Source organism: Lissotriton vulgaris, chromosome 12 (genome assembly GCF_964263255.1).
Source record: "Lissotriton vulgaris chromosome 12, aLisVul1.2, whole genome shotgun sequence".
Classification (NCBI taxonomy): Eukaryota; Metazoa; Chordata; class Amphibia; order Caudata; family Salamandridae; genus Lissotriton; species Lissotriton vulgaris.
In genome coordinates, this window is record NC_141700.1 from 633,930,303 (window position 1) to 634,074,481 (window position 144,179).

Consider the following 144,179-nt stretch of genomic DNA (forward strand, 5'->3'; position numbering starts at 1 on the left):
ACTAAAGGCCAAAACTCCTTCTCAGGCCTCAATACTATTGAAATTTCACAATTTCCAAGGGAAACTATTTATAACAAATCTTTGTTGTTACTCATTTATCTTAAACAGCTAACAACCATTAATAAAGCCTATCGTACTCACAGGTTTTAGGTGTAAATCAGTTGTGTTATATATCTGGATGCAATTACATCTCAGAGAGAATCATGCTATAGAAGGGGCTGAATGGCTAAGTTACAGTCAAGTCAGGTTGAACCTGTCTTGGAAATGAGTGTACTCAGAAAAAAAAGAAGTGCCGAGGCCCTTGTCAGGTGGCCGCTGAAACTTGCTCCACCAGTGCTTAATTTGGCCAGTGATTTCCAGTCCTCAGCACTGGCACTTATTTCACGGTGCGATAGCATTTTTCTCCCATCTGCAGTGGGCCTGATACTTATTAAAAAATAAATATACCTGTCCTTCAGGTGGCTGCTGGTAAGTTTGCACAGACTGGCCCACAGAGGTCCAGGCATGATCAATGTACATCATCACGTTAGTGATCTCAACATGGTTGAATGTCATAAAGACTAACATCATTAATTAATTTTAGTCATTCCAATTAGATAATTGTGGCTGAACTACTGCGAGGCAGGCTTGGACAGTGCATGTGCAAGACGAAGTTTTCAGTCAGGCACAGACACATGAAGATCAAACTGAAAGTATGTATGTACCTTTTGCCCGCATCACTGCCTAGATCTGAAAATTGCTGGCTGTTATTCCACCTTTGTTGGTGTGCTCATTGCCCACTACCAACCCCAGTTGGACAACTTTGCATTGGAGTGATGCACAGGCTGTACTGCACTTAACTGCCAGCACCTTAACTGCTATGTTACCACTGCTTGAGTTTGGCACGGGCAACATTACGGGGATCAGCGGAGCAAAAGTTACAAGGCACCAACACAGCATTTAATGATGAGTAGTGGACACCTGTGTGGTCTGCACAAGTTAATGATTCGCCCCAACTGGAGCAGGTAAGCAAAGGAAACCATTGATGGTGCTAGGCCCTTGCTGCTTCTTGCCATGTGTGTGCATGAGACACCAGACAAACGTTTCTTTATAGATTTCCTTTAGTACCTGCATGCTCAGAGAAAAGTCTTATTAATGCTGCCTGATGGACCGATGCCAGAGATTGTTCAATCAATGTGTCTGATATTTTAGTTAATGGATACTTATTGCTTCAAGAACTTGATAAGATGGCAGGACATCAATATGTACATCATTTGCTGTAGACACACATACTTTAGTTTTTGATGCCAGTGGCTGTGTTAGGCTAGAATCATGTCTGCATCTGAAACTGAGTCTAAGTCTTCATCTGTGTTAGAAATGGGGGTCTCTAGCTGGCAGGGGTAGGTACCTTTGTCCAAATAGGGACCCTCGATTCTATCAGGGTAAGGGATACACTTCTAAAATAACCCCTGCTCACCCCCTTGGTAGCTTGGCATGAGCAGACAGGCTTTTCTCAGAGGCAGTGTGTTAAGCATTTGTGAACACAAAGTATTATAGTGAAAACACTACAAATGGACACAACGCCAGTTTAGAAAAATAGCAAATCTTTATCTAAACCAACAAGACCAAATACAATAAAAATCCAACATACAATACTCTTACAAAAACAGTACTTGTGCAATAACCTTTTTAAAGTACAGAAAAATAAATAAAACACAGTTCTTCTGACTCGTTAGCTCCTCCTGGGGCCACCTTGATACTGAATAAGACAGAGTCTAACAATTCCAGCCAACCGCGTCAAGACGAGCCAGCTAAAGCGTCCACAGACTCGAACACAGTACCTTTCTTGTTGCGACTAACACGTCGGTGTGAGTCAGTCGGGGCACACATCGCAGAGATAATCAGAGAAGGTTCCCACAGACACAGTGAGGTCTTTGCTGTTCCTGAGACCCAGAGAACAGGGGGCATGCTCAGTTCAAGTTCTTGGAGATCTTTTCTTCAAGCAGGGGGACAAAGCAAGCACCAAAGTCCTTTCTCCTTTCCTTGGCAGCAAGTAACCACTGCAGGCGAACCCCAGACAGCAAACAGCACCTGGGCAGTATTCCTCCTCAGCTTCTCCTTGGCAGCGTTCCTCTTGATTTCCCAGAAGTGATCTAAAAGTCTGGGGTCTGGGCCCCTCTTTATAGACACACAACAATCCTTTGTTCTCTGAAGGCAGAGAGTGTCTGGACCCAGCCAAAACCAGTTCTGTCCTCACTGTTGCAGCTTCCTGGCAGGAGGTCAAGACAGCATTGTTGAAGGCAGACCAGACCTATTCAAGTGAAAGGAAATCTCCTCCACCTACTCTAAATGAAGCCCAGGTCTACTCATCCCGGCTCTGACTCACCAGACTTCTGGAGCCACTGCCCCTCTCCAGCCCCTGTCATCCAAAAGCCAGACATGCAATAAACAAACCTTGTAGAGGCATACTGGAAGGTTGGGCAAGAAAATACCTACTTTCTAAAAGTGGTATTTTCAAACACAGAATGTAAAAATTACCCTCTCTAAAAGATGCACTTTAACATTCTGAGTTCAAGCATACTAAACTTTCTTTTCCTACCTTATCCCCAAGGCCAGTTATGTTTATTAGAGGTTATAAACAAATTCCCCATTCTATAGTATGGGAACAGGTAGCCTTGCATTAGTGAAAAAACGAAATTGACAGTAATTCACTATCAGGACATGCCACACACACTAGGGAATGTCCTACCTTTCACATATACTGCACCCTGTCCACAGGGGTACCTTGGTCCTAGCTTAGGGGTGACTAATATGAAGGTTTAGGGACTGGCAAATGTGTTCACTTTCCAAGTCGACATGGCAGTCCCAGACTGCACACAGGCTCTGCAATGACAGGCCATAGTTACATTTTACAGGCTGCTTCTGTGGCTGGCACAATCAGTGCTGTAGCCCACTAGCAGCATTTGATTTACAGGCCCTGTGTGTCACAAGAATCAGAAGGAAGATACCACGCACCAGAAATTCTTAAGCGTCCACAGGGACAGCTGAATTTGCAAGGCCCTGATGTAAACGTGAAGATAATTTCCCAACTCCCCTGCCCCACCACAGTGAATTAAATTTACTACAGCAAGACTGGGGAAAGGGGAATGGGATAAACAAGAGAGACATCCACTGGCGTACCAACTTCTCCTGGCTTCTAAATGCGGATCACTTGGTATCTGTAATACAAATATATTTGATTAATTATTTATTATCCTTCCCATTTATTATGTACTCACTGCTCTACCCTTGCTTGCTATGCTACCCATTTACCTGGACTTTTCAGTGGAATTGCCTCTCTCTTCAATTTTGTTGCAGCAATTAATTGTTGACTATGCAGAGCTGATTTTGTTGCTGAAGACGTTATAGCTGGTAATTGATATTGTTGGTAAGCAAAATATATATATATATATATATATATATATATATATATCGAGTAATTCTCCTCAGTTTCACAATCCTCTTGCAGGATACCGAAATGAAGAGCACGGACCACGGATGTTGGAATACCTTCAGAATTGTATTCCATTACACATACAAAAACAGATGGGGCAGCCATGACGCGTTTCGTCCCTGACTTGGGACTTGATCACATGACGCCAATCCACCTATACACTTCATTTAAATAGTGATCTACTTTTTTTACTTTTTCTGAGTTTTTTTCTTTTTTTTGTTTTCTTTATTTAAACAACCACCTATGATCTTGTGATCGTGTAATACCCACACATTTTAAAGTGATAGTCACGGTGCTGACTAATATCCAGTGATTTCTACTTGTCAACCTATAAGCCAAATAATTTTTTCCCCCACATATAGTATTTCTGCTTAAATGCTACATTCACCACTTTTTCGTTTCTTTGTTCGTTTTTATATATATTTAACGGTCCATTGGTTGCTGGTCATGACTCACTCCACCTATACAAATAAATAAATACATTTTAATATTTTATACAAATAAATAGTCAATGAAAATATAGATACATTATATACATTCATATTTACATATCCATATAAATATGTTAAGAACATTTTTTGTATAGAAAAATATAACTGTATAAATACACAAAATATACTGTATAGGTGCTTGAATAAATAGTTAACAGTCCATCGAATATTGCAGTGTCTCCTTTTGTCCACTGCTCACTCGTTAGTTCATTTTAGATTTAATAATGACCAATACCGTTACCTTATTAATGGGACTTAACAAAAAAGCTACATAGTTTAATTTAATTTCAATAGATGTTTTAACTACTCCTTTAATTTTTGTAGTCATAAAGGGCAAGTGGAAACCCTATTTGTTGTAGGTTGTCAATATTTAAACCTCACTGGAATTGTCTAAAATAGGAAACGTGTATATACCCACGTCTAACTCCTATAACCTATTAGTGTCTAGCACCATGACTGAAGTTAGAAAAAGTAAAATCAATAAAATTATAAGTGATAAAAGTTGATAAGGTGATTAAAAAAGAGCAAATTTTAAGAGATGTAAAAGGCGCAACCATGTTATCAAGTTGTATATACATATATACATACTCATTCAATCCTATTTTGACAATACCGGATCTCACAGTTTGAAGTCCTAATTGCTTTATTCAGTTGCATGGCATACTCAGGAGATTTAAATTGTGAACTTTTTTATCAAATTCGTTTCGAGAGAGTTATTGTCATTAAATATTGTAATTTGAATACAGGAACCCTTTTGTGCCTTATAGGCTGGCATGTAGTTCTTTAGAACTATTAAGACCATTCGGGTGTTTACTGTCCAGGCTCAGAATGTAATGCATTTCCAGCAGTCTAAGACTTCTCTCTCTATTCCCACCACGTTTTTTCTTTGGGACAGAGTCTATGATCTTTCGGATTACCCTCATGTCTGTCATGGAAATGTCTGGCCACTGGATAAGCCTGATCGTGGTTCTTAATTGCTCTAATGTGTTGGAGTACCCTCTTGTGTCCTGGTAGGGTTGTACTTCCGATGTATCTCAGTCCTCATGGGCACTCCAACACATAGATCACATGGTCAGTTTTGCAATTAAGTGCTTTTGTAATCACCCTATTTGGCCCTCCAAACGGAAAATTCTGTTGTATTTACACCGTGCTGACAGGCTTTACACACCTTACACTTAAAGAACCCTTTTCTTTGTGAAAGCCAAGAGCCCTTGGGTTGTGGTCCACCTAGATCATTTTCCACAAGTGCGTCCTTCATTGACCCTCTCTCCTGTAGGTTATCATCGGGTTTTTGGGAACAGTCATGCCAATAACTGGATCCTATTTGACAAAGTGCCAATTTAGTTTGAAAATCTTTCTCACTGCTAGATGTTCCATACTGTAGTCCAGAATAAATCTGAACATGCCAGGGGCTTCCTTGGGTATTCAGGGCCTTATTGTTTCTAAAGAGCTGATTTCTATCAACCAAATTACATTTGTTGAGGGCCTTTTTAAGACATTGTTTGCCATATCCTCGTTCCTTAAATCTGGCTAGGCATTCTCCTTGCGCTATTAGCAGTGTTTCCTTATTGCTGCAAATTCCTGTTATGCGCAAGAGCTCGCCATAAGGAATGCTTTGCACGAGGTGGGTGGGATGAGCACTACTGGCGTGCAAGATGGCATTGCCGGCAGTAGGTTTACAGTGTAATTTAGTTTCAAGCCTCCCCTGGTCTATGTAAATTTCCACATCCAAAAAAGTAACTGTGGAACGACTCATGGTAGCAGTGAAATTTAGGTTTAAATCATTTTGATTTAGTGATTCAATGAAATTATTTGCATCACACTCATTGCCTTCCCAGACCAGAAAGAGGTCATCAATATACCTCCACCAATTTCTGACATGTTTGTTAAAAACGTCTGAGTGTTTTGCCATGAGGACCTGCTCGTCCCACCAGCCCATGTGTAAACATGCATAGCTGGGGGAGAAGCTGGCCCCCATGGCTACACCTCTTAACTGTTGATACATCACATCTTGGAACAAAAATGCATTGGTATTGAGACATAATTCAACCATATTAACAATCATTCTATTATGTTCCTGATAGTTTGGCCCTTTCCTCGCTAAATAATATTTTAAGGCCCGCAACCCAGCACTGTGTTTGATTGATGTATATAGTGATGTTACATCTAAAGCAATCATTAGATACTCATTTTTCCATTGGAAATCTTTCATCTTAAACAGAAAGTCTCCGGTGTCTCTAATGTATGAGGCCAAATTTGCAACAAACTCTTGAAGGAAAAAATCCACATAGATTGAGGTATTTTCAAAAATACTGTTTTTGGCCGAAATTATTGGCCTACCTGGTGGGTTCATTTCATCTTTATGCACTTTGGGTATGAAATATAGAATCGGAATAGTTGGACTTGGATTCCACAAATATTTAAATTCATCAATCGTTAACATACCCTTTTCTTGCCAGGTCATGAGTTTTATTCGAAATGCTGCATGTGTAGTGTTCCATATCTGTTTGTTACTTTTGCCATAACACTGCTCATTGCTAAGTGGTTTCAAACCTTCCTCTAAATAGTCTTTTCTCCTCCGTAGGACAACATTATCACCCTTGTCGGTGTTCCGCACTACAATTTCTTTGTTGCTTTTGATTTTTGTCATAAGTTGATGATATTGCAAAGCCTTTTTATTTTTGCATTTGACTTCCATTGTAGCTTTAATGGTCACTTTATTGAGGTTCTTTAAATCTTGAATGACCTGTTCTTGGATCATATCGATGTTGTCTTTAAGCATCAGAGGATAAAACTTAGACGGTGATTTGAAAGGTGTTATGCATTTGGTCCTTGGAACATTATCGGCAGAAATAATCATGTCATTTGTCTGGCTAGTTTCCTGCATCATGTAAAAAATAGAATCCACCAATTGCTGTGAACTTGAGTTCTGTATGGCATCTGTATTAAGTGTTGGCACGGTTAGAGCACCGGGCTCTGCTGATGGGTCCCCAATCTGTACTTTTCCAGTTTGAGCATGGAATTTACGGAGCTTCAATTTGCGAACATTTTTATAAACATCCACCCTGGATTTGGTATAATTAAATGAACTCTCCGGACAGAAAGAAAGACCTAAGGCAAGTAATTGTCTCTCAGCAGCATTCAGAGTCGTAGTGTGGCTCACTGGTTAGAGGCGGCAGACCCGAGAGCAGAGGACGGCCTGGGACCAGGGTTCGATTCCCGGCGCGGCAGGTTTCTGGACCAGGGTCAGCGGACTCGATAATTCTCTCGCCTCGGTGCCCACTCTGATCAGCGATCACACTCGGCAACTCTGGGCATTAGCTTGCCTCATCTTCACTAACGGCCCCACCAGACCGCCGGGGATGCCTGGTCTCACCCTGGAGATACCCATTAAGGGACCATCTCTCAGGGAAGCCAGAAAGGGTTTCGCAGCGGTCGAAGCACCTTGGGACCCTCCGGGTAAGTAGTGCGCTATATAAATGCCTATACATTTACATTACATTTACATTTACAAATTGATAACAGATTTAGAGCTGCTTGTTTTTACATCCGATGATATTATTTTTTCCAATGTTTCCTCCACGTTTTTTTCTGCTGCTGTTTCTATATTACTCCTCCTTCTTCGGTTTGCTTTTCTTCTCTCCCTCCTTCTTTTGTTCCTCCTCTGCTTTTGTTGGTTTGTGGTTTCCGTGGGCGTAAGGATTGGAGGAGCTCCCAACATAAAAAATCCACTTCCTCAGCAAGCTAACGTCGCCGTCCTTTAGTTGGTTTAACCTTGCTTCGTGTACCCGCCTCAGAGCCACTTTCAACTGCAGAGCTATCCTCCAATGCTGATGTCAGTTCAGTTTCTTGATTCAAATTCATTGCCCCAATTTTTGATGCCCTATTATTCGCCTTCAAAACATCAAATTTGCGTGCGAATGTGAAAATCCTCCCCTGTTCGTAATCACATCGGTCACGGTGAAATTTGAATGTTTTCCGTTCCCTGATTACATCCTCCTCTTTCTTCAGACGTTTCTTCATCTCGATTTTCAGTTTATTTATATCATCCTGCGGCTCAATTGCATCCAACTCCTTTATCAAAATATCAATATCTTCAGCTAATTTGATGCAATCTTTTTCCGCATATTTAACAAGAATGAGGAGAAGTCTTCTAAAGGATTCTAAATTGGTTTCTGCCCATTCGCGCATCATGTCGCGATCGGGTGCTTCATAGCTTGGGGCGAGTAATATTCTCAATCCGTGTGGTACATGCCCTACTTCAATATATATATATATATATTTATTTTCGAAGTTTCTCCTCCCAAGAAGACAACAACGCAGGATACTTCTGGATGCTGAAAAGTTATTATTTAGGCAAAAAGTGGAAACTGCCTACCACTTTTTGCCTAAATAATAACTTTTCAGCATCCAGAAGTATCCTGCGTTGTTGTCTTCTTGGGAGGAGAAACTTCGAAAATAATTGCAAAGGGTGACCGGCACCCACGCAGGATCGCAGCCGATTCAGATACCAGGAGCAACCGGAAAACTGTGTACGTAATATATATATATATATATATATATATATATATATATATATATATATATTCACTGAAAAAACCATAGGTTTCACACCAGTTATAGTTAGCTTGAAATTTTACTGACATAAAACCATTGAAATTCCCACGTTATAGTTAGTTGGACTCCCTATAACTTGCGCGTGCAATGCACTGCTGATGACGTCACATATTACATCACTCATGACATGGTCAGTGACATCACTCATGACATCACTGATGACACCATCCAGTGAATATGTGTCTTTCTGAAAAATAAATATTAGTGAGTAATGTTTAAATATTTAAATATATGTATTAGTGTTTCGCTTTGTGTATAAGTGGCTGCATGGGTTGGTGAGTAGCTACATGTGTATGTATATGGGTTATTAGATGTTTTTCTTAGTATCAGTATGAGTGTCTATATGGTTTGGTGGGGGTATAACTTAGCACATAGATGCATGAGTGACTGACTCTCTGTTTGTATGTGTTTTGAAGACAGCATATGTGCAGGACTGTATGGGTGGATGAGTGTGTATATGTGTATGCTAGTGAGTGAATGACTGTCTCACTAGTGTCTTTGTCAGTAACTACATATGTTTTAATCTAGTATATGTGAATATTGATGTATATAAGTGAGTATATGTGAGAGTAAGAGATTGTAAGAGTTCCTGTTTAAATAAGTATATGTTTCTATAAGTGATTGTTTAAGAGAATAAATATGTGTAAATTTCAATAGAAGTAAGGTGGTGTGTATAGCTCTATATGCAAATAAATGGATGTTCAATAGTTTGAACAGCGCCACCCGCACCTAGGGGCGTGGCGCTCTTAGTGGGACCAGGGGGCAGGAGCCGGCAGGGACAGCCTTGAGGTAATAGGATAGGGGAGGGAGACACGTCATCAGAGGAGGTAGGGTCGACCTTCCCTCCCCCGAAGGTACAAAAGCCTCGAGGGAGGCGGAACTAACCCTCTTTGTCCTCTTCCAACAGCTCTGGCGGCAGCAGACCAGCGAAGAATTACAACAGAGGCTGGTTTACTGCACGTGGAGGAAAGGAGAGGGCCTCGCAGCGTAGTCATTTAGGGTGAGTGTAGGAGATGTCTGTGCCGATCAGGCCGAGTGCTTAACGAGTTCAAGCTGTGATACATGTCGCAGCAGTGCGAGATTCCTAGCAGTGTGAGATTCCTACCCTAACAATGCTTCTATTTTTCCTTTCCTCGAGGGAAAGCGCTGTTGAAGGAATGCAGGCGTGGAGAATTGCCAGACCCGGAGCAGAAGCATGGCCTTTGATGGAAGGAACGAGCGTGAGAAATCCTCGGCATGGCACGTGAGGGCGGACGCCGCATGGTTCAATGGGTATGGATGAAAATCGGGCACTTCTGGCCAGATTGAACGCACGGATTAAACAGTGTGGATGCTTATGTATTTGTGACTCTGCATGTGCGTTTTTCACAGTACATCGTTTTATTTTATTGTGGCACATCGTTCCTTTACATGTTGTACTTCGGAAAAATCTACGTGGCAGAGTATCTTAGTTGAGCCTTTACACGGTTAGTGGCTCCGATTCAGTGCAGCGCAGTGAACTAAGGCGCAGACTGGCGCCGTTCACTCCCCTCCGTTTTATCTCAGGTGGTGATTGAAGGAGCAGGGTGTTGTGGCCAGAGAGGGGTGCTGTTTTTAAAGGAGCTGTAGAATGCAGCAGTGATAGTGCAGCGAAGGAATTAGTGTCACATGATACGATTTTCACACAATTAATTCACTGGAAAGTAGTAAAACGTAGGTTCAAATCCCATCAACTGATCCCTTTGTGGGATCCGGGATCAATCGCATCATAGCTGCCCAAGATGGACGCGCTTAGAAACAGGATGAATAACCGTCAGCGCTTGGACGTACAGTAGGAGCTGGGAGGAGGGGCGCTGATGACGTCCTTCTCTTTTTGAAGCGCGGGTGTCTTAGCCGCTGGCTTCTAGGAGCGCCAACTTTGATTTTGTCGCGCTGTGAATTCCTTTTATGTATTGTTTTAGCCTCTTATGGCTATCGTAAAAAACATAATCGCCAGTTATTTTCTTTGCCTTTCGCTCAAGTGGGCCGCTTAATTAATTACGGTCGTGGGCCGGCATGACTAGATTTATACCGGCAAGCTGAACCATCTTCGAGCGTCACAAATATTCACTGCAAGGCCACCTTCATATGACGAAATGTCGAAGGAAAAGGTCTTTGCCCTACGGCCAGAATGTGGTACCTCTTAGGCATTGAACAGTATTTTACGATTAAGCAGTGTTTATGACCGGTTCTCATGCAGCAGCAAGCCATCACACATATTGATTTATGAAATTCAAATGTTTCCCTCCGGGGATGACACATTCCCAAATCGTCCTTTCAGTAGTGTGAGAGATGATCTGTGACCCGGAGAAGGGCAACGATTTAAGGGCGGCGGCTCGGGCTCGCGCGGGGCATGTGTATAAGATGCCCCTCCCCCACTCTCGACCATTTAATGGCTGCTCCGATGCCGCTCGGGGCTCGAGCAAGACAGGAGACTGCTTAGGGTTAATCTGAGTTTTTCCCGGCAGCAAGGAAGGATAAATAAATCATCTTTCAGCTTTATTTTAAAGACACCCCGGCGCAAGTACCCGGTATTTTGGGTCTGTAAGCTCCTTTGTTTTTTTCAGTGAATTTCAAAGGTTTTTTAATAGCAAATCTCTTTCGGTATGAAATGTAATATTTTTTATAATGAATTTTATATTGTATATTTATGTAATACTATTTTTTTTATGTATATATATATATATATTTTATTTGTATTTTTTTTGCCCCGGAGCGCTCCCGGGGCGCGTACCGATGCGCTTACTGGTAAGCGCAGTTTTGCCGCGCCCCGGTTCGCGTACCGGTGAACGCCCCGTTAGCGCTATTTCCGCGAACGAAAACATCATCGTGACGTATCGCGTGATGCGTGTTATGACGCACGGCGTAAGCGCACCCGGAAGCGCAGGAGCACATACGATCGCGCTACGTAATCGCCCCAGGGCGCGCCCTGACGCGCTTACGCTACGCGCCCCCGGGCGCGCCCCGGGCACGTAGCGTAAGCGCGTCAGGTCATGTGACCTGAAAATAACACTTTTCATTGGTTCAGGACAGTTTTGTTTTCCAAATGATGAAAGCCCCCACCTTTTTTCCTCATTCTCACTTTGTTGTTTGAGTGAGGAAGACCTGCTTCTATTGTTAGAGAAATGGCTACAGTAGCAGCAGCAGCTGGAGCATCTGCACCACCACCACCACCACCACCATCACAAGGACCACCACAACATCACATTGGTGGTCAAGAAGAAGAGGAGGAGAAGGAGGAGGAGGAGGAGAGAAGGCAGAGAAGGCATTTCCTGCCTGAAGACAATGCCCCATATAAACCTAAGGAGCACTTTATATGGGAGTTTTTTTAAATCCCAAGGGGTGCAAAGAAGGTAAACGCTGCAAAGGTGACTTGTCTCATCTGTGGCGCTGTACTATCCAGGGGGAACCCTTCAAAAAAATATTCATTTGGGAATCACACAATGATTCGGCACATGCAACGATTGCACCCCAATAACTATTCTGCAGCAGAGGTGAGGGAACTGTGCAGAAACCTTCCACAATCGTCTGCCAGCACCTCAACAACCAAAGAACCCACTCCATTGGGTCCAGAGGCAAGTCAGATGGTTCCAAACATACAAACTTAGGGGCACATTATGATGGAGGATTTTCCGCATTCCCCTGGCCGGCGGAAGCCACCGACGGCCTTGCGGATGCGGAAAATCCTCTGCGGACTCACCAAAGACCCACCACCACATTAGGATGGCCGGTGGGTCCTGGTTTAGGTCCGCTGCTTTTCCGCCGTGGTTGGCTTACAACCGCGGCGGAAAAGGCCTAATATGGTGGTGGTGTCTCTCAGACACCGCCAGCCATATTAGGATGTCTGCATTTCAATGCCTTTACACGGCGGCATGTCCGCCGTGCAAAGGCATACGGATTCTTGTTTGGGGGCCCGTTTTGGGCCCCCAGTGGTGCAGGGGGGTGGGGGGTGTACATGGGGGGTACCTATGATACCCCCCTGCATTTGCGTGCACAGAGCGGCAGGCACTGCGCAGTGCCTGCCGCTTTAGGCATGCAAATGCACAGCTTTCATTTTTAACATAGCGGCGGGTGCTGCTTGAAGCAGCACCCGCCGCAATGTTAAAAATAGAGGATGTGACCGCCAGGGTGGCGGTCACATCCTAATTGCACAGGAGGGAACTCCGCAGGCCATGCGGAGGTTCCCTCCTCCTTTATAGTCGCGGACGGACTCAAGTCCGTCCTCGATCATAATGACCCCCTAAGTTTGGTGATTACAAATTCGTTTGCATATATTGTGGCAAAACAATTACTATGGCGAGAAGAGTATTACCGTCATCAACATTGCTGATGATAACCACAAGTGCCTGAAGAAACCCTAATTTTTTTCCTGTTTTTTTCTGCTCCAGTTGAGCCGTTTATAATTCCCTGTTTTTTGTTTCTCCCCATAAAAAATACAAAAAAAATATAAAACTGTTCAGAAAAGCCAAAAAAAGTAAAAAATGTTCCCAAAAAAATAAAAAAAATATAAAACAACAAAAAGAATAAAAAAACAGTTCTTTTTAGAACTACCTCCAATTTATAAAAAAAAAACTACATTTTTAAAAAACTCTGTCATTCTTTCTTCTCCAGGGTACACTCCCCGGTACGCTCCGCGGTGCGCGTACTGGGCGCTCCCCCCGCGCAAATCGAAAAAAATATATTTTTTTTTATGCCCCGGGGGGCCCTTTTATGGCCCCCACATCAAACCTCGGGGGTCAGGGGGGGTCTACCCTGCCCCCTTTTGGTCATTTCCCCCTTTGTTTTTGCCACCTCTTGTGTCTCGATCCTACCGAGACACAAGATGGCGCCCGCACCGGACTGTTTGGAATGTTTACAGACACCCAAGAGCCAATCAGCTTTCCGCTCGCGAACTCGCGTAGCGCGCTGGTTCGCGCCCCGGTGCGCGTACAGGGGCGCGCTTACAGATATATATATTTTTTTGAACCTAAATTACTCAAAATCCACTGGAGCACATATCTTGAGACATAGCAAAGGCACATCGGGCTACCAGTCCCTACAATTTTGCCAAGTTTGGTGGAAATCCATTCAGCCGTTCGGGCTAAAAGTGAGGTCGACCGCCCTATGGAAATTAACATGGGGAAAACACGTTTTGGGACCCCCCTTTTTTCTCCGCCTCCGCTTGACGAATCCCCCCCAAACTTTCAGGGAAGGACCGAAGCGCCGCAAGGCAAATTTGAGAAACATTTCAGGCAGATTCCTCAACCGGCGTCAAAGTTATTCCCAATAGAATGTTGCGATTTCCCTATTGAAAATAATCCTAACTATAACTACCTACTGGCGACCACCAGTAGGTAATATATATATTTCTACATACAACAAAGTCTTTGTCATTTCATCAAAGCCTTAAGGTTTTATAAACCTTCCTGTGCAGCGAATATTCTTTATTAAATGGAGAAATGCTCTGCTTGATGACTTCTGCCAGTCTTATATTTCAAAAGTTTAATTTGACTAAGAATTCTTTGGACTAATTAGTCTCTATCTTGCGACTGGGAATTGCTGAAGAAATTGTATCAATCCTTGTAGATCGCTGCTGTTACTAGTTTGTTCTTGTGTTGCTTGTAATCAAAGTCTAACTCCTTACTCTCTATTTTCTTCTTTGGCTAAGCACGCTTTTATTAAATTAACTAAACTCCATACGCGCTATCTTCATTGGCAATACGCGCCCTAAAATTATGTTTATGGACTCACCATATGTGTAGCAATCAAGTTCTGGATTCAAGACTCCTTGATGCTCTATTTCAATTATGTTCATAAGAATTGCCAAAGACAAACTAAATCTCAGCCAGTCTTTTAAGTTCTGAAGATTACAGGCAGCAGATTATATTTCTAAGAATCTTCCGCCCCTGAAAGTAAATACTGGATTTCTAGGAGAGATGAATGAAAACTTCACCCTCTCACTGAAGAAACCAGTTGAAGTGTGACGCAGTAATAGAACGCGCGCACAAACTTGAAAATCCCTATAAAACACTTTTGAGGGACAGGGGATTTAAGCAAGTGAAACCCGCCTCGTTGTTTCTACAACTCATGGAGACCCCTATTGTGATGTTTGGGGTTGCAAACTTTTTGGTCGCATCAATGAGAGCCAAACGGCTTAGGTTATTGAATATCTCAATCACGGAATGTACTCTGTAAATAGCCAAGGTTCAGTTCAACCTTTTCCCTCTTTGTGTCGTACATTTTGTTCCCTGTAGTATCGAAGTAATATGGCAATGGCAATGAAATTATCTACAAGAACTAAAGGTGATGGATTTAAAAAAATAAGTAATAACTGTTTTTGACTTTTTCTTGCACAAATGTTCTTAACCTTTTTTAATGTTTTTAACAAATGCTAGTCATGTATTGATCTGTACTGCCTTATAAATTTGTGTACGTTTGTATGTTTTTTCTACTATAAATGTGTGTAGTATACTTTTATGATTTTAATTAATCGAATAAAGTATTTTTGACTCTGACTCCCTATAAAACACTAGACCACTAACCTACATGAACGCTCTTTGGACGGGTGCCATGTTGGAAGAGGTGAAAGAGCGAACTGCTCTTAACTTGCAACAACTTTGAGAGGGGAAATGAAGCTGCCTTCTCCAAGGATAGCAACGTAGTTTCCCTTTGCAATATTTGCGTTGGGAAACCGTGGATAAGCATAAACTTCCATTCCTGACACTGGGCACACATAGTCCACTGTACTAGGGCCTGACTAGTAAATCAAATATGCCAATCATGGAATCACTAATCCATCACAACAATTTACAAAGGGAGCCCTTGCACTTTGGCACTGAACAGCAGTGGCAAAGTGCCCAAAGCATCTAGACCAGCAAAACGAAGTCCAACACACAGCTAAAACACAGGAGGCAAAGGCAAAAAATGCAGGGGACACCCACGCCAATGATGCCAGGTCTAATAATCTGGGTCAGTTGTTAAATCCAAGTCTGAACCATAGCTTCTGATTCATTGAGTACACTGTGGTTGCAAAATAATTGCTCATGTCTATATGGGTATTTGTGGTGGCAGTGGATGTTAGGTTGTGTTAGAAAATGTCTTCCCTTATGGAAACTGATTTAGTAACTTACTCTAGGTCAACTAAAAGGAGTACTTGAGAAGCCGTTGGCATGTTTATTTGAGTTTATTTAAGAGTTTATAGAGCGCGAACTTGACCAGTGAGGGTATCAGTGCGCTTTACAAGGTTTACCGAAGAGAACAAAAAAAAAGGCACATATGTACAGCAGTATACAAAAACAAATTGGAGAGGGGCAGTGATGCTGGACCAATTTGGAGTAAAGGAAACACAAGTGGATGGTTACGTTAACAGTTAGAGACCGTAAAAACCCCACCAAATCTTGGTGGTGTGAATAGGTGAACTGCGACAAAGGCGGTATTCTTAGAATAGTCAGGCACAACTGAAATGGTCGACTGCGGAGTTTAGATGAGGAATTTACCCATGAGGAAAGTTTTTGCCACCTTTTTGAAGCATGCCAAACAAGGGATTCTTCTAATGGCGGGTGGGAGAGAGTTCCAAATTCTTGGTGCGGCCCCGGAGAAAGCCCGATTGTAGTTTTTTTTCTTCCAGAAATGGACAGGTTGGAGCAAGAGGGGTCTGGCGGACCAAGAGTTCCTGTTTCTTACAGGTACCACACGTTTCTGTGCCAGATAAGCAGGGGAGTTTGTGTATAGAGCCTTGTGTGTGATGCATGCCAGCTTCAGCTGTATTTTGGCCTCGAGGGGGAGCCAATACAAAGCTTTCAGATGTGGAGAGATATGGTCAAATTTCCTGGTGCCAGTAAGTAGTCTAGCGGCCGCGTTAAGGCAGGCTTTTAAGGGTGCCAGGGAGAGCTTGGGTAAACCGGAGAGGGAAGAATAGCCATATTTCAGCCTAGAGATGACTAGTGCTTGGACTGCCATTTTTACGTCGGGAGCCTCGATTAATGGTTTCAGCTTCCTTAGGTAGCTCAGATGGAACCTGGCTGACTTGGCCATCAAGTTGATGTGGTCCCACATGTTCAGGTTGCTGTTGAGGATTGTACGTAGGGATTTGGCCGAGTCCACAATGGCCAGCGGGCAGTTTAGGACTGTGATGGCCATGATCCACATCTGAATCTCAGGGTTGGCTATTGTAGGGGAGATTAGGAGGAATTCTGTTTTCTTTGCGTTGAGTTTGAGTTGGTTAGAGGTGAGCCATTAGACGGTCAGCTTCAGGGCCTCATTCAGGGAGAGGATCTCCTCGAGAGAAGAGATTTTAATGTATAGTTGGGTGTCGTCCGCGTACATATGGTAGGAGATGTTAGCAGTGCGAAGAACTTTGGTAAGTGGCTCTAGGTAAAGATTAAAGAGGGTGGGGGACAGGGTTGAGCCTTGAGGGACTCCAACTGTGACTGGGGTGGGAGCTGATAGTTTGCCGTTAATTAAGAATTTCTGTGATAGGCTGTGGAGGAAGGACCTAAATCATTCTAAAACAGAGCCATCCAAACCCATCCTAAGTTTGAGGTGTTCAAATAGATTTTCATGGTTGACAGTGTCGAAGGCCGAGGAAAGATTTAGGAGGATAAGAAGGCAGGTTTTGCCTTGGTCTAGGGCTTGGAGGGTATCCTCCACAATGTGGAGCATAGTAGTTTCAGTGCTGTGTCCCGGTCTGAATCCAGATTGGAAGTCGTCAAGTAGGTGGAAGTTATTGATGTGTTGACTTGTTTGCTGTTGTACACACTTCTCTAACACTTTGGCTAATAGAGGGATGTTGGAGATGGGTCTAAATGTGTCAGGGGAGGCAGGATCCAGTGATGTTTTTTTAGAATAGGGAGGACTTGGCCGGCTTTCAGAGCATCAGGAATTGATCCTTGCTGGAGAGAGGCATTGTTAATTGCAGTCCAGCTAGGGACAATGGATTGGGAGGCAGCAGCGAGGCAGTTGGATGGTAGATGGTCATTAAAGTGGTTATTCGGGTTTAAGGTGGAGAGGATTTTAGCGACTGAGTCTTTGTCATAGTATTTGAAGTCGGTCCAACATGCTTGGTTTTTAGGAGAGGCCAGAGGGAGGGGCATGGAAAGGGGGAGCTGGTCAGGAAGGGGTTGAGAAGATGTAGCAGTACTGAGTTCATATCCTAAAGCAGTGATTTTATCAGAGAAGAAGGAGGAGAATTCCTCAGATGATATTAGAGACTTGGAAGCTTCTTTCGGTGTTTTAGCCAGTTTATTTTATTGGTGTTTGACCAGTTCAAAGAGCTTGTGGGGCCTAATCGTGGCATTCCCCAGTTCTCATCTGAAGTACCACATTTCTGTTACAGTGGGAAGCTGGCCTGTTGGGGTTGAAGGTGACCGAGCTGATGGTATGTTCGGGACTCGCATCACGTGGACATGAGATGATTTGGACAGGATTGTGGTCTTAAAGGATGGCTAGGATTTCGTTTTCCGTGAGGTCTAGCAGGGTTGAGGTGACAGTGGCAGAGTTGTAAGAGAGGGCAAGAGCTTTGGAATCCTTCTCTGAAAGGTGGCAAGATTGTTTGCGCTGGCTAAGATGTCTCAAGGGTAGTGGTAGAGGGTGCTTGGGAGGCTCTGTGACCAGTGGGGGTGGATATCAGCAGGGGCTTGAGGTTTGCAAGGGAGTGTCGGCAAGCTGAAGGAGATTCTTAAGTTCCAGAATGGAGATATGGATGCTCTTGGTTATTTTAGCCGCTCTGGAGTGTAGGGTTTCGAGATGAGTATAATCGGGAGGTGCTAGGGGGCGGGGGCAGAGGTTCAGGAGTGGTACAGGCGGCATGGTTAGGTAGAAGGGGAGAAGGGTTGCCTCGAGCTAAAACGTGGGAAATTGGAGGCATAGCACACTCACGGCTCGGGTGGATGGCTGGCAGGTAGGTGGTCAGGGGACTAGGGGGGACTCTGTTGGAGGTGCAAGGGGACGTGCTATAAAGGTTAGGGTGATCAGTGATAGGAATCATTAGAGGGCTAGCTCTGTCTGAATCAGAGGCCTGTGGGAGCATACTAGTCTCACAGTCAGTGTGGGGTGCTAGGTGGGAGGAGATCATAGGTGTAGGGGAGATTCTGTATCCAGGGTCAGGCAACGTGCTTGGGGGATGGGATGAACTGTGACGGAAGCTCTTGGAGATGGGGTATGTGGGTGGCTAGGCACGTTAGGCTGGCAGGACGGGGGGTCATTGGTGCGGGTGTTAGTTACCCTGTCAGTGTCCTGAACATGATTTCTGAGGAGGGTGAAAAGGTCTGTGAATTTGAGGCTATTGGTTGAGGCTTGGATTAGAACAATGCCGTTTTTGTAGAGGGTGATAGTAAGGTCGACTCGCAGGGTGGAGGAGGGCGCTATTGTGAGCTTGGTGCCATACGGAATGTTCCTGGTAGAGCGAACATTGAGAAGTGCGCAAAGGTTTTGCGCCAGGAGGCAATTCTTCTGGAGTAGAAGATAAGGTCATTAATGACTGTGCCGATGTCCGCGCTGTAACGCAAGTCAGATATCAACATCTCGGGTGTCATTTTAGGGTGGAATGCTCAAATGATTTAGCAGCGGTTTTGGAGAGGTTGGGGGGGGTAGATAAGAGTATAAGAGTTATCCCCAGTCACATTCAGGCCAGGACCTGACATGATTGGTTAGGGTAGGGCACTATAATATTACGAGGGACCAAAGAGACAAGTAGGCAACAGAGGGGATGGGTCTCCCAATACCAAGGAGTCCAGGGACAGTAGTGACTGAGATTAGTCACTCAGGTGTGATACTCAACAATTACCAAGGCGGGGTAGCATCTCGGGCACGATTCAGTGTTTCAAATAACCGTGAAATGTAGAAGTTTTCGAGGAACCCATTCTTAAAGAATGTCTTAGAGTGGGCAACAAGAGTCCGGACTGTCACTCACCACAGACAAGTAGACGAGAGATAAGTTGTAGACCGTGTAACATTGTAGTGTCGCAAACTAAGAGTCAGGTGAGTCTTCAATGAGCAATAATGATACTATGAAGTCACTCTAAAAATATATAGGGTGGCTGAAGCAGGGTGTTAGAAGTCTCGGGCACGCTTCGGCGTATCAGACAAAAACAGGAAATGTAGAAGTCTTCAGGGAACCCTGTGTTAAATAAGGTCTTAGAGTGGACAAAGAAAAGTCAGGAATGGCGCTCTCCTCATACCTGTAGAGGAGAGTTTAAGTTGAAAAACCATGTAAGGTTGTGACAATTCAAGTTAGGCGTTAATGATACTACGAAGTCGCTCTCATCATCAGGAGTGGTTAAAAGAGGGTTCGAAAAGTGGGCAGCAAAGGACAGGAATGCCACTCTCTGCTTATCCGTAGCAGAGAGTTAAGTTGGAAAAAGAAAGAAATTGTAGGACCGCAGATTAATAGACAGGCGGGTCTTCAGTGAGCAACACAGTACTGCGAAGTCGCTCGCAACATATCAGGAGTGGCTTAAACAAGGTGAAAGGTAAGTTGTTATGAACATAGAATTCTTCATCTGTGTGGCCACTTTCATAAAACTAGAGGACAAAATAAAGGCAGATGTGGGTGAGCTTGTCTATTGGTGAAGAGCACAGCAGGCTATTATTTTGTGTTGCTTCGTCTCATTTTGTGCTGGAGCTGGTTGGGGTTTATGAACAGTCCATGCCTCCCATTAATCGCATTACTTAAATTGTTTTTTATTATATCCTTATAGCCTGCCATAGTGGCCTATACTGGCTATTAAAGGCCCGATCCAGCGTTAAAGGCCCGAGCCGAAGGCGAGGGTCTTTCACAAGTGAGCGGGACTTTAATAGCCGGTATAGCCCAGCTACGAAGGGTTATAAGGCTATTAGAACATTCTTCCACTGAGGGAAGAATGTTCTAATAAATAAAACAAAGACCTCTCGGAGTTTGAGGGGTTTAAATCCCCTGAGGCTCCAAGAGAGCTTTGTGAAAACAACATTGGAATGTTGCTTTGCGGGCCTTTACCGGCCCGTAGAAGCAGGTAGCACTCCATTGTCTTTAATGGAGTCCTCCACATTCCAATGTTCTAATTTAGCCTTATAGCCCGCCGTAGCCCGTAGCGACCTATACCGGCTATTGAAGGCCTGCTGAATCGTTAAAGGCCCGAGCCGAAGGCGAGGGACTTTAACGAGACAGCTGGTCTTTAATAGCCGCTATAGCCCTGCTACGAAGGGCTATAAGGCTATTAGAACTATCTGCCACTAGAGGGCAGAATGTTCTAACAAATTAAACAAAGGGTTCTCGAAACTCGAGGGGGTATAAATCGCCTCGAGCTTCGAGAAGCCTTTGGAGAACATTGGAATGTTGCTCTGCGGGCCTTTACCGGCCCGTAGAAGCAGGGAGCACTCCATTGTCTGCAATGGAGCTCCCAACATTCCAATGTTCTAATAAGTCTTGCATCAGGGCCATTTTCCATTCTCTAGTCTTCATTCTGTGGAGTCTGAGCGTTGAAGTCCCATGTAAAGTGCTTACTATGAAAATGTACCGCTTTTGGCCGCCATAAGTGTGGCAGGGTATGCTCAGACGTGAGTGCCTTGCTCGCTTTGCCACTGGATTCAAGCAAGCCAGGCTGAAGACGGCTGGAATGCCAGAAACCGGTCCTCGGAAGCTTGTTTCTGGTCCAGGGAAGACATGGCTTGGCAGTTCGGGCTGGACTGTTCCCATGAGGCACAGGGTCAGACTGATTTGCATATAGCCGTGTCTGAACTGGGGTGGCAGAGTGGGCTAAAGAACGGTGAGGGATTAAACCCAGATCTTTTGACTGGGTGTGAGTGTTTGATTGATTCAGATGCTCCGTCCATCACCACCCGCTTTTGTACCGCTATCTCAAGAAACAAGACAAAACAATGCCACTATGTGGCAGCTTTCATAAGAGCCGTTGTTGACACTAAAGTGCCGGTGCCAGGCTCTGGAAGCCATGGGCTCAAATGAAGCCCTTTATGTACTTTCGAGGACTAATAAAATTCCCAGGAGTCCACATGGTGTCCGGCTGGGCTTTTGGATTTTGGTCTTGGTTCACATTTTAGTGAGCGTAATTTGAAAAAGGACTCTCGTTATTACTGCTGACTTTCAAATGAGGCCAATATGCTATTCCTCTTGGTTTTCAAATAATATGATCCGTCTGCCTTGCCTACAGCAATAGGAACTGCAAAGCACAGTTCTGTAAAAAAACACAAGGACAGTGATGAATTTGTGCAGACAACTCAGTAGTAGCAAATAAGAGCCAGAGAAACTCAGTACTTCCTCTGAGATAACCATATGATATTTTTTAGTTAAGTCTGGGATACCACCTGGATAAAGGATGCTTTGTGGCATATCCCAAAGTTTTTTTAAATACTGTCCTGGAAAGCATTTTATCTAGAGATAACATGAATTTCTAAGAACTACTCCAGGTCAGTCCCCCACATGGGCTTGAGTCTGCTCTGATAATACCATCTCACCAGGGTGGGACGAGGTGGCCAATGATGAAGCATATCACATTACGTGAGTGAGCCTGTCTCATTAAATTCTTTTGTAGGGACATTAGCAGTAGAAGATAGGATCACACAAACTAGCATACGAGGGACATTTCCGTAAACATAACAAGAGGGTATCACCCCATTTTTGTGTATTGACTAAAGGACTGTTGCCAAGCCCTGCAGACCTGATCCGTGCTGGCCTCTTGGTGAGAAAGACTGGACCTGCAGCAGTTGAAGCCAGGACCACCAGAATGACTCTTAGGGCTAGTTGGCTGGCCTCCTGACCAGTAGCAGCATTAGAGTAGATGAGCAGTGGTACAAACTGTAGCCACTGACAGTTGTTTATCCTTTAAAACTTTGTAGAATTTTCTGAGATTTTCTTCATGCCTAAAGAGGATAATATAGGAATTCCATAGAGGGGCGTGTTGAACATGAGTGTTGTTGATTTTGAGTTATGCCTAGTCAATTGAGTATTTTTTTGTTGTTGCCAGTTTTGGGCATCTGGCCCGCTGATGTGACTTAGCCAGTTTGAGGCAGTCGAGTTGCCATGCTTTTAGGCCTGTGTGCACTAAATTTAATCATAGGCACTGGAATTATGCAGCAAATTATGCATTGTATGCAGCACATTCTGTTGCAGTATTGTCTCCATATTTTGATATTTAAACACTTATTAATCCTGTCTGGGCAAAAATTAGACCTTATTAGAACCAGTTTAATACCCAAGTAAACTAATTGGCATCTGAAAGGTAACATCTTATTCTTTGCAGATGGCCTGTCACCTCTCTGCATCACTATGGCATTTTTAAGTAACCTTGGATCAGTTTGAGCTACAAACAGATATATTTTTTGAAATCTGCAAATATTGCCCCAGGTGTTGGATTATCTGCTGGCCCCTGGAATTATGCGACTCAGCGGCCATGGCTTTTTTTCACGTAATTATGGATTTTCCGCATTTGCCACCTAGTCCATCATCTGCTGCATAAACTGCAGATTTTAACATTTAAATTTTTGTTTCTAGCTTGAACGGATCAAACGTTATTAAAAACGCAGCAAGGTGTTCACACGCAGTGAAATGCCCTTCACAGCAGTTAACTCTTCCTCTTTCATTTGCTGATATCTGTATTTCAGTGGCGGTGCGTCCATTGGGGGCGTTGGGGCGTTGCCCCACTAGCCATGGACGCACCTGCCAACAACAACAACATGCATAATTTAAAAACTAAGTCAGAACGTTCTCAGAACGGGATTAATCTGAGCAGCGTGCTACCGTCCCCGGCCGGGAGAAGCCCGACAGAATCGGGCAGCGCATAAGGGAGTGGGCCGTGCGGGGGGCGGCGCAAGCAGAATTGCGTTGGCACTGGCAGTAACTGCGCGCGGGCCAGTCAAAATATTGAGGACTCGTGGGTTTCACATGCGCAGTGTGTACTACAGTAACTGTACACACCGCGCAAGTGAAATCCAGGAGGCCTCGATATTTTGACTGACCTGCGCATGCGTACTGTGGTCCATCCACCCCCCACCCCCCATATCACTCAGAGACTAGACAGGCATGGGACCCGGGCCCCGGTCTCATTAGGGGCAAATAGCAGTCTGCTCGTAAACCAATCCTGGCGCTGTGGCGCTCTTAACGCTGCGCCAGGATTGGCTGCTGCAGCAGGATGGTACCTCGCGGCGTGGGTGTTGGCTGCTCTGCTGCGGCCCGCACTGCATGGCCAATCACCTGTGGCTATTATCCAGCAAAGTAGAGGTGATTGGCCATTACCACGCGTGGCGCACCAAAACAACAACCAGAATACGAAACTAACAACAAGTCTACTAAGTGAAAGTAGAAGTAGACTCGTCATCGTCAGAGAGAGTGTGTCTTCTAATCTAGAGTCACTCACAACTCACAAGGAGTCCGTCCGTCGTCGTCGTCCTGCCCTGGCCTGGTTACAGAGTAGTGAGAGACTGAGAGTGTGTGTGCCCAGTGTGCCCCTACGGACCCGGACCGGACCTCACGACCACCGTGACACGGCACCTCGTCCACCGTCTACGACGTAAGTCTTTTACTGTGCACAGCACAGACAGTAGCAGCGCACACCACACCACTGTTTCACGAGTACTGTTTCACCTGTACCTGCATGTTACAGACGCCCCCCGCGCTTTTGCCTGTAGGCTGCTGCTACAGTTAGCATAATGTGAATGAAATGCGTTAGTGTTACTTACTGTAACTTGCCGCAGGTGAGTAGTCGGCTGCACTCGGCCTGTGTGACCCTAATTTAAACTTAACCTACCCTGCTGAATCTGATGACCGCATACCAGTCCAGAACTCTCTGTACTGAGAACTCTACTAGAAGGCTGAAAACTGGTGTGAACTGTGGGGTGGGAGTGGGACTGTCTTGTGACCAGAATGAAGAGTGAGAGTCGCATTTGACCCACAGGCTCGGAGGCGCCACAAGTGCAAAAAACTTGTGTTCTTCAAATAAATACCCACAGGATGGCTCCCGCGCCTCTGCGCCTGCCTGCTACGCTACCACCCACTCCGGTTCGAGTGTATGCCAGACAATGCCCTTGCGCCAGTTCTGAGATGCCAAGTTAGAAAGCCTGCAGTATAGCTTTACGCGTTCTCCCTGCCTGCAGGCTTAGAGGCTCTCAGAATAAACAGTCTGGAAGTATTCCTGGCATTCTTGTTTACTCCTTGCTCCACAACAAAGAACTTTTTAGGTCTGTGGGGTGGGGTGAGTATTGTTTGTTGTCCTACATTATGGCAAATGGTATTTTTAGGCCTATTGTACGTGATTGTGATACTGTTTATGTACACGTGCGCTAACATAATGTAGTAGTGAATGATTAAAGTTATTTTTCTTTTCAGGTAAAAGCCCTGATTGGACTCTGAATGTTTTACTGCACCTCGTTGCATTAGTTAAGAATCATGCTTCAATACCGCTCTTAGAGGGCGTCGTCAGTAAACTCATTCCACCACCTGATGATTGCGGGGATGTTACCACATCGAGGTATTACCACATTGGTAATACCTCGATGTGGTAACATCCCCGCAATCATCAGGTGGTGCGTTATTACCATTGGTTGGTTTATGTTATCGCATATTTTACTATGCTTACATGTACAGAGTTACTGTCTGCGTTTAACTGGCGGCGCCGGCGATGATGCACTGGGGGCAGAATGCGCATAGTGGGTAGTACTGTTTCCCACTGCCTCAAATTACTATCAGAGCTTCTCCATTTTAGCGACTGAAAGCAAATTTATTTGCTATTAACACTGGAATGCTTGGGTGCAATTGTGAATTTCTTGCATAAAATGTATTCTCGTCGGTCGTCCTTAATCTGCAGGTACCAGCTGACGGCATTCATAGCAACTGCCTGTCCATGACTGCTATGAGTGTACTATGGGACCCGTATCCGATGATTTGTACCAGCCCGAGAGGTGGATGTAGCTGGGTTTGGTTGCAGGACAGACACAATGGATATATAGATCCAGACCTAGGGTTCTGATATGAAAATAAGAACAACAGGACACGGACAGAGTATGATTGTAAGGGCCGCCTCTATTTTTAAAAACTTAATGGACCGGCCAGGGTTTGTAGTAGGGGTATTTTACCCTAGCACGACGTGCGATTTGAAGGACATGGAAGAAAGGCAAGTTACGAACGAATTATGTGACAAGTATGTTGGGAATGTGGGCAACATCTCCGTGACATCAACTGAAACCAAATGTCTTTGCCATGTGTGGAAAAGAATTCTTTAATGGCTTTGAAGAGACACTGATGGAATGAAACAGTAAACCAAAGATGAAACGGGTAAGGTCTGGGATCTGATAATATAAGAACAAATCGTCGTTGTGGCTACTGTGGTCCGTCTCGAGTATTGTGAAATGAATAAAAGACGCTAAATTAAGACAGTGCTGAAATGAAATTTGGGAAGTCATGTAACTACTAAAGACTTAACTGCATGATAAGAATGGCGAGAAGATGCACTGTCTTTATGCATTGTATGTGACAATAACTCTGCAACCATTGAGCCTCTGCCACTTTAATAGGAACAATATGTGAATGGTCCAGTCCTTCCTTACTGTTTGTAGTTACCTTTTGTAAAGATCAAACATGCCTGCCTTAGTGCCTTTACTATGCTGTCAGCAATGTCAGTGCCGTGACTGGTCTTAACACAAAGTCGGACGCGCCACCGTGATCGCTTCTCACTCAGCCAAGCACGGCAGGGTCCGTGGGCCTGCCTGAGGTCCGAGGGTGAGAACTTGAAGGCCTGATGTCCGGGGGTTAGAGGGCTGCAGAGTGTGAGAGCCCGATGTCTTGGGTGAGAGGGGCTGGGGTCCAGGGTGAGAGCGCTGCAGAGTGTGAGTGTCTAAGGCCCGAGAGGGTGGGAGGGGCTGAGGTCCGAGAGTGTGAGGGTCTGAGGTCCGGGGGTGAGAGGGCTGCCTGCAGGGTGTGAGCCTGAGGGTTTAAGGTCGGAGAGGGGCTGAGGTCCGAGAGTGTGAAGGTCTGAGGTCCGGGGGTGAGAGGGCTGCAGCCAGGGTGTGAGGGTCTAAGGTCTGAGAGGGTGAGAGGGGCTGACTGAGGTCCGAGGGTGGGAGGGTCTGAGGTCCGGGGTGAGAGGGCTACAGAGAGAGTGTGGGGGTCTGTGTTACAGGATGAGTGGGCCTGAGGTCTTGGGTTTGAGGGCTTGAGCCCAGAGGCCTGGAGACAGCAGGCAGCAGAGTGTGAGGTCCTGAGGTGCTACGGTGCAGTGTGATTACCACTTTCCGCCCCACCACTTTCAAATGTCACCAGCCGCCACTGCTGTATTTAGGTATTAAGCTTATACTAATAAGGTGAAATTATCACCCAGGCAGTGTTACGGTATGTAAAAATGACAAAAGAATTAATTAATACTACAACAATTGTATTGCATTATGTATGTCACATAGTTTGCCCTTTCCCTGCTGCATAATTTGGTGCTTCTGTGCCACATAACGTGGTGCTTCCCTACCACTTAACTCCAGTAGTCTCGGTTATTTGAAAAGTGCTGTAAATACACATCAATGTGGAAATGTCCGCTGCATTGCAGGACTTAAGTGGCTGTGGTATGGTCTTCTTCAGTTTTATCAGTAGCTAGATAGGGAGCCAATAAAGTGCCCTTCATGAAGGAAAGATAATCTTTTTTTTATTTCCTTGTGGTGGCTTGGGGCTTTAAAAAAAATAATCTATGAGGAGGAGCTTTGGGTCATATCTATCCAGGTACCCATTTGCGATTCTGAAATAGCATTTTTTAAGAAATCGCTATTTCAGAATCGCAAATTGGTATGTATGTACAAATTCGCATTTTTTTTGCGAATTCTTAGTATTCCTTAATTGCGATTAGAAAATTGTGAAATGCAATTAAGGAATACTTTCCCATTCATTTCTATGGGCCAGGAGGCGCATATGAATGAATGGGAATGTATTCTCAATTTTGCGATTCGCAATTTGAAAATCGCAAATTGAGAATAATTTCAAGGGTGCAGTGGTGTCCAAATGACACCCTGTTGCACCCCTGAAATAATCATGGGTGCACATGTGGTGCACATACATGCCCTAAGGGCATGTATGTGCGTCACATGGCACTTTGAAAAATGCAAAAATGGGCATTAATCAAGGAATTCGCAAATTACCACCAACTTGAAGTTGGTGGTAATTTGCGATTCCTTAGGGACAATTTGCTATATTTTTTTGCTTCATACATTGCATTTAAGGAATCCCACAATTAGCGATTCCTTAAATGCAATTGCAAAATAAGGAATCGCAAATTTTGCGATTCCTTATTTTGCACCAATTTTTCTTTATACATACCATTTTGCAAATTCGCATTTGCTTCATACATATGGCCCTTTGTTTTGAGTGGGTATTGAGTGGGTATTCCTATAAATACCATTGACAATACACTTTGGAAAGTGTGAACTTCAGCCATTCAGCAGGGACAATAATACACAGCAGAATGGATTGTGGTCTTGATCCATGGAGGGGTAATAACGGTGCTGTACTACCCCTTCTACAGAAGTACAACAAGGTCCTAACTGCCTCGCAGTGTGTTTCCTCTGTGCGGTGCAGGGTGCTTTAAAGTGCCCAAGAAGGGTCATTTTCCCTCGGCATCCTGAACTGGCCTCACAGTCATCAGTCGCCCCATTTGTCCTTTTAGCAGGGTCTGACTGGAGCAGAAAGTAGGCTGGGGCACGGAAACACAAGTGCTCCATCATTCAACTGAATATCTAAAAAGAACAAGCATTTACAATGCAATAGGTCTCACATTGGCAAGAGTTTGAGTTATTGCCATTGTAAATGGCTTACGAGAAGCAAGTCTGGCAGTAAAAGAGATGCAGTTACTGGCAGCCTTGCTTCTCGTAAACAACAACTATAAGTACAAAGTGTGTGTTTATGCACCACTTGTAGGTTTTCAAAACAAATTAAAAAAGGCATTGTCATTTACAATGCCAATAGCTCAGACTCTCGCAAATGCGAGGCATATTGCATCGAAAATGCTTGTTTATTTTGTTCCCCCCTTCCCTTCCTAGTTGTCTCTGCCACAGCTTTAATGGAATGTTAGTGTTTGAACAACAGGAGTCAGAGATTTCTGAAGGCTTGTGCAGTGAGGCATTACTGTGGCTGGAGTTCCTGCTTTATGAAGAATAAACTGTGCCTTTTCCACACGCAAGGAACGTCATTTGTATTCATCAACTTCGCAAAGTGCATACAGGAAAATCTAGATTTACTTTTCTTAACTCCACATCTTTGTACCTTGAAGATGTATATATTGTGAAGCTACATAGATTTGGAGTTAGGTATAGGAAATCTCCACAGACTTACTTTTTGATATGTTGTCCCTTGATACTTTCTCTCTGATATTAGTGTCTCACAATATTCTGTATTCAGGACATGTGTAGCAGTGGAAGGTAGCACATGGAGGGTAGGATGGAGAAAGGATAGGTTGGGGCCACAAAAGAAGTAAATCAACAGTAATGCTGTACACTGAGGTGGTGTTTGGGGGAAGTAAAACAATGAGCCATAGCAGATTCCACACAAATGAAACAGGAGGACCTAAACTAGATTTCCATTCCTTACTTCACCCTCTTGTAGGATCCTCCTTGTCTCTACCTCCACTCACTTGCTCTGCTGTGCCTGCTCTGCTGTGTGTGCCTGCTCCTCCCTCCACCATTGTTCATCTTGGAGCTGTGTGAGCAACCCTGCCTGAGGAAGAGGCACTTCCTGCATGATGGGGAAATCCATCCATCAAAAGATGACCACGAGCAGGGCAGCCACTTCCTGCTGGACATCTATAGTCTGATCTCATGATCTCACAGCTCACACCCAGCTGCCAACACCAGCCACCAGCAGTATAGCTACAATGGGGCTGCGGGAAATTCACGTCATTTGCTTTTGCATAATTACAAACAATTCTGTAAAGAGCATGCAAAAATAAAAAAAATTAAAAAATACCTTTGTGTATATGTTTTAGCCCGGACGTTAGCATTTCACGATAATAAAAGGACAAAAACCACAAATGGTGTGAACAACAGTGGCTCAGGGTCTGGTCGTTCATGTAGTTACCTTGGTGAAAGAGTGAAATTTCGTGCAGCAAGCAGTAGATTAAATTCCCCAAATCAATCCGATTTTTCCTGTGTAATGGAAATTTCACCCGGGCCTAGTCCTGACACGACACCCAACATACACTAACTGCAGACTGCAGCAAAAGCCTCATAATGCCAAGATGCCCTCACAGCAGATGCAGTACAGGCGAAAAGGATGTGGAGCAGAAGAGTGACTGTGATTCTGCAGAGAGTTGTGAAGGTTGAGGGAGAAGAATGAATGAATGAATATAAAATTTATAAAGCGCTAACTTTGCCCAAGGACGTCAAGGCACTAATAGCAGAAGCCACGTGCAGGCAAAAGAGGAACACCTAGACCAGTATCTGAGGGAGCAGCCAGGTTTTTAACACTTTTCGAAAAAGAGTGTGTGAACATTGTCCTGCAATTTCGTCAGGAAGAGAGTTCCACAATTTAGCAGCAGCCGTTGAGAAGGATCTCCCTCCCCATCTCATCCGTTTAAACCTAGGTGTGGAAAATTAATACGGCTTGGTAAACATTATCTGCGCCATCTTGCCTTTTCCCTCGATGCCACACTTTTTCATGCACACCCGCCATCTTAGGTACCTTGGCCAGAACCACGCTCTGCGCGCCACTGACCCCTAGCACGGCTCTTCTCCCTCACAAGCACATCCCCCGCACGCCGACAGCCCCTGCTCTCACATGCCTTGGGTCATAAACCCCTCTCCCACGCAGCTCTGCCTCGGAACCCCATCCTGTTCCCAGCGCAACACTTCCCTCCGTCCCTTTCATGGTCCCGGATCCCTTGATAACACCCCTCTTTCCTTTGTGCCCGTTTGTCTCACTCGTTCCCAAGCCGCCACCTGACCCTGCGGATACTGTCATTACCCCCTTCCTCCTGTACAGTAGAAAACCCCCTCCCCATCAAAGGATCCTTGAGCTGATCAAAGCCCCCACCCCATGAGATCCGATCAACCTCACACATTCCGTGAATCGGCGGAATGTCCAGCTGCGCGATAATCATTATCTGACGTGACCGGGGTGGGGACTTCAACTGTAAATATGTGTGGGAACGGGCCTAAAGCGGGGATTCCGAGGATGTCTTTCCTTACATCAAAGTAATGACAGGGATGTGTTTAACGTAATAAAACAATAAACTCATGTATAAGAGGCCAGGCCTCAGAGATGTGGTTAGAGCACCTCGAGACGATACTTGCTGTCTGAACTGATGTGTTCTCCTCCGGAGTGAATAAACCCTTGTTTCCAGTCTTCCAGTCTCCAGCGCCTGCCTTTTCATTGATTAATGTTTTGTGGGTTAAAGAGGCGACACCGCCGGGCAACACTTAAGGATCTTTGTTACTGGTTGCTTTCGACCTTTTTACAATTGGCGTCCCAAACGTGGGGCCCATCAGCGACACGTGGATCCAGTGGGAGAGGTCCTGACGACAGAGTGAACGACTGCAACGATCGGGAGAGCTCATGCCCAATAGACCCTCGTCTGGCAGCCGATCATCCGAACTTCACTGGTTCCGAATCGACCTCTCTCGAGTGATCTACGGTCCTGACTGGGAACCCTCAGGAGTGCCGCGGCAATATCAGAGATTGGAGGACGATCGGGCGCTGGACGCGGAAGACGAGAAACAGCCCATGTGGTCCGGGTAAGGTCGTGTAAACACGACGAATTACGAAATGGTTGTTTGATTGATTGGAAAATACTAGTATTACTTTTTTGATTCATTTGGAGATTCGCTGTCTGCAAACGGAGAAACAATAGGCTCTCCCTTTGCAAGCAGTGAAGGATAGGTAACGCAGACTTTCGTCCCCATTGTAATCCATCGTGCCTATCTTTCTCCCCCACTGATTGATTGTTTGAAGATTGTTCTCTGGAGATTTCCTTCTCCCCCACTGATTAAATGATTGAACCCGAACTAACGTTCGCGGATTATTTTCTGGAGATTCTCTATCTACAAACAGGAAAGAACAGATTTCCTCTTTGCAGATGGTGAAAGGGTAAGTAACGCAAACCTTTGCGGGCCTACTTATTCTCCCCACTGGCTGATTGACTCATTGATTGATTGATTGATTGTAAGGGTCGCTCCCTGTTTTATTGTCAGAATAGATTTTGCTTTTGAGATATTCACTATTTGCAAACAACGTAGAATAGCAATATTCTGTCTAATCTTTGCAGGTAGTGAAGGATAGGTAACACGGACCTTTTGTCCCCATAGTGATCTGTCATGTCTATCTTCTCCTCACTAATTGGTAGCTGGTTCAACCCGGACCGTTTATTAGAGGTGGACCATCTAGCTCCACTGGAAGGCACCCCTAATAAAGACATGTTCACCAAATATGGATTAGTTACCATAGCCTATAGTAAGCTGTGGCATAAGTACACCAAAGGAAACCAAGAGAAACAGTGGCCACTGATAGGATCCTTCGACCGTGATAAAATAGAGACGTTAGAAATAGCCCTTTGTAACAGTAAGACAACGCCTATTATGCTCGACAGCCTCGGTATGTGGCGCAAAGAAGCAATGCAACGAAAGAAGAGAGACGAAGTCAGAGTAGATAAAGAAACGCGACAGACAAATACCCCCGCATCTGGGAGGCCAAAGGAAGGGATGGCGGCGACACGGTTCCAAGGAGTAAACACAGGAAGGGAACGGTGTAAAGGGGTATACCGACAGGACAATCCCATGACACAACAACCCGAAAGTAATCCCCCGACACTACGCATAGGACGAACAGACTTAGGACAAAACCAATGTGCTTTTTGTAAATATTCCGGACACTGGAAAGCCCAATGCCCGACTCTACTGAACACGGGTAAGAGCAGGGGGCCGACAGAAATAACAGGCCGCCCGAAAGGGAAAAGGCGTGAGACAAAGACGAATCACACTGACACGGACAGGCCGGATAGAACCACCCCGTTTGATTACGCCCGATGGCACAGATTCCGCCAGACAGATTTCAGCGACATGTCAGAGTTTTCATAGGACAAACAACGCTAAGACAGGAAACCCCGTCAAGCTCTAGGTTACCCGGTGACGAACCCCGTACTACCGCTACTGTTCACGAACACAAAAGCCACCCTTTCGGATAACGTACAGAAAATAACACACAGAGTAGTTTCGGACAGATTAGTACACATTCCATTAATGAACTCAATCTTTGAGCACAATGGGACTGATTACTCTCTGCTGCCCCCACTCTGTGGACAAAAGCAATTACAGGCTTGCATAGACAACCCCCCCGTTCAGAAAAACTGTTCTTGTGGACACCCCACCCCTTACCCAGGCATAAATACCTACTCCCACTGCAGTAAGGTTCTCGTAGAAAAAAAAAAAGATTCAAGGAAATCAAGTCTCTGTCATATAAATTAAAGGATTTAATTTCAGTTAAATAACACCATACTAATAGGAGCAATACAACGCAAATTTCCGGAAATTCCCAAAATGCAACAGGTCGCCGGCCACGCCCATCCGGAAGGTGAAACACTCAGCACGTGTGGGGCGGAGTCCTGCCGGTAACTGTCAGAACCCGTCATGGGAATACAATGGTGTGTGGTTTAACCTCGACCCAAAGTGAAGCCCGAAGATCCACAGAGCTATCATGGTCGGAGAGAGTCCGACTCTGGAGAGACAAAATGGCTGCCACTGTGCCGTGGTGCGGTGAGGTTGACGCTCTAGTCGTTTAAGCCTCGTTTTGGCGCGGAGAGTATGAGCGGGACGCAAGTTCTAGAAACTACGCACTTCACCTGAACCGTTAGCGAAGAAGAACCTGTGTGCGTACTCTGACGAATCCCTTGAATCCTTAGATTAAAGTGTCCAGTTTTAAAGTACTCCATTTGCGGTTATCGCGAGTGTCGAGGAAACGTTATTACGGCGTGTTAATTCAAACGCGTAATAACAACCCCCTTCCCCAAGCCCAAGTTTCCAGCGTCTAGTGAACCTCCGAAGAATCGTCGAAGTGTGATCCTGAGTTAAGGTGAATTCCTGTGGAGTAGGAGATTTTCAGCGGACAACAGCGTCAGGCAACAACAGAGAGCTAAGTGTCGAATAACTAGTGTTTGGCCAAACTGAAGATATTCAAAGTGTTAAAATTAACATTGTCAAGTGCATACTCTGAACTTCTAAATCCTGTGTTACCGAAAGGAAGCAAATCCCCTTTCTTGAACATTAAGTAAATGGAGAATTGAGAAAGGTCTTCCCTTGAATCCTGAGCAAAAAGAATCGAGAAATCTGATCTGAGGACAGAACGAAAAAAGGAACGAAAAGTCTTTTTCCTAGAACTTGAATGGCAAAGGGGAAGAGAAACCATTTCCAGAACTTTGTGTAAAAGTCGGAAAAAAGGATTGTCAGAACATTCCTCCTTGAGTCATTGCTGGTGTAAAGACTATCTATAAGTAAAGTCCTGTCCAAGTTTTTTCCCAACTTAGAACAACTTTACAGAACCCCCGAAGCAGCGTTCTCAAGTAATTAGTCAAGTGAGTATATTTAGAAGAAGGTAGTATCAGGGGTGACCATAGAATAGCAGTAGTAGGGAATTAACCCATTCGCCCTTGTCTTCCCTGCAGCAGCAACTACTAGACGAAAAAACAACTCATTCTATAGAAGAGAAGCAAGGTCCGGAAAAATATTAAGTGAGTTTTAGATTGAACCCGAGATCATTAGAGTTAGAGTAGCGTAGGAAAGAAGAAACTAATGGTGTGCTCCTCTTACAGGTTTCCAATACGCAGACGCCCCTGAAGGAAGTAGTCTGAGGAAACTTTCCGGACCAGTCTCTTCTCTGTTTGTTATTTTATCCACACCCCCTTCCCGGAGGATGATGTGGGGAGGTTCTTATTGACCTGCCACCATCGTCTCTTGGGATTCGGGTACTGGCATCTAGTTCCTGAGCCTAATCATCTCTGCTCCCGCGCAAGTCCAGTCAAGGTGATTACTAACAAGGTATGCTTGGAGCTCTGACAGAGTGAAGTGCCCAAGTAATTTTTGCACCTGAGCAGAGATGACCGAAGGAATAGATGTACAATCGTTAGGGACAATCCTAGACGCAATCCACAAGGAACTGGGAGCAGTAAGGGAAGAAAATCAGAATTTAAAACAAGAGGTAGTGAACGCCCGGAAAGAAACAGCCGAGCTAGCCCTGAGGTTGCACAGAACTAGTAGTTTAGAGCGGGAGGCCATGAATCCAGTGTTAGAAGCAACAAATAGGTCAACTACACAAGTCATACACTCCCTGTCCCCAGTTATCCCCCTAGCCGCCCCTGAAAGGTTTAGTGGGGACCCACAGAAGGCACAGATATTTCTCTCGCAATGCTCCTTGCATTTCCTGTGCCGCCCATCTATTTTCCCTGACGCGCAGTCCAAAGTAGCCTTCATTCTCTCGTATTTGAGCGGAGACGCAGCGGCCTGGTCCATGCCTCTAGTCACCAGAGAAGACCCGCTGTTGAGAAACTTCGAAAATTTCAAACAAGAGTTTCTTCGAATATTTGATCGCAGGAGGATCTCCCAAGTTGTGGACAACGAATTATTAGATTTGCGACAGGGCAATCGAGACCTAATAGCATATCTGGCGCAGTTTAACAAGTTGGTGGTGGAGACGGATTGGCCAGAAAGCAAACGAGCAGCAGTGTTTTATCGTGGGTTGAGAGACGAGCTGAAGGACGTGTTGGCCCAAATTCCAAATCGCCCAACGGAGATATCGGCCCTCATCGATTTAGTTCTAGAAATAGATTTTCGTCAAGGAGAGCGGCGAGGGGAAAAGAAAAAAGATTTCCAGACTGTCGTTCCCAGATTTGACAGGGCGCGTTCAGAGGGAACACGAACCTCAGAAGGAAGCTCCGGAGTAGAACCCATGCAGATCGGAACCATCCGAGGGCCCCTAACGAAAGAAGAAAAAGAAAGAAGGAGAACGAACAACCTGTGCATTTATTGTGGTTCGAGTGGGCATTTTGTCCGAAACTGTCCGAAGAAACCCAAAGGAACCTTCAAGCCGAAGGAAAACTAGCGGCACCACCTGTGGCTGGAGTTGAACGGGTGGGTGCGATCATTGAAGAAACTCCAAAAGAACACCATGTGGCCAATACCCTACAAGCGGCGGCTCCACATCTGATTCTGTCTATGAGGGTGATGTTCCGATCGACAGTCCTGACCGAAGTCTCCGTCATGGTAGACTCTGGAGCGACGGGAAATTTCTGTGACTTGCGTTTTGCGGACAAGGTGGGAATCAGAGCCATTCAAAAGGAGAAAAGTGAACCAGTCCGCGCCGTGGATGGAACTAACCTATCGTCGGGTCCCATCGTAAGCCATACAGAGGTAATGGAGCTGACCACCGCAGAGGGTCATCGTGAATTGATCCAGTTCAACCTGATCGATGCTCCACAGTTTCAGTTAATTCTTGGGCTACCATGGCTCACGGAGCATAACCCCACAATTGACTGGAGTTCCAGAACCGTTCACATGGATTCGAACTACTGTTGTGAGAACTGTTTTGTCCCAAGGGATAGTGGAGAAGAAATAAACCCAGCTCATGCCTTGAGTCTTGTAGAGCACTCCGTGTGCGCCATAAACACCCGCCTGGTCCCGGAGGTGTACAAGGAATTCGAAGGGGTGTTCAACGAAGTGGAAGCTGAGATGTTACCTCCACACAGAGCCTACGACTGCAAGATTGATTTAGAACCTGGAGCCAACTTGCCATGCAGTCGAGTGTACGCATTAACCGAGAAGGAACACCAACATCTGAAAGAATACCTGGACAAGTATCTGGCGAATGGTTTCATCAGGCCCTCACAGTCGCCTGTCTCGTCGCCCCTATTTTTCGTGCCAAAGAAGGAAGGGGACTTGAGAACCTGCATCGACTACCGAGCAATCAATAGGATAACGAAGAAGAACAGATACCCTCTGCCCTTGATATCGGAGTTATTAGACCAAGTCAAGGGAGCTCAAGTCTACACAAAATTAGACCTGCGAGGGGCCTACCACCTGGTCAGGATGCGAGAAGGTGACGAGTGGAAGACGGCCTTTCGGACTAGATTCGGCCTATTCGAGTACCAAGTGATGCCCTACGGGCTATGTAATGCCCCAGCTGCCTTCCAGTATTTTATTAATGATGTCTTGAAGGAGTTCATCGACCAGTGTGCCATCGTATATATTGATGACATCTTGATTTATTCCTCCGATGTGGCGAGACACCACGAACAGGTAAAAGGAGTTTTGAGAAAACTACAAGAGAACAAACTGTTTGTAAAACTGGAGAAGTGTGCCTTCGACGTTTCCCAGGTCGAATTTTTGGGATTTGTCCTTTCCCCGTCTGGCATCTTAATGGATCCGCGGAAGATAGAGGCAGTAACCACCTGGAAATCTCCAACGAGTGTGAAAGAGGTCCAAAGTTTCATTGGGTTTGCCAATTTCTACAGACGATTCATCAGAGAATTTTCCGGAAAGATCCTACCCCTTACCAGGCTGTTAAAGAAAGGAATAAAGTTCGAGTGGTCGAGGGAGGCCGAGGAAGCCTTTCAGAACTTAAAAGAAGCCTTTACTTCTGCACCAGTCCTGCTTCATGCCGATCCATCGGAACCGTTTTATGTCGAGACCGATGCGTCGGACCAGGCGTTGGGAGGAGTCCTATCGCAGCGCCACAAGAGCACAGGTCAACTGCATCCAGTGGCTTACCGATCCAGAAAGCTGACTCCGGCGGAAATTAACTACACCATCACCGAAAAAGAATTACTGGCTATCAAGGATGCCTTCAAAGAGTGGCGGCATTATTTGATGGGGACACAGCATCAAGTCACGGTATTCACAGATCACCGGAACCTGAAGTTCTTGAAGTCCGCCAGAACGCTCACGCCAAGGCAACTCAGATGGTCCCTGTACTTTGCGGATTACGACTTCGTAATTACCTTCCGCCCAGGAGCGCAAAACGGGAAGGCCGACGCGCTTTCCAGACTGGATACCGACCCTCAGAGAACGGCCATAGAGATTCAACCAATCATCCCTGTGAACAAGTTTATTGGAGCCACAGTTTCGGTCAATGTCCAAGAGGCCATAGCAGAAAGCATGAGTCCGGAGGACAAGCAAAATTGGGTTAAAGAAAACCCTGACAGGAAGATCATTCGTCAGTTGCCATATCAAGGGGAGGCCTTGTATGTGCCTACAACAGAATTGAGGCAACAGGTGATGCGTGAGTGTCATGATGATAAGCTGGCGGGGCACAAAGGAGAGAACAAGACTGAAGAACTGATAAAGAGACACTATTGGTGGCCTGGGATGTCAACAGATATTGAGAGATATGTCAAGGCGTGTGAGATCTGCGCGCAGGGAAAATCTGAAAGACAAGCACCTAAAGGGCTCCTGCAACCCCCGCCCACCCCTCCTTATCCCTGGCACACTGTAACTCTTGATCTCATTACCGATTTACCCTTGAGTAGAGGTTATGACACTATTCTAGTTGTTGTAGACGCCTTCTCAAAAATGGCCCACTTCATAGCATTAAAAGGGACCCCATCAGCTAAACAAGTAGCAGATCATTTTAACTCCCAAATAGTCAGGATCCATGGCATACCTAAGGTGGTCATTTCAGATAGGGGTACTCAGTTTATATCCCACTTTTGGAAGGCATTCATGAAGGGTCTAGGTACAGAAGTTAGGTTTTCCACGAGTTATCACCCAGAGACAGATGGGCAAACAGAGAGGGTGAACCAAGAACTGGAGCAGTATCTTCGACTTTTCCTTCTGAAGGAAGAAATTCAGTGGGCCGATTACCTGTGGTCGGCGGAATTCGCCCATAACAATGCAAGAAACAGCTCCACTGGTTTCTCCCCCTTCTTCTTGAATTATGGGCGACATCCAAACGCATCAATCCGACAAATGGAAACGGCAGTCCCAGCTGTCGAGGACCTGGTGTCGCAGATGGGTCACATCCAGCAACAGGCAACAGACAATCTGCAAAAGGCTAAGGAGAAGTACAAGATTTATGCGGATAGGAAACGGCGCGCGGGTCCTCCACTGTCCGTGGGAGATAAGGTGTGGTTGAACACAAAGCATCTGAGACTAAAAGGTAATAGAAAATTTCAACCTCGCTTTATTGGTCCTTACCCAGTGGAGAAACAAATCAACCCCGTTACCTATCGATTGACGCTTCCTCCTAGGCTAAAGATTCATCCTGTCTTCCATGTCTCATTGCTAAAGAGAACTTCTGCAGACCTGAGAATGCAAGCACCCCCTCAGCCAATTCACCTGGAGACGGGAACGGAGTTTGAGGTAAAAGACATTCTGGACTCCAAGCTTTCCAAAGGGAAACTGTACTACCTCATCGACTGGAAGGGTTATGGACCTGAGGAGCGATCGTGGGAACTGGAAGAAGATGTTCACGCTCCCAGATTGGTTCATTCCTTTCACCAGCGCTACCCCTCCAAGCCCAGAGGGAAGGAGTCTGCCTTGTTGGGGGGTACTGTCAGAACCCGTCATGGGAATACAATGGTGTGTGGTTTAACCTCGACCCAAAGTGAAGCCCGAAGATCCACAGAGCTATCATGGTCGGAGAGAGTCCGACTCTGGAGAGACAAAATGGCTGCCACTGTGCCGTGGTGCGGTGAGGTTGACGCTCTAGTCGTTTAAGCCTCGTTTTGGCGCGGAGAGTATGAGCGGGACGCAAGTTCTAGAAACTACGCACTTCACCTGAACCGTTAGCGAAGAAGAACCTGTGTGCGTACTCTGACGAATCCCTTGAATCCTTAGATTAAAGTGTCCAGTTTTAAAGTACTCCATTTGCGGTTATCGCGAGTGTCGAGGAAACGTTATTACGGCGTGTTAATTCAAACGCGTAATAACAACCCCCTTCCCCAAGCCCAAGTTTCCAGCGTCTAGTGAACCTCCGAAGAATCGTCGAAGTGTGATCCTGAGTTAAGGTGAATTCCTGTGGAGTAGGAGATTTTCAGCGGACAACAGCGTCAGGCAACAACAGAGAGCTAAGTGTCGAATAACTAGTGTTTGGCCAAACTGAGGTTGTTCAGGACAAGTGATCCTTTCCCCTTTGATTACAAACAAACTGAAGATATTCAAAGTGTTAAAATTAACATTGTCAAGTGCATACTCTGAACTTCTAAATCCTGTGTTACCGAAAGGAAGCAAATCCCCTTTCTTGAACATTAAGTAAATGGAGAATTGAGAAAGGTCTTCCCTTGAATCCTGAGCAAAAAGAATCGAGAAATCTGATCTGAGGACAGAACGAAAAAAGGAACGAAAAGTCTTTTTCCTAGAACTTGAATGGCAAAGGGGAAGAGAAACCATTTCCAGAACTTTGTGTAAAAGTCGGAAAAAAGGATTGTCAGAACATTCCTCCTTGAGTCATTGCTGGTGTAAAGACTATCTATAAGTAAAGTCCTGTCCAAGTTTTTTCCCAACTTAGAACAACTTTACAGAACCCCCGAAGCAGCGTTCTCAAGTAATTAGTCAAGTGAGTATATTTAGAAGAAGGTAGTATCAGGGGTGACCATAGAATAGCAGTAGTAGGGAATTAACCCATTCGCCCTTGTCTTCCCTGCAGCAGCAACTACTAGACGAAAAAACAACTCATTCTATAGAAGAGAAGCAAGGTCCGGAAAAATATTAAGTGAGTTTTAGATTGAACCCGAGATCATTAGAGTTAGAGTAGCGTAGGAAAGAAGAAACTAATGGTGTGCTCCTCTTACAGGTTTCCAATACGCAGACGCCCCTGAAGGAAGTAGTCTGAGGAAACTTTCCGGACCAGTCTCTTCTCTGTTTGTTATTTTATCCACACCCCCTTCCCGGAGGATGATGTGGGGAGGTTCTTATTGACCTGCCACCATCGTCTCTTGGGATTCGGGTACTGGCATCTAGTTCCTGAGCCTAATCATCTCTGCTCCCGTGCAAGTCCAGTCAAGGTGATTACTAACAAGGTATGCTTGGAGCTCTGACAGTAACCAGCGATCACAGAGGTCGCCGGTTGGATGTCCAGGAGGCACCATGGGCCCGGCTTGTCGCATCCTCTTCTCCCTGGTGGTCTAGTGGTTAGGATTCGGCGCTCTCACTGCCGCGGCCCAGGCCACGAGTGGGGAGGGGGCGGATGCAGATGGCCCCCTCCCTCGTATCTTCTGGTCCGGCCATCACGAATACCTCCGCTGAAATTGGTACAGGGTGGGCTGGGAGAGGGAGGCGGCGCGAACGAGCCCCCCTCGCCTCCCCAGGTGGAGGTTTCCCAGCCCTGGCCCGGCGCAGAAGTCCTCCAGCCGGCCGACAACCCTACTTGTGCAGCACAGAACATACAACGGTTGGCCACCCTACTTGCGCAGCACAGAACATACAACGGCTGGCCACCCTATTTGCGCAGCACAGAGCATGGAATGGCCGGCCACCCTATTTGCGCAGCACAAGACATACGATGGCCCTCAAATGTACTGGTGGAGGCACCACAGCTGCACCCTGGTGCCCCGAGCCGAATGTCCTGCTCCCACGGCACAGTTCCGTCTTCTTTTTCGCCCCAAAAAGTCTATGCAACTAGGACGCTTGCCCACATGGGCACGAGTCCCCACCTCCGACAGCATCTCCTCGACCTTGAAGATTCTACAAGAGTCCCAGGAGCCCTCGGCCCCTACAGGCTTCCGGTGGGGAACGACTGCTTCGATCACTCACTACATAGCCACAAGATGGTGGTGCTCTCGTGTCGGCGCCAGCTTCAGTCTGAACCATCCTGAAAGACTGTGGGCTAACGAATTCGAGCAAGCTCCGGCTGAACCTCAACGTGACCCGGTAGGGGAAATTTTTGCTTCCCTCCCCCTTTTTGACTGATGGTCCACATTGCCTGCCCCTTCTGTTAGCACAAGTCTTTTTGAACTGCCGCAAGGGATTCTGGTCCAACCGCCGGTTGTTGGAGACATTTTGTCCCTGATACTGTTTCCGGACTAACCCGGCCTCGCTCAAAATGGCGCCGGTGTCAACAGGAACTCACGAACTCCTCGTGGTGTTTTCGCTAATAAGACTTGATGTTCTGAGATATGTATATGGTCCTTTGTACACTTGATAAAAAAGAGGGAGGGTCCACTTGACGACCATATGAAAAGATCCCGTTAAAATGTTGTTTTCAATGTACGATTTATTGTGATATTATTATAACTGATACATAACGTCGCTTATGACATACGCCCACAGTATGCATATAGGAAATTTGATTACAACCAGTCTGACTATGCTTCCAGTAATGAAATGAATGCTCCCTGATCCCTCAACTATTGGTAGACGTTTTTAGTTTCCTGCAAATAACTAATAAAAGCTTTTTAAATGTTTTTAATACTGCAAAATAGCCCCCCCCCCCCGCCCCTACTGTACACGCTTCAGCCAAACGCCGTGTCTGGCCTAATACGATTACACTCTCATATATACATGCTGAATAATTGTACAAATAAAGGTTTTTCAAACTATGAACAGGTATCGTATACCTTTGTAAATGTGGGACCAGCGGGAGGATTTTCTGGGCGATCTGTTTTGTTCTCTTTTTAAGGTTACTAGAAAATGGTTGCTTAGCCCCGGATTGGTGATCGAATCTAAAAGCACGACACGCTGCCACCAAGTGTACGACTGACGCAGGAACAGACGCATGGGGAAGGACCTCGACTTCTGGGAACGGGTAAAGTAGAACGGTACAAACGATAAAATGTTATGAGGGTGTGACACTCGAAGGTACTAGGGAACAGGGTTGGCCGAAGAGCCGGTATGCCTTAGGACATCACAGCATTGGGAATGATTTAAGGATCCCGATAGCTAGATACATCTACAAGCCAGGTACCTCGCACTAAGCGCCTCTGATCTCTAACAATTCCTTACACACGACCTATAATGCCACACTCGGACCGTCTTCCCCATGATCAACTTATCGCTCGCCATCCTTGCCACACTGCCCGCCCCCGCCCTGGCTTCAGAAACCAAGGCCCCAAGGATTACATCCCGAGGAGATAAGACGAGTATGAGGTAAGTAAAGGACTTTCGTGCCCGTACACTTGATATGCGTGAATGCTGTCCTCCTCTCCCTTCCCCTCTTTTCCTCCCCCTACAGGTTACATTGGAATAACGACTGGGGTATAATGAAGGTCCGAAGCCACATCATGTCTGATACACGAAGCGGACAAACGCAGCAAGATGACACCCAAGGACGCCCACAAACTACCCTTGTAACGAAAGAGCCAATAGTTGTATGATCTGATAGGGCGCGATCGCCCCTAACCCGTGTTGCGTGAATGAGCACATGTCACGTATGTCTGAAACCTATGGGAAAATGCTTTCTATGCGATTGAAACATTGACCAAGAGTGCGAGAAGTGCGACACGATGGTGCCTTTTGCTTAATACTTGTCCCTTTGTACCTGACCTAATGCTTGTCTGTCCCAAACTGCATACTTTCTAAAATTCTAACGCAGACCCGTAAATGTCTCATGTTGTGTGATGCGCTGAATAGCCTATCCTAGTACACGACCACTCTCCATTGTCTCACGTGTACTGTTTAGCCTATTGTTGCATCTCTCTCTCTCTCTCTCTCTCTCTCTCTCTCTCTCTCTCCCTCTCCTCCACGCTCTCACTCTTCATAACGACTGGCACCTAATTGGCGACCCACCATCCATGGTGCACCACCCAATTGGCTTCAAATACCGCAAGTATTTGCACAAAATTTGTCTTAATAAAATCACATCGATGCCATGTTACTACCTCTCCTTTCTGCTAAATATTGATAAAGACTAGATTGGCCAAAAGAGAAAGGACAGGTAAGACGACTGAAGTTCCCTAATCTGACCCGTAATCAGGGAACCACATGTCAGTGGCTTTATGATAAACATGCTTCAGGTAACGCGACCCTCCCCGTCCCGGATTGTCTCAATGCCTACACAGTAAAAGTGATCAAAACCTCCCCGTCTTCTCAGAACACCCCCAGTTTTGTATCAGCTGCCCCGAACGAGAGTTTGAAAAATGTGGCTCACCCCAAGGATGAGTTGAATAGATATCGCAAGCCCCCCTGTTTTTAATGAAGTAGCTAGGTCGTAAAAGACTATGTAGAAATTAGAATGATGTTTGCGAAGTTAAGATTAGATCGAAATGAAGAAATTGTTGCAGTAAACCCTTGTTTAAATGTTTAGTAGAAAAATAGGATGCATCGACATAATGGGAAATTGTTTAGCCTATGTTCATCCCTCAGACGGATATCTATCCGGCCATGGTAATAGCACGTTGCACTTTTTCGTAAAATTGCGGAGCCCTAAAAGAGCGGTATGGCTTTGCAAGACTCGTACTAGAGAAGTAAGGTCTCAACCAGAGGAACTGATGTGACGGTAATAAACAAATGCAATCCAAAGAAATAGTTACGATGGAAAGTTGTAGGGGATCCAGCAAACCTATCATCACTTATTTATACGTTGGTTGTAAATCTCAATGTAATGGATGTTTTCCCAGTTGCTTGGAGTTGGGAGAGAAATAGACTTATGTGACTACCTTCCTCTACCAGCTCTCTAAAGACTGTCTTTTCAAAACTCATTTAAGGGTACCACTGTCGGAGGAGAAAGAGACCGGATGTGGGAGCACGCGGCCTGACTGCAGATCGTGGAACACCAGCGAAATTGACCAAGGCGGGACCGCAACAGTAAGGAGTTGCAGGACGAGGCACTGTTTCCAACAAAGTGAAAGGAAAGGGCCGACCTGACGCCCCTGCTCGATGAATAACATGTGCCGAAAGACCCCGCCATCTGAGCCCGGTCATGGGCCCACCTACCTGAAATTTTCCGTCCCCTTGGTCTGTTCCCGATCTGGCCCCGCTCCATCCCCTCTTCCCCCGACTTACCACAAGGACTACCCACGCACCCCCCTTCTTCCACCTGAACTCTTTGACAATCGACTCGAAAAAGAGCAACAGCTGCAGTCCGATTGAATAGGGTTTTTTTGTCGCAAACTACAACGAAACTTGGGTGCCCTGTCTAAGGTATCCATGAAAAGAACACTTCGGACACAGGGCGAGAAAAAGGACCTTATCGACCAGAAAAACGAGGAAAAGGTCATGCCCTGCAACGTAGGACCCAGAATAGAGCTGAACGCATAGCTCCACCGCCGGTGCTCAACAGTGCCAACAGAAGACGACAAAGAACACTGAGAACTCACTAATAATGGTCTAGAACAATAAGACACTGGAAAAAGCAACACCCCTCCTCTTCGAACGGTGACACCCCTGATTATCATTTCTATTACGTCTCATTTCTCTCCCAGCCACCATTGCAGTGATTATGCTCCAACCAAATATGAAATGAACTTCCATACGTAAATAACATGTCAGCTCATATTCCGAATGACTATAAGCATCTATGAAATGTACTCAATGCTACCACTACCGAATCATTTTTTTCCCGATATTGCATTACAATGAATTTCCTGCAACGAGCTTAACGAGGGGCTCGCCTCCTAAGATGAAAGATTTAAAGTGTAACGTTTATGCATAGTTCCTTCGCCTAGGTTCCTACTTCTTTGCTTATGACTGCCACAGTAGACGTGAGTAGGAAATAGGCCAGCAAGATGTCTTGTGAATGTTAAAGGGAGGACTGTGGAAAATTAATACGGCTTGGTAAACATTATCTGCGCCATCTTGCCTTTTCCCTTGATGCCACACTTTTTCATGCACACCCGCCATCTTAGGTACCTTGGCCAGAACCACGCTCTGCGCGCCATTGACCCCTAGCACGGCTCTTCTCCCTCACAAGCACATCCCCCGCACGCCGACAGCCCCTGCTCTCACATGCCTTGGGTCATAAACCCCTCTCCCACGCAGCTCTGCCTCGGAACCCCATCCTGTTCCCAGCGCAACACTTCCCTCCGTCCCTTTCATGGTCCCGGATCCCTTGATAACACCCCTCTTTCCTTTGTGCCCGTTTGTCTCACTCGTTCCCAAGCCGCCACCTGACCCTGCGGATACTGTCGTTACCCCCTTCCTCCTGTACAGTAAAAGACCCCCTCCCCATCAAAGGATCCTTGAGCTGATCAAAGCCCCCACCCCATGAGATCCGATCAACCTCACACATTCCGTGAATCGGCGGAATGTCCAGCTGCGCGATAATCATTATCTGATGTGACCGGGGTGGGGACTTCAACTGTAAATATGTGTGGGAACGGGCCTAAAGCGGGGATTCCGAGGATGTCTTTCCTTACATCAAAGTAATGACAGGGATGTGTTTAACGTAATAAAACAATAAACTCATGTATAAGAGGCCAGGCCTCAGAGATGTGGTTAGAGCACCTCGAGACGATACTTGCTGTCTGAACTGATGTGTTCTCCTCCGGAGTGAATAAACCCTTGTTTCCAGTCTTCCAGTCTCCAGCGCCTGCCTTTTCATTGAATAATGTTTTGTGGGTTAAAGAGGCGACACCGCCGGGCAACACTTAAGGATCTTTGTTACTGGTTGCTTTCGACCTTTTTACATGGGCACCATAAGAAGATGCTTACTTGCTGACCTGAGGTTCCTAGTCGGGACATAACAATGAAATAATACTTTAATGCCGTCAGGACCCAGGCCATAGTAAGCATTATGAGTGAGGCAGAGGGTTTTGAACATGATCCTACGATCGATTGGAAGCCAATGCAGAGAAAGAAGAGAGGCCGAGACTGAATGATGTTTGGGCAAATCAGTCACCAGCCTGACCGCAGCGTTCCATCACCAGCTGCAAACACCGCAGCTGTCCTTTGTTAATGCCCAAATAAACGGTGTTGCAATAATCTAGTCTGGATAGTTTTAGAGCAACAACAACTTGCTTGCGTGCAGCGAGTGAAAGACACTGTGAGATCTTCTTTATAATCCTTATAAGCCCGAAACAGGTAGCGACCGTCCTACTGATCAGTAAATTGAGGGACAAAGAATTGTCCAGCAGGACTCTCAGATTTTTACCATGGGAGACAGGGCCGGGGCAAGTGCCCAAAGATTCGGGCCACCACTTCTCGGACCAGATATTCGCCTTGTCCGCAAAAATAAGTATCTCCGTCTTCTTGCCATTCAATTTAAGATAGTTTTTGACTATCCAAGAAGATACTGCCTGCATACAGTTTTTAAAATTGCAGGCAGCGTCACTGATGTTATGAGTGATGGACACCATGAGCTGCGTGTCATTCGCATATGATAACACTTCCAGACCAAAAGATTTTACCACCTTTGCTAGTAGGGCAACGTAGATATTAAACACTGTAGGGCTTAAGGAAGAGCCCTGCGGCATACCACATAGAAGGGGGGCTGGGTCAGAGTAGAAATTGCCCCGTTTCACTGTTTGGGTCCGCTCACTAAGGAAGGTGAGGTTCTTTAATTTTGACTCCATCTTACATTTGTCATCAATTTGTGTTGCCTTTACACAGACTGCTCTATTCATGAAGTGTTTCTGCCCTTTGGACTGCAACGTGTGGAAAACCCCCCCTCTGTCCTTGCTTTGAAAGCCATCTTAGACACTAGCTGGCCTAACTGCATACAGACATGTTCTGCTATTACTGATTGACTTATAAGTGCTGTAATTGATTGACTTATGGGTTGGGCAGAAACACGACGTAAGGGGGACATTCTGGTTACATGATGTTTTTCTATTGGCTACTATTTTGCAGATCTTGTATGTCCATATTAGGTATTTTGTATGCTTGCAGAAGCTAGGACTGCCCCTTTCTTTGATGCTGAGCTTGTAACTCTAAAACATATAAAATACCTCTGTGTTCTGTATTCTTTAGACTGCCTCATTCAATTGCTAAGGCAGTTGGATGACGTGGCCTCACTTATTACATTTAATAAAGATGTCTTTTAATATTTCAGCTTCTGTGACAAGTTCTTTTGTGTTAGTGAGACCCCCTGAGAATGAAGATTTCAGTTCTTCAAAGGAGGCAAGAAGACTTAGAGCCGAGCCTTCGACACCAATCTCCCCGAGGCGTTCCACAAGCCTCAGAGGCGAAGGGGTATCAAAAGCTGCGGTGAGATCAAGTAGGATCAGCAGAGTGGTATGGCCTGCATCCACCTGTGTGCGAATGTTATCAAGCACCGTGTTGAGCGCAGTTTCAGTGCTATGACCACTTCTAAAACCATGTTGAGACCCTTCAAGGATTTGGTGGTCCCTCAAATAGGCATTCAGATGGAAATTGAGGTGGGATTCTAGGATTTTTGCTGGAACCGGCAGGAGAGAGATAGGTCAATAGTTCTTCAGTTCCAACGGGTCCAAAGATGGCTTTTTTTAAAGTGGCCTAACTACGGCCGCCTTCCAGGCCAAGGGATATTGCCCATCCGATATGGGCAAATTAAGGACAGTGGTAAGATGCAGTGAAATGGCACCTTTTGCACTTTTTAGGACTTTCAAGGGGCAGAAGTCCATTGGAGAAAAAGACTTAATTCCTTCTAATAAACGGTCTGTGCTCCCAGGAGACAAACTCAGGAAGGAAAGTAAGCTGGGGATCGTGTTATTTCTGGAACTTTCCACTAAGTCAATTTCATACCGGGCATCTGAGCCTTGTTAAGGTTTTGGGCTTCCAGTTGAGTGTATAGGTCTTGAATCTTAGTGTGAAAGAAAGCTGAGAGCCTATCACAGAGTTCCTGTGACACCTCCCCAGGGTCAGTAATTGTAGGAGTGAGAAGGGAATTAACAATATTAAAAAGCTCTTTGGAATATTTAATAGACTCAGAAACTTTAACAAAGAACCTTCCCTTCAGCTCCAAAATGGCCGCCTTATATACCTTCAAACATTGTTTATGCAGGTCTCTGCCTGACGATGTTAGCTCAGCGCCATAATCTTTCCTGCCTCCTACATTCCTGTCTGATCTTGCGCAGACTATCAGAAAACAAAGGAGCTGAGGGCCTTTTCCTTGCTGAGTAATGACATTTTAAGGGGGCTAAGGTATCCAAAACTTCAACTAACTTTCTGGATAGCTCAGCTGCCGCTAGGTTAGCACTCAGATGACCCAGAATATGAAAATTTGCCAAGGCGGTTGCGACATCCTCATTGCTGATCAACTTCAGATTCCGTTTTTCAAGCATTTTCTTATTTTCGGGTTGCGTGTTCACCGAGGCCGAGACCCTTAAACTAAAGGGAATGGCAAAGTGGTCTGACCAAGCTAACAGGAAGGGCTCTCCCACCCTAATACGGTGATCGTTAAAAAAAATCCCGTCCAGGGTGTGGCCCGCCGTATGAGAAGTGAAAGTGACCAGTTATGAGAAGCCACAGCCATTCAAATTTTCCAAAAGGGTTTGGGTATCGTGATTTGCAAGGTTCTCTAAATGAACATTAAAATCACCAAGAAGTGGGAAACTAGTTCTAGCTAAATAGGGCTCCAGAAGACTACAGAAATCCTGAATAAAGGATGCCCAGGTTGACGATAACAGAGCACTCCAGAGAAACTTTCGGTGGGATGGGTGTTAATAGAGAAATATAGAGCCTGATATTGATCAGCCGGTGAGGTGAGTGGTTCAGAGCGACAGGTAAAAGTATCCCTGCACAAAATGCCCAGTCCCCCACCTCGTCTGCCTACTCTATCAAATCTTGTGAGGCAGTATCCTGCAGGGATAGCCTCTACAAGGTCAGGGCCTGAACAGTCGTTTGCCCACGTTTCTGTTATGAATACCCAATCGGGATTACGTTGTAAAACGAAATCTTTAAAGGCAACGTTATTTTTAATCAAGGAACTAACATTAATGAGGAACTCCGAAACTACCTTCCCAGAGGCCTTGGTGATAACCAGGCTCTCCTCTCCTCCCCCCATAGTTCTGAAATCACAAGACGCACAAGAGGAGGATCCTTTTTTGGCAAGAGTATCAGGGTCCATGGTCTTTGTGCAATGGTCTGTGGCCTTGCAAAAACCCAACAGTTCCTCTCTAGAATACCTCATGACAGCATTTCCATCTGGCAGAAAAGAGCCAGCATCCCTTGTCGCAGACGGGCACAGACGGGCTTTCCTTTGGCGCATCAGCGGTGCGCCCGCTGCACGCGTCCGCTACGAGGCGGGCAGGGCATGCGCTTTTTATAGGTTTCGCACACTAGAGCGCTAACCCACCTGTCTCCGCCCCACGCCAGCCGGCCGAGGAGCAATGGAGCCTCCTGCACCCTCCACAGCAAGCGGTAGCAACCGCGGTGGAACGGGGTGCGAGGCGGGGCCCTGAAACAGGAAGACTGCTCACTATCACGTCAGTGCAGAGTTAAATGCAATTCATGTGCAAGGAGCGAAATGTATTATTAAAATCACAGCAGCATAAGTTTTAAAACGTTTAGCAGCATAGATCCTCCCAGCAAGCCAAATTCAAGTGCGCTAAGGGTGCCTACATGCAGAAGGGGGACCGAAGGAGATGACGCTCTTGACGAAGCTAAAGACAAGGTGGCTCCAGAAAGTATCATGTTATAGAAGGGGCTGCATGGATGTGTTGCAGTCAAGTCGGGTTGTTAACCCCTCTTGGTAATGAATTTACTCAGTGCCTAATTGTGAAAAAAACAGAAGTGCCAGGGCTCTCGTCAGGAGGCCACTGAAGCTTGCACCACCAGTGCTTAATTTGTGCCGGTGGTTTCCGGTGCTCAGCACCGGCACTTACTTCATGGCACTATAATGTTTTTCTCTTATTGGCAGTGGGCCTGATAATTATTAAAAAATAAATGTACCTGCCATTTGCGTGGCTGCTGGCATGTTTTCACAGACTGGCGCATCGAGGTCCAGGCATGATCAATGTGCATCATCACATTAGTAATGCCACCACGGCTGCCTGTCATGAAGACCAACATCATTAATTAATTTTACTCATTCTGATTGGATAATTGTGGCTGAGCTATAGTGAGACAGGTTGAGACAGTGCAGGTGCAAGGCGCGGTTTTCAGTAAGGCGCGGCACATGAAGATCAAAGTGAAAGTGCGTATGTACCTTTAGGTCGCCTCACTGCCTAGATCTGAAAATGGTTGGCTGTAATTCCACCTTTGCTGGTGTGCTCATCACCCACCATCAACTCCAGATAGACCACTTTCCATTGGAGTGCTGCACAGGCTGTACTGCACATAACTGCCAGTCATCGCTGCGTGGGTTTGGCAAGGGCAACATTACAGGGATCAGCTGAGCAAAAGTCACAAAGCACCGACACAGCATGTAATGGTGAGTAGTGAACATATGTCTTCTTCTGCACAAGTACATTTTTCACCCCTCCCAGAGCAGGTAAGTGGAGGGAAACATTGGTGTTGCTGGGCCCTTGCAGCTTCTTGCCATGTGGGTGCATGAGACACGGAACAAAATGTTCCATATAGCTTTCCTTTAGTATCTGCATGCTTATTATTAATGCTGTCTGATTGATTGATGACAGAGATTGTTCAATCAGTGTGTCTGATATTTTAGTTAATGCGTTACTTATTGCTGCAAGAACTTGATAAGTTGGCGGGATGTCAAAATGTGCGTCATTTGATGTAGAATCATCGTTTTAGTAAAAGTGCTTTTGTTTTTAGGTCGAGCCTGGGCAGTGCAGGCTCTGCTCTGCGAGCCATACTGGATTGGAACATGTACTTGAAGCTCCGTCCACTCTCCGCCCATATTTGTCATTGGCTTGTATCATTGTCCTTCGTAAATGCTGGCTTCTGATTCATGTGCATTCTGTGCATGTTAGTTCCTCCTCAGTACCGCCTTGTTTTCATTTGTAACCTCCCATGAGGACTGGCCCTTTTACTTCGGTTGTTATACTATAAGTCTTCTTTAGTCTGTAAGCACTATTTACTGCAGGCGGGCAGGAGGGTCACTCGTGCACAGTTGTTACCATGGCTTGTTTATTTAACTCGTAGCAAACGGGGAGCTTATCAGAGGCCATGGGAGACAGAAGGGGGCAACTCAGCGATGCCTTCAAGCATTTGGGATGCAATAGGTCTTGCGGTTGCAAGAGTTTGTTAGTGGCATTGTAACTGACAATGCCTTTTATTTATGTTTTAAAAAACAAAACAAAAATAAAATCCATAGTCATTTACAATGTCAATAGCTCAAACTCTCATAAATATGAGATCTATTGCATTGCAGATGCTTGTTGATGCCAGGGGCTGTGTCAGGCTAGCATCATATGCCTGTGCTTGCATCATTTTGAAACTGGGTCTAAGTCTTCATCTGGGTCAGTAATTGAATCAAAGTCTGAACCGTAGCTTCTAATTTGTTGATTAAACCAAAGTTTCAAAAGAGTTGCCCCTGTGTAGGTGGGTGTTTGTGGTGGTAGTGGAGGTTAGGTTGTCTTAAAAAATGTCTTCCCTTCCGGAAACTGGTTCATTAACTGACTCCAGGTCAACTAAAAGGAGTACCTGCGAAACCATGGGTATGTTTATTTGAGTTATTATCAACATAGAATTCTTCAGCTGTGGGGCCACTCTCATAGCACTAGAAGACGAAATAAGGACAGGTGTGGGCGAACTTGTCTGTTTGTGAAGAGCAAAGCAGGATATTCTTTTTTGTTGCATCATCTTACTTTCTTCTGGAGCTAGTTGGGGTATATGAACAGTCTTCCCATGCCTCCCATTAATCTGGCATATGTTAAGACCTGCATCAGGGCCATTTTCCGTGCTATAGTCTTCATGCTATATTATGTGGAGTGACACTCACCGCTGCCGGAGTCACTTCATGCTGGACCGGGCGGCACGGCCCTTCCATACCCTGCTGTGGGGCCGTTTGTCAGTGTTGGAGCCATAACGAGGAGGCAGAGACCATGGCCAGGCTGCTTCGTTCCTCGAAATGTCGAGAGACTGCAGCGTCTTGCTGGGCCAGGTGAGCCTGTGGGGGATATCGGACGGCGCTGAGAGAACAAGGTGGAGTTGGATCCGACCTATGGTGAAGCCTTCACTGAAGAGAGCAAGTACGGGCCTGCTGCCTGCACCTCCTTTCTCCCTTCCCCACCACCACCCTTGAGCACAATCTGCTGGGTTGAGAACATGTGCCCACACTGCAGTTGCAGGGTGGCCTTTCCCCCAGACCGTACCTAAACTACGAGGAAACGTGTGTTCACACGGCAGTGGCGGGGTGGCCCCCTTTTCCCCCCTGAGTCTGTGCCTTAGCTGCGGGGCGAAGACGCTCCTACATGACCTGAGGGGCCCGACCAGCCGGGCCTGAGGATGATTCAATCAATGCTGGTGCCCAGGGAAAGCTGAGCCAACACTATGCAGGGATTCAGACCTGAGGGAAAAACTGAAAGCAGCATACCCACACTGGAGCTGTAAAATCACTCTGGAGCCTGGACAAATCAATCCCATCAACCCAGGTGAGAAATGCAACTGCGTGCTGCAGGAGGTGTGGGCCGGATCTGCCCTGCCTGACTGGAGTGGCACCTAGTGGGTCTATTGGTGCCAGCGGTGGAGCACTCGGCTAAGAGCGGATTAACAGTACTGGTAGGCTGAGAAGTTGTAACTACTCATGGAGGCCTCATGCTCAGTATCATGGGACTGATAACAGATGCAGATTGGATGAAACTATGTGCCTGAAGTCTGGTTATCACTGAGGGACTGGAGGGATCTCATGCGTGAGTAGTGAGGCGTACTGGTCTGAACTAACGGAGTACACTACCGGCCTTACCTCACGTGCCGCCCCCCAGACAGACTATTAGCTCATCCTAGGCTCACAGGGGCAACCTGCTAGCACACCAAAGCCTGGGAAAAGTACTTCAAGGTGGGCAACACACGGCTAAGACTTCAGTAGTCTGTTGTTGCAGCTGGGCCACACCAAAGAGAACTATAACCGTTGAGGGGAGGAAGCGTGTGTAGCCACAAGCGCCCGGGCAGTGGGCGCCTGATGCACACCTGAACTTGCAAGCCTTGCTTACAGCCCCTGATTGAACATATAAGCGAAAGCCCTCTACACTCTTGTTGAGCGGTCACACGCCATCCGAGGTACGTCATGAGCAGAAATCAGATGAGTACGGGAGTCACAAATCATCCACCAACTTCAAGCCTCATGAGGCAGACTCAGTCTGACGCGGCGACTGGCCCGGGCCCGTCCAAATTGGAAACAAAAATAGACTCAGTGCTCCAGGCAGTGGCAGGTATTGGGGAGAATCTAGCGCAAACCAGAGCATCATTAGAAAGCCGCATAGACAAGATCGCATCGAACTACAATTTCCTACATGCGGATCACACAAAACTGATGGCGAAAGTTGGAGAACTGGCGGTGGAAAAACGGCAGAGATCACCCCGGTCACTAAGACACTGTATAGTCGATGTGCAGGAACTCACAGCACGACTTTGGTCACTGGAACACAGGGTGGATGATGCAGAGGGCTGCTCCAGTCGCAATAATGTTCATGTTGTGGGGCTGCCGGAAGGTGCGGAGGGCTGAGAGGGGGTCGTCTACGTTGAACTCTGGATGAAATCCCTGGTGCTTGCTGATTCACTTTCCCCATACTTTGCAGTGGAACGTGCACATAGAGTGCCGTCCAGCTGGCCGCCACCTGGTACACGACCTAGCCCTTTTCTATTCCACCTCCTAAACTTTAAAGACAGAGAGTCGATACTCATCAAAACCAGGAATCCATTGCTGTTGACAACTCCTAGGTCCTCTTCTTCCCAGACTATGCTGCTGGGGTACAGGGGCAGCGTAGCACCTTCCTCCTGGTCAAAAGATGATTATGTGAACTAGACATTAAATACTCCCTCATATTCCCGGCCCGGCTACGTGTAGTCGCAGATGGGTCTACTCACTTTTTCAACAACGCAGCAGATGTGCGGGACTGGCTTGAGTCCAAAGGCCATCATACCTCGCCAAATCAGAGAGGAGCAGTGAGGAAGTCAAACGCCAGAGGGCGCAGAAACCATTGCAGAAGGCACAGATCGTGGGCGGTGAGCTCGCCTAGACAACTGAAGATGGCCCCTGACCCAGTGATGGCATTCCAAGAAAGACAGGGTGTCCTCAAGACAGTGAAGAATATGAGAAGTAGACCGCCCAGCGGAGACTCTGACACTCCTATGGAACACTTACTGAGCAGCTGCAGCTTGCCGGCCATGTGGCCCAATGAAGAAGGCTCGCAGCCACTCCCGGTAGTGACGCCGCAGACTGTAGATGATTTAATGTAGTAATATTATGCATTTGATGTCCACACATGTATGCAGTTACGTCAAAATTAACCACCCAACGTCTCAGGTCAGTTAGACATTCCAAGTGGTATTCAGCTGCCATAGGCGTAGGGTACACTGGGCTGTACTGGATCCCCCTCCACAAGCGCGCTGGCTAATGGGCGCCCAGTGCACCACACAGAATTGACACACCACAAGCATTTACTTATGTCAAGTGGGCCCACAGCACTGCGGTACCCTTGCGATCTACGCACAAGCAACCTCCACCCCCACCGACATGTTTGAACCGGCCTGCTTTTCCGACAGTTGCCGCATGGCATTGTTAAATGTTTGGGAAGATATCAGCAATCCCTCTGCTCTCCCCAAGTTCTGTCCCATAGAGCTCCCTCTCATGCCAACACTACGAAGCATCGTTCACGTGAATTTTCACCGTCTACGCCTACACAGCGCGCTCCTTGACTCCACTGTGCGCGATTACCTGCCCCTAGGGACACCGGGTCGGAAGCGCACAGTACCACACTCCACTCTTGAAGTATGCCCCACACCAACGTAATTAACTGGAATGTCTGGGGGCTACACACACCGTCACGCAGATATAATATTTATGCATAACTTAAATGCCACAAAGCTGACATAGCATTCTTGCAAGAGACGCACATAGCGCAGCCTGAGATCGGTAGACTGCAGCAGAGATGGAGAGGGCAGGTTCTGGCCACAAACTATTCCTCATTCGCCAGGGGGGACTCTAAATCTGGATCAGGCCCAGGACACTTTTCACGCCAGAGGAGACAGAGATCGATTCCGATGGCAGATATGTCCTATCTAAAGGGCAATTGAATGTGAAGCACATAGTGGTAGGCTCCATTTATGCTTTGAACACAAACCAGGGCTCGTTCTGGACTACGCTGTCTGACATACTATCGCGCTTGTGTGCCATGGTTGCTCGGTGGTGATTTCAACACGTTCTTGACACCACCATTGATAGGTCCTTCCCTCCACTGATGCACACCAATGCAGTGTCTAATGCGCTTGGTCAGGGTGAGTGGCTGCGCTGCTGGGGTCTGTCGGAGATTTGGAGAACACTTAACCCCCAATCTCCTCTTTACTCCTTTTACTTTCACCCACATGGTCTACATGTCTGTATTGACTGGTTTGTTGCGACACAGCAGGTACTGACACAATGTGCCACAGCAGATACATGGGTAAAACGCACTCAGATCATAACCCCTACGTGCTACAGCTGGAGGTCGAAGAAGAGGGACCCACCACCCACCTCTGGTGACTGCAATCCCTAGCTTTGGAAAAAAAACCTTCAGGCAGGCAATAGACGAGGTGATAGGCACATACTTTGAAGACAACACTGGTTCCGTCATGGACACAGGGATGCTATGGGATGCGGGTAAGGCTGCAATCAGAGGCCGGTGTATGGGCTTAAGCTGGTCTGTTAGAAAGAAGCTCAACAATGAAATAAGTTGTATCGAGCACACCCTCCGTTCTCTAGAGGCTGAATTGGCCAGCGGCAGAAACGTGAAGCTGGGACTAGACACGCAACGGCAGAAACACATGAAGGCACTACAGGGGTTGTGATGCCTAAATTACACTTCACACGCAGCGCGCACGCATGCTGCAGCTGGCAGGGCAGGCAGACTACTCGCGCGCTTGATCCGTCAGGAACACACCCAGACACCTATACTGCGCTTGCAGTCCGCCACTGGTCAAATACTCACCAAGCAGCATGATATGTGCAAGGAATTTGTGATGCATTACACCAAAGATTATAAATCAAAATTTAGCGCGACCACTGAGGAGATGGACTCCTACCTCTCTCAGCTCCCCCTTTGGCAAATCACTGCTGACCAGCGCGGGGTGTTCAATGAGCTGATCACTTTACTGGAGGTACAGAAGGCGATACACTTGCTGGCCACTGGTAAGGCTCCGGTACATGACGGCTTCTCCGCTGAATACTATAAAGCATATCAGTAAACATTGGCACCGCAGCTTCTTTCCATGTATAACGGCGCACTGGAGTCGGGGACCCTACCTGGCACGCTGCGTGAGTCGCTGCTGGTGTCGCTGCCGAAGCCAAACAGGAATGCGGAGCTACTGGGCTCATACCAGCGGCTTGCACTCTTAAAGTTTTGGCCAAACTGTTGGCGTGTAGATTAGCCCCGCTGGTTCCACAGCTGGTGCACGCAGACCAAAATGGGCTTGTGCCAGCTCGCAGCACATCTCTAAAGCTCTGCCGCTTCTTTAAAGTGGATCATTATGCCAGGGTGAGCTGGTATCGATCCGGATGTCTGGTGCTGGATCTAGAGAAGGTGTTCGACACACTAGAATGGGGATTCTTGTTTGCTGTGCTCCGCAGTTATGACTTGGGGGAAGAGTTCCTAAGCCTAGTGCAACTTCTCTACACCCAGCCAGTAGCTAGAGTTAAAAAAGGCCCTCATTTATCAGGCCAGATCCCAATTGGGTGGGGTACACGGCAGGGCTGCCCGCTCTCGCCGCTGCTATTTGCGTTGGCCATCGAACCGTTAGCTGCATCACTGCGTAAGGTGCAGGATGAGTGGGGTATCCCTTAGGCTGACGGTATCCATGGTGTTTCACTATACGCTGATGACCTCCTTATTTACCTCAGGGATGTTGGGTCATCGGGTGCCTCGATAGAATGTTTCCTCTTGGAATTTGCTCATCTTTCGGGACTCCTTGTAAACTGGGACAAATCATGCCTATACCCATTCCCGGAGATCACACTGAACCCCGGATTATCTCCAGTGGCAAGCCAATCCATTGGCAGGAGTCGGCTTTCCGGTACTTAGGAATCCTCATCTATAGAGTGTTAGCTGACCTGCTTGAAGTTTACCTGGTACGAGCCATCACTGCTATATGTGCGGAGATGACTTTCTGGGGTATTCTCCCTCTGACGGTCATGAGGAGGATAGCGATTCTTAAGATGGTGGTACTACTACGACTGTTGTTCCACTTTGTAAATGTACCCCTATGCCTCAAGCTGGCACTGTTCAAAACCTTAGAGCTGGACATCTGCAGATTTATCTGGGGCAGGTCGCGTAGCAGAGTGGCACTGATCAAAATGTACCCTTCAACGGCTTGGGAGGGGGGCTGTCTTTGCCTCACATGGAGCAATACTATCTTGCAGTGCAGCTTCAGTGGGTGGTGAGATGGTTTGATGCGCGCCACCTGGAGGATTCAGTGACTTGCGCCCCGGAACTCACCCACCCCCAGATGGTGGCTTTGTTCCACCCTATCAGACGGGGTCAGCCACCTGCCCAACTTCTATTGGAAGTAGCTCACTATTGCTTTCGTCGCAGTCTGCGAATCATGCGCCATGTGACCCCATATGCGCTGTCTCTCCCCATAGTCGGCATGCCTAGGAGGCACCGACCAATTGCCAGTGCAGAGCTACCTCAATGGGAGGGAGCAGGCATTCTAACATTGGGGGACTTCTATGGCTATGGGCAACTCCTGCCATATAACACCCTTGTGGAAGACACGGCCCTTCCCCGTGGTCAGTTTTTATTACATGCAGCGGTGGTGAGTGCGCTGCGGGGAACATGGGGCGAGATTACTCAGGAGCCGACAACGCACTTAACTGTGCAATATTTGTATGAGCTAGGGGCGGGCCTCCATTTAGTTAGATGGTTCACGGAATCCTTAAAAATACATAAAACGTCACAACTGGAGTCCCTTCGAGCCCATTGTGACGCAGATTTGCAGCGCCCCAGCACTGACCGCGAATGGGAAGATATTCTCCGAGGCCCCTCCCATTTCCCTCGCAATGCTTGATTTCGGTTTATACAATACTACATAGTACATAGGGCGTACTTGACCCCAGCCAAAATAAGCAAATATTTCAATCGCGCTGATGCCAGTTGCCCTCGCTGTGGTGAGCAAGGAGGGGACTTACTTCATGTACTATGTTCCTGCACATCATTACAGACATATTGGGAGACAGTTACCAGAAAATTGGCACAGTGTACTGAGCGTACACTTACCTGGTCGTGGAAGGTGTGTATCCTGGGGATATACAAGAGATCTGGTAAACGCAAGGTAAAATCCTGCTATATTGCTCTAAGACTAATAGTAGCCAAGCTCCTCCTTACAAGACAATGGAAATCCCTGGAGCCCCCCTCGGCAAAATCCTGGTACAGGTCGCTACTATGCTGGGCGCAAGCCGAAAGCCTGGCGCTACGATAAGAGGAAGCAATAGGCATTAGCAGGCAACCGATGGTGGTGCAGTGGGAAGCAATAATGGCGGACTTTTGCACCCTATGGCAGAATGCCTCTGAGGACTCAGGCACTATCAACCAGATTCATCAAAGACCCGTTTTGCGAGTCTTTAATAGCGATTCATAAGGAATCGCTATTACAGACTCGCAAAACGGGATTCATGTAGGAATCGCAAAATAAAATGCGATTCCTACACATTCCTTATTTGCGATTAGCAAATTGCTAATCGCAAATAAGGAATAACTCCCCATTCATTCCTATGGGCCAAAAGGCCCATAGGAATGAATGGGGAGTATTCCTTATTTGCGATTAGCAATTTGCTAATCGCAAATAAGATAGCGATTTAAAGGGTGCCAGGGGTGTCCAAAGGACACCCTGTAGCACTCCTTAAATGCAAATTTAAACAGGTGTTGCGCACACACATGTCCAAAGGACATGTGTGTGTGTAACATGCAAAAGAAAAAAATGCACTAAAGTGCTTTTTACTCTTTTTTCGCAATTTACCACGAAGTTAGACTTTGTGGTAAATTGCAACCAAATATTGCTAATTCGCAATTTCTAATTGGTTGATGAATTGCATTTAAGGAATCTCTATTAGAGATTCCTTAAATCCAATTCCTCGCAAATATGCGATTTCGCTAATAGCGATTTTTGCATTTGGGATGATGAATCCCAAATCCAAAAATTGCACTCGCAAAGGGCCAGATTCTCAGAATCTGGCCCTTTGCGAGCGCAATTTCGCTTGATGAATCGAGCTGTAGGTCTGGGTAAATGACAAAATAACAGCCGGAGTCTCAGACGGAAAGCGCAATGCGAGCTAATGCATAAGATATAGACACAGCGCTGCGTGAAAGGGCTATGTGCCCCAAAATCCCCCCCATCAACATACACCCAGGTCCAGCAATATGTTGCAGAACACTCATACATCAGATAGTGGGCAGTCTGGCAGAGGCATGCACCTGTACACCAGCGCAGTCATGCCTACTGCGAATGCGCGTAGACCAACAGCAAGGCAGTCAAGGAAGTATAATTCGGAAACAATGCACTACTATAAATACCTTCAGTTCATTACATGAGACGAGAGAACCGTATTGTTCACCATGTTGTATCAATGTTATGTTTCAAACTGTTGAACAACAAAAAAGAAAAAGAAGAATTTGGTTTTCGTGGTAAAATATTGGTCTGTACGATCGCTCAGACTACCTGTTGATGTAACAAGGGAAGTAAGAAACGGAAGATGGGCAAGAACACTTACATTGTTATGCAACTTCTGAGCGATTGTGTACTACAAAATGAGAAACAACAATAAACGAATCTAAACAAAAAATGATATGCTGTAGTCTGTATGGCAAATTTTGCTCTGTATTATTGTTGAAATCACATTTCTGCTCAGACTCCAGTGTCTCCTTATATGGCCCTTTGCTGCTAACACATATAATGATCAATAGTAGCGCGCCTCCAGGGTCAGAGCTGAGGTCTGCGTGAATTACTATACATAAGAAATATCTACTGGGACAAAATCCTTTTAAATTGAGGTCATCAGCTCATCAATTCAGGATTTCCATCATGGCACACCTCTTAAACACTTGTAAATGTCAAATCTCATCCCCAACGATTAAGGACAAAGCGTTAACCCATGAAGTCAGAAAGGTGTACCCATCTAATCATTATGGCTGAATGGCACAGTGCAAAACAGGAGACTAATTCTGGGGATGAATCCCAACTTTCCTGCTTAACAAATCATGCAATCTTAGGCAAAGAGAGAGACCATTGTCGGCCTGGGCCCTTGCTGCTCATTTGTGTGTGTCTGCTAAGTGGGTGAGGTGCTGAAAGGCCAAGGAGCTTGCATCGGAGGCAAAGGCAAGGGAGAGACTTAGGTAAGCAGGTCCGAAACCCTGGGCTCAGCAGCACCCTTTTAATTCTGGCAAATCTGGATGTGCCTGGAAAGAAAGTGCAAAGTACTCTGTGTATGCCTGTTGTGAAGTGCTCCTCTGTCTGCCCAATGAGATTACTATCATTACTAGCCGCCATGCTCATACAAATGTGACAATTCAGACTTTAAATATACATAAAAGTGACTAATACATGCTACCCAAGTAGCTTTGGGTGGGAGGTATTAGTGATTTTAATATATATATATATATATATATATATATATATATATATATTTGTCAAACAACAAGAGCTGTGCTCCTCAAAAAATACGACAAACAATGCCAGAATGTGGCAGCTGTCATAATGCGCCAGTGCCGCACACCAGAAACCACTGGCGCAAATTAAGCACTCTGTGTACTTTCTGGGACTAATCAAATTCTATAACAACACACAAAGGATGCCGAGGGTCTCTGAAAAGGGCTATAAAAATTCTTAACACTTAATTGTAGTGTATGAAAAAGGTTTGTACAGAGGAGAGAAAGGACAACAGAGAGAAAAAGTGCCCATCAGCCCACCCGTTTGCGGAACCTCGTCATCTGGGTTAAAGTTGGAAACTGGTATCCACTAGACACCTCATCAATGCTTTTACGAGGAGTACTAGTATTGGATCCACCAGTGAGAAGGACAGCCAGCAGGAAGTATTAGGAGGCTGAAGGGAAAAAGTTGCAGTGCTCAAATGATTGTGAAAAATAAGTGTGATAATATTAAAAATGCCTGTTATGATGGCAAAAGAACTGCTTTATTGGGGGTGACCAACATAACGGCATGGTTAAAAGCAGAGTGAAGATAGTATGGAAATAATGTTTACTATCAATCGTAGAACTTAAATGGTCAACATGTTTCAGCCTTACCAGGCTTTCATCAGGACCTGCAATGTACACTACTGCAACAGTGGATCATAAACAAAGTGGAGAACTACCAATAATGTATTACACTCTGGTGGTCTCACGTAGTTGTGATAAGAACTCTCCTAAGGACAAAAGAAAAAAGAAATATATACAAAACATAACAGATGTAAACATTTTAGGGAACATCAGTCTTATGTATTTAAACAATGAACCACACTCTGATACAGTTGACTCACCCATAGAAATTATGGAGAAGGCCTCACCTCGCCTGGCACTCGCTCAGGTCAAAGAGGCCACGCTCTAATCATGGGGAAACAGGAAGAAAAATAAATGGAATATATGTATGCAACTCAGCATGTAGTGCATAGTAAAATACCTTTGGTGATACTAAATATAGGCAATGGCTGATGGCAAAAATTACAGATGGAAAGCACTCAATTGGAGTCAGGACGACGCAGACAAAGCGCTTCAGGTTAGTGTGTGATTCAGAGCTTAAATTTGGTGAGCGAATACTCATGCATATCCTTTAACAGGTATGTATAGGTATAGCCTGACTCATGTAGATGGGAGAAACACATGTGGAGAAAACCTAAACAGGTGTTTTAGAGTGTATATCCCATATGCTGCAGATTCAAAATTAAAAGGCGCTCTTAAAAAATAGAAGAAACAAACAGGAGGTACCTGGTCAGATCACTTATCTACGTGCTGTGTCATGCCCGAAAGACCACTACACCAACATGTCCTCACAGTGATAATACTGGGTTAGAAAAATTCCCATCAGCCCACCGTTATTGGTGGAGTGTCCTCATGTGGGATGTAGACCATGAACCATAATTTCTCCCAATGCACCTAATGATGATGTGGCGATAGGTTCTGGAAGGTGTTATTCTTAACCACAGTATTTCAGAGGTAGGACCAATGGAGTGCAGTGCTTGTGAAAAAGAAAACAAAGGTGATTGTAAAATTGGCTCCTGGGACAAAAAATATGTTTATTCAGTATTGTCCAGGGTCAAGAATAAAAACAACGCCTCACAGTCTTAAAGAATGGCTATGTCATGGCGTAGTGCATAGTGGTCGACATGTTTCAGCTGGGAGGACAACTAGTCCAAGCTTTCTTCAGGACCTTAAGATGTTATGCATCTGCACTATGTGAGACAAACGGTGTAGTTAACATTTTGGATTAATCCTACCGGATCTTTGAGCCCAAAGTATTCCCTGGTAGTCATCCAACTGGTCGTGATTTTCCCAACAATCTGTGGGAGAACACCTCACCTCACCCGGCACCCACTCGGGAAGAAGGAGGCCCCGCTCTGTCCGTCGGTACCCCAATGGCCAGCGTCCAAGTGGGAGTGGAGGTGGTCTTTCGGGCATGACACAGCACGTAGATAAGTGATCTGACCAGGTACCTCCTGTTTGTTTCTTCAGTTGATAAAGGGGTTTGAGCTACCGTGGTCATTAAACTTTCCCCTTTTGGCCCCCCCACCTTCTTTTTCTAGCTCTTAAAAAATAGCAAGGAACGATAACAAAACTGTTGTTAAAAGGAGTCTTGAATGTTATGGCTAAGCAAAGCGCAATGATGAGCCGAAGTGTCTGACGTTTGAATTAAAGAGAGACAGAGTAGAAAGACCCGGATCGTATTCACCCACCTGTCCGTCGTTGCCTCGGTTGCTCAACTGAGCCGAGGGGAAGGTGGTGAATACTCCGTTTGGACACAATAAAAAGATCAGTTGCGGACCAGAAAGGAAACGCTTTTTGTGTTTCACCAGATATATTTGGTGATGATTGGTTAAGTAGTAGTAGTAGTAAAGCTTTATTTCGATATAGAAACATATCATAAAAGCAAAACAACAGCATAAAAACAATAGTCGAAACAAAGCAATTTCCAATTCATATTACCATTAAGAACATTTCATATTTACACGAGAGAAACGTAAAAATTTATGGAAAAAATTGAAAAGGGACACTTTACTGTATCGTCAGTTGTTTAACAGATCTTATGCGCCAAGCCCAGCCTAGGAATTTAGCCAAACAAATAGCAAAAAAGGGTCTTGTATCTGAGAGCAGTATTCTTATAGCTTCCAGATGTGAGCGAGTTCCCAGGCTCCTACAAAGCAGCTTCAACCACCTCCGTCTAGGGGCCATGTATACTCGACACTCAAATAGAAAGTGAGCGACAGATTCAATTTTTAGCTCACAGAATGGGCAGTAGGGGACAGTTTGCAGTGGTGGTTTCCAGGTAGAGGTAAAGTGACATAAAGGTAAAACCCCAACCCTGAATTTAAAATATAATGCCCTGTCATGTGAACTGTGTATCAAATCCCAGTATGGTTCTCTGGAGGGGGTATCTTTAACCATCAAGAATTTGGCAACAGATCTTGGGTGATTTGATTTACCCAGTCTCTCATTATCCACCCAAGACCAGTAAGCCTTCTTCAGTTCTTGTTTAGGAGGTGCTGTCCTATTTTCCCACGCAGCTCCTAGACCAAGCTTATACAATGTCCTCTTAACCTCTCTGAGCCAGGCGATCTTATGCCAGCCAGGTAGGGACAGTACATCTTTTAAGGCGTCTGCATAGCTGTGGAGTTCGGGGACGTTCCAAATTCTAGACCATAGTAGTAAGGGGCGTAATTTAGCTTGCTCAGAGATTGGACGAGTACCTGCGTCAAGCAGAAGGGTGATTGTGGGGGTGCTCTGGGGTAGCCTCATCAGGTCTTTATGAAATTTATTTTCTAGGTGGGCCAAAGTATCCACTCTCTGGGTACCCCAAAGTTCTGCACCATACAGTGCTGCACTCACAATCCTACCCCTGTAAATATCAAGAAGTGCCCCAATAGGTTTTATGGAGGAAGCACGCTGCTCTTTGAGTAAAGCACCAACAACCCTCTTGTGGGTTAGAAACACTTTCTGGTGATGGGCCTTCCAGGTCATACTATCACAAAGACGTATGCCTAGATAGTCGAATTCTTTGACCCGTTCTAGTGTGACAGAGTCTAGAGTGGGGGGTTTAACAGATTTCTTGGGTGGGTTAAGGACAAGAAATTTGGTCTTGCCAATGTTTATGGCCAATCCCTTGATATCACAGAAGGCCTTGAAGCTGGAAAGTAATGACTGTATGCCTGCAGGTGATTTCGAAATCAGGAGGGTGTCATCCGCAAACAGGAGCGTCGGGATTTTCCTTCCAGCCAGGGATGGTGCATCTGCAGGATGTTGAAGAAGGTGCTCCACCACTCCATTGACGTAAAGCGAAAACAGAGTGGGGGCAAGCACACACCCCTGGCGGACACCCCTGTCTACTGGGATACACGGGGTTTTTTCTCCCTGAGCACCCCATCTGATTTGGGCAAAGTTGTTTTCATGAAATTTTATCAGCAAGGCCAGCAAGTAGGGAGGTAGACCTAGCTCGTCAAGGACCTTCCACAATAATGCTCTTGGGACCAGGTCGAAGGCAGTTTTTAAGTCAATGAAGACTAAATATAAACTGCCCCCTCCTAGTACCACTACCTTCCAATAGAGCATTAGAAGGCGGAAAGTCTGCTCGACGGTGCCTGTCCTTGATCTAAAACCCGCTTGGAAATCAGACAATATCTGGTTTTCATCCACCCACTCCAGAATCCTGCCCAATACCACTTTCCCCGCTACCTTTTGCGTCGAATCCAGCAAACTGATGGGGCGGTAATTAGCTGGGTCTTCCCTGCTACCTTTCTTAAAAATGGGGACTACTTCAGCGCCCCTCCAAGAGTCAGGGAAAGACCCCCCCAACATAACCTCATTAAGAAGAGCGGCAATTAATCTGCTCCAAAATGGGGGATTGTTTTTTATCAAGTCGCCCGGGATCCCGTCCGGGCCTGCAGCTTTATTAGAAACAGTACACTTGATTGCTTTCTCTACTTCCAAGGTGGTAAATAGGACTGCATTTGGTGGAGGATCTGTGGAACTGAGCATTGGGAGCGGGTCTGGTTTCGAAGGCCCTGTATGCACCGAATACAATTCCGAAAAATGGGCAAACCAGGCAGCACCAGGGATATTACAGGTCAGTTGTTGATCAATGGGCTTGTCTCTTGATCTTAGCAAATCCCAGAATCCCTTAGCATCTTTCCTTGTGCTCGCCTCCGTTAGGTCACGCCAAAAGTTGAAATCATGTGTCCGCTTAGCCTCAGTCACAGTTTTCCTATAAAGTTTCCTAGCAGACCTGATGGTAGCTTGGTCTTTTGCTTTTACTGCAGCAACAACATCACCCTTAGCAAGTCGGCATTTAGCTGTGAACCACTTTTCACTTGTTCTCAGGGTCCCTTTTGAAGCAGTTCTAGAGCTGGGTTTGGGAATGATGAACAACCCACTTAGTGCCGTTACAGTCTCCGTAAATAACGATAAAAACATCTTGCTGCCGCTATTAGTGCTATCAAACCTGGATTCAGCCTCTAGTAAGATGGTTTCAGCTTGTGACATCCTAGCCTCATCCGCTGAGATTCTTGCCCATTTAAGACGTCTGCCACAGTTTGAGGGAAGAATCTCATGTGAAGCTTTCTATAACTGATTGGTAGTTTCTTGGGACCCAGATTGCCAAGGAGCAGAAATGGTTAAAGCGAGAGGGTTGTGGTCGCTGTCACAGGTCTCTATAACCTCCATGTCTTGGTGATAAGGCCAGAGGTTAAAATTGAGCATAACAAAGTCAATTCTGGATGAATGGCCCGTCCTATTGTATGTATGGGCACCCATAGGATCTGATTTAGAACGCCCATTCGTTGCTCTCAAATTATACTCCATGCAAAGAGCATTTATATCGATCGCCTTTTGTGTCCATTTGGGGATCGGTTCGAGGTTCAAGATAGGGATGCCCCTCCTGTTATCCTCCTCGTTGGTATCCAGAATATCTTCTTTGGCTAAAGGCTCAAAACAGCAATTAAAATCGCCTGCCAGCAGGATGAAAGAGTTGGCGTCACAGGCAGACAGGTTGTTACTTAAGCCTAAAGAGTTTATAGATCCACCGTTCCTGTTGCCCCTTAGGTAGAGATTAAATAGTTCTAGTTTCCTTCCTCCTTTGTGATGCAGTGTTAGCCATTGAAGGTCAGGTGTTTCAGTGGACCTTTGAGAAACACTGAGGTCTAATGCTATGTTGATCCAGATAAGGAGACCACCGGATGGGCGACCTTTAGCACCTTGGTGACATACAGCCGAGACATAGAAGGTCGAAAACCCCATTCAATGTCTAGGTTCCTGGCACCATGTTTCCTGTAGCAAGCAAATGTCATAGGGTGCCAGGAAAGTGTTCCATTCCGGGTTATCAAAATTACGTGCAAGGCCAGCCACATTCCAGCTTAAGACCCTCAGTGAGGAATCGCCTGGGGAGGCAGCTCTATCAGGCAGGTCGATCTCCATTGGATTAGATTGTACAGGAAAAGGGGAGATCGAACAGGGGCTGTCTGGCCTTGTTTCCACTCTTTTGCAATCTAAGATAGCCTTTTTACTCGGTTCCATGGCCCAGGGCAGAAGAGTTGGAAGCCCGGCATGGCTAGTTGGAGGGCCGTTGGTTTGATTATCAACTATGTCTGTAGCCTGTGGTGACGCTGCTTTTTCTTGTTGTGGGCATGCTGGGAACATTGGAATTCAATCGACCTCCTCCAGACCTCCAAATCTATTGTAGGTTGAAAGGCCATTCCAGTGTAAAAGCGTATTCTTTTGCCTCATGGGATGGGTGTTCCATGGGTGGTGCTGCACCAGGGACCAGCTATCCACTTGGGTATGCACTTGGCGTGGGGGATAGAAATAGGATAGCGGCCTTGGTATGACTAAGGAATCTTCGCTAGTTGGCCAGGAGCAGATATGGCACGCCGTATGTGGGTCTTCGAAAGTTACAACTACACAGTCCCCTTGCTTAGATTTCTTGGTTGGGCCCACCCAGGGTATTCTACGGACCATCATTACTCGGCTTCTTTTGCCATTGGGAATCGGTCTGTTGACGTTTAGCCAGTGCATAGTTTTATTTTTCAATGACCAGTGGTTTTCGTGTTGGTCAGTGCCGATCACAGGGACGCCTGTCAACACAACCACGTAGTCATTGGCCTCTGGGGGGAGGTCTATATAGCCTCCTCTAAAATTTTCTTTTGGACGAGGGCCCTGAGTTTCGGCAAGATGGGGTCTGGAGGGTGCTACCGGGTTTGGATTTACTTTTTCAGGCTTAGAATTCCGTATGGGAATCTGCGGTTTAATGGCCTGAGGTTTAGCGGTTATGGAAACATGATCCACAGCCACAGTCCTCGGCTTAGGAACAGGCCTTACAGCAACAGGTACTGGTGGGGGGAGCTGCTCGGCTTGCAAAACAGGGGCTGGGGAATGTGGGTCAGATAAGGACACGCCCTGGTTTTCAAGACTTCTCAGGCCAAGGGTGGCCAGAGCAATAATGCTCTTCTCCATCTCGAGTAGATTGTTTTCTATCCTAGACAATCTTAGATCGAGTGGTGAGAGAAGTTTTTTTAATGTTTCCCAGACTTGATCTATAAATTCCCTATCATTCCTTCCCTGGTCCTGTACCTGCATCCCCTTGACTTCTGGGGTGGCGTTAGCTAGACCCTCTCCCATACTTTGGCATACTGGCTGTGTGCTCGAAGAACCCTCAGGTAGAACATTACATGACTGAGCGTTGATCATTGTGAGCTGGTGGGAGACTGCCACCTTTGCCTTTTTACGAGAATAGGCTGAGCGTGATTGACGTTTTCTTTTGGGTTGTGCACCACTAACACGGGAGGTAGTTGGGAATGCTTGGGAAAGGGGATTAAGGGTGGGGGTCTGGGCGTGAGAAGGTGCAGGGAAACTTAGCTCTTCTATACTGCGTGGTTGCTCTAGGGGCGGAGTGAGGGTGGAAGTAATCGGAGGCTGGTGTAAATCAACCTGAGTGGTAATACTATTTGGGCGGGCGGAGCGTGCTGGAGTGACAGCAGAGGCTATATGTCCTAGGGATGATTTTTTCGAGAGGGCAATTACCTCAGACAGCCTACGTGCAGCTACCAGTTCTAGGGATACCCGGGTTTGAAGTTTAGAAATTTCTTCATCAATGGCTATATTTGTGCGGGTGATGAAGTCGTCCATAGGACCACAAATTTGTGAACCACCTTTGGAGACTTTACTACGTGTCATCCTAGTACTCATGGTGCTTGTGATAAGATCTGGGTCGTCACTCGACTTACTGATTAGGGAGCTTCAGTTTAAGCTTACCTGTCTCAGCACGATGGTACGATAACAGGCAGGTTAGGAGCAATAAGGGGGGTGGGCCAGGGCCGTCCTCTGCCGTCCTCGAACGGCCTCAAGCGGCCCGCTCGTTGCCCGGTCTTGGCCCCGGTCGCTCCCGCGCGCTCCCGCGCAGCGTGGGAGCTCTGTATTTGTACGTCCAAGAGCCAATGGGCAGGGTGAAAGGGGGTGGGGCGAGGCGGTCAGGGAGAGCGGGGCCAGGTGACTCGGCCACACGCACACCGGGACTCCTGGGAATGCGAGTCCCGGTTGCCGCTCGCAGCCCTTCTTCCTTCCTCTAGGCCCACCAAGGCACCAAGCACAGGAGATCCGATGCGGGACCCGCGGAGCGGGTTCCGCGAGGCGTGGGTGGGTGAGCGATCCTTCGCAACAGGTAACGCCGTCCAACTGGTAGGAGGAGTGTCCCAAGGAGCTACAGGTCCAAGCCCCTTTTACAGCAGCTGATGGGGGTGGGGCGAGGCGGTCAGGGAGAGCGGGGCCAGGTGACTCGGCCACACGCACACCTGGACTCCTGGGAATGCGAGTCCCGGTTGCCGCTCGCAGCCCTTCTTCCTTCCTCTAGGCCCACCAAGGCACCAAGCACAGGAGATCCGATGCGGGACCCGCGGAGCGGGTTCCGCGAGGCATGGGTGGGTGAGCGATCCTTCGCAACAGGTAACGCCGTCCAACTGGTAGGAGGACTGTCCCAAGGAGCTACAGGTCCAAGCCCCTTTTACAGCAGCTGATGGGGGTGGGGCGAGGCGGTCAGGGAGAGCGGGGCCAGGTGACTCGGCCACACGCACACCGGGACTCCTGGGAATGCGAGTCCCGGTTGCCGCTCGCAGCCCTTCTTCCTTCCTCTAGGCCCACCAAGGCACCAAGCACAGGAGATCCGATGCGGGACCCGCGGAGCGGGTTCCGCGAGGCGTGGGTGGGTGAGCGATCCTTCGCAACAGGTAACGCCGTCCAACTGGTAGGAGGAGTGTCCCAAGGAGCTACAGGTCCAAGCCCCTTTTACAGCAGCTGATGGGGGTGGGGCGAGGCGGTCAGGGAGAGCGGGGCCAGGTGACTCGGCCACACGCACACCGGGACTCCTGGGAATGCGAGTCCCGGTTGCCGCTCGCAGCCCTTCTTCCTTCCTCTAGGCCCACCAAGGCACCAAGCACAGGAGATCCGATGCGGGACCCGCGGAGCGGGTTCCGCGAGGCGTGGGTGGGTGAGCGATCCTTCGCAACAGGTAACGCCGTCCAACTGGTAGGAGGAGTGTCCCAAGGAGCTACAGGTCCAAGCCCCTTTTACAGCAGCTGATGGGGGTGGGGCGAGGCGGTCAGGGAGAGCGGGGCCAGGTGACTCGGCCACACGCACACCGGGACTCCTGGGAATGCGAGTCCCGGTTGCCGCTCGCAGCCCTTCTTCCTTCCTCTAGGCCCACCAAGGCACCAAGCACAGGAGATCCGATGCGGGACCTGCGGAGCGGGTTCCGCGAGGCGTGGATGGGTGAGCGATCCTTCGCAACAGGTAACGCCGTCCAACTGGTAGGAGGAGTGTCCCAAGGAGCTACAGGTCCAAGCCCCTTTTACAGCAGCTGATGGGGGTGGGGCGAGGCGGTCAGGGAGAGCGGGGCCAGGTGACTCGGCCACACGCACACCGGGACTCCTGGGAATGCGAGTCCCGGTTGCCGCTCGCAGCCCTTCTTCCTTCCTCTAGGCCCACCAAGGCACCAAGCACAGGAGATCCGATGCGGGACCCGCGGAGCGGGTTCCGCGAGGCGTGGGTGGGTGAGCGATCCTTCGCAACAGGTAACGCCGTCCAACTGGTAGGAGGAGTGTCCCAAGGAGCTACAGGTCCAAGCCCCTTTTACAGCAGCTGATGGGGGTGGGGCGAGGCGGTCAGGGAGAGCGGGGCCAGGTGACTCGGCCACACGCACACCGGGACTCCTGGGAATGCGAGTCCCGGTTGCCGCTCGCAGCCCTTCTTCCTTCCTCTAGGCCCACCAAGGCACCAAGCACAGGAGATCCGATGCGGGACCCGCGGAGCGGGTTCCGCGAGGCGTGGGTGGGTGAGCGATCCTTCGCAACAGGTAACGCCGTCCAACTGGTAGGAGGAGTGTCCCAAGGAGCTACAGGTCCAAGCCCCTTTTACAGCAGCTGATGGGGGTGGGGCGAGGCGGTCAGGGAGAGCGGGGCCAGGTGACTCGGCCACACGCACACCGGGACTCCTGGGAATGCGAGTCCCGGTTGCCGCTCGCAGCCCTTCTTCCTTCCTCTAGGCCCACCAAGGCACCAAGCACAGGAGATCCGATGCGGGACCCGCGGAGCGGGTTCCGCGAGGCGTGGGTGGGTGAGCGATCCTTCGCAACAGGTAACGCCGTCCAACTGGTAGGAGGAGTGTCCCAAGGAGCTACAGGTCCAAGCCCCTTTTACAGCAGCTGATGGGGGTGGGGCGAGGCGGTCAGGGAGAGCGGGGCCAGGTGACTCGGCCACACGCACACCGGGACTCCTGGGAATGCGAGTCCCGGTTGCCGCTCGCAGCCCTTCTTCCTTCCTCTAGGCCCACCAAGGCACCAAGCACAGGAGATCCGATGCGGGACCCGCGGAGCGGGTTCCGCGAGGCGTGGGTGGGTGAGCGATCCTTCGCAACGGAAACACTCTGAGAAGCATTTCCGCCGCATCTAGGGAGGGTGAAACGGTAGCGGACCGGATAGAGAACCCGTGACAACAGGTATACACCCGTTACAACGCATCTTTTACTCCGCACTACCATTACAACGCGACTTTTACAACGCATACCATTACAACGCATTGCGCTGGGGGGCGCTCTAGGATAGGGAATAAGTATAATTTACTATCCAACACCTTCCCTAGGGTCCACGGGGACTGGAGTTAGAATAGTAAATTATACTTACCACTATCCAGCACCTCAAAGCGCTATGCGTTGTAATGGTATGCGTTGTAATGGTCGCGTTGTAACGGTAGGTAGTTGTAATAGTATGCGTTGTAACATGGTACATCCGTGACAACACCTAACACAATTTACTATGTGTTGATTGGTCCATATCTGCAGACCGGAAACTCAAATGCAAAAACAAATCCGCCGCTTCTGTAACAGGTGAAAAAGAAGTGGACCGTATTGGAAACGTATCGCCGTGTGTCACGTGTAAAAACCTGTGAACAAATCAGAAGCTCCTATCAAAAATAGAGCAGAGGCGGACCAGATGGAAAACGTCTCGCCACATATATGTAAATCGGTCCGTTTAAATACCGGAAACCGGAAAGGAGTTGCAGCACCAGATCTGTATAACTAAGGCCATATGTGCCTATCAGCGTATAAGATAGAGATCGAAACGACGAAAACTGTGACAGTTACTAACATAAAGATAAGAACTAAAAGCTGCTGAGCTTATAGGTGCACCTATAATCAGACGTAATGCTGAGGTGTTAAAAAGCGTTGTTGAAATGCAGATATATTTTGGCTGGACAGAGTGTAAGGCGTGAGCTGGTTAATTCTCATGAGGTGGTGAGATGTTGCCACCAGACTGTCACATCTTCTCATTTGGATGTCAGTCTGCCTTAAACACCAAGTGCTCAACAAAGGCCTTGGGTTTGTACCAACCAACAACGGGGATGCTTTTCAGCTTCGGAGTGTTGAAAAATTCTTCCGTAAGGTCCGGCTTCATTTCTTTTTTGCTGATAGCAGAAAGGAACAGGCACAAGCCATCACAGAAACTAATACAGGCCTTAAGACCAAGTCCACTTTTGTTCCCCTCCTTCAACAGGTACCATCTAAGTTGAGCACCTTTGAGAAAGCGGTGATATACGAGATTGACTCCCTCAATCTATCCAAAACAGACAACTTCCAAAACCTATCCAGAGTAGAGAGACTAGCATTGGACACCTTATCTAAAGATATAAATATTACCATCAAGCCTGCCGACAAAGGCGTTGCGATAGTCATTCAGGACACTAACACCTATCGGGCCGAATGTTTGAGGCAGCTAGGTGATACTAATTCCTACACACTGCTGTCTACTGATCCCACCCCTAGGCTACTGACTGAAATTAAGAATTTAGTGGAAGAAGCAAGTGCGGAGGGCTGGATAACATCTCAAGAAGCTAAGTTCTTGGTTACATCCCATCCAGTCACTCCATACTTTTATGCACTGCCAAAGATCCACAAAGCAGCCAGGCCACCCCAGGACGTCCCATCATTTCTGGGATTGGATCTCTCCTCGAGCCCCTTTCCTCCTTTGTGGACGTTTTCCTAAGACCTCTAGTGAAAACCATGCCCACTTACCTTCAGGACACGAAAGATGTTCTCCGCCTCCTACCAGAAGTTGAGTTCAACATCGAGACTTACATTCTTGTCAGTTTCGATGTGGAATCGCTCTACACTTGCATTCCGCAAGACGAAACCCTGCAGGCTTTGCGAGGACTCCTAGAAACTACCACTCATGAAAGCATAACACCTGTCCACTTCATTATGGAGATGGCAAGGCTCACAATGACTGAGAACTTTTTTCAATTCGAAGACTCAATCTATCTCCAGACATCAGGGACTTCTATGGGCAGTAAATTTGCCCCTAGTTTGGCAAATCTATACGTCCACCTTTTTGAAACTCAGCATGTCCTCAACCACAACAACCCGTATTACCAACAAACGGTGTTGTGGAAGAGGTACATTGATGACGTCCTTGTAGTATGGCGCGGAGACAGTCAGTCTGTACTTACATTCCAAAACTGGCTTAACAATCAGAACCAATATTTAAGATTCACAGTGGAATTTAGTAAGACAGAACTTCCATTTCTGGATCTACTGATCATTCCCAAGGAAGGCCACCTCACTAGCAGTCTGTATCGGAAGCCAATGGCCAGAAACTCGTTGCTCAGGTTCGATAGTCATCACCCACGCTCCTTGAGAGAGAACTTGCCCTTTGGACAATTTCTCAGGGTTCGAAGAAACTGTTCTGAGAAATCCGATTTCCAGGAACAGGCTGATGATCTTTCCATAAAACTAAAACAACGACTCTATCCAAGAGCGCTGATTAGAAAATCATGCAAAAGGGCCTCTAACAACCATTGTGAAGCCCTACTGACTATCCCCATGGATAAACCGCCTCTTGATAGACTAACTTGTGTCACTACTTTTAGTACGGCCTCATCAGCGGTCCAAAAAATCATCCGGCACAACTGGCGAATACTAAACACTGCGGGTGACAACATTCCACTGCCACTTTTCTCTTTCAAGAGAAGTTCTAATCTGAGAGATGAACTAGTGCATACTAGACCACGCTCTACCTTGAATGAATCCACGACGACACTGTGGAATCTTCCCCCTGTGCAAGGTCACCACCCATGTGGTAATTGTTCTGTATGTCCCCAAACCAAAAAAACGTTAACAGTGAACATTGGCACATCACGCCCATGGGTGTTGAAACGGCATACGAATTGCAACAGCGAAAGGGTCATCTATCAAATCACCTGTCCATGTGCCCTTCGTTACATAGGCATGACGACCAGAAAGGTCAAACTAAGAATACAAGAACATAAGAGCACCATCAGGCGCAATAAACAGGCTACTCGGATGACAAACCATTTCCTGATGATGAAACATTCTATTGAAGATATGGAATGGTTAGTACTTGAACAGCCGTTCATACCCTCCTATGTCATCTCACATTTTCTGTTTGTCAAAGAACAGAAATGGATTTCAAACTTAAATGCGACACAGAGGGGCTGAACGACGAAATACCATGGATTCAGCTCTGATGCCACTTCATAGTGGTGACTCAGTTGCTAGGTAGACATCTAGGTGCTGTTTGATGATTACTAACATACACCTTGTAGTTTGGGTCATTCAGGGGCTTGAATTACTATCTAGACCATGCGTTATCCAATTTCCAGTAGTGAGTGTAATAACAACTTAATATGCCCCTATGGAGGCAGACTGACATTTAAGGCAGACTGACATCCAAATGAGAAGATGTGACAGTCTGGTGGCAACATCTCACCACCTCATGAGAATTAACCAGCTCACGCCTTACACTCTGTCCAGCCAAAATATATCTGCATTTCAACAACGCTTTTTTACACCTCAGCATTACGTCTGATTATAGGTGCACCTATAAGCTCAGCAGCTTTTAGTTCTTATCTTTATGTTAGTAACTGTCACAGTTTTCGTCGTTTCGATCTCTAACTTATACGCTGATAGGCACATATGGCCTTAGTTATACAGATCTGGTGCCGCAACTCCTTTCCGGTTTCCGGTATTTAAACGGACCGATTTACATATATGTGGTGAGACGTTTTCCATCTGGTCCACCTCTGCTCTATTTTTGATAGGGGCTTCTGATTTGTTCACAGGTTTTTACACGTGACACACGGCGATACGTTTCCAATACGGTCCACTTCTTTTTCATCTGTTACAGAAGCGGCGGATTTGTTTTTGCATTTGAGTTTCCGGTCTGCAGATATGGACCAATCAACACATAGTAAATTGTGTTAGGTGTTGTCACGGGTTCTCTATCCGGTCCGCTATTGTTTCACCCTCCCTAGATGCGGCGGAAATGCTTCTCAGAGTGTTTCCGGCTTTTATACTTAACCAATCATCACCAAATATATCTGGTGAAACTAAAAAAGCGTTTTCTTTCTGGTCCGCAACTGATCTTTTTATTGTGTCCAAACGGAGTATTCACCACCTTCCCCTCGGCTCAGTTGAGCGACCGAGGCAACGACGGACAGGTGGGTGAATACGATCCGGGTCTTTCTACTTTGTCTCTCTTTAATTCAAACGTCAGACACTTCGGCTCATCATTGCGCTTTGCTTAGCCATAACATTCAAGACTCCTTTTAACAACAGTTTTGTTATCGTTCCTTGCTATTTTTTAAGAGCATCTTTTAATTTTGAATTTGCAGCATATGGGATATACACTCTAAAACACCTGTTTAGGTTTTCTCCACATGTGTTTCTCCCATCTACATGAGCCAGGCTATACCTATACATACCTGTGATAAGGATATGCATGAGTATTCGCTCACCAAATTTAAGCTCTGAATCACACACTAACCTGAAGCGCTTTGTCTGCGTCCTGACTCCAATTGAGTGCTTTCCATCTGTCATTTTTGCCATCAGCCATTGCCTATATTTAGTATCACCAAAGGTATTTTACTATGCACTACATGCTGAGTTGCATACAGATATTCCATTTATTTTTCTTCCTTTTTCCCCATGATTAGAGCGTGGCCTCTTTGACCTGAGCGAGTGCCAGGCGAGGTGAGGCCTTCTCCATAATTTCTATGGGTGAGTCAACTGTATCAGAGTGTGGTTCATTGTTTAAATACATAAGACCGATGTTCCCTAAAATGTTTACATCTGTTATGTTTTGTATATATTTCTTTTTTCTTTTGTCCTTAGGAGAGTTCTTATCACAACTACGTGAGACCACCAGAGTGTAATACATTATTGGTAGGTCTCCACTTTGTTTATGATCCACTGTTGCAGTAGTGTACATTGCAGGTCCTGATGAAAGCCTGGTAAGGCTGAAACATGTTGACCATTTAAATTCTACGATTGATAGTAAACATTATTTCCATACTATCTTCACTCTGCTTTTAACCATGCCGTTATGTTGGTCACCCCCAATAAAGCAGTTCTTTTGCCATTATAACAGGCATTTTTAATATTATCACACTTATTTTTCACAATCATTTGAGCACTGCAACTTTTTCCCTTCAGCCTCCTAATACTTCCTGCTGGCTGTCCTTCTCACTGGTGGATCCAATACTAGTACTCCTCGTAATAGAATTGATGAGGTGTCTAGTGGATACCAGTTTCCAACTTTAACCCAGATGACAAGGTTCCGCCAACGGATGGGCTGATGGGCACTTTTTCTCTCTGTTGTCCTTTCTCTCCTCTGTACAAACCTTTTTCATACACTACAACTAAGTGTTAAGAATTTTTATAGCCCTTTTCAGAGACCCTCGGCATCCTTTGTGTGTTGTTATACTGTTTAGTTTTTTGGGGGACAGGATGCAAGCCGGTCTATAAATATCTTTCCCCTTGGACCCCCCTCAAATTTTGTTCTTTACTAATCAAATTCTCACAAGTCCACATGGTGTCCGACTGGGCTTTGGCTATGATCTTGGATCACTTGTACCTGAGATCCATTCAAAAAAAGACTCTTGTTATTACAGCTGATTTTCTGATGAAACCATTACTATTTACTGCTGTGTTTTCAAATAGTATGACCCATCTGCCTTGCCTACAGCAATAGGAACTGCAGAGCGTAGTTCTGGAAACAAATACAGGGACAGGTGATAAATTCATGCAGACAACTCAGTAGCATGTAAGGGTCATAGCAACCCACTATGTCCTCTGAGATTACCATTTGGTATTTTTTACTCAAGTCTGGGATACCACTTGAATAAAGGATACGCTGTGGCATATCCTGAGGATTTTTTAAAAATACTACACTGGTTCCGAGCATTTTACCCAGAGAAAAAAAATATTTCTGAGAGCTCCCCCAGTCAGCCCCCACATGGGGTTGGGTCTGGCCTGGTAGTACCATCTCACCCTGGGATGAGGTAGCAAAAGATAACGCATGTAACATTATGTGAGTGAATCTACTTGGTCCAGTTCTTGAAATTCCCCCTTCTTTTTGAGGGACTTTAGCAGTAGAAGATAGGATCACACAAACCAGCATAAGAGGGACAGCTCCCAAAACATAACCAGAGAGTATCACACCATTTTAAAGTTTTGACTAAAAGACTGTTGCCCTGCTGTGCTGACCTGATGCTTGCTGGCCTCTTACCTGGGTGAGGTGGACTGGGCCTGTATCAGGTGAGCCCAGGACCACCAGAATGACTCCAAAGGCTAGTGGGCTGACCTCCTGACTTGAGCCTAAGGGACAGAAGGCTCCAACAACCTCTACCCCAACGCCTGGGCTCTGCTATCTGTGAGCCTACCATGCCAATTTGTGCCACCCCAGTCCTGGGCACATGGAAGTGGGCTTAAGGTGCTCCACCAGCCTCTGTGGATCCGCCAAAACTGACGCATCTTCTCTGCTATGTGGCGCAACTCTGAATAGAACCAATGCATCACTACTGCTGCGTGGATTGGACCCCTTGCAAAAACCCACATCATCTCCACAGCCTCTTTGGAACTGGCTCAGTGCAATGCATCCTTGGCATAGGTCCTCACATCCCTCGTTGACAGCAGCTTTGACAGTGACACTGAACTCCACATTGCAACCATGCAGCTACTCGAAACTGCCACATCTCCTCAGCTGTGTGACGCATCCTCAACGCCGGACTTCCCAGCTCAAGCGTTCATCGACTGGATCCTCGATGACAATGCAGGGCCTCACATCCCAGCCTCGCCACATCTCAGAACTGATGCATCACTTCGGCTGCACAATGTATCTTCGACGCAGATCCTCACAATGCTCTGTAAACCAGTATTTAAGGTACTTTGTTCAGTGGGCCTAACTGGATCCCTGTAGCTGGCCTGCACTCCATCTCAGTCAGCCTGAACTTGTGACTTTGTCCTAGTCCTGAGCGACCAGATATCCACAGTTGGAGCTTTTAGGTGCTCTGTCCACTGAAATCTTTAAGATTGCATATGTCGGATTCTACTGATTGGATGTTTGTCATTTTGGTCTTCTTTTATTTATGAAAAATTACTCTATTTTTATAACTTTGTGTGGGATCCTTTTGGGTAGTGTTTTTAATGTTATTACTGTCTGAAGTGTTGAACAAATACTTTACATATTGCCTCTGAATTAGGCCTGACTGCTTTGTGCCATGTTACCAGAGAGTTGAGCCAAGGTTCATTTAGGGTTGGCTTGCACCTCACCCTGACAAGGATTGTGGTTGCTGCTTCATCACGGCTAACACTCTAGTCAACCAACAACCCAATTTCTTACAGCGATCTGACCGTTATCCTTCAGAATCCTGTATTTTTCTTTTAGATTAACACAAAGGTGGGAAATAATAAAGCAAAGCCTCAGGAACAGCAATAAAACTGTATTGGCACATTGAAATAGTTAAAACTGGTAATCAGTGAGGCACTGATTTAGAGGGATGGTGTGGTACAGAGGTGAAATAGCAGAACTGCACTATGCTCGTATAATATTGGATATGAGGTGTATGGTGCGGGGGTTGGGGGCAGGCATGGCCCGTGCCGGGCGTTATACTGGGGCGGTGATGTCAGGCAGGGGAGGGTCAGGGTGGAGGGTTGTAAAATGCGGGATATGGACCATTAGAGGTAAGTACCAATAAAAATAAATAAATAAAACGAATTTCGTTGCCCACTCTGCATCGCCAAATGAGATGCAGCGTGGGCAACGAAATTCGTTTTATTTATTTTTATTGGTACTTACCTCAAATGGTCCATATCCCGCATTTTACAACCCCCCACCCTGACCCTCCCCTGGCTGATGTCACCGCCCTAGTATAACGCCCGGCACAGGCCGTGCCTGGTTGGGGGTGTGGGGTGGGGGTGGGTCTGATGTTCTGCAGACCTTATTGGGAAGATTATTAGGTCCCTTGCAATTGTATACTGTAACAATACTCTGTTTAATGCTCGCCAGGCCTTTCCCATTTTGGTACCTTGAAAATTAATAACATTTGTTGTTAAAAAAAACGGTAATCGAAGGTGTTTTTGTAATCACTGCACATTGTGTACATCGCTGACAAATCATCACCTATAGTATTGTGATCAGTTCTGGAGGCCGTATGCTCTATTCTGGAGCCATTATTCTGGACTTTATTCTCACAGCTGCTTAGTTTCCCGTGTCCATGCATAACTAGCTGCTCCTCCAATCCAGGTTTTTCTTTGACAACTAGAACATTTAGTTTTGTTTATTCCATTTTAAAACCGCAAGTCCCAGAATTAAAGGAGAAACCCTTGAATACCTATCTGGATTACAGTGGGTAGTTCTTTAGGTCTCATCTGGAGTGTTGTGTTCACTTCTGGAGGCCACAGTGTTGAAAGGTGTCAAGATCTGGGAGCCTCATATGGCATATTGTGCTCAGTTCTGGTGGCTTCATCTGAATGTATGTGTGCAGTTCTAGAGGCATGATCTAAAGTGCTGTGGCAATATAGAATGTGTTGTGAAGTTCTTAATATCTAACTTAGGGCCTCATTAGGATGGCGGTGAATCCGCATCCTCCGGGCCGGCGGAAGCCACCGCCGGCCCGGAGGATGCGGATTCACCGCCGCGGCCACAGTAAACACCCACCGCCAGATTAGGATGGCGGTGGGATTGCGGTGGGACCATCGGCGGATGGCAGGTCTGTCCGCTGCTGATCCGCGGGGTGTGGAGGGCTATTTGGTGGCGGTGTCTGCAAGACACCATCAGCCAAATTAAGATGTGCATTGTAACATGCTTTTCCACTGCGGCTTTTCCGCCGTGGAAAAGCATGTGGTCTTTGGTGTTTGGGGGGCCCGTTGCAGGCCCCCAGGGTGAAGGGGGTGGGGGGTGCACATGGGGGGTACCTATGGTACCCCCCAGCATTTACATGCACAAAGCAGCAGGCACCGCGCGGTGCCTGCCGCTTTGTGCATGTAAATGTAAAACATGTATTTTTAACCTTGCTGCGGGTGCTGCTTCAAGCAGTACCCGCCGCAAGGTTAAAGATACAGGATGTGACCGCCAGGGTGGCGGTCACATTCTAATTGCACCGGAGGGACCGCCGCTGCCCCTGTGGACGGTCCCTCCACCTCGGGGTGGCGGACGGACGCAGGTCCGTCCGCTATCCTAATGAGCCCCTTAGTGTATTGTGTCTAGTGCTTCTCTCCAATCTGGAGTACTGTAATGCCTGATGTCTCAGCAGGAGCCCTGTTAAGAGTTTTAGAGGCTCCATCTTGAATTCGGATTTCAATATCCCTGGAGAACATGTTTGGTAGACTGCCAAGTTCTGGAGGCCCTCTCCGGCATACTGTGCCATTTCCCTGGGTCTCTTCTGGCAGACTCTGTACAGATCTCAAAGCCACATCCAGAGTACCATATCTATTTCTGAAGCCAGCGGTGTGGAGTGTCTCACTGGTTAGAGGCGGCAGACCCGGAAGCAGAGAACGGCCCGGGACCAGGGTTCAATTCCCGACGTGGCAGGGTCGTGGACCAGGGTCAGCGGACTCGATAATTCTCGCCTCGGTGCCTACTCTAACCAGGGATCACACTCGGCAACTCTGGGCATTAGCTTGCCTCATCTCTACAACGGGCCCCCACATTCGCGGGGATGCCTGGTTTCACCTTGGAGATACCTAGTAGGGACCATCTCACAGGGAAAGCCAGGACGGGTTCCCCAGCGGTCTACAGCGCCACAACGCCTCAGGGCAGCAGTGCGCTTTACAAGACACATACATACCTACATACATACATCTGAAGTGTTGCACAGTCATTTGGAGTCCACCATATTTGTTCAAGATGTTAGGATGTAGAAAAGATCCTGAAACAAGAGTTTCACTCCTGATATCTTTTCACCATCAGCTCCCCCCATCCTGCACCATCCACTTCCACACTCTCCGAAACCTCTCGAGGCATGACCGCAGGGAAAACTGTAGGCCACCTTAATTTCCCAGCACACTCTGAAGCTGGTAATCCTGTTAGGGGGTATATAAGCATGGTAGCACACATTAGCATGCATGTTGACTACGCCTTGGTGGAATATGGATACCAAGGCAAAGTTTACTGACTTTGCCTGACTATGCAGGCATAGCAAAAACTGCACCCACGTCTAGCTGCGGCTTGAAATTTCCCTTGTAATACTCTAATACTTCACAATTTGTCCTTTATTTTTCTGTTTGAAGTACTCTGCATTCAGAAACAGCACCCCCTCGCAATCTATTTATACCTGAAGAGGGAGCGGTACACATGCGTGAATTCATCGCTCTAACCTACATCTCATTAACTTTGCATACATATGCTGATGTTACAGGCTGATGGAAATGGCATTCTTGAAAAGCAAAATGCTTCACTGAACCCAGGTCCAATCTGCATCTGTGATTGGGAGCGGGTAGCTGAGCTTTCAACAAAGTGGAGCTCTTCCTGCTCAGGGAAAATCTGATGTTTTGATGGAGTCCTGCGAGCAGTGCTTGTGAAATCTTATTTTCGACGTGCTCCTCCTGTACTGCGGCATTTAGGATCTGCAGATTGCTCCTTGAATTAAAGGGAATATACATGTGTTGGTGCTTCTAAGACGTCACTAGGAACTCACTTTATTTCATCTTTGGAATTTGTGGTGATTGAATTGACAGTGCCATTAATGACAATTAATGCTCTGGGAATTGAATTACTGGAAAATCCAACTATGTATTGAAATGAGTCCTTAGTAAACAATTGGTGCTCATAAATACTTTAACGAACAGCTCCTGTGCCTGCCCCCCCCCTTCTGCAATCCTACTTCAGAATGAGTGGAACAGAAAAAGAACCCCCAGTTGAAGTAAAAGAAACCCTGCTCACCTGCCTGCACCTTACTCCAGCCCACCAACCCAGGGCCAGGGAAAAATGTCCCTGAAAACATTTACCATTTGTGCAAAAGAGGTTGTAAATGGGAAACAGCCTTTACTATGCAACTGTAACACCACATGTCATTACATCGCATGCCGTTGCAACGAAAAAGGTGAGCAGCAGTGGGTAGAAGATGTTGGATATAACTCCAACACCTTCCCTACTGTTGCACACACTGGCGTTGGAATAGAAAATTAATCTATTCCAACTTCCAGCGCTCCCCCGACAGAAAGTCGGGGTAAAGGTTGGCGTTGCAACGGCATGCAATGTAATGGCATGCTTTGTAACGTCACATATTCGTTGTAAATGTATGTACATTTGGGGTCCTTTTGTCTCTCTTAAGGGGGAAACATGGAAAAGGACTCTGTATTCCCAGGTTAGTCTGTTATTCTCCAGTCTAAGAGAATAACTCGTATTCCTGGTTAACTCAATGGGAAATACTATCCATAATTGTCAATTGTGATCCCTGTTATCTCCTTGCAGATTTATTAGGGAAGTTGTTATGAAGATGAAACTTTGGTTGTCTTGTTATCATTGCTTGTAAGATTTCAGGAATTTTCGGCAAGATGGAATCTCTGTGAGTTCTCGTCACTCGGTCGCTCACGCCGGAAGCGTTACGCTCGGCCAGCCGTCCTGCGCGGACCTGTCAGATGCCAGAGCAAGAGCGTGAGTGATGCAGAGGCTGACTCTGCGCTTGCCCGAGGCCACGCAGTGGCCATCAAGAGGGCGGGCTCCTAGTCACGGAGGGCTGCCCCCGCCCACCTTGTGGCCAGCTACTCCTCACCTGGGCAGGCATCGCCCAGTAGAGGTAGGCAGGTTGCTGACGCACGTCCGGGGCGGCTGGGAGGAGCCTCAGGGGGTTTATCACTCCCTTGCTCCATCGGGGAGGCCTCTTTGCCGCTCCGGACGTCGCGCGACAAGCTTTGGGACACTCTTTTCCCGCCCTTCCTCGAACCCAGAGTGTCTGCTTGAGGGGGGCTCCGGGGGGAGCGTTAATGTGTTCCTTTTTTCGTTGCAGGCGGAGTTACTGGGCGATCCGGAAGAGGAGAGGTGCAAGAAACTGTACTTCAGCGGGCACATAGGGGTGCCAGAGTCTAACCTCAGAGCCTAACCTGTAACCTCATGGGAGGTGCAGGAACTCGTGTCGGCGCCCCAGTAGTCCTTCGGGCAGTTGTGGGCCTGTGCAGCCGGGGGTTTGCCTAGTCACGCCCTGCAAGGGGCGTGTGTAGTATAATTATAATAATTATAATAATTGTGCAGCAGTTGGGTGGTTTGCCACTGTGCTGTTTGGCTCAACAGGCGGGCAGGTGGCGAGAATGCGGCCTGCCCTTGGATCGCCCGTAAGTTAACCCACCATCATTACATATGTTGTATGTAATAAACCTGCAGCAATTTTTCCCAAACTTAACACTTGTGTCTGTGTGTTATTTGCAGGTTTGGGCATCTCGGGGGCGGGGGGTTCTGTGGCCCTGATGTGACTATGGCGCGGCGAGGTCAGAAACCTATTGGGACATCGAAGACTTTCTGCCGAGTGTGGGGTTCCCAACAAGTAACACTTGACGAACAAAGGATTTATAGCTTTGTGCTGGAGGCGCTGCTTTTTCTGGCAGTAACTGTTACCGGCCCACAGGCTCGTTGGATCCTGTTACACTTTGCGGCTGCAAGTATCTTTCGAGATGGCTTTTCCCTTGCTGATCCCCCGGCTCCGGGCAGAAGGTACCGCAGCATAATCTGTCACAACAGCCGGTGCATCATGAACTCAAGAGGAGTGCGGAGAGGCTCCAAATCTAAGACACCGGTCACCACAAACAAATCGAAGACCTCCAAGGATTCAGCTACAGTTACAGTGGCTGTTGGAGCTGCCACATCAGGAGGAGCATGGGGAGGAGCTGCCACTCACAAATCGGAGGTTAGTTCTGGGCCAAAACCACAGGGGAAAACGATGGCTAAACCAGGGGGGGGAACTGTGATTAAAGACGCTAAAAACTCTGATGTAGTTCACATCCCCCCAGGCAAAAAAAATTCTGGGCACTAAAAAGACTCATCTTCACCCCACGCTAAACTCTAAAAACCAAGCAGCCTTACAACAAGAGGGGAATGTTGGGAAAAAGAGCCTTAAAGGAGGGCCTACACTTGACTCAGACGAGAATGTGCATAGCATTTCTGCTCATCCCCCAGCACCCACTAAGGATAGAGACATTCTACCATCAGCTTCCCTGCCAGATCAGCCCTCCAGTAACCTCTCTCTACCTCACGTACTGGACATTGTCAGCAAAAACCCCTGCCCTGAGATCCCATCTCTCACTCCTAACCCACAGTCAGATGAGATTGATAAGGTCATTCAAAACTTGTTGGTACCCTCCATTCCTCAAAACCCCTGGACACCTGAGGCAGGAATGGAACACTTTTACTCTGTCTGAGATGGTACTCCCTCGTCTACAAATGATGAAATGTCTGAAGGCGCCAGCGAAGGTGATTGTGAGGTTTCACACAAGGAAACCGGCACCGCTCAGCGCACTAAGAAGCCCAGTAACAAGAGTAGGCGGCGCAGTCTGTTAAAGTGGGATTATTCTGATTCCCAAATGTCGTATCCACCAGATGAGGATGATCACAATTTAACCCATTGGGGGAGCTCAAAGAACCTACTGACCGACTCCTCTGAACCCTCTTTAGCCTCCATTCTAGCTTCAATTAAGGAATTCCATGAAGAGCTTAGGGCTGATAACCGCACAGCCAAAAACACTGCCAAGAAACTGCAAGGCGGGCTGAGGAGCCTGAATAAAACTTGCTCTGACATCAGCGACCGTATCACCATGGTAGAGCACCTAGAGACAGAAAGCCTTGCCGCCAAGCAACTTGGGGAGTCCAACACAGCCTGTATGATCAACCTAATGACAAAGATGGAGGATCAGGAAAACCGCCAGAGTTTTGAGCGAATTTTGCGGATCTCGCGTTCGCGAATTTTGCGGATTTGCGGATTCGCAATCCGCAAAATCCGCGAATTCCCGCGAATTTGCGGATTTTTTTTTTTTTTGTGTTCGCCCGTGTTTCTGCCAGTTCGCGAGGGTTTTGTACACTTTCGCAAATTGCGAACTTACCTGTCGGGTCGCAAGTTTCGCGAACTTGTTGTTTCTACGTGTCCAGCCTGTTTGGGACACTCTTCTTCATCACTGCCACTCTCTGTCACCACTGCCACTCTCTGACTACTCATGCCACCCTCTGGCCCACCCATGCCACCCTCTGTTTCATCACCACACCCTCTGGTTGTCCAGTGTACATTATTTTCGGCAAAGCAAAGCACACCTTCCCTGCCTCAAGTGACCTGAATTAATTTGGGGCTGATTCATGTGTCACAGAATATTTTTTTAGCTGGCACCTGCTTCCTTAGTGCGCCCTGATTAGTGATCTTTTGCACTTGCTAAGTGCTTTCATTGTTGCAAAATTAGTTACAACACCTGCCCTGCCCCAACTGACAATAATGAATTAGGGGCTGATTAATGGATTTTAACTTCCAGCCTGGCTCCTGCTTGTCTCCCTTAGCTGTAATTCCGGACCTTTGTGGCATATGTGTAACTATTCTGAGGTTCAGAGCAGGGTCACATACTAGTTTCAACTGGCAACTGAACTCTGGAGGGGCCCCTCAGGAAGCACTCCAGGAAATGGCTACTAATGATGAGCCTGAACTTTTGAACCTGGTAACTTTCAGTTTTGCTAAAATCGTATTTCTGCAATTTTGCACTTATTCGCGGGGCGCGAACTCACGCGAACAGTGCGAGCAGTGCGAGCAAAATCCGCTGCTCGCGGATTTGCGGATTTTGCGGGAAATTCGCAAATCTCGCGGATTGCGGATTTCCCGAAAATCCGCAAAATCCGCGAGCGGAACGGATTTTCCGCCCACGCCTAATACAACCTACGCTTACTTGGCATTCCTGAAGGGAAGGAGGGGGACGATCCAAGACGCTTTATCGTCAAGCTGCTTCAAGAGTCCTTCCCTGACGAACCAGGCAGGGATTGGGACCGTGAGGTGCAGAGGGCGCATCGCTTTCCCTTTCACCTAAAACGACAACATAACCCAGCTGGAGGACACCCAGGGGTGTTTCTGGTGTATTTTGGAAATTTCCTTCTTAGAGAGATGATTTACGATAAAGCCCGCTTCAACTCAAAAAAAGGTGCCAACGGAATTACTTTCTTTGCTAAGCCAGACTTCTGTCATCAGACAGTTGAGCGCAGATGACGCCTAAGACAATTAATTTTGCCCTTTCAGCAACAAGGGGCTGACGTATATCTCATGAATCCCGCCAGACTTAAGGTCATATGCAATGGAACAACCAAAATCTTCCTGTCTGAAATAAAAGCTGGGGAATCCCTCGACGAGCTGAAGTCCAAAAAAAAGTAACAGATGAATCAAGCTCTAGCTCTAGCTGACGTTGCCCGCCTGGCAGGATGCCCGGCTGCACACCTATTATAGACTACTATTGACTATTTCTGGCCTTTTGTCACACACACCAATGCCTCTACACCATTATTTTATCTTCTTTCTTTTTTTTCTTTTACTTCTAGTTTTTTTCTCTTATTTTTGTCAGCTTACTTATAGTAAACCATATGAGGACCTCTGACATCTGACCATCTAGAGGAGGGAACTACTTGGGCCTTTATCTTTAATTCCGGCGTGGCTTACGGCAGGGGCTCATGTAGATTGCCATCATTCAGGGTTTACCTGATTGCTTAAAGAAGGAGGGGGGGAGGGGGGAGGCACTCGCACTTCTCTTGGAAAAAAGGGCACTACATTTTGTTTTAATTCACCACTTAGTTACCATACGTACATACAAGCAGACTGTATATTTCACGGCACCGAATGGAGAACACAATTCTTTTTTTAAATGGCTAACATTGACACGTTAAGAATCGTTTGTGTAAACATCTGTGGGCTTATTGATCGTTCCAAAAGGCAAAGTGTGTCTCAGGGTCTCAGAACCTTGAGGGGAGACATCAATTGTCTGCAGGAAACACATATCGAAGGCTCACAGAGATACCTACTTGACTCTTTAGGGTTCAAAGTTTTGGGGGCAACTTCTCAAGGTTCTAAAACTAGGGGGGTGGGCATCTTGGCTGAAAAGAGGCTCCTTCTTAATACTCCTAGGGTCAAAGCGGACCCTCTCGGCAGATGGGTTATAACAGAATGCCTTCTTCCTGGTAGTCCCCCCTTCACACTTTGTTCAATTTATGGTAGTATTACGGATGATCCTGGAGTTATCAATTTAGTATCAGGGGAATTAGCCCACTGGCCCACACCCATAATTCTCTGTGGCGACCTCAACCTTCACCTGCCCAGTAATTGGGCTATTGATAGCACCTGGAAATATAAGGGCAGAAAACCACTGGGTTTTCAGGCCTTGACTAACCTGGTTGATACGCATGGCTTAAAAGACGTTTGGGCTAGCCTGAAACCTTCCCACCCCTGTTACACTTTCTATTCTGCCCTGCATCACACCCTTTGTCAGGCTAGACTATTTCTTTATGTCATCCTCTCTTATTAACAACAGCACTATTGAGATAGCCCCGCGTTTTATTTCCGATCACAACCCCCTTATTCTTAACATCAAGGGGCTGTTAAAACCTAGAACGTCCTCTACTTGGAGTTTTGAGAAAGCCCTACTGCAGGATCTAACATATCAGACACATACGCAGGGTTGGATACAGGACTTTCTAGAAATAAACATGGGGTCAGCCTCCTTGGCTGTTGTCTGGGACACGCTCAAAGCAGGCATCAGGGGCAAGACTCTTGGCTTCTCAGTGGGTAAAAATAAAAAGGAGAGACTTCTGATTAGTGATCTCCAGGAGAAGCTCAAGTTTGCTGAAACCAAACTAACCCAAGCTATCCAAACAGGTCTAAACATTGAGGCTATCCAAGATGAGGTTGTCCTAGCCAGAGCTAAAATAGGAGCGATTTTCTCTGAAAAAAAACTCTGCAAAATGGGCTGCTACACGACAAGAAAATTATGAATGTAGCGATAGCATAGGGCACCACTTGGCGGTTAGGACCTGACAGAAGGTTTCGAGTAACGAAATACACACAATTAAACTCCAATCTGGAGAGGAGTCTAAAGATTTTGATCCAATACGTAAGGGCTTCCAGGATTTCTATACTAAATTGTATACTGAGGAGAATAAAGATCCGATTGACCTAATTGAGAATGACATCTCCAGATATTTGAACGAGATCAATCTCCAAACACTCTCCACTGACACTAGCGATGTATTAGAACTAACTCCCACCTGGGAAGAGATACAGGAATCTCTTAAGTCCCTTCCCGACGGTAAAGCTGCAGGATTGGATGGTATCCCTGTGGAATTTTATAAGGTCTTTGCACCACAAATCCACTAAATATTAACGAAATTGATAACATCCATTTTCAGCGGGGCTTCACCTCCAGCCTCCTGGTCTAATGCCAGGATTGCTATCTTTCCCCAAAAAGATAAATCCCCGCTTGAAATGAGTTCATATAGGCCAATAACACTTATCAACTGCGACTCCAAGATTTTTTCTAAAGTATTGGCAAGTCGAATCTCCTCAGTGGCCCTTGGCCCTCGGGTAGGTCACTTCTCCACCTCTGCAGCTCCGCCTGCCTGTTTGCTGTGTCCCGCCAGTTCAGCGCGTCTCCCGATTGCGCGCTCGCCGACCGGGCTCTGTGCCCCGTGTGTGCCTGCCCGCCCCCTTCTCGTTCTTAACCCCATTTTGACTGTGTAAGTGTGCCTGCCCGTCCCCCTTTCATTCTGTACCCTGTATGATCGAGTGAGTTTGATGTTTGACTGAGTGACTGCCTTCTCTCGCTCCCGTCTTTCCCGCCGCTTCCTCCCGTGCGGCCCCGCCCCCTGCTCCCATTGGCTCATACCCTCCCGCCTCCCAGCTAACCCCTCCTCCCCTCTCCCCACGCCAAGGGAGCGCCAAAGGCAAGCCAGTCTGCGCCCGTCCGTGCCTGGACCGCGCCCTTCACTGGCTCCCATTCAGCAAGAGGATCACGTTCAGACTCCTCACCCATGCACATAAGGCTCTCCACGACGCGGGCCCAAAGTACCTCAACAGCCGCCTCACATTCTACACACCCACCCGCCAGCTCCGATCCGCCAGCCTCGCCCTCGCTTCTTTCTCACGTTTTCGGAAATCCACCGTCGGAGGAAGATCCTTCTCCTACCTGGCAGCAAAGACATGGAACTCCCTCCCCACTCACCTACGGCTGACCCGGGACCATCTCACCTTCAGGAAACAACTCAAGACCTGGCTGTTCGAGCAGTAGCGACTCCCCCCCCCCACAGCGCCTTGAGACCCTTACTGGTGAGTAGCGCGCTCTATAAATTTTACTGATTGAGTGGTGGAATACCTCGTATCAGAGTGGCAGCATGGGTTTATTCCGAAAAAGGGCACAACAGAGCATGTCAGACGAGCCATTACTCTATTTGACGCCGCACAGGCAGCAGGAGACCTGATGTCATTAACACTACTGGACGCCGAAAAGGCCTTTGAACGGGTCTCCTGGAGATACTTGTGGGCAGTCATCAAGAAGATGGGCTTTGGGCCAAAACTGATACATGCTGTACAAGCGCTCTACCTAAAACCTTCAGCCTGTGTCTCTATAAATGGTCAATTAACCGGGCAACTTGAGATCTCCCGAGGTACTAGACAGGGCTGCCCCTGCTCCCCTCCGCTGTTTGCCCTGTATTTGGACCCTTTTATTAAACAGATCGAAGGCAACCATAACATCCCACCGATTAGTTACCAAGGCTGCAGTACCAAAATCTTAGCATATGCAGACAACCTGGCTATTACCTCACCAGACCCCCTAAGAGCCATAACGGGACTGGAAAATGAGGCAACAAAATTTGGAAAGATTTCTGGCTACACTCTTAATAAAAATAAGACCCAGATAATAACTAATAGCCACATTTCTTGGACTGACCACCGGGGGGGTACCTAAAGCCAAATATTTAGGAGCTAATCTGGACGAAGTTGTTTCCAACAATCTACTTCCGCTCGCTACACAGACCGGGAAAGCACTGAAGCAAATAAATAACCTGCACCTCACTTTAGTTGGCAGATGTAAAGTCGTAAAAATGACCTATTTTCCAAACCTTTTATACTATTTACGTACAATACCTTTAGAATTTAGTAAAGCCAGCCTTATGAAATTTCAACAAATATACACACAATTTATTTGGGCATACTCGCAACCCAGGAGAGCACTCAGACAACTATGCCTGCCAAAAGATCGAGGAGGCTGGGCCTTTCCCAACATCACTTTGTATTATTGGGCCGCGGTCATGCAGTACAGCTCTGAGCAAATTAAAGAACATCCTGACATCTACACTACAGAGCTGCCCTCTCCCTTTCAATTATTGGTTGGGGAGCACCATTGGGGGTGTCTGCTACGAGAAACTACCTTTGGATACTTTAAACGGGTTAGAGTTCAAGACTCTGCTTAACTCGTTTAAGGTTTTCCAAAGCATCCGCAGATGTTTCGGTATAGGCAGATACAATCATTATTCTCCCATTCTAAACAATGGTAACCTCCCTGATATCTTTGGAAGGGCTTACTTCTCTGACTGGTATAAGGAAATTAGGTGACCTAATTACCAGTGAGGGAGTTATTCCCTTTCCTGACCTTCTAGTTAAATTCAGCCTCAAGAAAGAGGACGCTTTTAAATATCTGTCTATTTATGATTTTCTCTCTAGGAAGGCCAGGGGTACCTCTGGATTTTTGGAAGTGGAACTTCTTAATGTCCTACGCAAACCTCTGACCCCTCGAATTGGTCTCCTATACAGCATCCTAAATAAACAGACTCCGGACGATCTACAAACTATTGCAGGCAAATGGCATACCAAACTTGATTCTCCTAGGAATGTCTTCTTTAATTCACTTACCCTCTCACAAAATATTCTACTTTCAGCCAAACTACAAGCTCAGCACTTTAAAAAAAATTTTTTTTGTATATCACTCCCAGCGAAATCGCAAAATGGGGGACTGGCCAAGGCACTCTTTGTCCTAGATGCGCTGAATTCGGGGCCAATTCCATACACATATTTGCTTCCTGTACGAAGCTCTCATTCACTTTGAACCGAATACAGGGGTTTCTAAGAGAAGTCACCTCTCAGCCGATAACCTTGAACCCCACCATCATTATGCTTGGAACGCAAACAGAAACTCCACACTTGAAAAGGGAGGGCATAACTTTCATAGCAATGGCTGTTTGGAGGATCTGTGTGGCCACAGCCTGGCTAGACTCAGAGCCTCCTTCTTTTTCTCAATGGCTTGCTAGATTCATGGCAACTTATCACCTGGAAATAGCTGTATACACTAAAAAGGGACACAGGCGCCGGAAGAAAGGCCATGAGGTTTGGGAAAAGCTTACTAATTGGCTGACTCTGTCTGATTACCCTGTGCATTTATGTTTTTGTACTACTCGGTGCCTGCTCATTCGGACAGTTTTCTCTCTTTTCTTTTTTATTTCCATCTACTTCTCTCCTTCTTGACTCTTTTCTTTGTGTATATTTGTGCCCTTTATTCCAATTACTTGTTGTACTTTTTTCTTGTTACAGATGGGTGAGGGGTGGGGGGTGGGGGGTTCGACAGACAGATTTTTTTATGTAAATTTGTATCTGCACGTACTTTGTAATTTGAAAATAAAAAAAATATTATTTTTTTAAAAAAAGTAAGATTTCAGGAATTTTCTATTCCTAAGTAAAACCAGACATCGAGCCATTTGGTTTGTAGAGGATGATTTCTGCAACCTTCATTACTAAAGTGTGGGATGATCTGAAAAGTGACTATTGAGCTCTAAGGTTAGTCATATGTTATCAAATACCAAATATAATCTACCTCCACTCCTTTACTCATCCTGAACCTCATTGTACCACTGTGATCTTCCTAACAACCTTTTCTAGAATATTTCCTCCTCTATCCCTCCTTTCACTCATCCCAAACTCATATTACTACTATGAACTCTCAAATAATAATCTGTACACTCTTCCTTCTGCTATCTCTCCTTAATCCAACTAACAGACTCACATGTCCACCACTCGAATTAACAACTTAGATTTCCCTATACTAATCCAATACCAATCCACTCTGGATTCTGAAATAGCGTGCTACTCGCCAAAAAGCACATCAACGCCTCATCAGAAGTATTAAGAGCTATATAAATACAATTACAATTACAAAGAAGTTATGGCATGATGGGCCTGGACACAAACATTATTTCATGCGTTCTAGGCAGGCTTAACCAGTTTCTGTTCCCTATGTCTATTGGTGCTTTCCATCAGTGCAAATCCCGCCCATTAAAGAGAGATTTAAGTATGCTATTTCAGTGTTTGCTTTAACATTGACATAGTCGGATGATTTAGAGCACTTTATACAATACTTAGTTTGTGCAGGTGTCAGGCATTTCTAGAAACTGGGTCATTGGTTGACGTGGGTGAAACTAGGGGTGAGCGGGAAATCCGTTACGCTCGCGGATTTTGCGGATTTTTGGGAAATCCGCAAATTTTGCGGATTTCCCGCAAAATCCGCAAAAAAAAATCTGCGAACGTAACGGGTTCAAAAGTTGAACCCCCACTCATGCAACTATTTTACAATGGCGCCAGCAAGCTGCCAGCGCCGTTGTAAAATAGTTACAAAGTTAGCTTGCACAGGAACCACTAGATAAAACGAAGCAGGTACTGCTTTATTTTATCTAAGTGCTTCCTGTGCAAGCTAACTTTGTAACTATTTTACAACGGCGCTGGCAGCTTGCTGGCGCCATTGTAAAATAGTTGCATGAGTAGGCTCACTCAAGGGACCCCTGCGCCCTTCGGGGCGATTGCATAGTAATAACACACACATGGTCGCTCGAACTAGTTGATGCTCAAATTCAGTGACTCATTCATTAGCCCAAAAACAATCGTGAGCGTCGTCGAGGCTGGACAGGTGTGCCTTCTTCCCAAATCTACCGTAGAAAATCAGCTGTGATGCTGGATAGGCCTTGCATCCTTGACTTTCACGAGCGCAATACCCGTGCTGTTTCTGTGACCAGGAGCTTCTTTCTCTTCATCTGCTGAACTGATCTTTCTCTGACCTTTTATTCACACAAGAGGCACATACCCTACTGGGCACATTGTGTTCGCACGGGTTTCTGCAAGTTCGCACGCGTTTTGTACAATTTCGCAATTTGCGAAATTGTACAAAACCCTTGCGAACTTGCAGAAACCTGTGCGAACATAAAAAAAAATCCGCGAGGATTCGCGGATTTTGCAGATTTTCGCAATCCGCAAATTCGCAAATCCGCAAATTCGCGGATTGCCAATCCGCAAAATCCGCTCATGCCTAGGTGAAACCTTATTCAAGCAACAGCCACAATCCTTGTCAGGACGAACCACAAGAAGTCATTAAATTGACCTGTGCTTAACCCTCTGGTAACTTGCCAAAAAAGCAGTCAGGCTCAGAGGCAGTGCATAAAGTATTTATGCAGTACTTAAACAGTAATAAAGTGAAAACATAGCCCAAGAAAAATCCCACACCAATTTAGAAAAATAGAGTAAATGTTAATAAATTAGTTGACACCAAAACAACAAAAAACTAATCAGGGGACCCGGAGTTATGAATTTTTAAGGTTTTCAGTGAAAACTAGTGCCTAATAGATCAAAGCGCCAACCGTGGAAATCAAGTAATAGACAGCAAAGGCTCATTCGCATCTCAGAAACAAGTCCTCAGAAGGAGAGGCAGTGCATTGGATTTGGCATTTTAAAAATCTAAAGAACAAAATAGCTAGCTCTAGCTTTGCTCTCTTACTCCAAGTCATCCAGGCAAAGCTCGTCCCAACAATAACCTATTGGAGTGAGTCAATGAGGGGCAGAGATGCAGCCACTTCAAACGGTATATCAGTTGGTGCATTCAGAATTACTTTCAGCCTTCCTAACTATATGTCACCAACCCAAATAAGACGTGAGTTTGGCCTGCAGTAACATGATCTGGCTCGAAGAGGTGCATACATTAAATGCTGGAACAAGAATAAGGGTGCACAGCCAGGGACCCTGAAATCTCATCCTTGGGCTGAACTGACGACCAGGTAAAACTTCCTAGCTCATGCAAGCTTCTAACTGCTGGTCCAACAAGACCATTAATCGTGTCTCTCTGTTGGAGGACAAGGCAACACTGACAGGTAGAGCACACAGCTGGTGTGTACCCCATAGCTACTCCAAGGCAGCACCTCAGCTCTATCTGTGTAAAGGGTTTACTAAAGCTACTAAAGAGAAATATCTGCGTTATCGTCTTGGTGCCCTTCCTTCTTTGTTTCATCTTCCACCTTGGAAACGTAATCCGGCCAAGTCTTGTTGCCGTCTGCGAGGGACAGGGAGAGAAGATGTCCCACACTTAATTTGAATATGCAAAGAACTCCTCAGCAAACGCAGATCCATGCTACGCCCACTTTTTACTCACAGAGGCATTCCTACCTGCAGGCAGGTGGTGTGGCATGCTTTGCCACAAAGGATTGAAAGTTAAACTGCCGCCTTGTGAGATATTTGAACATAGTTGAAAGGAGACTAGCAGAAAGAACACACCCTGAGGACAAGCAGGAAGTCCAGTAAGGATCAGGACAAAGAGGTCCATGCTCAGTCTAAACCGTACAGCACGGCTGCGTCCATGGACTAATAGTGCTCTTACCCGGGTGGTATCAATCAATCAATCAATCAATCAAGCATTTGTAAAGCACACTACTCACCCATGAGGGTCTCATGGCGCTAAGGGGAAGGGGGAGGGGGGAGGCAGGTATGTAGACCTTCACGCAAAGTCACCCCTACTGAGGCCAGGCAAGGTTTTTAAGACTCACTTGAAGAATGCACTTTACCTCTTTCACTTGCAAGTACAGCACATATTGACTTTTTCATTCTGCGTTCTTGTCAACATAGGGTTGAGAAAGGTCTTGGGTTGTTTGTATTACATCCTACTCACCTTTTGCTTTTGTATGTACCTCTCTCGTTGATTTTTGGATCGAAAGCATGCATTTTATGGACAGTTTGGCTACTCTAGCACATAAGATGGAAAGACCCATACTGTAAGGTTATCTTTAATAGTTACTTTAGGCAGTTGGGCCCGGAAACATGCACTTTACAAACACCTCCGCCTTTTTTTGCACTCACGGCAAATGAGTCTGCACTGCAATGTCAACAAAACTGTCTAGCCAGCTTCTGTGCATTACTGATAAGCTCCAGCTGCCCAGCAAGAATGATCTATTGAACGAACGCCTTGGTCTCTTTGCACAAAAGACAGAAGAACAATTATAGCAGGTGGCTGAGACTGAAATTAAGCATTTTAATTATTGTTTTTATCTGCATAAAAGACAACAACAATGTTTATTTTGATTTTTCGCACAGGGGAACTGTTTTTTAGACTTACTGCTTTTTGTAATATGGTTTACTGTTGCAATAGTTTCAATTAATTGAGCAAATGAATTAACTTACTTACATATAGTTCCTCCAGGTCATTTCCCTCACCCCGTCCAGGATGCACTTCGAGGGGAGGAATGGAAGTACTGCTCAATTTGTGGCAGTGTTTTCCAGTGCTTGGCCCCAGCACTTATTGATGAAAGTATACCACATGGTGGCGCTCTCTATTTTTTTGTAGAGCACATCAAAAGAGTGTTTAATAATTCAACATCCTAAAGCGATGACAAAACTAGCATTTCTAGGCCATCCTTACAGCTTAAGATGAACTGGAATTGTCCAACTAGGTGCCCTTGCTCAAGTGTGATGGTTAGTAGGTAATGCTGGCATTTTTCCTTTGGCAGGTGTGGCAGGAGCAGTGGCTGGTGCCAGCTGCAGTGGAATACCTTAGACCCTGGCACTTACCATTTTACAAATTATGAACTGACTGGAACCCACTATCTGCAACTATGTCTGCTTCTTTGCGTCAGGGAACTGGCCATTTGTATCTAGTACATCATAGCTAACAAGGATTTTATTTTCCTCCAAGTGGGTTGCTTCTATTTTTTTTCAAAGTTTTTTAGGGTAATCCACCTTTTAGGTAATTTCAGCAGCAACGCGTCCTCCGCTAAGTAGGAGGAGTGTTGCTCCACTGCTTCTGAGCAGTGCAACAAAGGAAAAATAAAATGATAATAACAAGATGTTATTATCATCTTATTTTTATCTACGGAGCCAGGTTGAGTGGGGCGGGGCTTCTGTCACAGTGCAGGAGGAGGAATGGTATATGCACCTTAAGTGCGCATGACGGTTTGGCCAGCCATATTGGGCCGGCCAAACAGTCACGGGCAGACAAAGAGAAGGTTTTTGGTACAGTAAATGGGTGCACTGCCTGTTCATGCGCATATAGTACAGGGTGGTACAAATTTTTTTTTTTTTTTTTTTTTAGGTGCTATTCGGCGAGTGGACAAACCTAAACCACTCATGTGAGTAAAAATACTGCTAACAAGTAAGAGGTTTGCCGAAGCACTCTGGTAAGTAATTACGATTGTACAGTTACAATATAACAACACATTTGAGAACACCAAATGACAGAAGTAACCAAAGTTCCACAAGATGAGTAAATCTTGGATTCTTTAGCCCGGTTCCGTGTTATCACGGAACCGGGCTCGGAAGAGGTGCACTCGCCTGCAACGTGAGAGAAAGCCGCACACGGCTTTGACTTACGGACCAATTGGAACCGCACTGGGTTTCCACCTTACTAGAAACTATCGAAAAAACTATCGCATGTGATGTCATTTTCGGCATGACCGACATTCTGGATTTTATTATCGAGTGATTTCCGAGCCCCATTTATATTTACATGCCAGATAAATAATTACATAAAGACTTCCGCCGCTTTTGGACGCACTAGAACCAGTGCACATACTGGAAGGCCCGGCTGGGTTGGAATTATCACCAGCTAAGCGACCTTCTGATATCGATACGGCCATCTAGCCCTGAGGAATCGCGAAGGCGATGAAACACGTGTCGGCTGGCTGTAATCTCCATTAAAGAATCCAAGATTTACTCATCTTGTGGAACTTTGGTTACTTCTGTCATTTGGTGTTCTCAAATGTGTTGTTATATTGTAACTGTACAATCGTAATTACTTACCAGAGTGCTTCGGCAAACCTCTTACTAAACAGTCACGGGCAATTAGCAAGTTCTCCACCGGGCCGTAATGCACAGCCTGGGTGGAGATCATGCACAGGCTCGCAGTCCCTATCTGGGCGCCGAGCCAGGGTCCTCAGACAAATCACGACACTGCTGTCTCGGTGACAAGTAGCTTTGTGATTGGCTTAGGGGAGCCTGGGTGCTTCCTGCTTCCGGGAGCGAGGAAGAGCGGAGGACGAGAAGCATGCAGAAGGAACAGGTAATTGATCTTTATTTTTATTTTTCATTCCGCCCTACCCCCCCTGCTCCGCAGCAGCCGCCACTGGATTGCAAGAAGTTGATTAAAGGGTCTTTCTGAGAAAATCAAAGTTGAAACCCCTGCAATAATATTTATCAATAACAAATTATTGTTGAACGGCCCGTGGCCTATTAGTCATCTATGATAAATCCCTTCCAGCACACCAATACGGCAATTTTATTGACAATGACAAATCAAAAACGGTAATGTTTTAATTTGAACACAAATGTGCAAAGCACAGGCGCTACTTTATATAATATTACTTTTTTTTTTTTTTTTTTAAATGACGCCTTCTCGTGTAAACCAGTTAACAATAATAGCGGACACGTTGCCCAAGATTATAATGCCCGGGAGAGGCAGTTGATATTTATTGCGGTGAATAAAATCCTACTTCCTGGGGTTCTGAGTCTATTAAGTGCGTCGAATTGCATTTATTCCGAGTTTTTGGAGTATAACATGCAGACCACTTGAAATTCTGACCTCTGAGCAAAGGGGGTTTGCTCAGGAGTTAGAAAACCCCAGACAACTCATAATTAGGGCCAGAGAGGGTTATGCAAAATTTGGCAGGTGTCCTTATGCCTAGTTTGTACGTAATTGGGGCGGGTGGGACCGCTGACCATTTTTTTGACAGTTGTCTCTCCCTTAGGCTGGAATTACGAGGTGGATTGACTGAGGTTTAGGAATACTTGAACCTCAGAATCACCACACTTAAATCCGTCAATAACAGGTTTTAATACCCGAAATGGGGACTATGCAGACCCTGGAGTAGTGGGTGAAACTCCTCAGATTTTCCCTTGTTCCAGAAGCTGTCCCTATCATACTTACCATCAGTTCTGAGCAGATAGTGTGGGGGAGGGTGTACTACTGTCTCCTCGTGGTGTTGAAGGGAGTGGGCGGGATGGTACTGGGTTTGATGTTTCCCAATTCGGAAATCGCAGACCACTTTTAGGGCCCGATGTAGGTAAATCTACATTTACCACTTCATAAATACCGAATCATACCGAATCGGTATTTATGAAGTGGTAAATTAGAGGGGGGGAGATGTAGGTATTTCAGATTCGGTAAATACCGAATCTGTAAGATTCGGTATTTACCGATTCTGTAAATACCGATTCGGTATCCCCCATTGCTTCCTATGGGCCTTGAAGCCCATAGGAATCAATGGGCATTACCGAATCGGTAATTACCGATTCGGTAATTACCGATTTGTGCAAGGGTGCGGGGGGTGTCACTTTGACACCCTCCAGCACCCCAAAAAAAGGCATGTTAGCCATGTGGCACACAGACATGCCCTAAGGGCATGTCTGTCTGTCATATGGCATAGGTGTGCATGCACACATGTGCATGCACACCTGGATTCGGTATTTTAACACCCAATTGGATTGGGTGTTAAAATACCGAATCTGAAGGACCTGTGGAACTGAAAGTAGTCCCACCTACATCCCAAATTTAAAAAATCAGTAAAATTACCGATTCGGTATTTTTGCGATTCGGTAATTTTACCGAATCGGTAAAATACCGAATCGGACAAAAAAGGTCCCCTACATCTCAGTAGGCCAAATACCGGTCGGAAACGGCCGAAATCGGCCGTTTCCGACCGGTATTTGGTACCTACATCGGGCCCTTAGATGCTAGAAGTTGTTTCCCTCTGTAGATACCGCTCCGTCAACTCACAATTAGCGTTTTTTTTATTGTTTAGTGTTGTTGTGAAAAGTGGACTTGATGAAAATTCTCAAGGCTATCTGTTATGATGTTGATCAAACTGCATTAAACAAAATGTACCCCACATTGAAGTTGCCACCGTGAGCCGTACAACGCAAAATGATGCCACAGGGGATTATGGGCCAGATGTAGGTAGCCCAATACCGGTCGGTAACGGCCGAAAATCGGTAAATTCGGCCGTTACCGACCGGTATTTGGAAAATGAGATGTAGGTCGGCCAAAATATACAGAATCGGTAATAATTCCGATTCGGTAAAAATCGGTATTTTAGAATCTGTAAGAATGAGTTACCTACATCTGGCCCTATGTTAGGCCCCGGCTACCATGTCTTTTGGGCGTTTTAGGGGTCTTGGTCGTACTGGTAACTGGTTTATGGGAACGAACTTGAAAAAACATGCTTGTCTAATGGCCAGATGCCAGTGGTTTAGAATAGCTTTCAAATGTTTTAATAAAACCAAACGCATACCAAAAATACTAGCTATTTGATAGAATTCACGTGCCCCTTAAGCAGATTTGGTAGCCCGATAAAACTCTCACTAAAATGCACCTGCCTTTTGGTTTTAAAGGCGGCTGCGAGGGCACCTAACGCTTTCTGATTTTAGACAAATTCATAAACGAATAATTGTTGAACGCCAGGGCACTGGCGATGCTCGCAGCAGGCCTCGAAAAATTGAACTTTGTCTGAATATTATAATTTCCTGAGCCTCCCAGAGCTGCGTCAGCATCTCCTCGCGGAAGCATGCACTGTCTGTCGGCTTGATCTGTGTTTATATGAGGCTGGTTTGCTTTGTGGGTAAACATTATTAATTCATTCCCGTGATTATGGTGGATGGTGTTTATTAAAGGTCAGGCGATGCCTTTGTGCCGCTTAAACGGGTTTCCAAGGCAACGGCGGCGCTGTGAACGCTGGCGACCAATCGCATTGCGCCGAGCTTGTGTCTAACTTAACTGGCTCTTGGCTCAACACGTCTAATCATAACTACAAGATCATTCCCTCACACCGGGGACGAGGAGGAAGAGAACAAACAGTGGATTATAAACTTTTAGCCCGCGGCGAGGGATGCGGGCTCCAGAGACTGCGCATTGTTCGGAGGTGCAGCTTGCGTCGCATGGAACCCTGGGATATCCTGGTTGCTTTGTTGCATATTGCTTCTGGGGAATCGATAAATGATTGGTCCTCGGGCGTCCTCACAATAGTCACACGTGTTCCCACTTACATAGACTTCGCAGAAGTAAGCAAGGAAGGCTACAAAGGAGAGAACAGTGTTCGTCTTGACTTACTTTATGTGAAATAGAGGGAAGTTATCTCTTGTAGGATGCTATTGCATAGTCCATTTTGGCATCAGGTTGGGCACAGGCATATGAAAGCCTACAAAGGAGAAAACAATGTTGTGCAAGACTCATTTTATTTAATTTAAGAGGCGCAATTGGTTGTCAACACTAAATCTAGCTCCAGGGCGTGTGTGCACATAAGCGGTACAATTAAAATTTGTGCAAATAAAAAGCACTATCATATAAGTGAGGCTACTTTAACAGAAGTAGAGTGGCGGCTTTTTAGCGGAGTAATTTCTTTGTCGATTTCCCCATGAGTTTATGCTGTCTAGTGGACAGGCATTAAGGCCGATTATATATAATTTGTTTGCAGTGTTGTTTCTGGTGCCATTTCACTGAAATCCTAGCGATAATAAAAGGTAAATTTAATCATAATATCTTAAACTAATGAAGTCTCATAAAAGAGAAAATAATGCTGCAAATAGTGTACAAATATTACATTAACTGCAGCAACAACAACAGAAAGGCGATGGATGGAATGCTCAAATTAATCTCAGCCACTGGGAATTCTCAGGGCCACACTCCCGTCCATTGTTTTTCTCCCACCATACCACTCTAGGCAAAAACTTGCCTTATGCAAAATAGTCTTAATTCTGCTCCTGATGGGGACAGTGTGTCCCAGACTACCAGGTGATGCCCCATCCAGAAGGGATCACATGTAACCACAGACCGGTTTCACTCTATCTGAGGCTCGTCACTCGGGTTTAGCTTGAGCCCTGTTGCCATTAGGTCATTGCAGTAGTTCATTTGTAAAAAACATAATGTGTCCTTAACAGTGCCTGAGATGATGATTCAGTCCCGGTCCACTGGAAATCACCGGCTAAAATTAAGCACTTGGTCATGGCGATCATTGTCATTATTAGAAGGATGATGGCCCTATGCTCATGTTCTTTTTGGCTTACTAGGGCGGCAGTGAGGAATATGACTTATTAGGGTAGTAAAATTGCGTTGGTTCCCCATGTGACATAAGAGTGGCTTGCTGCCGTTGTACACAGAGTGAGGCTGATTGGCCAGGCACATGGATTGTAAATTTCTGACGTAAGCCTCGTCTAGTCTTCAGAGAATGCCTGTAAGAGAAAGAAAACCCCCATTTAGACAACTGGCTGCCCAGTGCTCCGGCGCTACACTGGAGCCCAGAAGGGCTCTCCAGAGACCAGCCCCCCAGCGTAGGGACAGACTACGTGGGGGGGGGGGGATATTCCAGGAGTACAGCATGGGGACACAGGTGATAGACAGAGCCAAATCACTAGTCAGGATTCATGCATATTGCTACATCTGATGCAAATATTTTAGATTAATTGTGATGTTGGGTTCTTTGGTCAGGGAGAGGATGAGCTGGGTTTTGTTGGTGTAGGAGACAATGTTGAGCCTGTGGTTTCTGACGATGGTTGCGAGGGGGGCCATGTTGATGTTGAAGAAGCTTTTCAGAGGATACCAGCGTTGTGGAGTCTGGTGGCTAGTGTGCGGTGGGAGACTGTGTTGAAGGCAGCTGAGAGGTCCAGGAGGACGAGGGCTGCCGTTTGACTCTGGCCGAGGAGGGAGAAGATGTCATTGGTGGCAGTGAGTAGGGTGGTCTCCGTGGTGTGGTTGCTGCAGAATCCAGATTGGGAGATGTCCAGGACGATGTTGGCTTCAGTGAAGTTTGCTAGCTGGGTGTTGATGGCCTTTTGGATGACCTTGGCTGCAATTGGAAGCAGAGAGATGGGCCTGAAGTTCTTGGGGTCTGTCGGGTCTGCAGAGGGTTTCTTCAAGAGGGGGTTGACTTGGGAGTGTTTCCAGTTGTCGGGGAATGTGACAGTTTCGAGGGAGCAGTTGATTGTTCTGCATAGTTCGGCGGAAGGCCGTGGTGGCTCTGTGAAAGATGTGGGGTGGACAGGGGTCTGAGGGTGCTCCAGAGTGGATGCTCTTCATGGTCTTTAGGGTGTCTTCTGCAGTGAGCAGGGTCCAGGTGAGCAGGGTCTGTTGGGTGGCATCGCTGGATGTGGGATCTGGAGCGGTGCAGAGGTCTTGGTTGTCATAGTTGTCATAGATTATCTTAATTGTGAGGTGAATAAAGGTGCTGAGTCCTTTGCAGAGGTCTTGGGAGGGTGGGACATCTGTTGTTTCGCTGTTGGGTTTGGCCAATTCCTCGATGATGGAGAAGAGTTCTTTGGTGTTGTGGGCGTTGGTGACGATTCAGTCTTGGAGGAACTTCTTCTTTGTGGATTTGATGAGTTGGTGGTGTGCTGTGGTGGCTGCTCTGTAGACGGTGCATGTTTCTGGGGTTCTGGTGTTACTCCATGTTTTTTCAAGTCGGCGGCAGGAGCTCTTGGATTCTTGGAGTGCAGCGGTGAACCAGCTTGCTTTCTTGATGTGTCGGCCTGTGGCTTTTTTGAGGGGGGCGAGAGTGTCGGTCCAGTTCGTGATCCAGCGGTGGAGGTTGTGTGCCATGGTGTTAGCATCTGCCGTCGTTGGTGGTGGGATATTGATGAGGGCAGAGGTGAGCTGGTCTTCAGTGACTTTGTTCCAGCTTCTGCGGGGGAGGCGGTGGGTGTGTTTGTGTGAGGTAGGTTTTCTGAAGGAGAAGGGGATGCAGTGGTGATCTGTCCAGAGGAGTTCCATGGTGTGGCTGTAAGAGACGCTGTTTCCTTCTGTGAAGACGGGGTCGAGTGTGTGTCCAGCAGTGTGCGTGGGGGCAGTGACCAGTTGCTTGTCTTATGTTGGCGAGGTTCTCTAGGAGGGTGGGCGTGTTGGGGAAAAACAGAAATAACCTCCTTGTTATAAGGAACAAAACAGAATTGAGTGGAAAGGGAGACTGCATACGATACATACTGGCTTACAATACATCTCAATATAATATAAAACAATCTTTTGAGGGAAAATATTATGATTAGACAAAAAACTCAAGGAGGTCCTATTGGAACAACCATAAATAACGTATAGAAATGTTGCCTAATTCGGTAATTTACTCACATGCAGCAACATGCCAAATATAAAACAAATACATGTGGTTGGCTCAGGAGTAAGTGCAAATGTTTTAAATGTTAGGCATTGGAGTATGCTGTGAACAAGTCATTTTATACATTGAAAAAGGACAGAGAAGAAATTTCAATAAACATATCAAATGCAAAACCCTGTATGTGGTTTATACATTGAAATGTAGTTGTGATAAGAAATACATTGGAAGGAGAATGGACACATTGAAATTAAGAATATTACAACATCTTCTTGCTATAAAAAATAAGGACTTTTCTTATACATATTTGGAAGGTACATGAGGGAAATAGAGAAGGCCTGGTCTATTGTGGAATCCAACACAATTTAAAAAAGCCAAGAGGTGGAATTCAAGAATTGATGATGAGGAGGGCTGATTCAAAATGTATTATATTAATGGGGACAGAAATCCCAAGGGGACTTAATATGGATGCTGAACTTTAAGTCCATTAGTAGTTACCTCATTGAACTGAGAGTATGATCAGGTTTCATTTCACCTTTTTGAAGTTCTTCTCCTGATATTTTTTTCATGTATTATTGCATACATTTGGAGATTATTTGATTGAAACGTATGGTTGCATGATCTTTGAAGATCATTTCATTTAAAGGTATTGGTATATGATCTTTGGAAATGATAACTAGAATGTTATAACTGGGAAACAATCCTGTTGTTGTGCAATAACTAGTGTTTCAAGATGAATGAAATACACAATGATGGATGCTCTTAGCGTAGCAACCACAGGTACCTAGAAGTGGATATTCCATTTGGCATGATGCCTGGGTAGAAGGGGCTTTAAAAGGTGTGTGTAAAAATGGTGGTGTAGATTTATAACATGTAAGCATGTGCACTTTAAAACCGGGAACTTGATCTAAGTTTAGTCAATATACATGCTCTGCAAAGATAATACATGGAATAGGATTTTGAGGATCATCACCTATCACAATTTGAAGGCAATTAATTTCTAAAGCGGTTTGTATGAACATCTATATTTTTTACTGTTTTGGTATGAGTACCGTAGGCTGGACATCTTACCAAGTTGGTGCTTAACTGTAATGGTTCTTAAAAAATAGGCAGTATTGAAGTTTTATGTTTACAGCTTTTAGGGCATGTAAACTTTAAATTGGGTACTTTACCCTTAATTTGTGCATGAGTACTTTAAATTTGGCATTTTAGCTGGGTAAACACTTTAGTACAATTGATGGACATTCTAGCAAGTTGGTGCCTAAGTATAACGATTCAGAAAAATGTGCAATAACTTTTGTTGGGTGTTTATAGTTTTTTGAATGTGTACACTTTAAGAATAGGTACTTTACCCTGAGTCTTTGCACAAGCACTTTAAAATTAGGCTTTCAGGCTGGTCAGACCCTTAGAACAATTGCCTAATACACTTGCATTATAACTTAATATTAGGTAATCTAACCAAGTCAGCACTTTAGTATACCTATCTTGAAAGATGTAAAATATATGCAACTAGCTTACCCGTTGCGCGTTGCTGCGATCTCAGAAGAAAGGAAATTCAAGGAAACTTGTTATGATAACATTCAATTTACATTGTGTCATTTTTATTGAAACTTATTCGTTTTAATATGGAAAACATTTTAAAGTGTTGTTTTAATTCTGTTTATTTATTCGAGTGCTTGTGGATACATGGTATTTTTTGTTTTTTCGTCTGGTGCGTACACGAATAAATCAGAAGGTTTTCCAACGCGTGAGCTGGCCACAAACAGTTGTCCATGTGAGAAGCACGGATTCTCCAGATCTAGTCCACATACTTGCAGCGATTGTCCTTGTGCTTTGTTGATGGTCATTGCAAAAGCGAGTCGCACCGTAAAACTTTAAACGTTCAGTATTGGAAAGATTATGAGGGCCCTAGGGGTCCGGGGGGTGATATTTAACACATTTTTCTTTTTTTTTTTTGCCAGAAACCCTCGCGGGAGTGTACTCAACAACTTTTAACAAATTATTATTATTATTATTATTATTATTATTTTTTTTTTTTTTTTGCCAGAAACCTTCTCGGGAGTGTACTCAACAACTTCCCAAAGTTTCATGGCGATCGGATGAATGGTGTAGTAATGCATAAAGGCCAAACAGACATACTTTCGTTTTTATATATATAGATAGTTGATATACGTTTATTTTTAGATTCTCCACTATGTGCACTTATCATTGGGTACTTTACCTTGGATGTAGCCCAGTAATAGCAACAATCAGCATGAATAACAATGCTATAGCTGTCATTCATTGAGTTTGTTTTTGCTCTCATGTTCTCTGCCATGAGTAATAACCTTTTAGTATTTAAGAAAGAATGTGTTTTACGTTTTCACAATAACAATATATTGGATTACAATGATTTTAATATGTATCCTGTTAGTCATATATATAATCATACATTACCACAGAAAGGGTTTTTAGTTGCACATTTTTCAGTTGGTCAGTCCTGGTAGAATTTGTGCAGGGAAAACACCATAACATTCAAAAGTTTGGAACCATGAAATGGGGGATCAGACACTGCACACCCACAACGAAGTATGTAACTTGGAGGGACGAAGTAATACCACTGCAGGGAAACACTAGACCCTGAAGGTATTGCAACACCAAAAGACCGTAGGAGTAGCTAAAAGCTCCTAAATTAATTGAATCTTACTGAGACAGAAACTCTTTGCACAGTCAACAGCCAGTTTGGAACCTCAGTTGTTTTAAACAGGACCCAACAACTGTTGAGTTAGTTCAGGAGGCGGGTTGAGCACCTTTGGAAAAGATAGGGCAGAGAATACAGCACGTGTTATTTGTTAGTTTCCAGTCTATGCAATTTTGGAGATAGAGAAAAGGTCCTCTTTTAGCCAATTCCATCCCCAAGAAAGGAGAGCTTATTTTGAGTTGTTTGCCGTGTGAAAGAAAATCAGGCTAGAAGTGGAGATGATTGCTTGATGCAGTGTGGCATTATGTCAAGAAAATTTGCTGGAGGTACAGTGACTTGAAAATGAAATGTATAATACAGATTAATTAGTACTGTTCAAAATCATGAGGAACATCCAGCATATACCCAAAAGAGAGCAAGGGTTATGTTGAAACAGAAATTCTGTATTGATCCAAGTTAGTTGTCCTGCTCTACTAGAAACACGCAAAACGGACCTTCAGGAGGTCTTCAGGAAGGAACAAATAAGAACTTGTAGAGCGGCAGTGATTCATTGTCTCAGGGGCTCATCAATCCCACTGTCCGGAAGAGCTAAAAACTTTTTGAAAAGTGCGGCAAAAGAACTGGGCAAAAGAACTGGCCAAAAATAGAACCCGCCAACCAACTCAAGTAGGGCTAGAACATTCGGCTCCAAAATCCTTCCACTGCCCTGCTTACATGTTAATACTTTTTAAATTGCAGCTTTTCTACATCTTTTAAAAAATAACAAATGTATATTCTTGTATGTTTTACCCATGGTGGTTTTCCCACCCTTTTATGATTTTTTTTAATGCAATCAAATAAAAGTATATTTGACTTAACTTGATACAAGTTCCTTCATAATTATTTCAAAACATATTTGTCCATACAAAATCAGAAATATAGACAAGCAATAGGATTAAACATATTTCTTTCTTTACTATAATGCCTAATTATGATGACTTGAACATCTTGTGCTAAGACCCTTCATTGTGCTCAGTTGTGGGTTGATTGAAAACTCAACCAACACGTGTTTCACTGATTTAGGGCTCACAGGACGGGGGCTTTTTCAAGGCTGGGAATAAACAGTATCATAAAACATTCTTAATTATTGCAATGGAGTGCTTCAAGAATAATCATACAATTTACAACTTTATAAAAAGCCTATTACTTATGGGCATTTATTTTTACCACACCAAACTATATTGTCACTGTAAACTTAGTTTTTTCAGTGGATTTATAGTTTTTTTTAACATTAAGTAATATGTTTTTATTGACTTAGCTCTACTTTTACAAATCATCAAACATTCATCCCATGACAGAAAAGGTGGAAAGAAAAAGGCGGCACAGTAACATCTCCCCACAATGAAAAAATATAATTATTTATCTGCCATTGCAAGTTATGGCCAATGATACAGTCTGCCCAACTAGAGTATCTCTTAAAGTTACAGCGCTTCATACTCCTCCTACCCCAGTGAGGGCTGTTAACAACACTAGACCGTACATTTCAACCAAACATGCCCCCAATGTGTCGGCCATTTTTGCCTCTCAATTTTAATCATCTCTAAACCTATTTCCCTAAAATATATCCTGTAGCAATTTTATTTTAATCATCTAAATTAGAAGTCCAATATATGTATATACCACGTGTTCATTATGATTTAAGCACTTTGAGTTTGCTCACCTGTGATCAAGGCTTATTCAATGGACGAAACACATCAGGAAATGAGCATGCTGCCAGCATTATTTAGACTAAAATGCCAGAATGCCATTGAGTTGGGCTTAGTTATGTTTCTTCTGTGCTGTGACTAATTATGGGCTGCTCATTGCCCGGTCCGAAGCCGCCCTGCAGGAACGGTGCCTCTTGTTACTTAGAGACTTTGTGCCTGCTCTAATTTGGGGAGCATGTCCCACTTACCTGCATGTGACACAAGGATTTCCAAGGGACTTACGCATGCAGGTGAGAAAGGGCGAGGAGGAGAATTGTTTCTTCCTGCCGCCTCTGGCAGAACTGAGCCTTTTCAAAGCAATATGGATTGTGTTCCATGGCAGCAGGGAATGAGCAAGGTCATGCATACATTTTGGGGAAATTATTGTGACTGTTATTTTTAATCACATGCATGTGGATGAAATATTATATGGCGACTGCATCATCTAAACACTATCCACCTGAAGTCACAAGTCTTCAATATTACAATGAAGCTACTGGTGCATCCTGGTAATTTGGTCACATGTTCATTACATTAGTAGTCCCCCAAATTGGCCCTTATTATTGGGCTCTTTCACTTCCCTATACGATTAACAGCTACCTCTGGTCCGGAGTTGTGACTCTGGAGTTTAAGTCATCTGTGGTTACACCACACATAAGAAAGTCTTGCTAAACCTAAATGATTCTTTCAATTTTAGACAAATTTCACTTTTGATCCATTCCAAGCCGACAAGTCTAAGATCTTCTCAGCAAATCTAATACACAGCTCTGAAATACCAGTCTCTGGCCACCGAGAGCCAAAAGAAGTGGTAAGGAACCTAAGCATTCTGATGGACCGTGGTCTTACCTTGGGCTCTCAGATCAGGTTGGTGCTAAGGGGTTGAGTACTTGTGCTTTTTAATTTCAGGTTTCTTAGCATCTTTAGCCACCTGTGCACTTTTCCACTTCGATCAATAGCTTTGAGTGCCTGGGTATGTTCTCATGTGGAATATGGTAACATTTCCCTAATTCTTCCATCTTTCTCAGTTGCTTATCTATAGCACCCCCAGAGAGTGCCTGGCCACCATATTCATGGTCTTAGAAAATTGCTATCTCATCCATGAAGTGTACTCATTGTATTAGCTTCATGTACCCGCAGATTAATTTGAAAGCACTTTGTTTTTTTCATCAGTCCATTTGTGGCTCTGGACCTCTTCTAAAAATATTTTCTCTAATAACACAATCAGCAACGTTACTCTTGCTCTCCATCAACTTACCATCCCATAGCACTGACTTACCCATGTGAATGGAAAATCATGTAGAGGCCATGAGGCCAAACTTTGGAACTCACTGCCTAAGACTCAAAGATTTCAAAGAGAATGTGGTCACAGCATGAAAACTGATCCTCCTTTAAATCAAGAATTGACAAAGTCAATGAGTCTGAACTTGACAAGTTTGCAGTTATTCAGAATTTATTTTTTAAGCATATCCATTAGTAAATACAAGTTTAAAATTACAAAACTATGTAGTTAAAAAAAGAATGGAGAAATAGGTCAAAAAGCCCTGTTACTGGAGTGCACTACTTATCAGGCAGCCATGCACATTCGATCAAGCAAAATGCCATCACTCACAGTGAAAGAGAGCCAGTGTCTCAACTAGACTTACAATTTAATTTACAGATGGTTGAAGAGGGGTGACTCAAAGACTCCTATGTATGTATACACGTCTGTATTTTTATTTTATTTATTTATGCGTTTTTATATAGCGCAGACTTTACCCGAGGGTATCAGAGCGCTTCACAATAGGAACAGAACTGAAACATGAGAACATTACAAGTGAACAAATTACAAAAGCAAAAGTTACATTACATGAGGCGAAAGTGACAATCGTGAGCAAACAAAATACAAGAGGGAGCAAACGGTGCATTACAGGAGGAAAAAGTGACGCGTGCAGGTTACAAAAAGCGTACAAAGAACAAGTATAATACTGCAGTCAATGGAGGACACTCAAACACAAGAACAAACGTTACGTAGGCAGTTGTGGCACTTGTGCAAGTATCGAGAGCAAACAAAATATAAGCGGTAGCAAACAGTGTGTTACAAGAGAACAGTGACGTGTGCATGTTACAAAAGAGTACCAAACACAGGTAAAAGGGTATTACTGCAATAAATGGCAGTCTCTCAAACCACACAAACACACTGGGAAGTCACTTCCATAGTCATGGAGAATAGAAATTTTCTATACTAAAGGGTCTTCCTACAGATAATAGTGAAGGCATGAATTAACTTTGGAAGTGTCTTTGAAGGAGGAGAACTTTGAGGTCAGTTTTGAAAGGCCTGGGAGGAGGTGGTGGTCCGGTGCTGAGGCGGAGGTGAGTTCCAGATTCTCACTGCGTTGCCTGAAAAGTATTGGGCCATCGATTTTTCCTTCTTGAAAGTAGGAGGTTCAAGCAGTAGATTTTCCGCATTTCGTGATGGTCTAGAGCCTCCAGAGAGTTTCAGTTTATTCGCCAGATAGCGAGGAGAGGAGGAGTGCAAGGCTTTGTGGGTGATGCAGGCAGTCTTGTACATAGATCTTGCCTCGATGGGAAGCCAGCGGAGGGTGGATAACATGGGTGTGATGTGGTCGCTTCTTTTGGCCCCATAAATGAAACGAGCTGCAGAATGGAGAACAGACTTAAGTTGGGACAGGTGGGATTTGGGGAGGCTAGTAAGAAGAGAATTGCAGTAGTCCAGTCTGGAGAGGCCCAGCTGCCTCTAGGCCAGACCTAAAAATTACTCTGAGGCTACGTTTACTCGCCTTATTTCGACAAAGCCATGAATCCTACACTACAACTAGAAAACGGATGGCAAGCATATTGTTTGCATTGCTCCCTATGGGCAAAACTTATTGATTAAGGATAGAAGAATAGCTGGTTTCTATGTGCCCTATTTCCCTACACTGGAATTGCTTTACCTGTTATAGCATAGGCTACCTCTTAAGTAACTGACTGTTGAATACTGATATTTCTGAAAGCAGCAGCTTGAAGTGTGGCTTTAGCAAGGCTGCTGTAATTACTGGCTTATAACTGGCTCATGGTGTCCACGGTGCACACAGGAGCAGAATTATGGCTCCGGGACAGTATGCAGACGGAGTGTCATGATCCATGGTGACGTCTGGGCAGCACATAGAAATGGAGAGCTGAGAGAAGTAACACAAGAGCTGGACATAGGAGACCCATGCCTAGTGTTCTGTATCTTTTCGCTGCACTGGTGGACCAGCTTCACTGAGGTTGAAGACAAAGTTTACCTCACTCTCCAGAAACCTGTAACGACTCAGCACGTTGCAGGATCCAGCGACCTGTGAAGGCAGTCGCTGGTGTACTCATAACTTCCATTCAATTCCTCTTTGGAGGTGGAGTGGTGTATTCTGTCTGTGAAACAACTCACATATTACACGAAATGACAACATAAATGACAACTGAATCTACATTTGCCAATGTTTAGAAACAGATTTTGCGGATATGCCTTCCTGATATGCCCATGTAGTGGCATTTGTTAAAGACCCTGTAATCTCTTGATGCCATGATTATGCTGCTGGTCACTGCCACCTGTCACTGTAATTTGCTACATAGTTGGAGGCTCTCAAAGCATTGCACACCAGTCCTTTCTGGAATCCCTTGAAGAGATCCTGACATTTGGCCATATGGGAATTAGCATCCAAAGACACCATCCCAAAACATCCACAGTTATTCCCCATTTAAAAGGAGAACTTCATAATTGGAGATAATTAGTGCACAGATTTCTTCCCTTGCCTATCAAGAGTTGAGTAAATCGAACTTTACTCTTTTTCACTGACTTCCTGCCCTCCTCTAATGAGGAGCCCCAACTAAAGTGAGATGTCAACATCAACCCTTCTACTTTTAGTGGGTTTCCCTCACTGCCCTACCAAAGGCACTCTTGTGACGAATGCACTAAATCTTGGCTATCCACAGAGAATACATGTCACAAATCTCCCCACAACAGAGGTTCATCGTAGCTTTGTTTGGACGTAACACAACTAACTCTAGATTCTGTAAATCGTAAGGGGCAGCCTCACAAAATATACGCAAGGCTGGCTAGAAAAAGTTCCCAGCAGTGACAATTTCACAACTTGGACGTGCTCCCTTCTGGAAGAAGAAGCCAGAAGGGACAGAAATGTTTCCGTCTGACCTTCATGCAATATTTTGTTGAACAAATCTTAACAAGTTTCGAGAGGTCCTCCTTGAGGAAAACACCGCAAAATAGGCATAAATAAAATATTGTAAGAAAGCATTCTTCAATCAAATATTCATGCAGGGTCCATGATTCATTTACCATGGTTCTGCCCTCCCAGCAGGAGCATTATCTGAATTCCAAATCAGCAGATGTTTACCAGTGACTTCTTTATAATGTATTTACAACACAGCTGAGAGGAGCCTGGGCTCGACTGGTCACGTGCCAGCCTGCTTTCACGGCCACGCTGTGCCTGTCTGAAGCTCCTGGGGATAAGCATCTTCTTTAGACTTGCAAATAAAAATTGCCTCTAATGTTCAGCATCTGCTGAGGAAGACGCTGAGATAGTCTCAAACTTGAAAAACCTGCCAGATTTGTCAGGAACGTTTTGAATGATCGGGTTGCCTGAAGACAGACTCTTCATCTCATACTCCTTGTCTTGCAAGACTGGAGGGGACAGGAAAAAGTGCACCCCTTACAGTAAAAGGGCATTATCCATTGGTACACAGTAAGGGAGGGTTAAAACATTTTTGGAAGCACAACTTTAATGATATTTCCAGCTAATGGTATTTTATTGTAAATTCCCGACAGCAGTCAATTGAACAGGCAGATCAGGGATTGATATTGTGGTTTTATGTCCCACTGGGAAACATCTCAGTCTGAAAAGCTCACTGATGAGGCCTGTCTAGGCAGAAAATGGCCTGGGGTTGCTTATGTTCTTCTCTGAAGCGAGTTGGCCTGCCAGTTCCTGCTAAGCTGTTCCTATTGGAGAAGGACCAAAGCTGATTTGCATATGGCTGCTCTGAATTTGATTGACACTGTGAACAAAAAATGTGGTCGCAAGCTATTGCTAGCGACTGCGACATTTTACTAGCATGCCACCTTTGGGATTTCCTTGAAATGGGAGAAGCCCAGACCTCCCTCCCTGCCTTTGTCTATTTTTTATATTTCTAGTAAACTTTCACCCTAAGTTTCAGAGTGGTTTGGACTCTCATATGCTGTGTACCTTACTCACGTTTGGTGTATATTCTACAGTCCTAATGGGCTCTAATTAGAGAATAATTTTTGTCAGGAGTTTCTTTTGCTTATTTCATCTTCGATAGTATTTAATTTATACAAAAGCTGTTTTCCTTTACCAGGACTGGTGAATCATATGTCAAGTCCTGGCTCAGCATGGACAGTACAACGATAAACTATGCACAAGACTTTTTCAGAACACAGTCACTGTGCGGGAAAGCAGAGTAACTGATAAACATTTGTGTCTGCCCTGAAATGTTCTCTGTCCACAATGGGAGGCTACCAGTCCCCACAGAGTACGTGTAATCTGCAACAGTGCCTTAGCCTTATTTGTTAAATCAATCAATCAATCAATCAATCTATCTATCTATCTATCTATCTATCTATCTATCTATCTATCTATCTATCTATCTATCTATCTATCTATCTATCTATCTATCTATCTATCTATCTATCTATCTATCTATCTATCTACTTTTTGTGTTATTCCTTCTGGAGACTGCCATGATTACAGCCTTTTTATGCAGAATGTGAATTTATTTTGTAAATGAGGGATATGCACCCACCTGTTCTCACATTCCTAAAAAAGAGCAAGTGCGAATGCATGTGCTAACTTTTTTTTTCCATTGTGAAAATATTTCTACCCATTGAGAAAAATATTCCCCAACACTTCCACCAATTTCCTGCCTGTGAAAGGAGTAAATTGGTGGTGTGTGACTTCCTCAGTCTCCTAGGCACACTCTAATGCCAATGGCTTCAATGAATTTTGGGGTTTCTCAATCCTAATTTAATTTAAAAGTTTATTCCAACAAATAATATTTATATTCTTGATCCATAATGCAGCAATTTTAATTCAAATGAGAAATATAATTGAGTGCCTTTTAAGCAAAGCCCTTCTTTGGGAGCATAAAAATGTTATGAAATGGGATTAAAAAATCAATCATCAATAACAACTAGTGACACTCCAAAAGTGAAACAAAATATTAGATCAGAGAAACGTCACCACAATGCACGTGTGCCGTTACCTGTCCATTTGTATTGCTCCATCCCATATTCCTTTATACATGACTAGCAGCCCGTCCCGACGTTGTCCAGGTATGAATTGCTGCCAGCCAGTAGTATATTGTTTTGTAGGATTTCGTTTTGATAGCATTTCTCATCTGTGACAGGCCTGTGAAACGCTCCGATTCACAGTGCACTGCTGATGCACTTAAGAGTGCATGTTTAGTAGTGTGTGAACTCGAGTTTCCCTACTTTACCTTTCCTTGCAATATTATATAGCGCGAACTCGACAACATGGCATGAGCACAATTTACATTACAGAAGAACTCATTCATTTGTGGTAGGCACGGAGAGACAACGCGATTTGCCTGGAATCACAGGATGTTGAGCTGATGCCGAGATTCGAACGTAGCTCCCCAACTCTAAAGTTCGCAATTCTAGAACTTGTGGCGGGAGGTGTGTCTAAAAGCGTATGTTGGTGCTGGCTGAAATGCCAGAAACCGGTCCCCGGAAGCTTGTTTCCTTCCCAGTATAAGAATTGGCTTGGTAGTTTGGTCTGCCCTGTTCCCATGATGCACTGGGCCAGGGACAGACTAATTTGCATGTAGCCAGGTTCTGAGCTGGGATGGTGCAGTGAGCTAAAAAACGGTGATGGATCAAGCCCTGATCTTTGGACTGGGTAGGAGTGTTCTGCTTAATTCAGATACTCTGTCCATCACCACCCCCTTTTCTGAATCGTTTTGTCCACCATAAGCGTGGAAGGGTATACTCAGATGTGAGTCCCTTGCTCACTGCACCATCAGGATTCAAGCAAGCCGGGCCGAAGACGGCTGAAATGCCTGAAACCGGTCCCCGGAAGCTTGTTTCCTTCCGAGTATAAGAATTGGCTTGGTAGTTTGGTCTTCCCTGTTCCCATGATGCACTGGGCCAGGGACAGACTTATTTATTTATTTATTTAACGATTTGTAGAGCGCCTGGTGACCCGAAGGCATCCCCGTGCTATATTGATTGTATTATCCAGAGGAGAGGGGAGAAAAAGAGGGAAGGGACTTTATTTTGGAAATAAGAGCGTTTTCAGTTTTTTTCTGAAGGTCAGATAACTAGGTTCAACAACTAGTGACTCTCCAAAAGTGAAACAAAATATTAGATCAGAGAAACGTCACCACAATGCACGTGTGCCGTTACCTGTCCATTTGTATTGCTCCATCCCATATTCCTTTATACATGACTAGCAGCCCGTCCCGACGTTGTCCAGGTATGAATTGCTGCCAGCCAGTAGTATATTGTTTTGTAGGATTTCGTTTTTATAGCATTTCTCATCTGTGACAGGCCTGTGAAACGCTCCGATTCACAGTGCACTGCTGATGCACTTAAGAGTGCATGTTTAGTAGTGTGTGAACTCGAGTTTCCCTACTTTACCTTTCCTTGCAATATTATATAGCGCGAACTCGACAACATGGCATGAGCACAATTTACATTACAGAAGAACTCATTCATTTGTGGTAGGCACGGAGAGACAAAGCGATTTGCCTGGAATCACAGGATGTTGAGCTGATGCCGAGATTCGACTGTAGCTCCCCAGCTCTAAAGTTTGCAATTCTAGAACTTGTGGCGGGAGGTGTGTCTAAAAGCGTATGTTGGTGCTGGCTGAAATGCCAGAAACCGGTCCCCGGAAGCTTGTTTCCTTCCCAGTATAAGAATTGGCTTGGTAGTTTGGTCTGCCCTGTTCCCATGATGCACTGGGCCAGGGACAGACTAATTTGCATGTAGCCAGGTTCTGAGCTGGGATGGTGCAGTGAGCTAAAAAACGGCGATGGATCAAGCCCTGATCTTTGGACTGGGTAGGAGTGTTCTGCTTAATTCAGATACTCTGTCCATCACCACCCCCTTTTCTGAATCGTTTTGTCCACCATAAGCGTGGAAGGGTATACTCAGATGTGAGTCCCTTGCTCACTGCACCATCAGGATTCAAGCAAGCCGGGCCGAAGACGGCTGAAATGCCTGAAACCGGTCCCCGGAAGCTTGTTTCCTTCCGAGTATAAGAATTGGCTTGGTAGTTTGGTCTGCCCTGTTCCCATGATGCACTGGGCCAGGGACAGACTTATTTATTTATTTATTTAACGATTTGTAGAGCGCCTGGTGACCCGAAGGCATCCCCGTGCTATATTGATTGTATTATCCAGAGGAGAGGGGAGAAAAAGAGGGAAGGGACTTTATTTTGGAAATAAGAGCGTTTTCAGTTTTTTTCTGAAGATCAGATAACTAGGTTCCAGCCTAAGGGTACGCGGGAGGGAGTTCCACCCGGCAGATGCCTTCACGGAGAAGCGTCGGCCACCGGTCCGTGTCTTCCTGTATCTGGGGATGTTGGCCAGATGCTCATTCTCAGACCGAAGGGATCTGGGGGCCTTATAAGGAGTAACCAGGTCACTGAGGATCGTAGGGCCAACGCCATTCAGCAATTTGTGTGCAGTACACATGGCCTTAAATTCCACCCTTTGGCGCACTGGCAGCCAGTGAAGGGCCTTGATTGCTGGTTTGGCTGATACTCTGGAGGGAAGGTTCATAAGTAGTCGGGCTGCTGCATTCTGTGTGCGTTGAAGTTTAGCCATGGTGGCCTCTGGGGCTCCCAGATATACCATGTTACTGTAGTCCAGAGGTCTTCAAACTGTGGGGCGCGACCCCCAGGGGGGCCCTGGAGTCCTGGCAAGGGGGTCGCGCATTCCCCAGCTTCACTTGCCTCTGCAATTCAAAACGTGCGCTTTCCTTTAGAAAAAAGAAAGCCCTCCCGGGACGGTGATTTAGATCGTTATCAACTGCTCTCTGAATGAAATGAAAATGTAAAAGTGTAAACGATGCTTGGGAGTAGTTCTGGTTTATTTCTCTTGTTGTTAATTTATTACTTCATTTAAATCTATTTTCATTTATAAGCCCCGGGCTAAAAGAGGACGCCTTCCTGGCAATTAGGCATAAGGATAGACGGCGAGCCACACTAGATGGTAGGGACTGCCACAAGAATTCATTCAGTAAGATCTGGCTTTAATTAATCAAATCACTCCAAGCTTTGTGATAACAAAGATTTGGTTTTTGTGAGTGGAAGTGCAAAGCGTTACCAACTGGGCCTGAGAAGTGCTTGCATTAATTTTAACTGCATTTAGACAGCCCTTAGTACCCCTGAAGAGGTGTTGAAGGGAAGCTATGGAAAAAAATTGCATTACAAACTTTGGCATTATTAAAGTCTACTCTTTGAAGGCACCATTTTATCGTAAAACCATTTCCACCTTTTACAGCATTCTATCTGACACTGTGTAATATAAGTATGAAATAATGACTTACATATTCGCAGTGCTTTCTGTCACAGGCTGTGACCTTGTAGCACTAATAATGCACATCACCAGTCTCCGCTGAACCAACCAATATGTAATTCTGTGGCTCTCTGGTTACATGCAGACCTCCAGTGCTTTAACTAATAGATTTTTCATAATGTACTGCAGTGCATTTCCCACTGAGTAACAACTTTTTTATTTATTTTCCATTTACTACGCTATTTTTATGGCGATACCTAATGGTAAAATACCTCAAAAACGTAAAGAGGGCCTTATTTATGAAAATTGTTGCATCGCTGTGACAAAACAGCGAAGCAACAAATGTTGATAGTTGTCGATAATGAAGAGTACAAATTTTCGTCCGAAGGGGGTCCTTATGCCTAAAAAAGTTTAACAAGTGGGTCTCGACATCAAAAAGTTTGAAGACCTCTGCTGTAGTCCAACCGTGCCAGTATTAAACCTTGGACTAGGAGTTTTCTAGATGCGGGCGGGAGTAAGGGGAGAATCCTGCGGATGGTGCGCATAAGCCCGAAACAGGTACCTGCTGTTTTGGATGCTTGCGTTTTCATCGAAAGCTCGGGTTCCAGCAGACTCCTAAGGTCTTAATTTCTTGTTTCGGGGTGGGAATTTCCCCGAACACGTCTGGCCAGACCGACGGGGGGATAGTAGCCAGCCAATTTGCATGTAGCCAGGTTCTGAGCTGGGATGGTGCAGTGAGCTAAAAAACGGTGATGGATCAAGCCCTGATCTTTGGACTGGGTAGGAGTGTTCTGCTTAATTCAGATACTCTGTCCATCACCACCACCTTTTCTGAATCATCAATGAGAGAGACCAGTGAATTTTTCAAATGGGTGGTGAAAAAATATGAGTATGTTGCTGGAGATGTAAGCCGCTAAACCACCAATGTACTTACCGGGGTAAGGTAAAAACCCATTATTCCGCAGCTTTCTTTCCGCATACCATCACTCCGCATACTTTCATTACGAAAGTACCATGACTCCGCAATGCCATTATAACGCATGGCATTACATTGTACATGCTTTTACCACGCATACATTTACAACGAAATTCGTTGTAAATGCATGAATGGTAAAAGCATGTTTTTTAAAAATGTTTGGATAAGGTAAGTATGGGTATAGGGGTATATGTTTTGGGGTACTGAGGTATATGTTTTGGGGTGTTTGGGTATTTTAAGGGTTCAGATATAGTTTTGGGTAATGGGGTACAGGGGTAGTTTTAGGGTTTAGGGATAGGTATGGGTTTTGGGGTACAGGGGTATTTTTAGGGTTCAGGGCTAGGTTTGGGTTTTGGGGTATAGGGGTATTTTTAGGTTTCAGGGTTAGGTTTGGGTTTTGGGGTACAGGGGTATTTTAAGGGTTCAGGGCTAGGTTTGGGTTTTGGGGTACCGGGGTATTTTTAGGGTTTAGGGATAGGTTTGGGTTTTGGGGTACAGGATATATTTATCGGGTTAAGATGGGTTAGTGTTTAAGGGTGTTGGGGTATTTTAAGTAGTAAGGGTGGGTTATGATTATGGGGCGCAGGGGTATTTAAAGGGAGCAGGGTGGAATTCGTTTTTAAGGTGTAAAGGGTAATAAAATAAAATAATAAATAAAAATAATATAAATAATGCAATTCAAAAGAATAAATGTTTTAATTAAATGTGTGTATATATATATATATATGAACTTTACGAGCTTCCTGCGATCTCCCTCATAATTGGTGCTACCTGAACGATTTGGATTTACACGGCTCTTGTACAGCCGGTGAGTGAAGCCCACTGCTGGAGGCGGGTCCGTTCTGGCTCCGGACGGGAACTAGAGGAATCGGGAGGAAGGGATGTCAGCGGCAGAACAGGGCTGCTGCTCGCGCCAAGGTCGAGCCAACACCCACAAAGCGAGACAGGCACCACGCTGGAACTGTGCACCAACCCACTGGGCCTTTAATTTGCTACAATCTATGAATGAATGCGCACCCACTGGGGAAAATTGTGATAGCGGACTGCAACATCCATGAGGCTGTGCTGACAGCCACGCCCACTGGGGCAGATCGTTGGAACTTAAATCGCCCGCATATCAACACAGCATTTCATTCATGTTGCATCGTCACTGAAGAAGGGAGTCATGTCCTGAAACGCATCTTGCCGAAAATGTGGTTGCCTGTATTCAGATGTGGTACCTGCTGGCAGGGTGCTGATTGAATAAAGAAATTGAACTTTACGAGCTTCCTGCGGTCTCCCTCATAATTGGTGCTACCTGAACGATTTGGATATATATATATATATATATATATATATATATATATATATATATATATATATATATATATATATATATATATATATATATATACACACATATATACAAACATATATTTGATGTTTTAATAATGTACTTTTACAATGTGTATGACTTTGCCACACATGCATTTGCATTATATTGGCATGCGTGATAAAGTCATATGCATTGTAAAAGTTTTAGAAACCATGTCTTTGCGGAGTAATAGTCCTGCGTTATAAAAATTGCGGAGTGATGGTATGCAGGATGTTGGTTTGCGGAATATCATCACATATTCCCGGGGGAGGGATAGTCCCTTTCTTGCTATTTCTGTGGAGGCGGGCCTTGTGTCGGGATGTGCGTGTGCGAGGCCTGTGCGCAACAGAAGTGGAAAATCTCCAGTGTGCGCTTCAGGCATCACCGGAAGTTAAGGCAAGATTAAATTTCCTGCACAATGGCCCCTGTTTGCACTCCTTCTGGCCCTTGGGAATAGCGCCATGCCTGACCTCCATACAGTAAAGCAGGTGCACGTCACTGGGAGCGCGGGGCAAGTACACCCGGAGCTGGAATGTACAGAACCTGGGAAGAAAAAACAATGAAATATTGGGCACAACGCTCACTTTTTTTCCCGTAATCCCGCGTCCCGCACACGCCCACGCCCCCAGCACACGCACACAGCACACAATATGAGACATGGCATGAAGGGCGGAACGTGCCACACGCCCCCAGCATTTGTCACGCCCCCAGCACACGCCCACAGTACAACGCAGACACGCCACAAGGACTACTGTGCTGGCACAGTTCTTTTACCTTTTAAATGTATATGGTGGGCGTCTGCATAGCCTATGTCCTTCTGCTGCAACTGCATTTTCCAACGCTGTATTGGGTGTTTTGATTGGTGCTGTGGTTCCTGAGATTACCCGCCTCAAAGGTTTGGGCTCTCTCTTTAATATGTTAGTATAGATAGATAGATAGATGTCATACCCTGCGGTAAAAGTATTTTTTTCTATTTTTTCTGTATTCTAAGAAAATTAGCAAATAACAATGTTCACACTTCTATTTGCATGGTAGTTATGCACAAACTCCTGAGTACATAGCCTCTAGTCTAAGCCTCAGGGGGCTACTATACCTAGAATCTCCATTCAGTGAGGTTTGATGTTACACAACAAAGCTTTGATATTAATTCTTGTGGGTCATTCATCAATTTTACCGATAATCTAACATTTAACTTGACAAATGCTATGCCACTATTTACAAAAACTTTGCGTTAATGGAAATTACGTGGTTCCTGTTCAGATGCTGCTTTTGTGTTCAATCCACTATGTTTGGGCGTCCCATGCAGTTTTGTGGAGTATGGCAGTCAACAAAAACGTTTAATTACATAGATGCAGTCCACACTGTCACATTCGGAGAGAATTTAATTTAGTTTGCATGACCAAAGTGTGACTTTTGCACTTGATCTGCTCACGTTGTTACAATTTTTACAATGCAGGTATGGGAAAGGGCCAACTTTTATAGCTGCCTTTGTTATGTGGAATGATTATTTCTGCTTTTAGATGCCCCCCTAGGGGCAATTAATGATTCCAAATAATGTCTATGTCACCAATGAATCACAAATATATCTTGATGTTTTATGACAACTCTTGTCTGTCTAATGAGTGCAGAGTCACAAAAAATGATGCATGAAAAGGGTGGCATACCCTGGGGCCAGGCTGCACTCTACTAAGGTCCCAAGAATTTGTAGCGAACATGTTTTGACTTGTGAAGTAACAGGAATGAAGGTTGATGATAAAATGTGTGTTTGCTCTTTTGATCCATGATTGTGTGGAATGAATATTCAAGTTGCACGGTGGTGGATTGGAATGTTTGCAAAACAATAGTCACTGACCAAAATAACTTTTGTCATGAAACTAATATATATCATGTGTAGAACAATGGAGAGAGTCAGGGAAATTGCACAGGTTATGTGTGGTGGGAACTCCTGGTCCCCGTAAAAGGATATAACAAAAATGGAGGAGTGCCCCCTGGAAAGAAAAATACAAAGAAGGATTTCTTCTGTATCTAGAGCTTAAGGCTCAGGTTAGCACTAAGTGCCCCAGCCCTATACCGGACAGTGTTTGTCCTTGTAGAAGACCCCTCACTCACCAACCTGGTTGGTGACATGCTTCATCATTGGGGTCCCACCCCATAGGCCGAATGCCCATAGGGTGTGCTGCGACACCTGATTACAGTGGAGCGGGTTTTTTTATATGTGCAGAAAAAATATATTGTGATATGTGTATTAAAAAGGGCCAAGACTACTCACTCCAAGACTTTATTCTTGAGTGCTTAGACCCTATTAAAAACAATGTGGCACCTGTGCCTATTTAGGAAGGCTTCGGTGTCTCGAGAAGTGTGAAAGAATTAAAAATAGCGAAGTGTGCTATGTGAGTTACTTAAAATTAGGTCTACATGTTTCAACCATTTTAAAAAAAAAATTGGTTTTCGTCAGGACCGTGCTCCACTGTCTCTGCCATGTTGTCTATGTACGTACTCCGTTATGCCAAATGTCAGTGTGATTTACTCTCACAGCTGTGCGCTGCCAAGAATTTGAAAACAATTGAGAGAGCAAGGGATAATGTCACTTGGGAAGTGACAAGAGATATCTCCTGTTCCCCTGGTAGGAATATTTATGCAAACAAAAAGAAGGAGTATCCCCAGCGTCAGGTTTTTGAAGGAAAAAACTTTCGGAGGGTGAATTGTTTGGCAAAAGAAAAAAGGAAAAAAGTCAACCTTTTTGATAGGAAACCCCTCACTCACCACCTAGTGGTGACTTGCTTCATCATCGGGGTCCACCCTGGTGACCTAGCGTCACCAGGATGTGCTTCGACACCTGGGTTACAGTGGAGCAGGTGTGACTGTTTGTGCAAAAAAAGGTGTTAAAAATTGTCCTGGTAGTCTTAAAAACAATCTTTATTACAAAGTAATCAGAACAATGTTTAAAAAATTATTGGCGAGATATACCTTGGAACATGTTTCTACCTTCAGGGCAGTAGCCCGGTATTCTTCAGGACCAAAAACAGGTGGATGGGGGGTGTGTGCCCCCTAAAAGGCACACCCTCACCTGATCCCCTGTGAACCAACTGGAAAAATTACCAGCGGTAGATGTGCTCTTTAAAATAAAGAGCAAGTTCTGGTTGCAAAAAAAGACCTGTGGGGGGAAGTAAAAGAGTACCGGATTCAGTAGAATTTCTATACTTTCCTGTTACGTCGGAAAGTATAGAAATTCTACGGGATCAGGTGAGGGTGTGCCTTTTAGGGGGCACACACCCCCCATCCACCTGTTTTTGGTCCTGAAGAATACCGGGCTACTGCCCTGAAGGTAGAAACATGTTGACCAAGCCACCCACACACATATAGAGATACCTTGGCCGTAACTCACCAAGGTATATCTCGCCAATAATTTTTTAAACATTGTTCTGATTACTTTGTAATAAAGATTGTTTTTAAGACTACCAGGACAATTTTTAACACCTTTTTTTGCACAAACAGTCACACCTGCTCCACTGTAACCCAGGTGTCGAAGCACATCCTGGTGACGCTAGGTCACCAGGGTGGACCCCGATGATGAAGCAAGTCACCACTAGGTGGTGAGTGAGGGGTTTCCTATCAAAAAGGTTGACTTTTTTCCTTTTTTCTTTTGCCAAACAATTCACCCTCCGAAAGTTTTTTCCTTCAAAAACCTGACGCTGGGGATACTCCTTCTTTTTGTTTGCATAAATATTCCTACCAGGGGAACAGGAGATATCTCTTGTCACTTCCCAAGTGACATTATCCCTTGCTCTCTCAATTGTTTTCAAATTCTTGGCAGCGCACAGCTGTGAGAGTAAATCACACTGACATTTGGCATAACGGAGTACGTACATAGACAACATGGCAGAGAACACAGGCTTAACTTATTCTACGGAAGAAATAGACTCGATCATGAGTGACTTAAATGTTTTTGCGGATGCCAACATCAGTAACACCATCTCTCAAACATCTGAGTGGGAAAAACTGACAGAAATGAAGCGGAACCGGATCAGAACCATACTACATGGTACCATCATGAAAGAGTATGTTACCAATAATATAGCTCCAAAGGGCCTGTTAGTCACCAACGCACCACGCATCTTTTTGGATGATCCAGAATTTAGAAAAGATTGGGCCCTAATTGCGTGGCACTGCACGCATGACTGGATTATATTGATCCTAAAAACTGCCATACGTCTGTCTGAGAAAATCCAGATAGAGATTCAAGTAACAGAAACCCAAATAAAAGCTAGCATTAAAGGCTACAAACAAAAATTGGACGACTTAAATAAAGAAGTAAATGAATACAAAGACAACCTACTACAACAAAAAACCCTGAAATTTCAAAAAGATCTGAAAAAATTCTCTTTTGTGAAAGTCTATCCTTATTCAGACCCGGACTATAAAATTTCGGGCCCACAAGATCAAGACTCTGACGCTGCAAGTAATTCCTCCAGCTCAAATAGCAGCACTGGATCCAGTAATGGGACCCCGAGAAGGGGACAGAGAGGTGGATTTAGAGGGAACAACCAATGGCCCCAATACAACTATCCCCCCCAGAACCCCTACCAACAACCTCCACCAAACCCATACCAAATACCTCCACATTTCCAAATGTATGGATGGCAACCGCCCTTCCAGCAATTCCCTTTTCAACAAGACCAATTCCGTCCTCCTTTTCACAACAGAGGCAGGCGCGGAAGGGGACGCAACAGAAGAGGCAACAACGTCCACTGGGAGGAAGAGGACAATACAGGCAGCATCACCAGGAGCAAATCAGGAGCGAACAAGGCCGGCCCCAGCAATGCGAGGAGTTAGTCACGAACTTATCAACACGCACACTAACCATCACGGAAACAAACGTGCTCAATAAGGGACTAGGGTTTGTACCCACTGCATCCCTAGATAAATTCAAGTTACATTGTGAGTTGGCTTCCTTTTTTCGCAAACTCAAATTGAAAGCCTTCTTCGAAAAGAACCCTACCATTGATAACATCAATAATGGTCCGACAGACTCCCCCAATGAAACAGGTCTGAGGTTACGATCAACCTTCATACCTCCACCGCACTCGGTCCCTGTCGAGATTAACACTTTTGAACAGGCAGTATTTAATGATGTGGAGAAATTGGAAGCAAAAGGCCAGTTCCATAACAATACCAGAGCTGAAAATAAAGCCATATCTGACCTGAGAAATGATGAAACCATAATCATAAAACCGGCGGATAAGGGCGGAGGACTAGTTGTGATGAATAAGGACGACTACGATGCAGAATGCAGACGCCTACTAGGCGACACAAAAAACTATAAAATACTACCCAGAGACCCAACTGAAGACCTGAGAATTGAGATCACCAATATGGTGGAAACAGCAGAAGCCCGTGGTAACATCTCAAAACAAGAAGCAGATTACCTGAGCAAAACCGACAATAAGATTCCCTACTTCTATGTGGTGCCTAAAATGCACAAGGGCAAGATCCCCCCACCAGGCAGACCCATTGTCTCGGGGATCGGCTCACTACTTGAACCACTATCAAGATTTAGTGACTTCTTTCTGAAACCGATTGTACAGGGAACATCCACGTACTTACGTGACACCAAAAGCTTACTGAGAATGTTGGAAGACATCAAAATGGAACAAGACTACATTCTCCTCAGCTTTGACATCGAAAGCCTTTACACGAACATCCCACAAGACGCCACCATCAATGTGTTGGAAAGAACCCTGGAAAATACCACTTGGAACTACCACACACCAAAACAGTTCGTCATACAATGTGCCACCCTGGCCTTAAAAAGGAACTACTTTGAGTATGAGGGTACCCTGTACCTACAAGTAGGGGGTACATCTATGGGCAGTGTTTTTGCCCCTAGTGTGGCGGGGCTCTACGTATATGACTTCGAACTGAAATACATCCTGACAGAGGATAACCCATTTGGCCGCCACATAAAATTTTGGCGACGATACATAGATGACGTCTTCTCCATATGGCAAGGCTCAGAAGAAACCCTTATGGAATTCATAACGTGGCTGAACACCCGTGACAGGAATCTACGATTCACCCACTGCATAGACAGGAACAAGATGGTCTTTCTGGACATCGAAATACAAAGGGAAAATGAGAATCTAATAACCAAAACACATTTCAAACCGACGGCGAAGAACAACCTGCTTAGATACGAGAGTTTCCATCCTCGTCCCCTTCGGGAAAACCTTCCCTATGGGCAGTATCTCCGCCTCAGAAGGAACTGCAGCAAACTGACGGATTACAAGAGCCAGGCAGATGACCTAACAAAAAAACTTCACTCACGTGGCTATCCCAAGAAAATTACCAACAAATGCCAGAAAAGAGCGCGTAACCAGCCACGACAAGCTCTATTGGAAGACACAACTAAAAACGAGGAAGAGGTTCCACTAGCCTGTGTCACGACATACAATGCTGTATCCAATCAGGTGAGCAAAAGCATAAAGAAACACTGGTCCATACTCCATACAGGAAACTACAAATGGGAAAAACCTCTATTTTCTTACAAAAAGGCACGCAGCCTAAAAGACACTTTGGTGAACACCAGACCCAAACCCACCTTGACCATTACCAACCCCACAATCACAGAAATATGGGGGCTCCCACGTGTTACAGGACATTCAAGATGTGGGGATTGCAGTGTTTGCCATTTGACCACCAACACAAAAACATTGAACCTTGAGGAAGGCAAAACTTGGGAACAGAGGGCACACACGAACTGCAATAGCCAAAATGTTGTATACCTGATCAAATGCTCCTGTGATATACCATACATTGGTATGACCACCCGTAAAGCAAAACAACGGATATCTGAACATCGTAGCACAATCAGGTGCAAGAAAAACAACACAAGACTCACGGACCATTTCTTAACAATGGGACATACCCCAAACGACATGTGGTGGACTATCATTGAGCAAATACAGCAGGGTCCTAACATACAGTCACGCCTATATGAGAAAGAACAGAGGTGGATTTATAGACTTTCCACGCACAAAGTTGGACTCAATGACAATATCCCATGGGCCAGTGTGCTCAAATGACCCACTAACTGAGCTCATATATCCCACGATAAGGAGCTGCACTACTGTAGTTGTTTGTTCCTCCACCTAGCCCCACCGGCTAACAATGGGGCAATTCGACTACTCTGTACAAAAGGCATTATGTCTCTACGCACTAAAAACTTGCATAATGTAGGGTGACCTTCCTCATCTAGCTGCACCCACTACTAATGGCCCCTTCTTCATGCGCTTAAAACTTTTCTAAACACTTCACTCCGGTGCACGCTTTATGTTTACCAACATCTGCGTGTTTCCACGTCACCAGATTCTGATACTAAACCCAGGTACTGACACTCATCATCAATGAGTATCGTCTAGTTGCACCTATTACTAAGGGCCGCTTCTTCATGCGCTTAAAACTATTCCAAGCACTTCACTCCGGAACACGCTTTATGTTTACTAACATCTGCGTGTTTCCGCGTCACCAGATTCTGATGTTAAAATCTAGATACTAATATTCATTTTTAATGAATATCCAACATCCCCGCACCACCCCTTGGATGGTTAGTAAACGGGACGCGCTTTGTTTACAAACATACGCGTTCGCCGCGTCATCAGGCACCGCCCTGTAACCCCTCCCCCTCCGGCGCACGGCACCACGCCCTTCCCGGAAGAGAGTTTCTCATTTAACGGAAAGGCTCCCACACGGCACTACTAGCCGAGCAGAGGAGGAGAGGAGTAGGTGAATGGCCGCTTTATTTCCCGCCAACTGTAAGTAAAATGCATCGCGTTGCTCCTTAATGAGATGGAACCCAAAACCGACAACTAGTGCGATCCCTAACGGACCCTGCGCTCTTTTTACTCATACCTTTCGCGCCTTTTCAGAACTAGGTTTGGTGGTTAAAAGACCCTACCCCCTGCCCGTTGAAGTAATCAAAAGGCTTAAAACAAGTAAGCCCCATGTTCGAACCATGAAACCTATGTGCACTCCTACATGTTTTTTGTTTGTGTGTCTTGTCTGTAAATAATATACAAATCGTGGCACAATCTAGTATAATTCTGGGCACTACCTAGTACCATTGGACATACGAGGACATGCCACTACCTGCCACGCCCACCTAGAGACGCCCATAGAAATTCACCGGGCACAATAGATGGTTGAATGAGACGAATGTTAAATTAAGTATGTATGCATTTGAAATGAAATGCATGTTTGTATATATATCTCCATGAAGGCAATAATAACGTACTGCATGACAAACTTAAGCACCTTATGACTAGAGTGCACACTCGGATAACACTCCCCTGCCAACCACCCGTATTGAACACTATACTTGATCACTCGGAGGGCACGTCCCATGGCATGATTATCCATTTCACAGAGACACTGCACGACGTAACAGGAAAGTATAGAAATTCTACTGAATCCGGTACTCTTTTACTTCCCCCCACAGGTCTTTTTTTGCAACCAGAACTTGCTCTTTATTTTAAAGAGCACATCTACCGCTGGTAATTTTTCCAGTTGGTTCACAGGGGATCAGGTGAGGGTGTGCCTTTTAGGGGGCACACCCCCCATCCACCTGTTTTTGGTCCTGAAGAATACCGGGCTACTGCCCTGAAGGTAGAAACATGTTGACCAAGCCACCCACACACATATAGAGATACCTTGGCCGTAACTCACCAAGGTATATCTCGCCAATAATTTTTTAAACATTGTTCTGATTACTTTGTAATAAAGATTGTTTTTAAGACTACCAGGACAATTTTTAACACCTTTTTTTGCACAAACAGTCACACCTGCTCCACTGTAACCCAGGTGTCGAAGCACATCCTGGTGACGCTAGGTCACCAGGGTGGACCCCGATGATGAAGCAAGTCACCACTAGGTGGTGAGTGAGGGGTTTCCTATCAAAAAGGTTGACTTTTTTCCTTTTTTCTTTTGCCAAACAATTCACCCTCCGAAAGTTTTTTCCTTCAAAAACCTGACGCTGGGGATACTCCTTCTTTTTGTTTGCATAAATACCCTCATAGTTGACAGTGCCTTATAAAAGTACACATAACATAACAATGATAAAGAAATACTTTCCTGCAACCAAATCATTTACCATTGATGTGAACAAGTTTGAGATGAAAATAGAAAAACTATTTAGACAAGTAGTCAATTTATTCTTAACATATTTGGTTATGGAGAATAAACATAACAAGCCCAAAAAGCAAAACGTTTGCCAACACATCTTCTGATGTAAAAACAAACAAAAAACAATCATTGGCAAAGTCTATAGGTCTCACCTACGAGGCAAGAGCTGTTGGCTTTGTCAATGTTTAGCTATGTGTACAGCAGCACAACTGCAGTGCAGCTCGGCTGAAAGTTAAAAGGGAGGAAGGAATGATGTGTGGGCGGCAAGCAGCAACATGAAAAAGGGGGAGAGGCAGAGTGGGGCAAGTAGCAGCACAGAAGAGGCGTGGGGCAAACAAGAACAATGATGAGGGAGGGAACGTGGGGCAAGCAGCAAACACAGGGGAGGGAGGGTAGGTATTGAGTATCAATTCAGATGATGGGAGGGCAAGTAGCAACATGGATGAGAGAAGAAGGCTCGATGTGGGTAAGCAGCAACGTGGACGATGGAGGGAGTGAGGGTGGAGACAGGCAGCAACATGGACGAGGGAGGGAGGGAAGGTGGGAGCGCAACACAAACATAGTGGGAAGATGGAGCAAGCAGCAACATGATATCAAGCAGCAACTCAGTTCATGGGGGCAAGCAGCAACACAAATGAGGTAGGGAAGAAGGAACAAACAAAGGGGAAAGAACACAAGAGTGCCAGCTGAAAAGACACACTCTGTTAGAGTGCCTAAACACAAAGAAAAAAATTGCGATTAACAAAATGAGCAGTCGAAGGATACTGCTTGTAGAGGAAGCGGAAGGAAGACTACAGTTCCTAACCAATAAAAAGCAAGCAAATGAGAGTGACAATTAAGCCAACTAATGGTAAGAAATGGGCGGCCTCTAAACTTACAGTATAGAAAACATAAAATTCTCAAGCGACCGCACATGCACTGTCTTAGGTGAGACCTAACAATTTTCAAAGCCAGAAAACTTAAACTGATATAAAAAAATCTACAACAGTAGCCAGTAGGACCATAATGACTGGATACAAATTTCAAGGGGAGTTGGCGTTACTATAAACATGAGCAATTGCACAGGAATCTTAATTAACATTTCGTCAGTAGAAAGAGAGAGTCCTCCTGGAAGCAGAGAGGTGAAAAGGATAATTAGTCCTTCCAAAAAGATCAAAGACTACTGTTCGTCTTGTGGCTCGGGCACTTATTGCTCAGTGGGCACCTGCGCTGCCCTCTGGCCAATACATCTTTATTTTTTACAAGCTCCTCAGTGGATTTCACTATGCATTGTATGCTTTACCCCTTGGGCGCGGCCGCGATTCTGCACCTGTGCGGTGTTTTTTGAAGTGGGCGGGTTTATGACGGCCACCAGCCGTCATCAGCACACTCCCACCGTAGTGCATGACGGCTGGGGGCCGTCATCAGCATCGAAGGGGTTAATGTTTGAACATTTTTGCTATGTATTTCAAAATCTTTGATGTTTTTCTTTTATTGTCACTGCAGCTGTGTGTCATCTTGTCTGCAGATCCTTTAGAATAACTAAATACATAATACATTATTAAAAAGAAAATATTTGTTGCTTTGTCAGAGACTGAAGCACCATTCAACCGTGTCCTATTGCAATTGCCCTAACCGCTAAGCCATCAACCTCCAGAATGAATGGTCCAAATTGTGCTAGTTTACAATCGATGAGCAGTGTGCACACCCTCCAAATACCTGACATGGTGCTATGTACTGTAATAGGGCAGAACACTAATAGGAAAAATGGATCTCTGACAGACTATCGGAAACAAAAATGTGGTATGGACACAACATTGTGTCAAAAATATTGAGGACCAAAATATCGAGGAACTAAGTGCAAATAGGTAAGTATAGATTTACTATGCTTAACTTCACATCTACGTACCTTGAAGATTTATATATATAGTCACATTATATATATATGTGGAGTTATATATAGTAAAAGTTTGCTTCCCTATTGAAACTTACCTTTGCAATATTTTTGTACTCGGTATTCACAGCACAATAGTTTGTCCACACCATATTTTTTCTTCGATATTTTGTCTAAATGTCAGGAAAAATAACAATAAATAATGGAGTGACAAATACATTACTAAGATGGGGTATTTCTGCTGAGCAAAATCAGCGTGTGACCTGCCAGACAAAAATCTTAATAAAGCAGGCACCCACTGTAGTGCCAGCTGCTGAAATCCGCTGTTGACACTTTCAAAATATGATCTTGCAGCCGTCAGACAGGAGAGTGTCGATGGATCTGAGTGTCTTCATCATTCCAGAGAGATCTCAACTTCCAGGAGATCTGAAGACTATGCTCAAGGAGACAGGCAGTAGTCACCTATTTCTTTTTTAGTCTTCAGAAACTGCAGGCAGGAAACTAGATAACAGAGGAGCACCTGGCAATCAGCTCTGCTGCATTTTCTGTGCCAACCGGTAAGGTGAGTACTTTCATCTTGAACAGGACAAAAATTGATAGGTGTTAATCTCTGTCCCTGGAAGCCTCTTGGGTCGTGTTCAATGGTATCATTTTTTTAGCTTGTCTGTGCTATTACAGTCAGGCCTTTGTCATGCTTGCCAATAAGGGAAGAATAAAACCGAACACCATTATATTATTATAAAAAAGGGGATTACTTCTGAACCAAAGCGCAATGCAAGTATTGATAGTTCATGAATTAAAATTCCCACACTTTATTAAGTGACTCATTATAAATTACGAGGGGATCATGATTCGGAAAATGGCAGTTATTATTTGTGTAATTAAATGCAATATAAAGTATTCAGAGTAATAAGAAGTAGCGTGCTGCTGGGTCACTAACTAGGGTAATCACCTTTTGTTCTTTAATACAGAATAAAACAATCAAAGTAATATATAAAGTGACAAAGTAATCAAAGCAATATCCTGCAGTCAATTGCAGGGTGAAGTTATTAAGGTAATCTCCTTCTGTAGCTTATTATAGGGTAAATTAGTTGGAGCAATCTCTATCTGTACAACTAATACAGCAGTGGCATCTGCCACCAAGTAGTACAAGTGGGGCACGGGATAGAAAAAGCATCTAAAACTTGCTTATCTTGCTGCCGGCCAATGCCTTGCCTCCATCCTCTTCCGTTCCTGCGGAAGCAGGAAGCACACACAGGCTCCCCTAAGCCAATCACGACGCTGCTGTCACCATGACAGCAGCATCGCAATTGGTCTGAGAGCCATGGTTTGGCACTCAGACAGGGACTCTGAGCCTGTGCATGTTCTCCAGCCAAGCTATAATGCAGCCTGTGGGCATTACTGTTTGGCCGGCCCAAGACGTACAGCCAAACCGTCATGCGCACTTAAGTGCCCCAACCACTCCTCCCCTGCTGGCTCTGATGACAGCAGAGCAACGCCCACCCCGTAACCCTCCCTGATAATGGAAAAATAAAATGTACATAACATAGTGTTATTATCATTTTATTTTTCCTTTTTCCGCTGCTCAAAGAGCACTGGGGTGGCGCTCCTCTGTCTTAGCGGAGGAACCGTCGCTGAAGCACAGGGTAGAGGAATGAAGGTAATCCGCTGAAAATGGTAATCTGAGTAACCTCTTCTTTTATTTATTTACTCTACTTCAATATTAAGTAATCAGTATAATCTTCTGTAATTGAATGCATGATAAGGTAGTTAGAGTACTCACTTGTATTTTTTGCAAGGGTCATCAGAATAATCATCTATAGTAATATGATGCAAAGTAAAGCAACAAAGTATTTTGGAATTCAGTGAAGCAAAACGTGATTAAAGTCCTCTAATTTCTTAATCTAGTGTACGGCGAACTGTCCTGAGCATTCTGTTTTGTGATTTAATGCAGCATAACATGATCAGAGGAATCTGCTTTTGTAAACAAATGAGTCTGAACAATTGACTACCTCAATCTGGTCCTCTCCCTAAGTAGGTCTTGGGTACAAAAACTTGCCAAAGGAAAATGCATAGGGGTAATGGTCTGTATGAGGGCAACATTATTTATCAATTTTAATAGTTTACGAGTCCTAGATGATACCCCTATTGCTCTATGAGGCACAGATATAGGAGGCCAAGGGAACAATGTCATGCACCATAGTGGTGTCGGACGGCTAACAACGGGGAGAAACCTTTTGGGATTGTTAACAAGTGTAACTTCTAGAAGGATCTGCTTTGAAATTGGGCTTCTCCCTGTAAGAATAAAACCAGAAAGCAAATGTATTTGTTATTTTCTTCTAAAAAGAAAATGGCCTCATTCTACATTATCGAAACATCAACAGAACATTTTAAGAGAAATGTTTTAGACCCCTGGGGATTAAATATCAAGTGGAATTTGTTGATAGAAATAGTTGGAAAAAACCCACAAAAGGCAATAGTCAAAAAGGTTTATAGGGAATGTGGCTCTAAGGATTTTTGGGGAAAACCATGACTCAAAGATATATTTGAACATCTACAACAGGTTTAATCCCAGGGTGTAAATTGAACCCTATTTGATGTTTGTGTTGAAAAACATTCTTAGACATATGTATAGGGAAAACAGAACTAGTTGAGTGGCAGGAATTATGACAAGCCACAGAAATAGCCCCTATGAACTCCAGATGTGGGAAAAGATGCCGAGATGTAGGGGAAGGCACATGGATGTGTCAGCTTCATTAATCTTTTCTTGATTAATTTTCGGGCTTTGCGTTCTAGACCATTTAAAGGTCTGCTCTTGAAAAATGTCATTAATACTCTCTATGTCTGGACCTGCTGTTCTTCAGAAAATACTTAGCATCTGCTATATTGTTGTGAGGTTTGTGGATTATTATGTGGCACAGGGATGAGGTTAAGGATCACTGCAATTTAATTTTAGGCCGAGCCTCGACCTCGCTGGCGCTGTCTGTAAGACCTGCTGTAATCTCTTTTGTGGGCTTTTAGAACACCCACCAATTGCCACTGGTTGTTATCTCTGTGGCATTCATAAATGTTGGCAAGTTATTGGTGTTTATTTCGTGTTGGCCCTCCTTTTGGTGTGGGTTCCCACCCCATGGCGATTTCACTAATGGTTTCTTTTGGTCGGCCAACGCTCCTTCACAGCATTGGATGGCCGCTCCCCCTCCAATCAGACTAACTTTTCTCCCTTCATCTCCACGCTACAGAACGAGCTGGAACACTCACACATTTTTTGCATTCCTTTCTGGCCACATGAGGCGCTGTCTGTCAAAGCTGTGCTATAATTAGCACGTCAGCAATGAGCAGAAGCAGCTCTGGCTCTGTCCGAGTTGCTCACAGCCTGAGGGGGACCGGCTCTATAGCGCTCCTCACTGGATCCATTTACCTAGATGTATGATTAATTTCAGTTCACCACTATACAACATGGTGCCACAGAGAGGCTACAACAATGACAGCGTCATATGTGAGCGTGCAGCAGTTATGTTTTCTTAACGTTTGGCAGCTACAGAGCTCACATCCCTTGTGTTGTGCTGCACTGGTTTGTTCCTGCCCCAAAGTGATGCAGCATGCCCTGGAGTCCAGACCTCACCTGGCTGGCTGGATGGACCGCAGCCAACGGATTCAGACAGAGTTTGGTGCCTGTGCTGCAGCTGGCTCCCTGCCGCCCACACGTTCCTGGACCGGACCGCTGCCGAAGAAGTCATCATGACTGACCCATACCATGCCTGACTCTGAGTGACTGTCACTTTATTTTTATATTAAAACTCTCTCCCCACTCAAGGTGCATCTAAACACAAGAGCAACAAATAACAGCACTATGTCTGGAAAAAAACACTCACGTAGCGCTATGCTATATGTATTTCGGTGGCCTTGATGTCTGAACAGGGGCACAAGAGCAGAGTTTATTTCCACAAAACGCACACGTAGCAAGGCTGCCACCAATGATACTGACACAAAGACAGTTTCAGAGTCTACCTCTCCCAGCCCAAAAGTGTGCGTGTGGGAGGGGTGTTCCACCGCTTTTCAAAAGAACACATCATGACGTGCAAGAGTGGGTGAACCTTACATTGAAATACATGAGATGAGATCGGTGTACATGCATTGAGATGGATTTTGAATTAACAGATTGTTCTGAAGCAATAGTGACACACTGTTCACAATGTGCGGTTCCTTTTGCCCCAGCCGGACCTTAATTAAACAATATTGAGAATAGCAAAGTAGGCCTCCGCGATCAACATTTTTGAGTTTTTATCAGACAACTTTAAAGGGGGGTAAGATTGAACCCTTAGGAAGGCAGCTCTTTTGAAGCACAAGATTTAACTGGAAGGGAATAAATTTACGAACTATAAAGCACAAGGCATGCCTGATCTCCGTTACCTGAACACACCTACAACATGTCAGCCAAGTTCTACACTAGCTACCATTGCCTCTATTGCCAAATGCCAGCTGGGATCTTAAGTCTCTGCCCTAGCCTGTACTACTGTCAGCTATGAACCTACTCTGCTAGCCTGTCATCTATAATCTATACTATTACCCTCGCCAACTACCTACCACTTGTCTGTCAGGTACTACACTTGCTGACCACCAGTACTACTTTCATTGTGACCTTGACTTGATGCCAAGCACATTTTACTATCTCTACAGGGGTTTAAAAAATATGCTCTATGGGGCCTCCTTAAACTTCTGCCTTAAGTCGAAAGAAGTCCCAGTGCACAGTTCAAAGACTTGCAAGCATTCCATCATTTAAACCCCTCCTCACCACACAAGACACAACAGCACCAATGTCAGACCTAAGTGCACACCTTGATTGACCTTGCCTTAAGTACTAAATCAATGATGAGAAATATAATGAAAACCATTTGAGGGGTACATAAAATACCAAACGTGAAAGGAGAGAAGCCAAACCAATCGACTTTCTAAGAATCACTGAAACCAGTCACTCAGAGAAGAAGTTGCCACCCATGACACTCTGAAATATCTTGGAAGCTTCACTGCAGACGATGTAAGATATGAGGTCCACTGCAGATCGAGACCCTTCAAAGAAAACCTGATGCACTATGGCAAGAGAGCTGTCCACTGTAGATCCAAAGAGGTCATAGGACCATGGCGAGGGTTGTAGGAGATTTAACGGAGAATATTAGAAAATATTACAATGGCTAGGAAGCATATACTCCATTAAAGTGGCGGCAATAAGGGCAATAATAAAAGGTAAACAGGCATAAAGCTTAGAAGAAGGGGTGGCATGAGGCCTAAAAGGGGGGTGGTTTGTTTGTCCACAAACATGTAAATGCATGCATGCACCTCTATTGTGGGTAAGGAAGTGAGCTGACAAACATGGTGGGAATCATCTGAGACCAAGAACAATGTGTCAATATACGGATTTTCTGAAACCTAGACAACACGTTGGAATGACAGCCGAGATTCTCTGTTACCCAGACAGTATCAGGGCAGGACAGGGACACCCACAGACCACATCAATTCAGCCTTCACTATAGACCATCACAAGATCTTCTTGATGTTCACACTTTGTGCATTCCGCCCATTGCTTACCATTGGCTTTGTGGTTTGTAGCTCACATTTGCTTGCTTTCTATTTAATTTTATTTATTTTTGGCTGTCCAGCATGGCTTTTTTCCTCCTGTGGCACATAGCCTGTTTATCAGCACTGCTTGTATTTTTCCACAACTGCTCCTTTTCTGCAGACAGGCCTTTACATTTTGTTCTTATATATTCACATTTGCTGTGCATTCACAGACAGAGGGCAAATGTCAGGCTGTGTCTTCCGAGGGAGCTTGGTGTTCACTTTTCTTTCACTGACTTCAAAGTGAGAGGATTTATGTGACAATCTTGCTGGATACTGGGAGTGGGAGAGGAAAGTTTTTTTTCTAGCACGCAACAAAATTAAATGTCTGTAAATGAACTGTGCTAATATTTTAGAAAATATGCTACTAGGATAGACAAATGAAGCACATTTTTTGTAATTCTGAATTGTGGTGGAAACACATATTTTAATACAATCAGAACAAATCAGTACACTAGGTGATGCCATTTCTCCACATTAATTATTTCTCATATGCAAAAATTAATGATCATTTCAATTGAAAATATTTTGTCTGTAATGGCATTGCCACACCGTGAATACGCCACTTTATGACACTCCATTCTACGATAGCCCATGTCACTCCACTCTATTCCACTGCACTCTATGACACTTCACTCCGCGCCACTTCACTCTAGGCCCGCTCTGCCACTATACTCTATGCCACTTTACGACTCTACTCCACTCTTCACCACTTTACTCTACTCTGTGCTTCTGCACTTTACAACACTTTACTTCACTCTGTGACACTCCACCACACTCTACTCTATGCCACTCTACTCTACTCCACTCCTCCCTCCACTCTACTTTACTCCACTCTGTCACTCCACCATATGAAATGTCACTCCACTCTATGACATTCCACTGTACACCACTCACATCCACAATACCCCACTCTTTGACACTCCATTATTCAACACTCTCCTCTATGACACTAACTTTTAGCCATGCAGAGCAGCAGCCACAACATGGCTAACACACATTGGCAAAGTCAACAGCTCTTGCACAGGCAAGATCCATTGGCTTTGCCAATGCTTGTTATTTTTTTGTATTCTTTAGGGCTAGTATCATGCCTTCTCTTTTGTCCAGACCCATTTTGTTCTTTTACAGATAGTGTACATTTGGGTATGGTTTTAATTCACATAATCAATGAACTTCGATGAAACTAAAGTTCAAATGCAGAGTAGAGTTAGCAGAATAATTTCATGTTATCTAAAGATATGTAACATAATAAGTGAATTATCGAATCTGTAATCTGATTAATGACAAAATAATCAGTGTAATGTCTTTCTATGAACTAATATTAAGTAATTTGAGCTATCTGCTGCAGTTAAATGTAGAGCTATGCAATTTAAGCAATTACATTCGGTAAGACGGCTGTAGTAACCACTCAGGAGATTACACCGTTAATCTTCTTTTTTTCCAGGAAACAATGTACAGCAAAAAGGGTGCTTGCAGCAGCAAGCAGGGCAAAGACAGAATGACATTACACATTCTACATCCCAACTTATATGCACATTCCAAGTGACCTAATTACATTCTACATCCTAACATTCCCCATTACAATAGAGCCCAATTACTACACATCCCCCTTCCAAAATAAAAAAATAAAAAAACAAAAACAAAAAAAACTAAGAAACAAGATCATTGCAAAGGTAAACATCTAAATGCTCGAAAACAGCAGATCACCCAAGCAGGAGGTGCACGTTTAGTCACACACAAATTCGTGCAATGTTTAAGGCATCACAAGGCGTCTTCCACATCTAGTGGACCTTTTTATGCTTTCAGTTTCATCAATACATTTTGGATCCACACACAGGTGAAGACAAATCTTGACCATCAGAATTATGTACATCACCATAACTGGGTTCAATGTTGCGATCATCAGTGGTAGTTTCTAGTCTAGGTAAAGGAACGGGCCCAGTAGTAACAGGATTTATCCACCAATAATCGCCCTTCCCGCTTTCCTTGGCAACTTTCCCAGACAAAGAAAAATATTGTCGTGCCAAGGCAATACGGTTCATATGGTGAACACTACCGTCATCCAACATGACTGTGTTCCGCATGATCTTGGTAACAGTACTGGGTTCAGAAAAGCAAGGATCTGACTTCCCCACCTTTTTTCCACTTTTGACTCTAACAAGTTGACCAACTTCCAAAGACACTTCTCTAGTGCCATGCTTAGCATCAAAATAAGCTTTGTTTTACTCTGGGAGTTGGAAATACACTCCCTAACTAGCATGCTGTCCAAGCATACTTCCTACTTCTGCCCACCCAATCAGGATGAATTTTGCAATACGAGAATCTTCCTCTCATACGTCCAAAAGGACTTTCACCTCACGATTCATGGGCAATGATTCGAGAAGACCAAATTAGCTTGTCCAACTCATCATCCCAATTCTTATTTCCTTTACTTACTAACTGTAATATACCTTTGATAACTCTCTTAACTCTCGCCACCACTGAATTACCTCTCGGGTGGTACAGAGCTATAGATCTCAATGGCAGTAGATTCCATTAATCTTTTCATGCTATCTGATTTAAATTGCAGACCATTGTCTGTAAAATGTAGGCAGGTAATCCTTCTCTGATGAAACTTTTTGAATCATTGAGCCAGTATCAACATTCTCACCAACTTCCACCTCGATCCATCTAGAAAATAAATCCACCAAAACCAAAATGTACTTGCAACAACTATCTTGCCATACTATGGGTCTCATGATGTCCAGGGCAACTTCTTCCCAAGGTAATTTAGGACATCCTAAAGAGGACATGGGTGGATTAAGTGTCTTCTGAGTTTTATCAGCACATTCACAGCTCACACAACCACGTACAAGTCTTTCAATCTCCAAGTCCACTCTGGGCCACCAATACAATGCTTTAATATTTCTTTTGGTCCTAGATACACCAGGATGCCCCTCATGCCCATTGCGATTAATTTTTTGTGGCACTCCTATGGGAGGAATGATTTTCTCACCACGGCACACAAACTTACCATCAAGACTCAACTTGTCCCTAACTTTCCAAAATGCCATAATGTGTGGATTACTTTTGCAGTTACTAGACCAACCATTGGTGATTTTGTCCTTTACCATATGTAAGATTTCATCTTTCACAGCCTCTTGTTCCCACTCCTCCATACGGAAACCACACAAATCTGAAAAAATACAGGTGACACAATAGTCATTCCAAGAATTCTGATCAAATTCCCTTAGAGGAAGAGACAATCTAATGAGAAAATCAGCAATCACGTTCTTAACACTAGGGACATACTGTACTCCATAAACAAAATCTTGTAGCCTCATGGATAACCTAGCGATTCTGGCAGAGGCTCTGCATAAACCCTCTGTCGTGAGCAGTTTAGTTAAGGGTTTGTGATCAAATCGAAGGATTAACTTTCTTCACCAAATGAACTTCCGGAAATGCTCCATTGCCCAAACAAAAGCTAGAGTCTCCCGTTCAATCACTGAATATTTCCCCTCAGTAGGGGACAAAGAACATGACACAAAGGCTACCACTACTTCTATACCTTGCTCAGACACTTGTGATAACACACCGCCCAAACCAGTACCACTCGCATCAGTGGTGACAAAGGTATTCGCACTCGGGTCAAAACCTTGTAATGTAGGAGCATTAGCAATGGCAGTCTTAATTTCATTAAATGCATTCTGACAAGCATCACTCCAAACAAATGGGGTTTTGGTCTTTATCAATTGGTGCATTTCATAGGATTTTGAGAAAAATGGTTAACAAATTTAGAATAAAATCCAGCCAAACCCAGGAATTACCTGAGTTCATCTTTGGATTTGGGTGCAGGAGAATTGACAATAGCATCAACGAGTTTGGCTTTAGGTTTGATGCCACTATCACAAGTTTCATGCCCCAAACAGGTGACAAATCTTTCAGCAAACGTACACTTGCTACCTTCTGCAGCCAAACCATTATCTCTTAAAATCATGAGAACTTCTCAGAGAGTAGCATTGTGCTGAATTTTGTTCTTTCCCATAACTAAGATGTCGTCCCCGAAAGAAGACGGCTTCAGGAATGTGACTGAATAGTTTTGACAACAACCTTTGGAAAACTGCCGCAGCGGATGCTAAACCAAACGGCATGCGTTTGAATCTAAAGCACCCAAAGGGTGTGCAAAATGTAGTGAAATGTCTACTCTCTGTATTTAGGCCCACTTGATGATAAGCTGCAGACAAATCCGACGTGGAAAACCACTTGGAATGCCAGGTTAAAGACAACATCTCATCAATTCTTAGAAGTGGAAATTGATCAACTAAGATGTTGTTGTTTAGGTACCTCAAGTCAACACATAAACGGGCCTTGCCATTGGATTTGCGGGCAACAATCAATGGAGAAACCCACTCTGAAGTTTCCACAGGTTTAAATGCATTAGCTTCTAACAATTTGTCCAATTCAGCTTTTACCTCATCCCTGACAAGGAAAGGGATATTACGTGCTTTATGTACTTTTGGAATAGCGCCATCCTTCTGTCCTATTTGGTGATTAAACCCTTTCAGTTTACCCATATTACCAATAAAGACTGACGGAAACTCTTCCAAAACCCACTTTTTAGTATTTTCACTGTCGCATGAAATAAGTATTTGCTCTTTAAATAGTTTTGGTCTTTCCATCCTAGGACAGATGGCCCTTCTTTAGCAATGGACAATTTACCAGTAGAGTGTCTACCCTTGTAATAGAAAACCAGGACCCTGAAGCCTAAAAGATCGATTTTCTCTCCTGTGTAATTTTCAGGAGATATATCACTGGGTTCTAGGCAACTACCAGTGTTGGATGTGAAAGGCTCTACTCTATGCTACTCTACTCTACTCCACTCCTCCCTCTTTTCTACTTTACTCCACTCTGTCACTCCACCATACGAAATGTCACTCCACTTTAAGACATTCCACTGTACACCACTCACATCATCAATACCCCACTCTTCGACACTCCATTACTCAACCCTCTCCTCTATGACACTAACTTTTAGCCATGCAGAGCAGCAGCCATAACATGGCTAACACAAAGTCAACAGCTCTTGCACAGGCAAATGAACTTCCGGAAATGCTCCATTGCCAAAACACAAGCTAGAGTCTCCCGTTCAATCACTGATTATTTCCCCTCAGTAGGGGACAAAGAACATGACACAAAGGCTACCACTACTTCTATACCTTGCTCAGACACTTGTGATAACACACCGCCCAAACCAGTACCACTCGCATCAGTGGTGACAAAGGTATTCGTACTTGGGTCAAAACCTTGTAATGTAGGAGCATTAGCAATGGCAGTCTTAATTTCATTAAATGCATTTTGACAAGCATCACTCAAAACAAATGGGGTTTTGGTCTTCATCAATTGGTGCATTTCATAGGATTTTGAGAAAAATGGTTAACAAATTTACAATAAAATACAGACAAACCCAGGAATTTACCTGAGTTCATCTTTTGATTTGGGTGTAGGAGAATTGACAATAGCATCAACGAGTTTGGCTTTAGGTTTGAAGCCACTATCACAAGTTTCATGCCCCAAATAGGTGACAAATTTTTCAGCAAAAGTACACTTGCTACCTTCTGCAGCCAAACCATTATCGCTTAAAATCATGAGAACTTCTCAGAGAGTAGCATTGTGGTGAATTTTGTTCTTTCCCATAACTAAGATGTCATCCCCGAAAGAAGACGGCTTCAGGAATGTGACTGAATAGTTTTGACAACAACCTTTGGAGAACTGCCGCAGCGGATGCTAAACCGAACGGCATGCGTTTTAATCTAAAGCATCCAAAGGGTGTGCAAAACGTAGTGAAATGTCTACTCTCTGTATCTAGGACCACTTGATGATAAGCTGCAGACAAATCCAACGTGGAAAACCACTTGGAATGCTGGGTTAAAGACAACATCTCATCAATTCTTAGACGTGGAAATTGATCAACTAAGATGTTGTTGTTTAGGTACCTCAAGTCAACACATAAACGGGCCTTGCCATTGGATTTGCGGGCAACAATCAATGGAGAACCCACTCTGAAGTTTCCACAGGTTTAATTACATTAGCTTCTAACAATTTGTCCAATTCAGCTTTTACCTCATCTCTGACAATGAAAGGGATATTACGTGCTTTATGTACTTTTGGAATAGCACCATCCTTCTGTCCTATATGGTGATTAAACCCTTTCAGTTTACCCATATTACCAATAAAGACTGAAGGAAACTCTTCCAAAACCCACTTTTTAGTATTTTCACTTTCGCATGAAATAAGTACTTGCTCTTTAAATTGTTTTTGGTCTTTCCATCCTAGGACAGATGGCCCTTCTTTAGCAACGTACAATTTACCGGTAGAGTGTCTACCCTTGTAATGGAAAACCAGGACCCTGAAGCCTAAAATATCGATTTTCTCTCCTGTGTAATTTTCAGGAGATATATCATTGGGTTCTAGGCAACTACCAGTGTTGGATGTGAAATGCCTGTAAAGAAGACCATTGGTATCCTTCAATGGAGCCTGTAAATCAGCTTCCATGTCTATCCCGATACATCAATTGAATGCCCACTGAGTATTCCTTAAGCCTTAACATTCTTTTAGAACTAATGACATCATAATGTCATTTACACATTAATACAATGCCTCTCCCAGACATCTTGTGAAATATTTGGGTACAGGGCCCCTGAATCTGCAGCAAGTTGAATAGAAATTCCAATGAAACTTGACGGATAGGCTTGGAATAGGACTGGTCAGAAATATTCAGTACAACAATTTTCTTTTGGATAAACTGCGTTTGTACCTCCTCATCACTGGAGCTAGAATAACTATCATGTTCTCCATCTTGTACACATGCTACTTTGCTTTTAGCTTTCTTTTTAGATTTTCTTTTACAAACTCTGGCAAAGTGTCCGATAATGCCACATTCAAGACACTTAGATGATTTTGCAGGACATGTCATAATTAGCTGAGTGAAAACGACTACCACACCTGTAACAAAGTAGTTTACTTACTTTTCTAGGTTTAAAATTCTGCCTTTTTTGTTTTAACCTTAAAGTCACGGTTACCTTTGTTATTTACTTTACTTTCAGAAATGTTGCCAACAACATCAATATCGTTCTTGTCATGTGACAAGGTGGCTTTCGCAAAACGTTCAGATAATTCAGCTTTTTTAACCATGGCGACTATATCCTTAAGAGTACCCTTGATGGAGCTGGGATTCGCGTGCAAGCGCCCTGCTCTCATACAAAACCCTTGCCTAAATCGTATAATCATATTAACACTATTGTTCGTCATTTATTAAGCGTTCTCCCAAACACGCGGGTGTCCCCAGGATGCTTGCTTGTATGTCTTTTCTCATACTAACGAAGCTTGCACTAAAAACGGCTGCTTCGCTGAAATTCAGTCTGCGCATGCGTCGGTCATACCCATGTGATGTGACGCACTCGCAT